A 144,179-nucleotide genomic window follows, 5' to 3' on the forward strand; every position below is an offset into this window, starting at 1 on the left:
CCACAGTGACAACGATTGGTGTCTTTTAGTTGTTTGGTGTTGTTGCACTAGGCGGTTTCTGTAAAGATCCTTGGCAGCTCAAGCTGACACCTGTTTTTATCTTAAAGGAGCTGGTTTTCTGTTTTTCTTTTGCAGTATAAGTAGGGTGAAAAAAGCATTGTCAATAAAAAAGTTGAGACATCATGATGAGCTTACTCCCTAAATCCAGGTTTGCTTAAATCACCATTCACATATGTCATATGTGTTGGGTGATATCAGCCCAGGGACTCACTGTATTACCTCACCCCATCAGTGTCAGTGCGGACAGGTTTGTCGGCACTGACACTAGGCATCTTCTCTTACTCTTCTTTCACTTCCAACTCTTCTGTTGAGCAATACAAAGGTTTTAAAAAAATCACTGATAGACATGTAATAGAGAGACAGTAGATTATACACAGAGATCCATGACAAAGCATTGTAACATAAAGGATGAATGCAACCAAGATGAATCCATGCATTGAAAATCAAGAGATTTTTATAATGTGAGCTCCAGGTGTTATGGGTAAACATAATAAGTTCTCCAAAGCCCTCACATTTTGTCATTTAGTAGTCTGTCTGCTCTGTCTTGTCTTGTCTTGCCAAAAGGGACAGACATTCAAAGTTGCCCATAGCTCACTATGTTTTACTTTCTCATAAGCACCAACCAAACAGGACATAAGTAGTAATAATTTAACTTCTTCCAAACAAAGTCCTGGGGCAAAACAAAGACAAGGTGCTGTCTAACAAAGAGTTAAGGCCAAGCAACAATTTATTTCTGACCAACAGAGTTTTACTTTAGTAAATCTGGCCATGGATTCTATAGGTTAGATATCACTGGACTCTACACTAAAGTCTTGACCTGGCAAAAGGCAACGCCCCTTGAAGAAAGGTGGTAGGGGCTAAAAGAGAAATGTCAGAAGTTTAAAATGCAGCAGCACACATCCATTTCCAACACATCCACTACTTACATACACTCATACCAAGCATTATGTGTGACAACAAATATTACCAAGCAGTAAGAAAAACAGGCAAAGCAAAATAGCAGCAGCAAAAGAATACAAATATGCATAAGACAACAGTAAGCAGCAAACAGATAAAGGTTAGGGAATATTAGTCGGTTGGTAAACAGCTGCATGTTTCAGCAAGAGACAGCTAGAGAAAACAAGCTGCCAGATTGGCTATCTTGCTATGTTTGGTTGTGGCAGGTAACAACATCCTTGTCCCATCTTTTCGTCCTCCTTTTGCAAGTGTGTGAAGGGTTTGTCTTATCATGAGATAAATAGGTCCAAAGTGACCAAATGGTGTCCAAATTGCATGGGAAACAAACATACTTGCTTATTTAATATCATTAATACATTCATTATATTAATGTAATGTCAAGGAGGCAGTGTTGGTGTGAAATTTTTAGGGATTGTGGAATTTTGTGTATGGCATCCACGGCATACAGGAATTTAGTGCGCCGTGAAAATGGCTGCACTGACGAGAGCTCTGAGTCAACTCAGCAAACTTGAGTGGATTTACTTTGTACTTGCTCTTTTTGCTATGCTTTTGTGACTTTATCGTATTATTGTCACTTTAATGTATGTATTATTTTGATTTCATCCTATTTTATCTTTTATGCTCTTATTACGGCGACTAGTGCTTTTTATTGCTGAGCTGACCCGTTCTCTTGCCAAAAACATTTCATTGTAGGGTTGAGCCTGCGTTAATCTAACATATGATAAATAAAACTTGAAAGTTAATGCATCTCGCCTCGTAGTTTGTAAAAAGAATGTGAAGTGAATTGTGGTGTGATTGCGCCATGCCAAGTGGGACTGTGAGGTATGAGGAGTCACAGGTGGCAAAAATGAAGCAAACACAAACAAAATATGCCACAAAGTTCTACTAAGCAGAACATAACTCAGGCTATGCTAAAATAGCATATAATGAACATATAATGAACAAAACTAAACGGACCAAACTACCAAACTGAACACAAAGAGGAACATACTATATAATGGGTTATCAGACATTTTTTTGGAATCAATGGAGGTCACAAAGACAAACCAGTACCACCTAAACTACAAATAAAAAAAGCAGAAAAGTTAGTTCATCGGTATAGCTATTTTAGCACTTAACCCAAAACAAAAGCACAAACAAACTAATATAGTGAAGAAATAAACAAAAACTCTAAACTAGACATCCCAATCCCCCTATGATGTGGCGGGCACTTGGTACATTCTGATTGGCCACTTCCTGTATTTAAAAGCTATACTTTAGGGGCCGCATGTTTTACTCTGGCCTGACAAGATGTCCCTCCAGCAGCGGCACCCGCAGCACTGGTAACTTAAAGACATAGAAATTAGAAAGACTAGAGACAAACTTATCTGAAGACAAACTAATGTGTGACTGTACAGAAGTTACCTAACTATGTGTTTCTACAAAGAGAAGCCAACGTACTGCCAACAATACTAAATTAACTATGACTATAATGTATAAAACAAAAGCTATGTGTCATCATGTATCTGTTTGTTTGCTTATGTATGTGTAATGTGCATAAGTTCAAAAGGTCAAACGCAATGAGGAGAATGGGAACTATTAAGTGTAAACTATAGAAAACTAAGGTGTGTGTAGGAGGGTTAGCGACATTTAATCGGTGTGGCAGCAGGTGTGGGGAGAGCGTAGAAAGGCATTCTGCTCACACTATGGAAACTGCATGCAATCTGTAGGCCTACCTCTATTTAAGACAATATGTTTACTAATGTAATGTCTGATTTTGCAATAAAGAGTACCACAAAGAGCCCACTTAATGAAACCATTGATTATTTAATGAAACAATATTTCCCAGTAGAGGTGATTAGCTGTACTTTAGCTTAATCCACAGTAAATTAAATAGTGGTTTGTTAAATCTAAAGTTTAAAACTTAACTGTAAAACTTAACTTTTGAATTAGTTCCCATCACACGTCGCCAACTCCGACGTAGTACTGTCCTGTATTGGCATTTCATGTCTGATGTAATTATGTATCATCTGTATGTATTTGCACTTTCTTTCCCAAAGTCTTTCTTGATCATTCACAACCTCATCATGATCACTTGTTACCATGACAACTCTCTCATAGGACCAATCGCCCACCTCTCTCTCTCTTTTCCTCTTTCTAGCTGTCTCTCTGTCTTTCTTCTACTGCTCTTCATTGTCTTCGCCGTGACCACCCATCAGCCACTGACACCAGCCACTTTAATTTCTCATCATTCCATTTGCTCCTTTTACCTAATTTATTTATTTTTTCTTTCTCCTGACAGATACCTTCAGTGGAGGAAGACTCGGTAGCCTCTCCTCTCTGTAGCATCACCAGCCAGCACAGTCACCCCTCCAGCAAACTCAGCAAGGTCAGTCCAGTCTCTCGCCACGCTCTTTGGGGGGTTTTCCAACCTCCCTGCCCTTAGCCTGGAGCAAATTGGACCGGCCCTGTATGCAGTATGTGTTAAGGTCAGGAACCTCAAAGTCCTCTGGTGAACCCCAGTGGCAGCAGCTAGTGTCTGAGGTTTTAAGAAGACACTTACGCAAGCTGCTACTTTCATGTCAAGGGGGCTGCAGTTGTGGAGCAACCAACTGCTTCCTGGCATAGCGGAGTGTGAGACAGCGTACTCTTTCTTAGAACTGTCAAAACTGGATTTTCTATGTGATGGGTAAAGAGAGAGGCTTACATTTTTGAAATTCCTGTCCAAGTTGGACATTTAGTGAAGCAGCATTGAGTTCCTAAAAATGTTGGAACAGCCTCAATAAGGGATCTGAAGAGAGCAGAAAAGCTTGAACATAGACTCACAATGTACCTTTTTATCCTGGAATTTCAAGCATTTCTATAATTTGTGTATTCTTTTGTATATTTTGTACCCCTATTTGTTCTATTTATTTCAGCATTTCATCTGAAAATGGCTTTTTATGTTATCAGTGGAATACATGAGTGCTTGCATATGAAAGGGGTTTCTCGTAGCAATGAGCCCACAGGCATTTATCACCCAACTTTGCATTTCGTCTTAGCTCTACAGAGCTTTATAGCAACATTTAGCTCTTTAGCACTGTTTTGGTTTTTTGGCCCATAACTTTGTTTTGGCTCACTCTCACCACTCTAATAGTGTGTCAGCTGTTCTCACCGTAAACGGACAGAGATGGAGCATTTAGGAGCTAAAAAGAGATTTGTCTAAGGAGTTGGTTGAAAGAAAAACAGAGCTAAAAGGAGAGTGAATATTGCATTTACATTTGACAGAAACCCACTCCCAAATGAATGCTGTTGCTCTGGAACCGCTGGATGTGTAAAACCAGTTTGCTAGCAAGTTTGTTTTGCTGCCCCCAAGTGGCCAAAAAAAATCTGTTAGTGCAAGTTGAACATTAACTTGAACATTAACTCTTTTTCTTTTATAACAGATTTCCGGGCCATTTGGGGACAGAGGAAACAAGTGAACACTTGCCATTTTAAGTTGATATGGCAAATGTGTTAGGAAACAGTTGATTAATTACAATTCCAGCAGTTACAGAGCAACCTTATCATTCATTTGGAGTCATGTTTGTGTCCACCTGATGAATGGAAGTCCAATATTCACTCTCTTGTAGGTCTGTTTTCAGTCTAATTAACTCCTCAGGGAAATATCTGGCTCTTTAGCTGTCGCTAACCAGCTAGTCTTTCGAGCTTTTCCAATGGAACAGCCACCTGCTGTGGTCGAAAACTACACTGAGAGAGCAGTGAGAGTGGACCAAAACAGTAAAGTTGTGGGCTGGACAGCTAAGGAATGAGCTGAAACTCACTCTAAACTGCCGTAAAGCCAAGTGGAGCTGCAGATTTGATAATTCTGGAGTCAGGTATTCACAAACAGGACTCTGTAGGTTCATCAATACGAGCAATCCCTTTCACCCTGTCAGCTGCTTTAAACTCAGGGTGCATAAGCTTACCTTCTGTTTGAGTAGATGTTTGTCAAACTTGCATTTACTTGAACTGAATTTAACTACTAATTTAACTGATGATTAGTTTAGTGGACCTCTCGGAGCAAGGAGAGATCTCTGCATGCCTCTTATTCTCTGATTGGACGATTATTTTTGTCTCAGTTATGAATATTTGGTGGCTGCAAATATCTTGTAGTTTGTATGATGGGGAAAAAAGGGTCTGACTAACTGGTGGGGGTTGGTGAAGCAAATTTTAGTGATATTTTTGTTTGTTTGGTTGGTGCTTCTGTCTTTCTTTTTGTCTTTCTTCCTTTTTTCTTAACATATTTACTTGCGTTGTGTCTCTAACGTTAGTAATGTCTCATTCCATCCTGTCTTTGGTGCTACAGGAGCCAAGGAGCCAGGAGACTAATCTAATCATTTAGGGCCTGCTCCTGAGTAGTAAATAATTTTCTTGGCAAATCACACGGTTTGCTAGTGGGTATGTGTGTGTGTCTGTCTGTGTACGTGTGTGAATTTACAAGTGTTGTGTAATTCTCCTCACTCTTTCCAGCATTTCTCACCAGTCGTCCACATCCCCCGAGGACAGCAGCAGCTCTAGACCAATTTCTGTTCTTTTTTATTGTTCTACAGTGACACACTATGGTCTATATTTCACGTCTCTCTGACTAAACTGCTCCGCTGTTGAGATGTCCACTTTAAAGCTTGATGCTCTCCTTGTGTATGGATTTGGCTGCCATGCCAGCAAAGCACTTTGCCTTGAGAAAGGAATTAAACCCCCGAGGTTTTTCTGAGATAGATTAAATAGGGAGGGGAGCTGAGAAGGCTGGGCTTATGGGAGGGGCACTACCCAAATATAGAGACTCTGCCAAATACTAACGGTTGTGGGCAAGGAGGCTGGCCTTTCTGATGTGTCTGCACATGTGGGTGGGTGTTTGTGTGCATTATGAGGATTTTTATGATGTGTGACACATGCCTTTTCCTGTGTGTATGCGTATGAGCTTGTGTGCATATTATATGTGGGGAAAGAAAACACAGTGGCAAAAGATTACACTGCAAACAGTTTGACATTAGATAGATGGACATTTTGTTGAGTTTCAATTTTGTTTATGCCATGCCATCATAAAATGTGAATATTTTGTTTGTTGGGTTTGGCATTGAACTTACTTTTAAATGTTTTTGCAGTGCAGGGTGAGTGAAGCGACAAATGAAAAGATGAAACGGCAAACAAAGACAGGTAATGTGCAGAAAGCCACAAGGGAGTGGGAGAGGGGTGTGACTTGTAATGGGAATTGCAAAAACACAGCGCAGAGCCAAACGAGAGCCAGAAGAAAGTTTTGTTTGCTACGTCTCACATGTTTGGTTACACAAGCTAATGAGCAGCAATTAGACAGCAGCCAATTAACTCTGGCCATCAGACTGAGACCGAGGGAAATGAAAAGAGGAGGAGCGAGGAAGTGAGAGAATGGGAAAAGAGTTGAGGGAGGGAGGGAAATAGATGGGTAAATGACCTGGGAATCTGTTATCTGCTAGAGAGTCATGTGTGCGTTTGCATGCAAATGAGGTGTGTGTGTGTGCCAGCAGGGGGAGCTGTGTAGGACCTTGTCACTGTAAGTGCTCTACATGACCATCTGGCTCTCACTGTCAGACTGGATGCCTGAACTTACGCTTAACTCTTTAACTGCCAGCTGCTCCTTCACATCCATACTATAAAAGAAAACATGAACAGATACCACATTTGACAGTTAGAGATAAGCACACCGATAAGTATTAATATATGAACTCAATAACTGAACAATTCAGACCACAGAGATACCTGTATGAATGATTGATGATACATTGATGGAGACGCTGTGTGATTCTGCATCTTCTCTGGCAGCCAGTATGCTGACCAGATTGTGTATCTGCTTCAGGCTGTGAAGGGAAGAAAGCAAATGGTTAATTTCTCATTCTGACTGCTGATGCAGTGTTTCAGCTAAATCCCTTGGAGTCTCTCTCTCTCTCTCTCTCTCTCTCTCTCTCTCTCTCTCTCTCTCTCTCTCTCTCTCTCTCTCTCTCTCTCTCTCTCTCTCTCTCTCTCTCTCTGTGTACACACATACACCTACAAATACACACTGTAGTGCTTGCCATTCTTCTGAGTAGCCCGCTGCCCTCTTTAATTAGGCTAATTGAAATGCGAGAATAACCTTTTTCTTAATTGCTCATTATTTTTCGGCAGTTTAGAATGAAAAGCATGCATTTACATTCAGAGGCCAAATTAGGCGGTCTTACCTGTTTCGGGTTGACCCAGTTGCCTGGCGCAGATGAGTCTGGCCCCTGCAGGATGGGGCCCGAGGGCTGCAACCCTGGCCCAGGGCAGTCTGTGGTGTGGCCTTAAGTCTGCTTACTCTCTGTACCCAGCTCTTCTCTTGTGCACCTTTGGCATTCTAACCGCTACCTTGCCTCTGAATTTCCAGGGGGAGCCTTAGTGTTGTTTAAGCAAGAGTCAAGTGGGATTTTCCAGACATCCTTGAGACAAATTGTGAGAGACGGTTTGTGCTTAAGTGCTCTTGGCAGGTCTACAGGTGGTTGGGCAGCTTTTCCTGTGTTCTTGACCCCTGGGCAGGCCCACTGTTGGCCCTTAGCTGCGACAGGAGCCTCCCCAGGGCAGCTTATAGAGAGCAAGAGGAAAGAGACGGGGAGAGAAAGAGAGAGAAGATCTGAGGAAAAGAGAGCGAGAGAGAGACGTCAAAGTACATCTGGAGCAAGGAGCTGGAGAGTATCCTTTATGATTGTGTATGACAACCTGAGAAAATGTTCATATGTTTTGTGTCTCCCTGACAAGGAGGTGAATCATTCTCTCAACAGACTCAAACACACACATACATACTTACACACACACTCACACATACAGTTCTCGGCTAGATTGCACGGGGGCAGATCACATGCTCATCGCTAGCCCTGCAGAACCAGCTGCAGCAGTGTACAGTAATATTCACCTCATGATGTGACTTCAAACATTCATCACATGTACACATTATACACATACGGAGTCATTTGCCTTCGAGGAGCTATGTGATTTCCTCATTAACTTCTCGAAATGTAATGAGTCATTGAACCAAGTTCTGTGGCTCTGTTAATTATGGCCCCGTTTCAGCAGCTCTCTCCATGGCAACCTTAAGTTCTGCCTGTCACCACATGAGAGATGAGAGAATAAAGACATTTTCCCATTATGCTGCCACCCCAGCGTGCATATTTCTCCTCAAGACAGGCCTGCTGAGGGTTGTGCTGCTGATCGTTTAGTTCCCTCTGCTGGAGAACAAGATAACACCAAGCTAGTTTTCTTCTGTACCAGAAAGCAAAAAATGTGATGTAAGTATTGACCATTAGCAGTAAAGCGCGACGTCAACATGAACTGTAATATGTTTTGGGATCATGAACAATCAGGAAGTCTCATGTGATAAATTAACAAGTTTAAGGGGTCAGCACTCCTGCACTGAGTGTGTGTCCACATGTCAACCACGCTGAGATCAATAAAACTGTTGAGCAGTTGGTATTTGAAAGCTCAGTGGCTTTAAATTGAATATCATGAGGCTATTAGCATGCAAATGAGCCGTTTTCGCTCATTATTGTTCTGACAAACAAGCGTCTGTTTATGGGTGTGTGTTCATTGCACCTACAGTATAAATGAGCTTTAGCTAATGGATGTAAATAAGCGGAGTTCAGAGTAGAGTTTGGTGAGACGCGAACAATTTGTTCTAAAAACTAATTGGATGAGGGGAATGTCAAAATGTCAACAGAGCATTTCAAAACTAAAAGAAGTTGGGTACATGATGTAAATGGAAAAAGTTTCCTTTTTGCAGTATTGCTCTCACCCTTTCATTGTTTCCTCCTAAAACTGCTGAAGCATAAAAACAACTTGCTACCCTTCAGCTCTTCCCTTTAATGTGACAGAAAAAGACATTGCGCCCTGACACCGATCAAATTTTTTGCACTACCAATTACAAGCTTCTGTGTTGTGTCTAAAGTGGCCCACAGGTGAAGCTGACAAATAAAATGTCTAGAGGCAGCTCATAACTTTCACATCATTTGTTTCTTATGTGTTGTTTACATTAATTTTACACTATATCAAAGTATGAATGAGGGTCAGTTTCATCATGAAAGGCTTAACAACACAGGCAAAAAAGACTTATTTGAAGATAATTGTCAGTGTATTTGCTGATAACCTTTTTTTCGGTGGACCAAAGCCAAAACAAAATACAGTATACGCCGTAATACAGCTGGCACACCACTCCACTGCTCTCAGGTCAATGACTCGGTTTGTCATTCCCCATAAATGAAGTCTTCGGCTTGATGAAAACAAGATGACGGATGACTCATGACAAAGTGACTTTTTTTCCGACTTGCCAGTCGACCATTGCCTGTGGCCTTCGTGCCACTCCTCTCACTGAAGTGCATTTTTAGGTGTCATGAGGGGTTTAGTCATTGGTGAACTTTTTTGACAGATTATTCTGGGCGACACTGCCAGTTCTTTCCTTACAGTGGCCAACTATCACTCAATGTATTCAGGGCATGCTGAAATGAAACATTGGACCAGGGGTGATCTATAAAGATATATAAAGATCACAGTCTGTTGTTTTCATTTCACTTTCAAGTGGCTATGAATTTATAATTGATAAATGATATCTGATATATAATTTATATTTCTATTATAACATTTAGAAATGGCAATAGAAATGTGACAATGTAAAAGGGGTTTCTCATAGTGATGATTCTACAGGGAAATCTGCAGCTGTCCTCAGCTTTACGGTGGTTTATGAGTTTCAGCTCATTGCTCACTGTCCAGTGGTAACTTCACTGTTTTGGTTCACTCTCACCACTCTCATAGTGTCGCTTTCGGCAGCATATACCCGAAACTACCCACACTACACTACCTGTTCAGCACCAAACTGCAGACAGACACAGTTATGACTCATTTCCACTGTCTGGTTCGGCTCTAACTCGACTCAACTCACTCTTGGTTCCAGGTGCTTTTCTCTATTTCGTTTTCACTGCTTATAGTACGTCCTCAATGTAGGCGAGATTTTCAGCTGATCGCCATAGTGATCAACGCGTGAAACTGACATGACATCATCTTTAACCCAACAATTGTGGAATCCTTTCATCAGTAATGATATCATCTTTGTCAATTTTACAGCATAGTGTATGTATAGGAGAAGTTGCCTTTCAGGGCTTTCTGCCAGAAATCTATTAGGTTTAGGCAACAAAACTACTTTGTTAAGTTTAGGAAAATATAGTAGTTTGGGTTAAAATAAACCCTTTCTGATAGTAAGCTCTGAAAGCAAGCTTCTCCCTTGTGCTAATGTACATAGGTTACGGTGTTTGCGGGGTGCCATTTTTTTTTTTAAATATGGAGCAATTGAATAAAAGTGTGTGTGTCGCTCTCTGTCATCATACAGAGAGGACAGATAAGCTTGCGCTTATGCGTTCTCAGGTACCAAAATTTGGCCCTTTTTGATTTAACGTGAATTAAAATTGTAATTGCAGGACTTAACTTGTGATGGAGTATTTTTACGTAGTATTATTTCTACTACATTAAAACATCTGTTTTCAGTATGATTTTATATTCTCCATCTTTTGAAGGTTTTCCAGTACTGTCTGAAATGTTATAGGCAGCAGAGGGACGTGTGTCAGAGCTCAGCTGAGACAATATTTGTGATTACAGATCAGTCTACAGCTGCTACCAGCAAGAAATCTGTTGTCAGGTGAGGAAATTCCTTCCAGGGTGACATTATTTCCATTACTCCTGTGGAAAAACACATTCCTGTCATCTCATACATACTCCTTTCTGCTTGTATTTACTACAAAACTGAGAGTGTGTTTGTGTAGAGTGCAACAATATACCAGGATTTATAACTGCACTTCTAGCTATCGGCTGACTCAAAAATAAACAATGGTGAGGGACAGTTTGTTTGGCTGATGGCCATGTGCTGATGTCAGGCTGCATCTGACTCTGTGGTGGCATCATCATGATAAAGAGCAGCATTTGACCTGGACTTAGTTTATGTGACACTGACACAAGGCTTAAAAGTGACTGTGTGTGTGTGTGTGAGACTTGTAATAACATCCAGGACCTCAGGACTTCCAGAGAATGATGGCATTCATTCTTTTTATCCTAAATTCAATAACATTTATTTTGTTTCTTTAACAGTTTCAAATTTTATTTCCAAAAGGCAGGCAGTTTGAAAAAAAGTATTGTTGGGGGCAAATGCATAGTTTTTACATGACCAATAAAGACACACAGCACATACACAGATAATGTAGAAGGCTAAAGACAAGGGGAAGGCAATCCCAGCAGTTTCTGGAAGCGGTTTCCTTACTTTGGTAAAGATGCTCTTCGTGATAAGTGTCATACATACAGTATAGCAACAGATGATTACAGACAGGAAAACAATGTTCCCCAGTACATATTTATCTTAAAGGAACAGTCTGACATGCTAAGAAATATGAATGTTTGGAGTCAAACTGAGAATGTGATGAAGAAGAGCAATATCAGTTTCATCTCTGAACATGCTGTGCAGAAATAGCTTTACGTCTGGGACATGTTAAGACCTGGGCCCTGTTTGGCAAAAACATCTTGATGCTAACATGATCCCAAAATTAAGATAATTTTGGCTATCATCATTTTGGATCGTTTTAAAATGTTCATAGATAATAGGGCCTGGCTTTGTGCAAAGACCGGAAACAGGGAGAAGCTACTAGCCTCACTCTCACAAATTAAGAAAAATAACTGGATATGGACTGCATTTACATTGCATTTGTTTACGTTATGAACATAGAAAAGTATAAACCACTCCAAAGCTGTCCTATTAACACATTGTGAGTGATAATGCACAACAAGGTGCCCTACTTCAAGAACATAATGAATTGAGGCAAAGAAGCCCACAACCTAAAGTGGGGTACAGTTTCCTCAGCCAAGTCCATTTTTCTCTATATAGGCACCTCAGAGTCATTATACCATGGTCTCTAACAAGATAAAAACAGGCTTGTTTAAAAGTTATGTTGTGATGTAGCATAAAGGATAGGTATTGTTGTCATAATTCCCTGCAGTACCTGTATACCTGTTGACAGTAAGCATTATGGGGGGTTTCCATTTTAAGATTATAACCACCACCAGCCAGCTAATCAGTATCTTCTGTGGCCATTATACATATCTTATTAGCTAGAAAACTAGTCATCAACACAATAGTCACCCAAATTTTGTTTTCACAAGTACATCTGAGATGTTGCATGCAGTCTCCAGGTCAGTTTGGCAGTTCTTCAGAAACCTTTCACATACAGTATGTGTCATAGCATAACTTGTTAATATATCGATTATAGTCGCTTTAAGTTAACAAGATAACAAATAAGACAGCACTGGAGCTCCTGGAATGTGTGTTGATGCTGCTAGGCTAGCACTTCCCCCTGTACCTGACACAGAGATGAAACTAATGTCAATCTTCCCATTTCATTGTGTATTTGAAAGCAAACAACCATATTCCTAAGTGTTGAACTGTTCCTTTAAACCACAAAAAAGAAGAGAAAACAGGTTATCTACTTCCATAAAGCTGACTCCACTTGTACAGCTGCTTTGGATTAATTATAATCACAGTATTAGCGTCACTTTCTTCATATGTTGAGAGGCTTTGTGAGCATTTTAATAGAAATGTGTCGAGGTGCAAAATAAAAAAAGCCAGCTTAAGGAAAATAGCTGTCCTGTAATGCAATTTCAGCACCAAATGGCCCGTTATATAAGAGCACGTTTTTACATTAAAGCATTGTTTATCATATGGCTTCAATACAAGTGGTCTATGCATACTGTATATATTAAAACATTTCTCAAAATCCTTCAAGAGATTACACAACCTGGACAGTTTTAAAAAAATCTCTGTATGCTAAAATATCCTCTGAAGTGCTCTTAAGTTCATACGCTCATCACAGACCAGATCTTTGGCTAACAGCTACTTGGCGTTTTTCTTTACAGCATTGGTTTTATATTTCTGACATTTAGTCGTTAAACCAGGTTGTGACTTCCACAGTGAAACAAAGCACATGATGTAACAAGATCTTTAATTTTTTGTTTAGATGCACTAACTACACCACCTCAACATAGTTGGCTGGGTAAAGCCCCTCACACCCGCCGTCCTTCATCCCCCGACACCAGCCCTGATCATCCTCATCCTCGATCTTCAAAAACTCCTCACCTGCCGGGAGACGGAATAAAAAATTAGGGTTAAAACTATTTATTTTCCCTCTCGATTAAACTGCAGATTATTATCTCAACTAATGGTTTGGTCTATAAAACAATAACATCAAAGTTTCCCAATGCTCAAGTTGATTCAAGTCTTCAGATTGCTTGTTTTGTCCTAAACCCAAAGATATTAAATATACCATTATAGTAGACAACTATTCACATTTTAGAAGTCATAACCAGTAAATTGTTGGCAAAAAATTACTTACATTTTTAAATGATTATCAAAATAGTTACTTATTAATTTTCTGCTGATCAACTACTCGATTATTCCACTAATTGCTTCAGCTCTAAAAACACAGACAGTTGAATGGACAAAAAATACACAATTGAAATATAAATGCATAGTATGCCAATTTACAATCATTTTACACAATAATTCTGTATAGTGTTTATAATTTATGTGATACACAGTGCAGTTCAGTAAGTTTTTCAGGATGGTATGTGTGTGTTTACCTGCTTTAAATGACAGTTCATCTGTCTCCTGGCCAACATAATCATACAGAGCTCTTACCCTCACTCCTCCAATCATCACACTAGAGGAAGAGAAAGAGCCAGAAAGAAAAAAGAGACAAAGAGACAGATCTGATCAGCCGAACACCAACAGCTACACAGCATCAGATCACAGTAAAAACATAAACTTGCATAGAACAATTTTCTTTGGGATAGAGGTACTCACCTCCTCTCTATTGTTCCTTTCTTTTCTACTTCTTTCTTCCCTTTTTTGGTTTTCTTCTCGGGCATCCATTCCTAAAAGAACATTTGAACAAAATAATTACTAAACATTTAACCTTAGACCAAAAAACAGACTGCAAAGAATTGTACTTTGCATCGATTTAGGTAATAGAAATGGTAGTAGATGGACAAAAACATAGGTACCTGAAAGTGAGGCCAGTCGGTGGGCATGCCGGGCCCGTAGGTGTTTTTCCACCAGCGAAGATCCTCATGCTCATCGATGGCCATCAGTGTGTTGTGGAGCTCATTGTACACGGCCCTCACACTAAATGAGTAGAGGAGAGTAAATAAGAGAACCTAAATTGAGATTGATACATATTTTAGTGGAGGCAAAGCTGCACTAGATATACTGATCCAAACATTACAGAGCTGTTACCCATTACCTATTTCAAAAAACTTCAACTAACATTTCAACTGCTTCCAGCCTCTACACAGCAAGTGACAATTCAACTAATTCTTACTCTTTAACTGACGCTGTCATTGCTTACATATCAACTGACGCTTGAATTATAGACACTGCACACACTTCAACTATCTCTGGCGCTGAAATTTTACTCTTACTCTTTAAATCTAACTAAAACAGAAGGAGTCTCTATCTGTATGTCTGTCCTTTGATTTTCTTGACATTCGTTCATCTGATTGACTTCACGCTTGTCGGGTGTAATGCTGAGGATCCAAGGAAGTGCAGTGTTGAGTGCAAGCTCATGAGATCGAGACATATTTATATATATATATGTTTAGTAGTGTGTTTTGTACACACTATATAGTGTATTGAGAGGGGACTCTCATTAACTGTTACACCGCCAAACGGCATGCTGGGTAGCTACAGTTCGCTCTCTGTTGCTTGCTTCAGAAGGATACATTCAAGAATAGATGAAGGAAGAAAGATTGTAGAAACCGGAGAAGTTACATTGTAGCAATCTCAAACATTTCAAGCATCAGCTATGTAACTTTTGCCTGGTCTCAAATAGCTAGCTGTTAGAAAATTACGCGTATCTAGCATTGCTAGGGGACACAACTTGGCAGGTGTATTGCTCAGGACCCAATGAAGCCCACTGTTGAGTGTGAAGTTGTTGGGATGAGCGGTGCTCGAGAAAGCTGCAAGTAGCAATGGCAGAGGCCAAGCAATCAGCCTGTTCTGAACAGGCACATTCTGAATGGGCACCGCACTAGTTATTATCAAACCGCTTTTACTTCAACTTCAACACTGCAACTGCTTTTATAGCTTAGACATTGACTGACATTTCAGCTGCTTTTCACCGGTTTTCAGCTCTTGCTATACAACTGTTTCAGCATTTGCATACAAACTTACAATTTATCTGTGGCCCACAGGGCTTAAACCTGCAAAACTTCCAATGATACACTTCAACTTATTTTATCAGCTTTCCACTTTTACACTTCTACACACACTTCAAACCCTTCCAGGGCTTCCACTTAAACTTACATTTAAAGAGATTGGCATAAACCAGCAGCATTAGCTTAATCTAGTTTAAAAAAGAATGCTCCCCACTTTACACTGATTACTCTATAATGTTGAATATGTTGACTTGCCAAACACAGGTGTTAAGTGAGCCAAAAAAAAACAGAGTAAAGAAGCTGCAAGCCAATTTAAAATATGCTTCACATTTCTGCTGTCAGTTTGTTACACAATGTTATTTTCTATATTAAAACGTCAGCCAATCAGCCTAAGACAGAAACATTGTGACAATCTACTTTAAGGGGTGCTCATAAGGTTTTACAATGCATCATAATCTGAGCATGATATAATCAATACAACATGCAGGAATGTGGTAGGATGAAAATTTTATGGGGCAGCTGTATATTTAATAGCAGGGTATTCATTTTAATTTAACCTGCTGATGTTCCTCTGATGCTTATACTGTAAACTTAGTGTATTGAAACATCTAATTGGCACATAACCAACTTGCTCTGCCATTCAGGGCATTTTAAGCAAAGTGTTACCCAAAAATTAAGCAGATTAATAGAGTATATCATTTCTCTCATCTACCCTATATCCCCCCCCCCCGTGGCTTCTGCATATTTCATTAAGTTGCTGTCTTTGCTATTATTTCCTTTATTGAGAACACTCATATGCCCTATGTAGTGGAACAACTTTTAATAAGGGCTCAATTACATACTTAGCATTAAATACACAGCTGTTTTACCACCTCACATTGATCATCATATTAGCACATACAGCAACTTACAACAACCTTACAACCAACATACACATACAAAGCACTGTGGTTCACCTCTCGTTGTTGGTAATGTCCAGGTGTTTGTGGATGGAGAGGAAGGCCTGTTTGAGGAAGACAATCCTCTTGCGTTCCTCATCCTGCGATTGGTCAAAGATGGACTCCATCTCCTCCATGTAGCGTGGAGCATAGCGGTTCACCTCCTCAAGGACTTTTTCATAGCGGGCCCGAACCTGTAAACATTTAGGAACACTTTCACACACTGCTCAGGGACTCATTGGCTCTCATTGTAACATAGTCATACCCTAACCCGAGACAAAGGTTAAAATAAAACTAGACTGACAACTAAATTTGAATACAGGAGTTTGAAAAATCAAAACAAGCACCATATTATAAATAAAAGAACTAAATAAAACAAAATTGTGCATGTATTGTCAATAATTTTGTTGTGATGCAGTTCTCCGTGTGGAAAACCTCCTCCCAACTCTTCCTAATCTTGGAAATTCACTTCAAATCTGAATCAAAATGTTCTACACAAACCACCATTTCCTCCCACTACACTGAGTAGCTTACATTCATTTTTGCTTGTTCTTCCCTGCCTTTTCAGAAATCAGAAAAGGGTTTATTGCCAAGTAAGTAACACTTACAAGGAACATGCTTGATCATTAATATGAAATTTTGTTGGCATTGCTTAGGTTTCTTGGCGCCACAGACTTGGTCTGTGAAATAGCCTAAAACAGGCGGCGGGAAGGTGAGTTGCATCATTGCAAACTTGTGTGTGCAGATACAAACAACTAGGGGACTGTAAGAGAAATTGTGTTTGATCATTGACATGTAATCATGTTAACTTCCCTTGTGTTTGATCATGCTAATTACTGATTGCATTGTTGGCCACGTATGTCATCAGAAGATCCTGAGCTCTCATGAGAACTTTGTCTTGAGAACAAAGGCATGGAAGATACTGACTAACTGATGGAACAGATCATCAAACCCCAATGAAAATGACAACATGTTGCTTACCTTCTCTGCCTCCTGTTGAGCCAGCTCTCTCTCCTCCTGGATCTTCTTCTGTTTGTCAATGGCGACATCCGGGTTCCCCTGAGCATGTTCTTCTCTTTCCCTGGCTGCCTGCTCCTTACGGCTCACTTTGTGGTACGCCCTCCTGGCTTTATCCAGCTGTGGACGAACCAAAACACACCTTATTATCTACAGTTGTGGATGGATAAGGAAAATTCAGGACAAAGGAAGGTGTGTCTGTCTACATGTTTGAGTTTTTGTGACACCATCAACAATCTCATCCATTCAAAAGCAATTCAACCTGTAAAGATAATTTTGAAAACTGTGATGCAACTGGCTTTGAAAAGCATCTTGCTGATACCAAGAATACAATAATGGTGCATTAGTTCTCTGTGGTCTAAATATAGACTTGAGACTGAATTGAGGCCATTTACTTAATGAGTATCCATTTGTGATGTTGCAGTTGATTTTAGTATGTATGAAGTACTGATTCCCTAAGAAAATATGTAATTCTGCTTTTGATGGATGCCCTCTTGTTCTTAGCTGCTCTCAAATCACAGAGAAGCACGGATTGTGAAACTACAGATGTTATTTCATCGTTACTTATTTAGACATGATTATTTAATGTAATCAAGATAAAGTTTTTAGGGACTTTAAATATTTTATCTTCCAGATATTGCTGTTATGTATAACGTATATATTTTAGTATACATAGTGTATTGTGTGTCAGTCATTTCATTTTTTTTATTTTTTTTTTATCAGGAATTTACATCTTTAAATGTGACTCTGTCATCCAGAAGTGAAGCCTAAATTAATTTTTTTTATATCACAATTTCAGACTAGAGCTTTAAATCATCAGTATAACGCTGAACCTGGCTTTTGAATCTGAAAAATTCCGACCTTTTTAAGTCGTTTGGCCCACGGCTTCTGAGCACGCGTGAAGCCCGTCTCAATGTCCTGGGACTCCTTAAAGCCTCCAAATAACTTCTTGTGGAAGGTGTCCTTCTGCCAGGTCCTGACCCGGTCGCCATCCTCCGACACCAAGGAGCGACAGATGGAGGCGTGTAAGGAGGCCAGCCGGTCAGCGGAGGACAGAAAACACTGCCAAGCCTTCAGAAGAGATCCGTATAAAGGACCTGAGAGAGGAGGATGGAGACCAGGGAATCACAAATTACTAAATGTTCTTTGTACTTTAGAAACAATTTGGATGACCAGCCAATATTTACATTTACAACAAATCAAAACTAGAAGGTATCTATTACCATCTCTCATCATATTATATGATCACATTTTACATGCTGTGTAGACAAAATCTGAGGTTGCAGCTACAGTACTTACTGGAGTCCACTACTGGCTTCCACTTGTTGCTCCATTCACTGAGCTGCTGGGCGTACTGCCTCTCCACGCGAGCTCTCTCTTGGAAACATGCCACTATGTCATTACAGGCCTGGAAGGCATCTTCTGTTCGCTTCACAGTGGGCTGATAGTTCCCAGGCTGCCAGGACACAAAGAGAGAGGAAGATCGACTGTTCACACAAAATAAACAGCGAAATTTAAACCCTGATATTAATATCCAACAGCATAATTAATTTTGGGGGGAAAAAGCCAAAAGATGTTTTGCCAATATTCAAAACAGACTTTAAGTTTTTCTTTGTAGTTTTACCTTTTAAATGTAAATTCCAGTGAATACAAAATTGTACATCTGCTCACAGTTTAATCCTGGCGTAGTGGCAACAGCATGTAGACAATAAACCAATTCAGACAAATTAATTTAGAAACAATAAAACTGTTCAAGCCAGTATGACTCCTCTACTCTTACAACTACTGCTACTTATACTACTAGTACTGCCACGTATACTGTTAACATTTATGTCAGTACTGTGACTACTACTTTTACTTCTACTAATAATAGTATTTAAATAAAGTACTACATGTACTGCTACTACAACCACAACTGCCACCACTACTACAAGTACTATAAAATCCTTTATTGCTATCATTAGTTGCAGTAGTCCTATTATGATTTCTAATTTAATTAAATCTATACATTTATATATTTATAGTGTCAAATAAACAGACATTATCTCTGGACACTTTACAGATAGAATAGGTCTAGACCACACTATAATTTACAGAAACCTAACAATTACCCCAAGAGCATGCATTTGGTGTGACAGCGGTGAGGAGAACTTCCTTTTAAAAGGCAAAAAACCTCAGACAGAACCTGTATAGAATTGGCCAAGCACAGAGCCTTGAGGAACACCATGGCACATCTCGTTTGTGTGATCCATACAAAAACTGAAGTGCAAAAATTAAATTTTCCGTTTTATGTGCCAGGTGCAGTAACTTTCTGTAGTCTCTTCTGGAAGTCTGGCAACTGTTCTGTTTCCAGTCTTTATGCTAAGCTAAGCTGACAGGCTGTCGGCTCCAGCTACATATTTACTGTTCAGATGTGAGAGTGATATTGATCTTCTCATCAAACACTCAGCAAGAAACTGAATAAGCGTATTTCGTGAAAAGTTGAGCTATTCCTTTAATGATTGCTCTGTTCCATTTAGGTGTCCCAGTCAGTCGTGCCAGTTAAGCAGCATGCAGGCCTACAATTCCTTGAACTGGAACCGGCACAGCTAAATGGTATTATTATTGAACATAAAACAGTCCCTATTGGTCTGTATCCAGTGTTGGGGAGTAACGGAATACATGTACCGGCATTACGTATTCAGAATACAAATTACGAGTAGCTGTATTCCGTTACAGTTACAATTTAAATAGTTGCTATTTAGAATACAGTTACATTGTTGAAATCAATGGATTACATGACGATACTTCTCTGTTTCACGGGTTTATTCACTCTCGCAACTCCATGCATTTCCCAGAAGCCCCAATATGAAAACGAAAAAATTTGCTATTTGCGTGATCACTGATAGAGGTAAAAATGAAGCCGGAACCGGCACAACAGACCAGCTACCATGAGCTAAAATTAGCTCATGGTAGCTTAGACTGCGGTTAGATTTTTGTAGTATGCTATTCGGGACTACAAATACAAAAATCTATCTGCTTGTTTAGGTACACATTCAGCCAGCTGGAACAGAAGAACACACCAGAATAGGCCTGTTTAGTAAGCTGTATGTGATGGATGCATTCCTACTTATAAAATGCAATTCAATGTGGAAGTAATCCAAGTATTCAGAATACATTACTCAGATTGAGTAACGTAATGGAATACGTTACAAATTACATTTTTGGGCAGGTATTCTGTACTCTGTAACGGAATATGTTTTGAAAGTATCCTTCCCAACACTGTCTGTATCACATTCTCTGGTCAGTCAGTGACATTGCTGCAACCATCTAAGGTCAACCCCCACGTGCCACAAGTGACACTTTACTGGCATTAGGTTTCCTATGGTAAACTTTAATGCTGGCAGCAGCGTAGGGTGTGGTCAATGGACATGAGGACGAGGCCTGGCCATAAAAAGACAGACAGAGAGGGAGGACAAGAGGGCAGCAGAAGGCAAGGCCCTGAGAGTAATAACACATCTGAAGCAAATGTGTTGTTTGTGGATGTGGTATTTGGAAATCTCTCTGCAATTTTCCTGGCAGCTGCCATCAGCTCCTACTCAGCACTCACTCCTCTCTTTTTCACTTTCTGTCAGACCCTATCTGTTTGTCACTGACAGATATAGGCAGCTGGTTGAAAGTTTCTGCACACCATATATGTTGTCATATCGTGTTAAGTCATCTGAGGCAATGCATTCATTGTAAATACCATTAGATTATTCTCTGCAAGATGATATTTCCCTCTTCAGAGTTGCTCACTCTCAACTACTTGCAGCCCGTTTGTCAGAGTATGCAACCAAAGACCTAAATCTTTATTTTTTCTACACTAGTTGTTTTTTTCACAACTAATTGACAAGGTCTTCGATCCTAATGGGTCTCTTAATTAGTCGTTAATTAAATGGTGCATCGGAAAGGTCAAGCAGTTAAGTCTCTATGTCAAAGCATGTCTGTATGCTAGCAGACAATAGTTTTTTTGCTACAGGTAGCTTTAGATAGATGAATCAATATGTAGGACATCTGCAATAAAATATAAAGTTTAACATTTCTTAATTCAATATTGCATGTTTTCAATTTCTAGCTACTTGTGTTTCTGCTTTGTTGTAAATGCATTGCTAAGGTATGTGATAGTGTATTTCCTATATGAATAATTTTTGTGTCCATTCACTTTAAAGAAATATTTTTTCTTTCATTTGCTACCTGGTGTGTCACATGGTCGTCAAGTAATTTAAAATACTTAGTTAGAATACAGCATGTATGAAAACCTGCACCTACAGCTCTAAAAGTGATTTATTTTCATACTAACTAACTCTTTTACTCTAATCAGAATCAATTGGGGTACTTTTCATCAGTTGCCCCTGTTTCTCTCTCTCTCCTTCCTTACTTTCTTTCTTTCTGCCTCTGTTGTGGTTTGTACTGACTCTCCTCACTCGTCTGAGAATTAAACAGAAACAGCTGAGGAATCCAGTTTGAGGCCAACGGCAACGCTGCAGAGACCCAGTTGGCCAATCTCTGAGGCAGATGCAAATCCGCTACTAGAGAATCTGTCTAAGCAACAAAACGCAGTATCAAAGAAAATGGCCACGGTCCTCCACTGAAAAATCACATTTCACAAATATAATGGATCCTATCCAGAGTATAAAGTGTGTCAGTGCACAGAAAGAGGGGTGAGAACCACAAGCAGAATAGTACAGCATCAGCAACAGTATCAAGCTACTAATGGTTGCACTAAAACTATTGATATAGTCTAGCAGTAGTAGCAGTAATAGCATAAGTGGTTATAGAAACAATGGCAGCAGTGATTTAGTATGAGTTGTAGCAGCATAGTAGTAGTAGTAGTATTACAATAATGGAAGTAAAAATAGCAGAAATAAAATATATTCATGCCAGCTTTTATATCTATTTATAGATCTATCTATAGATATCTATCTATTTTTTTGTCTTAAAAAAAATTAAGAGGCTAATTAGTCCAGTCAAACATTTACAGAGTCTAAGTCAAAGATTTAAAAAATCAACAACCCTTTTTATACTTAGAAACAGCAAAAGGACATGTTTATATATGTTTATAGACACACAACACGAGATTCTGACCACGCCGGGGTTCACAGAATGTCTCTATATAATCAGTAGTGAGTAAAGAGGACAGTAGTAGTGTAATATGGGCCCAGGGCTGAGTCAGAGGCATCACTGCAGCATGTGTATTAGTATGAATAGTACACTTGTATACTCTATAGAATACACCATGATTGCAAATATCTTTAAGTGGTGGTGACTTTGCAAATCCAAAACAAAAGAGCTTAAGTTGTAGTATAATGACAGACGGCCCTTGAGCACAGCGGCAGGATGACACAGACAAGAACTGGCCTGGAAACACATCTAACACAACAGGAGGCTGCCAAAATTACAGGAGGGGAGAGATGAAAGTGGTACAGCACATCGAGGCCAGGAGACAAAGGGAGACAAAGCCAATTTTAAAGCGGTAGCACACTCAAATTAGATAGTCGGGCACTTTGAATGTTAGAAGTGTTTACAGCTTTAAAACGTGACAAAACACAACTGTGTCCTGTAAATAGAGTGCAGAGCATGGATGCATTATACTAACTGGATACAGTGTTCGAGGCAGAGCCCTGTTCATTCCTATCAGAGTTCAATCAATGCATGAAGCCAAAAAAGTATAACTTCTGCGAATAAAAAGACCTGGATGATCTATAGCGGTCCGCTAACTTGAATGGGGATTAAATGGTTTAATTGCACGGCTCTTCCAGACTTTTCAAATGTTACTGGACCAGTGGATCAAATTCTGATAGTGAAACAAGTCATTTTGCGATGGTTGTGACATTTAAAAAAGGTATCCACTGATCTACAGACGCCTCCTTCTCCATGTAAGTCTATGGTGAAAACTTGTTTTGGGCCAGAGGACATCACGTGACAGACACGGAAGTTGTAATTCCACTGTTTGGCTGGCTTCAAAGCCTTCCTAGGAGCCTGTCCTGAGGAGTTTGTTACAGGTGCTGAATTGGAGTAAATGAGATTTAGGCAATTTAGAACTACAAAGATTATTTATCACAACCTTTTCTTAAAATGTATGCTAAACTTTACTTTAGTGTCAGTGTAATTCATCATGTGTTATTATGTCTTGTGAATTACTCAATGAAATCCTGCACTGAAAGCATTACTGGTGATAACACTGTGGGAATTATTGTTTATTGATGAAAAGTGATATATGCATGCACTATTTATTTACTGTGTCACCTATTTATTTTATACTGATTCATTTTCACCTCTGATTCATTTTCACCTGTTTTCTTTTATTTTGTCCCTTTTAAATGGGTTTGTTTGAGTTTTTCCTTATCCGAAGTGAGAGTTGAAAAAAACAGAGGGTGTCGTATGCGGTACAGATTGTAAAGCACCCGATTTGTGATATTGGGCTATACAAACAAAATTGACTTGACTTGAACTTGGTACTGGTTTTGCACTTAGCAGTCTTTGTTCTGCAAGTAAAGTTCACCATGTGTGTCACTTACTACATTCTTAAATCTGTGGTATCTTTTATTGACTGTTGCTTTATACAACATGGTTGAGATCTTATTTAAGAGAATAGTTCAACATTTTGGGAAATAGGCGTATATGCTTTCTTGCGAGAATTAGATGAGTAGATCAGTACCAATCACGGACTAAAAACAGCGGGAACAGCTAGCCTTGCTCTATCTAAAGGTAACAATTCCACCTATCATCCATCCATCCATCTTCATCCGCTTATCCGGGGTCGGGTCGCGGGGGTAGCAGCTCCAGCAGGGGACCCCAAACTTCCCTTTCCCGGGCCACATTAACCAGCTCCGACTGGGGGATCCCGAGGCGTTCCCAGGCCAGGTTAGAGATATAATCCCTCCACCTAGTCCTGGGTCTACCCCGAGGCCTCCTCCCAGCTGGACGTGCCTGGAACACCTCCCTAGGACGGAATCCGCATTGTTCCTTTTCAACCTGAGATTCGACTATCGACCAACCCCTCCTTTCCAGCACCTTGGAGTAGACTTTACCGGGGAGGCTGAGAAGTGTGATACCCCTGTAATTGGCACACACCCTCTGGTCCCCCTTTTTAAAAAGGGGAACCACCACCCCGGTCTGCCACTCCTTAGGCACCGTCCCAGACTTCCACGCAATGTTGAAGAGGCGTGTCAACCAAGACAACCCCTCCACACCCAGAGCTTTAAGCATTTCTGGACGGATCTCATCAATTCCTGGGGCTTTGCCACTGTGGAGTTGTTTAACTACCTCAGCAACCTCCACCAGTGAAATTGATGCCAATCCCCCCTCATCCTCCAGCTCTGCCTCTACCATAGAGGGCGTATTAGTCGGAATTAGGAGTTCCTCAAAGTGCTCCTTCCACCGCCCTATTACCTCCTCAGTTGAGGTCAACAGCGTCCCATCCTTACTGTACACAGCTTGGATGGTTCACCGTTTCCCCCTCCTGAGGTGGCGAACGGTTTTCCAGAAGCACCTTGGTGCCGACCGAAAGTCCTTCTCCATGTCTTCTCCGAACTTCTCCCACACACGCTGCTTTGCCTCTTTCACGGCAGAGGCTGCAGCCCTTCGGGCCCTCGGTGCCTTGCAACTGCCTCCGGAGTCGTCCGGGATAACATATCCCGGAAAGACTCCTTCTTCAGTCGGACGGCTTCCCTGACCACCGGTGTCCACCACGGTGTTCGTGGGTTACCGCCCCTTGAGGCACCTAAGACCCTAAGACCACAGCTCCTCACTGCAGCTTCAGCAATGGAAACTTTGAACATTGTCCACTCAGGTTCAATGCCCCCAGCCTCCACAGGGATGCACGAAAAGCTCCGCCGGAGGTGTGAGTTGAAAGTCTGTCGGACAGGGGCCTCCTCCAGACGTTCCCAATTTACCCGCACTACCCGTTTGGGCTTACCAGGTCTGTCCAGAGTCTTCCCCCACCCCCTGACCCAGCTCACCACCAGATGGTGATCGGTTGACAGCTCCACCCCTCTCTTCACCCGAGTGTCCAAAACATACGGCCTCAGATCAGATGAAACGATTATAAAATCGATCATTGACCTTTGGCCTAGGGTGCTCTGGTACCAAGTACACTTATGAGCATCCCTATGTTCGAACATGGTGTTCGTTATAGACAATCCATGACTAGCACAGAAGTCCAACAACAAACAACCACTCTGGTTTAGATCAGGGAGGCCGTTCCTCCCAATCACGCCTCTCCATGTGTCTCCATCATTACCCACGTGCGCGTTGAAGTCCCCCAGCAGAACTATGGAGTCCCCGACTAGAGCCCCATGCAGGACTCCACTCAAGGTCTCCAAGAAGGCCGAATACTCCGAACTCTTGTTTGGTGCATATGCACAAACAGTCATAGTTTTCCCCCCCACAACCCGCAGGCATAGGGAGGCGACCCTCTCGTCCACCGGGTTAAACTCCAACGTAGCGGCGCTCAGCCGGGGGCTTGTGAGTATCCCCACACCCGCCCGGCGCCTCACACCCTGGGCAACTCCGGAGAAGAAAAGAGTCCAACCCCTATCCAGGAGTATGGTTCCAGAACCAAGACTGTGCGTAGAGGTAAGCCCCACCAGATCTAACCGGTAGCGCTCCACCTCCCGCACAAGTTCCAGCTCCTTCCCCCACAGAGAGGTGACATTCCACGTCCCAAGAGCCAACCTCTGCTGCCCGGGTCTGGTCCGTCGAGGCCCCTGACCTTCACTGCCACCCATGTGGCAGCGCACCCGACCCCAGCGGTTCCTCCCACAGGTGGTGGGCCCATGGGATAATTCCACCTATCAGCACATTTGAAATCTCACTAATCAACATTTGACTTCAGCAAAGACTTCAGGAAGTCATCAAACGTTTACTTCAAGTCACTTTGGACAAATTAATGTAATACCAGAAAAAATATGAAAGATCTCTCATCTCTGTATAGGATGTGACCACTTTTAAAACAAATAAAAACATCATGCAGCAGTGTGCTTTACCAGAACAATGATGTTGCAGAGAGCAGTGAAAATGGAAAAAACGTGTCCTGGATCCCCAGAGACATGACCTCTGTACTACACAGTCTACTTTGTCGAGCAAACACAGACAACCAAATAACTAATGAGCTGAGCACTATCTCAAAAACCTTCCCGGAGCCCAGTTAACCCAAGCAAGGCAATTCCGACTGTACAATGGTTCCTATTCACATTTAAAAATGAAAGCACAGCCTTGTTCACACTGATACGTAGCCTGAACGACAAAACAGTTTAGTCTGGTTTGACAGGAAGGTCATTGAGACTTGCAGGGGAAAAGCTATTTTGTGGATCTGTCTTTTTCTCTCTCTCGGATGACAAACAGACAAAGACACACAAGATACACTCAGTCTTACCATCCAGAAGCTGCGACTGCAGGCATCTTCAATGCTGTTTTCTGATGGTAGCGTTGACATCCTGTTTTCTGAGAGAGTAAAGAGTATATGATTAGTTTAGATTATCTCACATTTAAACTGACCGTTCTTTAATCGGCTTCTACGTGTAGGTAACAAAGGCTTACCTACATTTTTATAACAGTTTTATAATTCAGTTCAAAACCACCAGCAAAAATCTCTCCACATGGAATCAGTGGAGAACCACATATCCATTCGGAAATCATGTCCGCTCAACCTTTTCTCTCCCTGTCAGAAGAACACCCAAGTATTAATGAAAAACGTGGATAACAGAGGCTGTTACAATATTTATTCGGTTGCAGAAGTACCTCCTGGGGTACAAATACCTCTGGTTGGGAATCATTGCTCTAATGTACATCATTTCAATTCCAGGGTCTATGATATGAGAGCATTTGATATCCCCCTCAGATAAATGACTGATGACAGCAGGTGTAACGTGTCAGAGACTGAATCGTATAATGGAGGCTCTGTAAGCCTATTGAAGAGTTGCCGTTGGAAGTTGACGTGTAAAGTAAGTTTGAACCCATGAAGTGTACAGTGAATCGGGCAGCATCTCACATGCCGTAACAACATCAGTTAGCATGGAGAACCCTCTCCCAGCAATCCCAGCTTTGAAACATGAGCTATCCTAAAATAAACAGGGTATAAAGGTCAACACATCCCATCATTCGCGCTCACTCACAAAAGAAACACGGGCACACTATGCAATACATAAAAAGTTCTGTCTAATGTTACTTTATGCTTGTCTGGTTCCACTTCCAAAAAAGAAACTTTTCCAGTTAAATATTTAAGCACACATCAGTTTTCCCTTCTGGTGTTTTAAACCGTTGATGCACCCGGAGCTGAACTCCATCCAGATACAGCCTTCATGTCTTTCCTGCTTTTCCTCCCTGCAGCCATCTTTCCCCCATGGCTCTGTTAGGCACAAAATTAGATTCAATGATTTTCTTCCACATCCTGCTGTTCACGGGGCATCATCACATGCTCCACTAAGAGCATAATGCCATGCCTCTCCCTGCCTGAATCTTTCTCAGCTTGCTTCTGTCGTGTCTTTGTCGCTGAGTTCTCATAGAATACACAACCCTGAGTTCTGCAGGAGGTCAGAAAAATAATGAATTGCCTCCCTCTTAACCCTTGACCTGGACTTCCTGTCCCCTTGCGGGCTGGATCTCTTCTGGGTATGACGGTGTCTGTGTTTTCAGAGGAACTTGGGGGTGGGGGAGCTCTGCTGTCTCTGCCTATCAAAAACTAGACACAAGCAAACTACTTGTGTAAATTCAATCCCAACTGTAGCTTATATAAGATTTACCCTGTTAAGTACACAAGTAAGTAACAGTCTTGGCTGACTTGCATGCCTTTCAGATATAATTTCATACTCATTACAAGCATTAGAATATGTCTGTGCAAAAGAAAGCGTACTGTGCAACTCCACATCTACTGGAATCAATTCGATGTCACCATAGGCCTTTCAAATATTATTTCATAGATGTTATAATCAATTTAAACATACTCTAAATGGCTGGGATAGGCTCTGGCTTTGTTGTATCCTAAAAATGTAAATAACCTTAGTCTGACAAATTGAATTTAGAAAAGCCTGCTTGGAACTTCCAACTGGCTTTCTGATATTTGAGAGATATATGTCACCATATTCCTAACTTGCTGACTTTCATTGAGCTACAACAGTTAAAAGCAAGTGGTAAAATATGTATTATGTACTTGCATTTGCCTACTATTACTGTCCTGTAAGTTCAACTCAGCGTATACTGCATAACTTACCACCTACCAGCACAGATCTAATTCCACCATGGGTCCTCCAGACTTTTTATAGTCTCTTGGCAGGTCGGGCAGGAAATTTGTTCCCCAGTTTTTAGAAGTCCTGAAGCGATCCAGTAACTTCCGTTAACCCAGTCCTCTCAGTATCTATAACTCTAACTTTACATGTTAAAAACTTACTAAAACTAAATGTCATTTGAGTTATAAGATCCCATCTGGAGCTTCCAACCAACCAACCAACTCTTTCACCCCTGGATACTGCACCCACTATGGCACACACTCACTCCTCCCCCTGTCCCTGTTTCATCTGTCAGATGTAACTCACCACACACACATTGCATAGAGGAAATATATAGTAACAAGTGAACACACAAGGCAGAAATAGGAGCTCAATCACTCCATCAGATCTCTCTGAAATGCAAGTATACAGTCATGGAAGGCTAACAAGCCGCTCACCATTGCTTACCTCTCTAAATGTTGGGGCCCTTTCTGCTTCAACCCCCTTTTCCTTATTTTGTTTGGCAGCTGTTTTTCACCCAGTTCAATCTTTGTGCAGACTCGGAGGCTCTTTCTTTTCCCCCGTCTTGTCTTCTTTACACTTCTACTCGTCTTCTCCAACTTTGATTTTCCACTCGTTCTGAACAGTGCTGCTCCTGCTCTTCCCCTTTCTTTGGCCCACTGTTGTGTCAGATGAGTTGGCTTCTTTCTTTTTTTTCCTCCTCTTCCCTCCTTCTCCTCCCTCACACCCTCCCTTCCTCTCTCCTGGTCTCTCTCTCTAAAACAGCTGCAGGAAACGTATTCTCTTGTTCTTTGTATTTCACCACTTGTTGAAGATCGGCTCTCTTTTTCAATATCATTCACTCGCTTTACCTCCCTCGGAGTAGTCTTAATGAAGTGTGCTATAGTGTGTTTTTTGGGGGGTTGTTTATGTGTGTGTGCGTCTACAGTAAGTGAGTCAGACAATGACTGAGTCACCCAGCCTGAATCTGTGTGTGTGTGTGTGTGTGTGTGTGTGTGTGTGTGTGTGTGAGAATTGGCCTATTAACTATGTTTTACTAATTTACAAAGAAGTGCAAAGCAGCATGACCAGATTAAGAAAACTCCATCCCCTCATGCTTGTCTTTATACCCCCTCTTCCTCCTCTCAACGCTCCCTCGGGATAGTTTGGTAGGCCTGCCTCCACAGCTGGAGGATACATCCGGTGTGTGTGTGTGTGTGTGTGTGTGTGTGTGTGTGTGTAAGTCAGAGATTCTTTGAAGTCAGAGACCCCTGAGGAAGAATTGTTCACACTTAGATGTGCCGCTCTTGCTTCATACTTTGCTGAACTTGTGAAACTTTGCTTTGCCAGAACATGCCCAGAACATGCCATGTGAATAACTAGACAGCTGTTATACGTTGCAAAGTTTACGCCCAGCTGCAACCTGCAAGAAGTAATCCTGTGTTAGTAATCCTATAATCAAATCTGTAAGGATACGAGGCTGATATCATGACAACACTGTGGAATCCTGTGATTAAAATGATAATAGCCATAAGAGGCAGAAAAAGTCAACAAGTGGAATAAGGTCCCTGTAAAGTAATGTTTATGTAGATTCACCATGCAGTGGCACAGTGCAAATCCCTATAGGAAAGTTAGAGAAATAGTAGAACGATTCTAACTCCAGCTCGATTCACGATTTACCTTAAAGGTGTCCATTATTCATATCATACTAGAAAAGTACAAAATGTACACTTAAATACTGTTGGTTATAAATGTGTGGGAAAGCTCACTCAAGTACATTTACCTTGTTTACTTTGATGTGAATGAAATATTAGTTTAAGAAGTTGTTTTTGAAAAGGCATATTGTAGGCCACCCACTAGGGTCAAACTGATGTAAAATAAAATGGTCTCACCTCTAACACCTGCACATTTGTACTGCATCTGTAAAGAGTGATTCAATGCAAAACCATATAAACGGTGAGTCAAAAATTGAACTATATAAGTGAACTCACCATTGTCAGCCTTGATATTTTGTTTAGTAAGGTCATGTTATATCAACAGATCACTTAGAAACAAAGTTTCAGTCAGTACAGCTCTGCTTTCAAATACTGTGGCAGATTATATGCCCCATATTTAAAGCCAGCAGCATACTTTATTGATATTTGGCTGTGTTTAATGAGGCATTGATACATCTTGCATCGAAACATCAGCTTTGAAAGGGCAATACTCAGTAAAGTCGTCTGTTTCAGGTCTAGCATCACTAATCATTTTGTAGGCTAATAGGGTTTATCTAATAGCTACACTTTGAGTTTTATTTTGAAATGTATACCGGAAGTGCCTTGCCCCCTCGTGGTCACAGTGAGTAACTGCAGCTTTTTAAGTAAATATATGTAGTTACGCACTGTGGCCACTAGAGGGCTGAAATACATGATTGCAAATGAACACGTTATCTGCCTTATAGACAGCTGTACACTGCTTTTCTTTTTCTTTTACAGTTTTAGTCACTTGGTGTTTCTTCCCTCTGGTGGCCACAGTGCGTAACTACAGCCCGATTGTAAATGTTTTATTTTGAAAGTATTTTTCGGAAGTACTACTATTTTGTGTGCATTTGGTTTGACTTTACTGGTAGAGTACAGTTGCAGTTCGTCATTGTAACCAAAGGAGGGCAGAAATAGAAACATTCGTGATTCTAAATAATAACAGAATACAACACACAGGTTGTCCGGCTCAAAGACTGTTTGTACTGTAAAGATGTTACTTAGTCTTTAGACTTGTTGCGTTTGTCTTTTGACAACATCTACTGGTTACAATGAAGTAAAGCCAAACGCAATGACATCGTATTATTTCTGGTTGATACTTTCAAAATATAACAATTAAAATTGACGTGTAGTTGCGCAGTGTGGCCACCAGAGGGCAGCACTACTTATTTTATCCATAGATAATGCACGATTTCAAACAACCAGTATTGTAAACTTTGTGAATGGGCGGTGGACCTAACATCTTAGCGTATTATTTGGAATTTACCAGTAAAGTGAATATTAATAGTAGTCACTTAAGGTAGTTCGAGGTTAAGAAGAGAGGATTTCGACTTGATTCTTGGTCATTGTTTCCGCTCCAGTCCACTAGGTGGCGGTAGTGGTTTTATAAGATGGCTGCCAACCGCCCATATTTATAAGAAGAGGAAGCAGCAGCAGCAGTCACTTGGTTGCGGTCTTCCTCGACAGAAACATCACTTTTGGTAAGATTATATTATGAATACCACTGATTGCTTTTTGTGTTAACATATTTCGACTAGTAGAGTAGTGTAATATAACTAACGTCACTGCAATCCACGGCCTTTCTGTTATTTGAATGAATAACGTTAACATTCGTCGCTTATGGTTTCATGCTAGCGTTAAACTTCAATTCGGTATGATTAACGCTAGCAGTATCAAACTGCTGTAGCCGCCAGTAAAAACTGAGTTATGAAAAACCGATACGGTTTTGGTGGATACATTGTATGTTGGATTTAACACCGAAATGAGGCAACAACTCAAATCATGTAGCCACTTCTAGGACACGTGTTGAACGTGGTGTGGTTGGGTTACTGCCGTGTTCCCTTAGCATGTACAGCAGCTGCATTAGCCGGTAACGCTGGGGCCTATTGCTAACTCCACGTGGTAAGCATGCTAGCTAACATGGTACATTAGCATAGTATGTCGAATCAGTAATCGCAAGATAAATACTAGCACAGCATGAATGATTGCATTTCAACGTAAATGTAATGTTGCTTATATATGATGAGGTATCTACTTGTATGGCTTTAGCTGTCCCTCCCGTGATGACTTGCACTGGGCTCTGAGTCTTTATGAAGAAAAACGTGCATCTTTGGCCCTGACAAGCCAGAGTTTCTGAGGAGAAAATAAGCTAATGTTGGTCTAGGTTATGGTCATGACTATACAATAACACATGCTTTTGTCCTTTTTCAGATCACTTACAACATTGGAAGCACTCATAGACTGGACTCCAAATAGGTGTGTAAAATGTATGTATCATAATTGTAAATGTTCTCAAGGCATCCAACAGCTCTACCAACTGAACACCCATGGTTTACAAAATCTTTTGGTGAAAATGTTAGAACAGAAATTTTTTCAGTGTAGTTATGAACTGTGACCACCGGAGAGCAATGAACTCATTTTACAGTTAACTCTCACAAGCTCATTGAGTGAGTAAATCAGACTACACACATGCGCATACTAGCAGTTCTATCGAGGATATTAAAAATAAAACTTTAAAATTGGCACCCTTCGTTGAAAGTCAATTCTGTCTCAAGTAGTCTGCGTTGAGCACATCACTAAAACTGGTAAGATGGCTTTGTATACTAACTGGACGTTTATTGCTTTTGATAAGAGATTTGTTTGCGAATCTAGCTATACTTGTGCATGTCAGCTACTGCAACTCAGTGCTTTTGTTATTCCTGCCAGTTTAAACTCAAACTGTCCCTCTCCCCTGATGACTTGCACTGGGCTCCGAGTCTGTATGAAGACAAACGTGCATCTTTGGCCCTGACAAGCCAGAGTTTGAGGAGAAACTACACAAATGAAAAGTAAAGTTAAAAGAAGTCAAAAGTGAGAATTATAACACTTAAAATGGTATTTTCTTCTTTCTTCAGGTGTTAAAGTGAAGCCACTTACAGACTGGACTTAAATCAGGTTTGTCATAACGCAGCATTTCTTGGCCTTTAACTTACAGACGCTGAATGCTGATCTCTTGTGATGTATAGCACTGGGCTCAGAAAACTAGTGATGACAGAAGTGCATTTCTGCCCTTGACAAGGCAGACTCTGATGAGATGATTGATATAAAAGATGTTTTAACTGTGTAGGATTGAGATTATTCTGACTGCCGTTTACTGTTTATTTTTCAGGTACTGGTCCTCCCACAGACATCAGCTTTATAACAATATTTTTTTTTTTTTTTTTTAAGGAAATGTTAACCAGTATTTAATTTTAGATCCAATAAAAGTTCTTAAAGTATTGTTTCTTCCCTTTTGTGCAACTACTATTCCAGAGTATAGGGGCATTATATTATTGAAATGATGTAATGACTTGTGACCCTTCTGTCACTGAAGTTATTCAACTATGACATTTATAAATGTTTTGCAGTTGCCCTAATTCTGTTGACTTACAGCACTGAACCTGATACTGATTTTGATCAAGTGTAAATCTTTTTTTTGTTTTTTTACTCTTATAAATGTTTCAAATTGTAATTATTTGGTATATATTGATAAAATGGTGGTTACAGGATACATCTAATGTTGAAATTAAATTGGTTTTAAAATACTTTGTATACTAAAGTTGTAACATATGGAGTATTTTCTGTTGTGTACACTATTGAAACATTTGGGTAAACAATCTTAAGACTAAAAAAACAAGGTATTTCCCTTTTTAGGTGTGCACAATGCAAATCAATCATTCACTACATGATTACATTGCTTTTATGAAGGACAGAAAAAAGGCTGTTTCACCGTCTGTACCCTGGAATTTAATTACGGAGGAATTTACAGGAGGGTGCAATTTCTAGGTCCTTAAACATGAAATCCTCACCAATTAAGTATATTATTGGTGCATCGTACACAATGTACTGCAGCACTGGGCTAGCTTTATGCAGTGTTTTTTTTTTTTGGTTTTTGTTTATATGAATAGTTTTGAAGTTACCTACTGTAATCCATTTCATCTCATGTAGGGTTACATAAATGATACAATAATGCACCATACCCAAATTCATTAAGAGCATTGTCTTGCTCCACGGTAAATATCCGATTCACGAAATCACAAAACATAAATTACAACTTAGTTTCTTTATTATAATTCTAACAATTTATGATCTCTTAAAACATTTGAAATTCATGTTATATGAATGTGTATATGCATATTACATATACATATATATTCTGTAAGTTAACCTTTCATCAGTTCATATTCTAATTTTTTTTTAAAAGATCTCTTAAAGGAAAAGAAGTGCTTTCTATAGAGTCACACCGGTTCCCTCAGATCTTACTTTATCTCCTGACAGCGACCATGAGCCTCTATAAATTAGAACTATCAAATGCAAAAAGGATTGAGAACAATTCTCACCAGCCACTTACTGAGAACATCCTTGTATCAGTAAGATATGTTTTTAGAATGTCTTAACCAAAGAATTAATTGGCCCTATTTACACTAGCAAACGCTTTTGAGACCTGATGGAAACAAGTAGAAATGAGTTTGGACAGGAAGCCACATTCTGCTTGTTCACCCTTTCAGAAACACGCCCCTTTTTGGCTGAAAACTATTTCAAAACCTTTAAAGGGAAATGTAAAAAAAAAAAAAAAAAAACACACAGTTGCTAATGGAAATAGGGTCATTGCATAATATGCTGGTAATAAACAATGAGCTGTGAGCATACTGGCACATGTCAGCAATAGCAGAAGGTGCTTTGTACAAAACAAGGAGATGCAAATGAGCGAAAACAGACTGGAGCTCTTAATACTGTCAGGTCAATAACAGTAGAAGGGGGCAAATGTAGAGAACGGGTCGAACTGTAAAGAAAGCAGAACAGTTAAATACATTGTACCTTTTCATGTTAAATATTATTTGGAAGACAGAGATTCTGTAGAACTTTTGAGACTTTTTTTTACATCTTAAACCATAATTAGATGACCATCGTTTTCATCGTCCTTATTGCTATTTCCCTTCCATTCAAATATAATCTCTCATTGACCACCAGCTCAAAACAATTACAGACAAATCCACCTTAATGGCCTGTGTTCATTCACATGCCTGTATGTATGTGCAGTTTGAGCGAAATGATCTATGAAAACTCATTTATCTTTTTGCATAAAACAGACAAGACAGCAGGGCCTGGGAGAAGAGTAAACTCCCCTAACTACGCCTGATGTAAAGCATACGTTTGATAAGTGTTCGAGGACTCAAAAGCGGCAGGAGAGGTGAAGTGTTGTTCAAGGTAGAGAGGTCATGAGAGAGCCCTTATATTTGATCTCAGCAGCAGTGAGAAAAGCAGGACTGTGGTTATAATGAGATGTAAATGTGCAGTGGAAGCTGATAGGAAAGTAAAAAGACTGCAGTGCAATATGGCAAGTCAAGACGCAGAAAAACAATGAAATGTGTGTATGTAATCAATCAAAAGGGGCTGTCTGTTAGCCAGAATTGAGAAGGAAAAAAAAAGGACAGCTTAAATAAAGTGATACATTATTTTCACTTATGTGTATCGTGGGCATCCCCAGAGCAACAGTTGCTACACTTTTAGTATCTGCATATTAAGTGGCAACTAACTTTTAAAAGAGTGAGGAAATCATATTTTGATGCCATAAAGGTCAACATGATATTGATTAAAGCTTCACAGTCTGTTGAAAGAAAAACAAAAAGGAGAAGTGTGTCTAAAAATGTGCTTCACATTAAGTTGCAATGCTTCTTGTCACATAGAAGCAATGTTAAGGGTACCGTGCAAGAAATAATATGCATCTTTCTATTCAAAAATAACTATATATACATACATATATATATATATATATCACCAATACCATCTTCATCACACAGTCAGAAAATACACTGACTGCACAAGCTATAATAACAGTAAGGACGATGAAGTAATGATAAATAGTAACAATAAATCTCTTCATATCAATATCAGTATTCCAGTATTCCCATTTGAAGTTTAAAAATTGTAAGAACAATCATAGTATTAAAACTCAATATAAGCGTTTTCTCTCAGATCCCCTCGGCTGGGTGGCTGCTTGTTTCCTCCTGGATTTTGTCAAGAGAGAGAAAGGCCACTCCTGGAAGGAGCAGGGGCGATTGGGTGGGAAAGAGCAAGAAAATGGCAGTTTTTCCTCTTCCCCTCCCCTCTCCTTTCCAGTCTCCCTCGGACGGAAGGTCTGAATGGTTGAACAACAGTTGCCTCAACTCTGAGGAAGTCTTTCTCGGTAAATCAAATCCTCTGGGGTATTTCTCTTCACATTGTCACATCCAGTCTAACAGTTGAAAGCAGTCTGTCTCCTTTTGTATAGCTTGGATCCAAACATATAGTGTGTCTATATATAAGGTGTCCCATAAACTCTTAACACAATCACTTGCAAGTGTGTGTGTCTACATGTTGGTGTATGCATGCAGGCATGTATAGTAGTAACTGGGGTGTGTGTGTGTGTGTCTGTCTGTCTGTCTGTCTGTGTCTGTCTGTGTGTGTGTGTGTGTGTGTGTGTGTGTGTGTGTGTGTGTGTGTGTGTGTGTGTATCGGTGTGATTCTTTATTTTTTATTTTTATTTTGTTGGTCTGGGCACTTATTTTTGCTACAAATTTGTGATACAGTGACCAGTCTGTATATATGTCGTTATAAGACTTAAGATGATAAAGAGCTATAGAGAAACACATAAGATCCTGATCACAGGACCTGCAGTGAGGACAGAGCCCTATCAGTGGTGAGGTAAAAACAAGACGTAACCAATCAAAGCTGAACACGCAGACAGCCTCCTTGGTTTGAACCAAGTTATCCGTCTGAGCCCTCGTCACCTCTAAAAGACGTGGAAGCTGTCCTGATATACTGCCCTGCGTCGTCCTACGTTCACCATGCAGACAGACAAAGCCTCACATCTGCACACATTTATCCCCATTCACCCTCAAATATTCAGACAATTTAAAACTAACATCCACTCACACGGGGAGGGGTTGTCATTGATTGCATTCTTGGTGGGTGCCACTCGTAAACTTGAACAGCCGACTGAGGGGGTAAAAAGACTACTCAACAAGATGCCTGCACGATGAAGGACACCGTTATCTTTTTCTCTAGCTCGCCAACAACACAACCCGCTCTTCTTCTTTATTTATCGAACTGGCTTTAGATTTAATCCTCTCTCTTCAGTATTTGCTTCGGTTTTATCACTCATAATATCTGTCTTCGTATGATTTTCATATGATTTCTGGATGAAAGTTTTTGTGTTACTTGTTGATTGGTGTGACCGTGCATGCATGTAGGGAGTGTACTTGTGTAAATCAGCCTGCCACAACTGGGGAGCGCCAGCCGGTGTCTTTATGGATCATCAGCCCTTCTTCCATCCCATCTTTCCATCTCCCTTTGGAACTTGACTTCCTCTTTTTGTCCTCTCTGTGTGAAATCTGTTCCCCCCTCATTTATTGTGGGAATTCTCCATTGATAGCAGCAGTTGTGTTTGCCTCCCTCATTGACCCCCACCCCTCCTTCTTTCTCACTCTCTCTCTATCTTTATGATTATGCGTTTGCAACCTCAGCTCCGACTCCCGTCGTCCCTCCTCCTCTCAGTCTGTCCATCCCGAGGTGAGAGAACAGAGATGGGGAATGGACTGCTGGACATCCTGAGGACAGAAGAACAGACATAGGACACAAGTGATGTTTGGTGTTTTTTGTGAAATGATTATGAATGGTGTTTGTTGTTTTGCAGCATAGTAGTGAGTTGTTTTCCCGTGACTCATCCATGTAAAGGACATCCTGGCCTCTACACAATATTTCCTTTGTGGTAGGGGGGTGGAGTCCATCACAACAGGAGTTGATGATGTGCACTAAACTTTAACCTCTGAATAGAACATCTTTGGTCAATGTCCTCTGTGGTGGACAATTAATCTGTTTTTTTATAAAATGCAAGGTACTTAAGGAGAAAGGTATAATTGTTTTAGACTTTTTAACCTTTAGCCTTAGACTGCATTGCAGTACACAGTACACATGCAGCTATCTGGAGAAGTTTGTTGATTTTGTTGATTGGTTAGTTGACCTGAGCCACGCCAGCGGCTGTGGTAGATTGGTACAACTGACCATTAATTGTAGGGAAGTCTCTAAGTTGCTTTGGTGTTTGTAGATTCACTGCTTTAGGTGTGTGTATGGGTTAAAGTGAGGTTGCACTTTGTCCTGTTTTCAGTTGAAAAGCATGATGCAAGTGCAATCCATTAACTATATTTGTTGCTTCAGAGTGTATTTTAGTCTATTCTTATATTATGTATTTTATTAATAAAATATGTATGTGTGTGTATGTGTATATATATATATATATATATATATATATATATATATATATATATATATATATATTATAGAATTGTTTCCTTGAATTCTGTATTGAGCTATTTTCATTTATTTTATTCGTTGTGTTTATTTTATATTCATATATATTTTCCCATGCAATGCCTGGATAACCTGCTCTGTAATATAAGGATTTAAATTTGATATCAAAGTATATCAATCTATCTATCTATGTACTGTCTGTCTGTCACAAAAATGAATGAAAAAAGTCATAGAATAGCATGTGATTAAAACAAAGTCATAAAAATTCATAGTATAGTATGTCATGAAAAAGTCATAGTATAGTATGCCATGAAAATGTCATAAAGTCATAAATAAATCATAGTATAGTATGTCATGAAAAAGTCATAGTATAGTATGCCATGAAAATGTCATAAAGTCATAAATAAATCATAGTATAGTATGTCATGAAAAAGTCATAGTATAGTATGCCATGAAAATGTCATAAAGTCATAAATAAATCATAGTATAATAGTATGTCAAAAAAAATTCATATAGTATGACGAAAAATGTGTTAAAAAAGTCATAGTATATATACTGTAGTATGTCGAAAAAAGACATTGAATAGTATGTCGAAAAAAATCATAGAATAGTACGTCGAAAAAAGTGATAAAAAAGTCATAGTGTAGTATGTTGTAATAAGTGACAAAAACGTCATAGTATAGTATGTCAAAAATGTGATAAAAAAGTCATAGTATAGTATGTCGAAAAAAGTGATAAAAAAGTCATAGTATAGTATGTCAAAAATGTGATAAAAAAGTCATAGTATAGTATGTCAAAAAAAGTCATAGTATAGTATGTCAAAAAAGTCATAGTGTAGTATGTCGAAAAACCTAATAAAGTCATAGTATAGCATGTCGAAAAAAGTCATAGTGTAGTATGTCGAAAAAAGTGATAAAAAAGTCATAGTGTAGTATGTTGTAATAAGTGACAAAAACGTCATAGTATAGTATGTCAAAAATGTGATAAAAAAGTCATAGTATAGTATGTCGAAAAAAGTGATAAAAAAGTCATAGTATAGTGTGTCAAAAAAAGTCTTAGTATAGTATGTTTGAAAAAAGTGATGAAAAAGTGATAGTATAGTATGTTGTAAAAAGTGACAAAAACGTCATAGTATAGTGTGTCAAAAAAAGTCATAAAAAAGTCATAGTATAATATGTCAAAAAAGTCATAGTATACTATGTTGACAAAAGTGATAAAAGAGGCATTGTAAAGCATGTCGAAAAAAGTGATGAAAGAGTCAACGTATAGTACGTCGAAAAAAGTGATAAAAAAGTCATAGTATAGCATGTCGAAAAAAGTGACAAAAACAACATAGTATAGCATGTCAAAACAAGTCGTAGTATAGTGTGTCAAAAAAAGTCATAGTATAGTATGTCGAAAAAGTCATAAAAAAGTCATAGTATATGTCAAAAAAAGTCATAGTATACTATGTTGACAAAAGTGATAAAAGAGGCATTGTAAAGCATGTCGAAAAAAGTGATGAAAGAGTCAACTCTAGTATGTCGAAAAAAGTCATAGCATAGTATGTCGAAAAAAGTTATCAAAAAGTCATAGTATAGTATGACGAAAAATGTCATAGAATAGTATGTCAAAAAAAGTGAGAAAAAAGTCATAGTATAGTATGTTGAAAAAAGTGACAAAAATGTCCAAGTATAGTATTTAAAAAAATGTGATTAAAAAAAAGTCATAGTATAGTATGTCAAAAAATTTGATAGAAAAGTCATAGTATAAAATGTCGAAAAAAGTGACAAAAACATCACAATATAGTATAGTGTGTCAAAAAAAGTCATAGTCTAGTATGTCGAAAAACCTAATAACAAAGTCATAGTATAGTATGTCAAAAAAAATCATAGAATAGTATGTCAAAAAAAGTGATAAAAAAGACATAGTGTAGTATGTTGTAAAAAAGTGACAAAAACGTCATAGTATAGTATGTCAAAAATGTGATAAAAAAGTCAACGTATAGTACGTCGAAAGAAGTGACAAAAACTTCATAGTATAGCATGTCAAAAATTTGAAGAAAAGTCATAGTATAAAATGTTGAAAAAAGTGACAAAAACTTCATAGTATAGCATGTCAAAAATGTGAAAACAAGTCACAGTATAGTATGTCGAAAAACGTCATAGAATAGTATGTCGAAAAAAGTGATAAAAAAGTCATAGTATAGTATCTTGAAAAAAGTGACAAAAACGTCATAGTATAGTATGTCAAAAATGTGATAAAAAAGTCATAGTATAGTGTGTCAAAAAAAGTCATAGAATAGGATGGCGAAAAAACTAATCAAAAAAGTCATGGTGTAGTATGTTGAAAAAAGTGACTAAAACTTCATAGTATAGTATGTCAAAAAAGTGATAAAAAAAAGTCACAGTATAGTACGTCGAAAAAAGTGATAAAAAAAGTCATAGTAAAGTATGTCAGAAAAAAGTCACAGTATAGTATGCCGAAAATAGTGAGAAAAAAGTCCTAGAATAGTATGTCGAAAAAACTAATAAAAAAGTCATAGTATAGTATGTCGAAAAAAGTGATCAAAAACAACACAGTATTGTATGTCAAAAAAATTTGATAAAAAAAGTCATATAGAAAATCGAAAAAAGTCATACTATAGTATGTGGAAAAAAAGTCATAGAATAGTATGTTGAAAAAAGTGATAAAAAAGTCATAGTATAGTATGTCGAAAAAAGTGACAACAACATAGTATAGTATGTCAAAAAATGTGATAAAAAAGTCATAGCATAGAAAATCGAAAAAAAGTCATAGTATAGTATGTCATGAAAAAAGTGATAAAAAAGTCATAGTATAGCATGTCGAAAAAAGTCATAGAATAGTATGTCAAAAAAAGTGATTAAAAAAGTCATAGTATAGTATGTCGAAAAAAGTGACAAAAACTTCACAGTATAGTATGTTGAAAAAGTGATAAAAAAGTCATGGTATAGTATTTTCATTAAATGGCGGAAATGCCACAAAAAAAATCGTAGTACAGCATGTCATAAAAAAGTAATGAAAAAAGTCATAGTATTATATGTACTGAAAAAGTCATAGTATAATATGTCATAAAAAACTAATGAGAAAAAGTCACAGTACTGTGGCCAGGTTTGCTCAGTTGGTAGAGCAGGCACAGATATACGTACAGGTTAATACCTCAACGCAAAAGGTTAAGGGTTCGAGTCTGACCTGTGATGGTTTCCTGCATGTCTTTAGCCTGTCTCTCTCCCCTTTCACGTCTAGCTGTCCTATCCATTAAAGGCGGAAATGCTCCAAAAAATAATCTTTAAAAAAAAGTCATAGTGTACTATGTCGAAAAAAGTGATTAAAAAAGTCATAGTAAAGTATGGCGAAAAAAGTCATAGCAGTCTGTCAAAGTGAAAAAAGTCATAGTATAGTATAATGAAAAATGTAATAAAAAAGTCATAGTATAGTATGTCATAAAATTGCATGAAAAAGTCATAGTATAGTATGTCATGAAAAAGTAATGAAAAAAGTCATAGTATTACAGGATGTCATCAAAAGTTATAAAAAAATCATAGTATGTCGTAAAACATTTCATGAAAAAGTCATAGTAGTATAGTATGTAATAAAAGTCATGAAAAAGTCATAGTATAGCATGTCATAAAAAGTCATGAAAAAACTATAGTATGTCATAACATTTTTTATTAAAAAGTCGTAGTATAGTATGACGAAAAAAGTCATAGTATAGCGTGTGGAAAAAAGTGATACAAAAGTCATAGTATAGTATGTCATAAAATGGCATGAAAAAGTGATAGTTTAGTATTTCATGAAAAAGTAATGAAAAAGTCATAGTATAGCATACTGTTAGGGAAATTTTGATTGAAATACTTTCCCTCTTGTTATTTATTAAACTGTTTGCATAGAATAATATATTCTCTCTCTCTGTTAAATTAAACTGCTGTGGATAGTGTTAAGAAACCATAACACTAGCCATTGCGTGTCCTTGTCTGAGCACGGTGTGTTCATGCCCTCCAGACCAGATAGGGGAGACGTCATCGACTCTGACAAGACAACAACTGACGACATCAAACCCTGTCTCATGATTGTATTTCACACATAAATAAACTACTGTAGAGAGCTTTTCGTTAGGTCATTGTCTGTACTATTCTGTAGTGCGGCGAAGGCCTCCTCGTTGGGTTCTCGAGTAAAATTAACTTTAATATAACTTCAGTGGTCTCTGTCTATTCTTGATAATGTAATTATTCTAACAAATTGGTCCTTCATGGCCGGGTCCCAAAAATCCTTCCTCACTTCCAGGTTTCGGGTCCTGAAAACACCGTGCACGGGGAAGTCATTTGGTGACTTCTTAAACAATGACCTCCGGCTTGAATTGCTGTTTCTTAGAGAGGCCAGTTCCTGCTGGAAGTGAGAAAAGGTGACGGGACATTTTTTTGAACAGCAAGGACAGGACCACTGAACAGACCTAGGTGAAATAAATGTTATTTCTATCCGGACAGCCTGCTTGTTTAAAAATGGTGATGATGTCTTTGATGCCTAGAGTATATAAGTGTTAACCCTAGTGGCGGGACAATCAGAGAAACGAATAAGTAACAAGTAGGTCGATAGGAAAAGGACAATATGTCCGTTGTCTTGTGGGAAGACTACTGAAATAAAAAGATCCCTAGAACAGCAGAGAAGAAACCTAGTCGAGATAAATTTTGTTTCCTTGACCAGAAAGACTACTTATTTAGACAAAACGGTGATGATGACTTTGATTTCACTGGGGTATTCTCTTTCTTTAGTGCCACTGTAGGAATTGTACAACTTGCAGGTGAATATCTGGTTGGAGTTTACCTAGTGACAAGACAATCAGAGAAACGAAGCAAAAATGAGTGGTATGTCTGGTAAAGGTAATACAAATATCTAATGGTCTTATGACAACTAGTTCAAAGCCTGTGTGAGGAGGCTGCGGTAAAACAGGAACTCCGTGCAGCACGTTAAAGGAGCTCGCTACTCCAGGAGACAGAGTACGACTCTGTAGAGAAAAATGAAAAAGAAAATAAAAAAAGGAGGTAAAGTTAAACTGTAATTGCTTGATTGCTACTGTATAAGAGATTCACTGCACAAGGTACGCAGCTGGGTGAACTCCATACATGCTACCTGGCTCTTAATGAAATCAAGTAATTCAGTAGGGTAGTTAAAGATAAAAACTTACACGAAAAGTAAGATATAATAGAAGTTAAAGATAAATCTTATAAACAGTAAGAGATAATACTTTTATACTATAAAGATAATAATATATAATATACTAATATACTTTGTATATTAAAGGGGTACACATTGTTGAAAAGAGTGTAGGAAAAGTGATAGGAAGAAAAAGTAGAGCCGTTAAATGAGCAAGAGCATTAGAGAGAAGTACAGACAGTCTATGAGAGACTGGCTCAGATTTCACAAGCAGCCACGCCCAGCAAGGAGGAGTCTCAGAAGACTGTCACTGAGCTGCTGTAGCGCACACATATAGAAGCTACACAGACTAAAGAGCTACCAGAGAGCTAAATGTACTTTTAAATTAGGATAATGGGTTTCCTATAGATGGATTGTATAGGAGTTACTTTCACTCAGAAGTCAATTATATTTGACCTACTTCTTGCCTTTATCTAAGGGATATTTAAATGATAATTTTCCTATTAATTAAGTAAAATATGTTTTTTCCAAATGCCAAAAGCTGATGAAAATTGTGAAAATACAAAAGTAAAGTGCTAAAAATCTAAAATACAGTTGAGTAGTAGAAGTTGTAAAAATAAAGCTGACAAAAATGTTGAGCTGCTGTAACTAGGGATTTTCCCCAGTGTGGTCTAAAGAAAATCTTTCTTATCTTATATAGGTGATAAACAAACAGTTGATTTTTGATTTCAAAGACAAATTATGTCATTTTTAGGAATGACTAATTTCTTCAAAAGACAAAAGAGGTAGTAGCAGAGTTTTGTCAAATGCTTTCAGATATTATTGTAATCTGACATATTTTGGTTAAGACAAATTGGGATTTTTGTACACAGAACGTATGTTTATAAAATATGTTTTATTGTCATCAAACTGCCCGACAAACAAATAGACCTACAAGTCCAACTGAAATGATTAGTTGCTTAATCACTTAGTGATTGACAGAAAAGTGATTTGATCATTTCCAGTTTCAAAAATGTGAGGACTTTTCTATATTGTTGCTTTTTAATACCTTAAGTACATATTTTTATGATACTTTTCTTACTTAGGTAATATTTCTAATGGAATATTGCTGGTATTGCTTTACAATTTGGAATTAGTAATTTTACCTAAGAAAATAATTTGAATACTTTCTCCACTAAAACTATCTGTTAAACCTTATTGAATTGACTAACCCTAATTACATTTCAACATTTTTGAATACGTAGAAAAGCAGTGTGTTTAAATGCAAAAAAGGAGAACTCCTCCTTTCTTTCAGAAGCACAGAGAACAGCCAAGGTTAGGCACTTCCCAGACAATATACACACACACACACACACACACACACACACACACACACACACACACACACACACACACACACACACACACACACACACACAGAGATACGAGAAAAACAGGAGTTGCACATGTGCAGTTTAGGCTCAGCAATCATCTTAATACACTGAGGTACAGTTTTTGACATTAATTATATAATGTGATATGGTCCCATATCAGGTAACAAATTGGATAAACTTCAAATTAGAAGTGCTTAGGGTTGCTCTATAGGCCTAAAACTTTAATTCATAATGATTTTTAGAACTTCCAGACAGCAATTAGTATTACTTTGTGTTGCAAACCAAACCCAAAAATATAATAAACAACACATTTTTGTGTAATTCATCTGCGTTTATGAATTGAGACAATATTGAAACCGATACAGGTTGAGATGAGAGTTCATTTATTTTGACTAGTGAGTTTTTTTCAGTAAAGCTGCACTTTAGACTTTGTATTTTGAGTTGCTATATCACAAATTGTTTAAACTAAATTATTAATTGATATTGATGTTGAAACATTTTATTTTGGTGATTTCTTTTTCTTTTAAAGAAATTATTTATTGATTTTTTTGTTGCTTTTATACAGGTTTTGCTGTGTAACACAGGACACAGTGTTAATGGCTAAACCACTAAAACAGATAATTTATATATGCTGCTTATTGAGTCATGAGTTTTGTCATGCCTCAAACAGGAGGGATATAGTAGCAATAATAAATAAGGTGTTTAATAAATAAAGTGTTCACATCATTTTGATTTTAAAACTACTCTAAAGAATTTTTTTCTTAAGATAAACTGAGGCTTAAAAGAGAACAGTTTCCAAAAACCAGTGTTTCCTTTTCAGCATATTTGTATGGATTTTATGGAGTTAAACCAGCATGAGGGAAAGAAATGCTGTTTTAGAATTATTGATGTTCACTAAAATAAGTAGAAGTTTTTCCAAGTGATAAATATTGATAAAGAACAAATATTGCTTCTCAGAGTTCTGTTTTGTGCCACACAGTGTCTCGTTGTGTCAGAGATTAGGTCCATCTCACTCCCCCTCCAGCTGCAGGACCGGTGACAAACTGTACCAGAAGACAACAACAACCACCATCACAGCACCTCAGACCACAGCACAGCTAGACACGATAAAGGTTTGTGGTTTGGCTACGGTTCTCGGCCCAGAGCGAAAGGGATGGTGGACTAGTGCTAGCCGTCTGGTTGTGACTTCAGCATCTGGAGATGTACTGTGCAAACCAAAGAGCCAGCAGCAAACCACATGCCCTACCCAAAGCCTTGATGAACATTCTGTGATGAACTGATGACGCTGAAATAAGAAGGCTACGGAGGGGTCAATCATATGACCTGTTTCACCAAAGAAAAAGACACTCAATCCTATCTGGAGGTACAGACCACCGGCCAGCAGACGTCCTGATCTGACACGTCTGACGCATTGTGAAGTGGTACACAGACTCACATTCTGAAAATACACGTATATTTTGATCAAATGAAAAGTTTTTTACATGGGTTAAATTTGATCCTAAACAACAGAAGCAGTTTGCAGTGTATAATGTATCTGTTCATGTCTTACAGATTCACAAACAACTGACAATGATTGAGATCAACATCTGATTAAAAATGTTTAGTATTGACGTGAATGCTTAATGATGTACATTATGAGTAATGTACTGAGAAATTGCAGAATTCTTATTCATATTCTCATTTTATATTGAATTATTGAGGATGCAAAAGTTTTCAAAAAAAGTTAGGAGAAGGCTTCCTCGTTGGGTTCTCGGGTAAAATGAACTTTAATATAACTTCAGTGGTCTCTGTCTATTCTTGACAATGTAATTATTCTAACACATACCTTAAAAAAGTCATGAAAAAAATTAGGAAAATATCATAGTATGTCATGAAAATGTCATGAAACAAGTCATTGAATAGCATATCATTAAAAAAAATCATAAAGGTATAGTATAGTATGTTATTAAAAGTCATAAAAACGTTATTGTTTGTCATAAGAAATTCATAAAAGTCATAGTTTATATGCCATGAAAAGACTGAAAGAAGACATAGAATACCATGTCATTTAGAAAATCATAAAAAGGTATAGTGTGTCATAAAAAACTCATGAAAAAAGTGATAGTGTAGCATGTCATGAATGTCATTGTATAGTATGTTAGTAAAAGTCATAAAAAGTTATAGTATGTCATAAAAAATTCATAAAAGTCATAGAATAGTTTGCCATGAAATACTCATTTAAAAAGTAATAGTATAGTATGCCATAAAAAGTCATAGTATACTAGTATGTTGTAAAGAATGTCACAAAAAGTCATAAAAAAGTATTTGTATAATATGCCATAAAAAAGCAAAATAGCATCTAAACACGGATTGACTGTAGCTTTAGCCATACTGATGTTTTATGTTCTTCTGGAAGTAGTAAGGGTGGGCTGCTTACATTTGGTAACCTTTTTCTCTCCTGTTTAGCTGAGTTAGGGAGGTTAGTAGTTGTATTTTGGTTTACTTTATTTCTTCAGGTTAGATTGGATATTACATTAGATTTTTTTTGTTGGCCTTGGTTCACCCTGAAGTCTGACCAGGCTCCCAGTATGTTTATCTGAATCTGTAAATAAACTAAATCCTTTCATATTCAGTGATCATTCTCTTTGGCTGCTTGGGACTTGGGGAAGATGAGGCTGGTTCTTGTTGTGTCTCGGCCACCCCTAGACATAAATGTCACATAAAATTCACAGTAAAGTATGCCATAAAAATGTCCCAATATAGTATGTCATAAAAATGTCATAGTACAGTATGTCATAAAAAGTCATAGTATAGTATGCCATAAAAAGTGGTAAAACAAAAGTCATAGTATAGTTTGTCATAAAAAGGTCATTAAAAAGTCATAGTATAGTATGTCATAAAAATCATAAAAAAGTAATTTTATAGTACATCATAAAAAGGTCATTAAAAAGTCATAGTATAGTATGTCATAAAAATCATAAAAAAGTAATTTTATAGTACATCATAAAAATGTCATAAAAATCATAGTATAGTATGTCAGAAAAAAGTCATAGTATATGTAATTTGAAAAAGTCATAGTAAAGTATTTCCTTAAAAAAAAAAAAAATTCATACAAAAGTTGTAGTATAGTATGTCATTAAAAAGTTATTTTTTTAAAAGTCATAGTAGTATGTCAGTAAAATGTTATAAAAATCATAGTATAGTGTCATGTCATAAAAACCTGAACCAGAAGTTGTTCTGTTCCTCCTCCGTGAAGTCTGTCTCAAAGCCCTTATTTCTACCCCGAGGAACGAGCATCGAGGAGGGATCACAGAGGAGCTATAAGCGAGGATACACGAGAGCAGCCTTCCCGGAAGCCATGCAGCTGAAAGGGCTGCTAACTCCCCCCATACAGCTGACAAATTATACGCATCAGAGGAAAGGACGTCTCATCCCTCTAAACACATTTGCTCGTTCCCTCTGTCCTCCCATGATTTGCTTGCGTCTCTCTTCCTCGGTGGGACGGACTAAGACACGAAGAATGAAGGCAAGTGGAGGAGCCGGGGATGCAATGTAAGAGAACTAAGATGTACCTATGGTATATAGTATGTCATACAAAAAGTTGTAGTATAGTAATGTATGCCATAAAATGTCATAGTAGCCTATAGTATGTTGTCTTTGAACGTTAGACTGAATCACAATTAATTGCGTGAATTGTCATAAAATTATTTGAATTGGCAGGCTTTAATCAGCAAAAGGCTAGTGCGAGGTTAACAGCAGATTTCTACAATAATATCTAAATCATGCGATCACAATGTTAAAATAAACAAAACAAAAAATGTTCCATCACTGATGGATAGTTAAAGACTATTTAGTTAATAACTTCCTTGCAGTAAAGTGATGACATTCTTTTTATGTAATGGAATCTCATTTTATGCACAAAAAAAACAACAACAACAAACAAACAAAAGCTACTTCAAATTCAATAGTAATACATTTTGTAATGCTACTGGTCGTTAGTGTATTATATTTTTGAGAAGTGTTTTGGTTACATCAGGGCATTTTAGATGTGCGATTAACTGTTGTGTTGAGTTGCTTGTTGGTAAAAAGAACTGTGAAGTTTTTGAAAAAGTTAACTGAAAAAAGCATGTAACTAATTGTAAATATTCCAAATAATTGAGATGGTAAGTGATGATAGAGAATTAAAGCCATACCTGTCCATAACGGCCCTCAGGGCCCGTTCTATGTTCATGCGGTGGCCTACACGTGTCACACCCAAATCCAGATAGTCGTCCTTGGTTAGGGAGGGCAGGTGGGTGCCGTCAATCTCGTTGTCCAGGAAACGCTCTCTGTGCTCACCCAAGTTCAGGTATCCTAGCCAGTCTGCAACGTCATACTTTGTCCAGTAGGGCAGCGGCTTGGAGGCAAAAGGCTTTGTAGGGGAAGGGGGCGGTAGATGGGGATAACTCAGGCATGTAGGCGGAGGGTGAGGGTGTAGGGGCGGAGAAGAGGTCCCGGACAGGAAGTGAGTTGGAGAGAGGGATCGAGAGACAACTAAAGTAGAGTTTGGAGGAGGAGGGGCACCAGAGGGGGCAAACAGGGGAGGAGAGGGCGAGAAGTAAGGATCTCCAAGAGGATTCCCAGGTGATGGCGGGGTGATTGAACCTCGGAGGTCATACATGGCACTGTATAGAGGTGTGGTGGGGAGGAGCGGAAGGGATGATGGCCGGGGGGGACCCAGCTTTGGCCTCTCTGACGGGGAGATGAGGGGGCTGGGTGCTCGCCTACGCTGTAACATGTGTGAGTCTGCTTTACGGGAGTCGCGACTGGGGATGAACTGGAATTCTAGGGCTTTGGTCCGGTAGACAGGTCTGTGTTTGGGGGAAGTGGGGTAAGGGGCATAAGATGTCGGAGACAATGGAGAATGTGAACGTGGAGGCTGGCAGGCAGCTGGAGGTTGAGGTTGAGGAGATGGGGATCGTCCCCAGTTGGGGTACTGGGAGGCAGGGGTGGGGGACGGGGATAACGATGGTTGCGATAATGAAATTGGCGACGGTGACAAGGATCGAGCTGAGGGGGGGCTCAAAGCTGAGGCTGAGTCTTCTGAAAATCTGTGAATGGAGAAAGAGAGAAATTGACAAGAGAAAAGCATGATAAAAAACAGAAAACAATACAATGAAAAACATGCACACACATTAAGGAAAATGTTGGTCAACATTGACCAGCAATTTTTAGAACCCATGGATTTAAATGATTTTATACTGTCAACATCGTGATTGTGTACAACATTATAAATGAATCAAGCTTAACAAGGTTTCCTCTCCTTCCTTACTGTCTCAAAACCGGCTGTAAATTTAAGCAGGTGTCAAGGTTTTATGTTCTTCCTGACAGAAAAAAAGTGTGGAAGTGGCTCTATTACCTGTTTCTGCTTCTGAGAGAAACACATGGAAAAAGCCAGAGAAATAAAAGGAGAGGTTTACACAGTATAGACATAACACTTACACAGACATACAAAGAAGGTTTTTCACAGAAGGCCTGAACATCAATTGTGAAAGGTACAGAACTCACAGGTGGCACACTAATACATTCACACAGGTGAGACATTAATAGAATGACAATGCCGTGCATCAACAACAATAAAAACTGTAGTTCATGCTGTGACATCGAAAAACATAAAGCCAAAGTTTTCACTGATGTGTACCTGTGTCTGCCTAGAGGTCTCTGGCTGCTCCAGCTGTCCTTGGTTCTTTGCTGCAGTTTGCTGCTCAGCTCATTTATGATGCTGGGCTTCATACTGGATGCAGGAGGGTAAATCTTTTTCCCCTCTAAAAGTGACCCAGACTGGTCACCGGCCATCTGCCCCTCACCCCATAAAGGCTTCATCTCAGGAGTGCGAGGGCGCTCAAAGTACGGTGAAATAGGACGTCCCAAATTTTGCACGTCCCTCACTCCATACCCATCCCGGCCACTTTCATCCACTCCTTCCTCGACCTCATCCTCTTCCTGCTCGTCTCTTCGTCTGTGTGAGTGGAAGGATGCAGGAGCAGTGCTGGTCTGTCTGTGTAGATCACTGGTGCGACCTCCTTCTCTGAACCTGTTGGTTTTTGGATAGGTGGAGGCTGCTGCTGTGGCATTCTGCATCTCAAAAGTTTGTCCGTCCAGGTAGCTCATGTAAGACTCCAGAAAATCTCCTCCCCTTTCCGGTTCCCCTGTTCCGCCTCCCATCCGTCCTCCTCTCTCCCCTCGGTCCAGCCTGTCTCCACGGACACTGGCCAGGATGCTGTCGAGGTGGTGGTCACTGCTGCTGCGGCTGTCCAGTTCCTCAATCCCAGAGTCCACCACCGTCTCTTGGGACTCTCCTTTCTTAGTAGTGGGGGGAGGACGATGGTGCTCCCCTGTCCTGCGACTGCCGGTGATGGCGGTGGAGGATGTTGTATGTGTGGTATGTGTGCGCTCGTGGTAGAGCTGAGTGGAGGTGTTTGTTGTGGTGGCAGCAGCAGTGGTTGTAGCGGCACAGCTAGCGGTCGTGGCATGTGAGGCAGTGCCCCTAAGTGGAGCAGAGGTGGCAGCAATGGAGGAGGGCGCTGGGTGACCACGGTAGGCCGGGGGAGGTGCGACTGTGTGCGGGGGAGGCGTGGGGGAAGAGCGCCCAGGAGTGTGAGAGCTGTTGTAGAGGTGGTGGGGGTGGGACATAGAAAAGGGTCTGTGATAAGATCCGGGAGGAGGCGGTGGTGAGACTGACGGGGGAGGCGGAGGTCCTGCTATCGAGGTGGGCTGCAAAGTAGAGGGAGAGTGAGGGGGAGGGGGGTTGGGCGACGTTTGGGAGGGGGAGGTAACGGACTGAGTCAGGTTAGCCACCTCACTGTCGTAAGATGTAAGGCTGGAGGCAGTGGAGTCCCCTGCCTGAGGTGAGGGCAGGGGTGTATGAGCAGGAAACCCACTTACAAATGATTCTTTTTGAGGGGGTGGAGGGGGTGGTGGTGGAGGAGGAGGTGGAGGTGGAGGGGGTGGGACCTGCTGTTGGCGGGATGTCAGGCTGTTGGGGCGCATCCCGTGTTGTGAGTACCCTGATATTCCCCTGTCGAAGCTGTTAGCAAACTGTAATGGAGGTGGGAGAGGGTCTGCGTAGACAAACTCATCGTCCGCATCAACTGAGGGGGCAGGGGGAGGAAGAACCATTATACCAGTCCCAGTGCTCCCAGTAGTGTTCGCTGTCTGCTGAGTACTGGTAGGTGGAGGAGAGGGAGGGGTGAGGGACAAGATATAGGCATCAGTTTGACTTTCCATCCTGAGAAAAGTGGGCCTCCGAGGCTGCTGAGACTGGGACGCCTGCTGAGCAGAGCTATCAGCGGCTGCCGCATTGGCAGCAGCCTGCTCTGCCCTCCTCATGTAACCCTCTCTCTCTTTGTCCCTGTCCCTGTCTCTTTCTCTTGACAGCTCCCTCTCCCGTTCCCTCGACCTGTCCCGCTCCCTCTCCTTGTAGGTTGGCTGATACGGCTGAGACTGGTAGTGGTGTGTGTGGACCGTTTTGTCCTCAGAGAAGCGAACTCTTAGTCCCTCACGAGCCCCTCCTCCTTCCCGCTCCCTCTCTCCTCCACCGCCTTCCTCACTCCACACACTCCCAACTCCTCTGAGGATTCTGGGTGAGGGTGGGCGTCCAACAGTGGCTGTGGTAGCAGCCAGAGAAGATGAGGTGACCAGGTAAGAAGAGCTGGAGGACTGGGCGGTTGACGACACAGGCTGAGAAGTGACAGTAGACGAAGGAAACATCCCACTTGACATCTGTCGGGTAAAGTGGTGCTCTGTTCCCCTCCTTAACCTGCTGTCATCCCTCAGAGCACGCTCTCTGGCAGCCAGGGCGAGGCCTAGTGGCGATGTGGGGTCAAGAGCCTTTCCTGTTAGAGGGTGAATGAATGTGGTGGTACTGGAGGGTGCTGGCTGCCTGCCTGCTGCTGTGTACAAGTCAGTAGGCACAGACTTAGGCTGATAGTCCAGGGCAGGTGAGGAGTACTCAGGTAGGCCAAAGGCTGGAGGCATACTGCGGGTGTGATGGATAAAAGTATCCCCAGAGAACATGCCCTCGTCAATAGACTTGGACGGGCGCAGCCGTGTTGATGAACTTTCACCCTGTGTGTTAAGCTGTTGCTGTGACACTTGAGTCCTTGTTATTCCATCACTCACTCCCCCAAGACTTACATCCTCCTCAACAGACATGAACAATGAGGCACTCTTTCTGCGGGCTTCATGAAACCGTTCCCTGTCTCTGCGAGCTGCGCCAACAATGGCAGCCCCAAACTGGCTGGTAAAGTCCAGATTATCCTGGGCTCGCATAGAAGGCAAGGATGGAGGCGGTGGAGCTGGGATAGAAGGGGGAGAAGGGGGCTGTGGAGCAGGAGTGGAGGGAGGAGGACCATGAGGCGTTTTGGCTTCATCTGTCTCCCCTGATGTAGGAGCGTCGGCCTCTACACTGCTGCCCTGGCTGCTGCGTCCACTGCTGCTGGTTGAAGGGGCCTTGACGATAATGGTTGGTATGGGGATGGAGCTTTTCTCCACCAAGCCTTTGCCCCCCATTGTACCCTGGGCCATGCGCAGGTCCTCTACCTTGGATTGCTTCACCAGGGGGCCTTTGCCTCTCCGGGCCCCTCCTTTAGGACCGCCTGCTCCAGCCCCAGCTGCACTGCGGTCTGCTCGCTGGGGTTGACTCTGGGTAGTCTGTTGTTGCTGGGGCATTACAGTGGCAATGCTGGATGGGGGGACAGCGGTGCTGTAGCCTCTCCTTAGACCTGCAGCCTTGGTCCCTCCGCTAGCCCCTATGCCAGCTCCAACAGACTCCCCAGTATATGCAATCTTCCGTGAAGCAGTCCTGCTTTGAGTATGGGCAGCTGCGTGTGCATACGAGGTTGTGTTGTCCACCGCTCCATCACTGGGGCCAGTGCTGGGACCACCGGCCCTTTCCCTGCCCCCATGTGTGAAGTGCACTGACTGGGAGTAGGGCTGGTAGTGTGCAGAGGTGGATATGGACTGTGAAACGGAGACAGAGGGCTGCTGGGATGTCTTTGCTCTCCAACCTAGTGGCGGAGCAGAGGAGAATGGAGGGTCTGGTGGAGCTGTGGTGGGAGGGGGAGGGATTTCATCTGGGCCAGGCACCGACAGACTGCGAGCAAACTTCATGGCTGGAGGATGCAGGTACTGCCTCTCCTCCTCAGGCACCCCTGCAGTACAGCATTCACAAATGGAGAAAAAACAAATTGGGATGAAATAGGAATTTACAGGTGGTACGATAGAGAGTGCGATTAAGAGAAGCTGATGAAGAAGAAAAGGAGAAAAGTTTTGGGGTGAATAAAAGTGGAGAGGAAATGGAGCCAGAAAAAAGGAAAGCTGAGGGTTTTCTATGAGAGTGTCTGTCTAAATCTGACTGCCCATCTACCTGCCAGCGAGTCTGTCCTCAATTCTTATGTCTGTTAGTAGGTAAGTCAGTTAGTGCTATATATAATTCCACAAACAAGTAGCAACTGGGCAGCATTTGTTTACAAACCAGAAAATAATCCATCAGAATAAAACTAGGAGATTATTGGCACTACTGTATATCACAAATAGTAGTTGGGTGAGTAAAAGACAGTACAGGTACAGTACAGTACAGGTATAGCAAGTTAAACAGGTAAGTGTATAACATACAATCAGCTACAGATACAAAGTGTGCACTTTGGCCACAGACAACACGTGGTTGGCCACAGACAAACAGGTCAGCACAGTGTAGACCTCTACCGGTCCAGAGGACAGACAGACAGGCGAAAGGAGGGGCAGACAGAAAAAACAGACAGCCTCACCGATGGATTTCTGCCGCAGCATACCGTGCGGTGGGCCGTGACCTGAGGTATACTGGCCACGGTCGTAGCCGAGGCCCAACCCAGACGACATCATCCCCATCCCGGAATGATCCCCGTAGTTTGGCTGAAATGCCAAAAAGGAGCATGTGAAAGAAAGTGGAGAGTGACACAAGACATAATTGTACAGTACATGTGCAAAATAATAAGCTAAAAGAAACTAAAAATTGTGTATGAGGGACTCCTTTGCATGACTGGTTCAGAGTTAGTGTCACATGCCAGTTAATGCAGGTTTAAATGAGTCAACAATAAAAGACTGAAAATAATAAAATATGTTGCTGCAGACATTATCATGTAACAAATCTTCGGACTACACATTCTGCTCCACACAAATGTGAAAATTCCTTTTGTGCTGTCCTTACGTTGGTTCATGTGTTGTTCATAACAGGCCAGGTGATAATACCTGTCTCCAGTGTATGTTTATGCAAATATATGGGTCTCAGTCAATGGGGATCTTTAGCTTTTCAAACCTTTAGATGTAGCCCAAGTTTTGCTTCCATATTCTTTACATCTATATTCCATATTCTTTGCTGTCTCTTACTAAAACTCAATGTCATGTTAGACAGGCACTCTTCTCAACCTGATGACAGTCCCAGTCAACACAGGAACATACACATAAATATAATGTAGTATGTTTCACAATACACACCTCATTGCCATAGAAACTTCGCCCCCTGTCTCTTTTTGGCCCCTGTCCCCGTGTCCCCGGCGCTTCGTTGGTGCTGATTGTCTGCTGAGCTGCTGCAAGAATTTCATCTAGTTTATCTGAGAGAAAGAAGACAGCGAAAGAAAGAGAGAGAGAAAAGGGACATACAGCAATGAAACAGAAAGATGGACAGCAACAAAATGAAGGAAACAATGTGTGGAAAGGGACACACTTGATGAAGGAGGATGAGAAAGAGTGGAAGAGATTCAGGAAACATCCACTGACAAACATGAGCTCCCTTACTCAAAGCCATCTGATAGACTGTCCTCTTCTTCTCTGTAACTTGTGAGGATTCAAATTCTAAAAAGAAAAAGATACTCGGAATAAGCCCAATAAGTCACTTGAGCGGTAAGTGCCAAGTCTTTTTGGACAGACATAAATACAATGCCTTAAGTGAGAGTGTACCAGAGCATACCTGATTTTTTTTTCCAAGGGGTAGCAGCTGGAAGGAGGACAAAAGGAGACTTAAGTTTTGGCAGGAGTGAAGGTGCGATAGCATTTTTACAGTGAATACTAATCATATTCACCGGAGCCTGACAAACTGAGTCACCATGGCAGGCTTTTCGATCTTCAATGTTAAAGAACGTACATCACACCCACACTTAAAGACAACTAAAGCATGCACACTTATGTCACAGTAAACATGCTGCACACACATACAGTATGCTGTTACTCTCTCTAACACACTTGAAAAACACAAACACACACACACACACACACACACACACACACACACACACACACACACACTTAAATGTGGAATTAGTCTAAAGCTGACTCCCACCTCTCTCCACTGTTAAATGGTCAACATTCCGCCAGCAGTTAAGTGGGGACAAAGGAGACAAAGAAAAGACAGAGTTAGTGGTTAGACAAGTGAACAGTAACGGGACAAGTCTACAGGAGAGTAAAAGAGGAGGTATTAAAGGTGACCCTTTAGTTTTGTATTCACTCGTGTAAGTGAGCTTGTGCATGTGGACTGAATAGGAATAGGGTTATCCGCCATACTTGAACTCAAGCTGGTATATTTCATAATTTGTGATTATTGAGCTTAATTAAACAGAAATTAAATGTTAATGTCCGATGGTTAAACCAAGCATGAACGGTTCTGAACTTGTCTTCATTTCAATGCAACTCCAATGCACAAATCCTTCCAAAAATAAGCCATAGTTTTTGTCAAAACACACGTCCAAAAATATTTGAACAACACTTTGCTTGAAATGAGTGTTGGGGAAACAACAATTTGTGGACTTCAGTGCACTGCAGGATCATTTCTATTTTAATGTCCTTGTTATCTTGCAGCATGACTTCTAGGTGAACTGGGACGCTGCACCAATCACAGAGGTGAGATAGTTTAATAGGCTTCACGGCTAAATTAATTCTAATGCATTTTAATAGGCATATGGTAGGGGCTGACATGGCTTCATCACACACTGTGCTTCTATCACCTTGATCCAGAAGGAGGCAAAAGCAAAGAGGATCAAAGTTATTACAAAGGTGTGTGACTACAGATTAAGCACCCACATCTCAAGGAACTTGAGATATTAATTGATAAATGCAGTTCATCTTGAGTGAACTGACTCTTTCATTTAAAAGTATAACACTAACGATACTGAGAGTTTTGAGGCAGATGCTGATAACAATATTTGGGACTTTTATACAATCTGATAAAGATATTTCTGCCAATAGTAATTTTCTATCTAAACACATAATATAACCAAACTGTTTTTTTTGTTTGTTTTTTAAGAATCGTTACCAAGATACACACTTAGTGGGATATTTTAATCCACTTGTAAATGCTCTCTGGTATAATGCTCTCTATGTAATGGTGACACTGTTTCTGAATTACCTCAAACCTAGTTTGGCATTTCTGTACAACAATTTTTTGTTACTTATCGTATGAAATATACACAATATGATAAATCTGCAATAACTTACTATCAGCCTAGCTGATTTAGCTTTAGTACTGTGGTGCTTTTACATCTATATCACTTCACTTAATTTTAATACCTTGGTATGATGATGATGTGGCTAGTTTACACAGTTTCAAAACAACATGGTTATTGCTATTTTGTCTGCAAAATAATGACCACATTCTCTCTAAAAACCATGACTTCCTTTTGCAGAGGATTAAGTGTTTTGCTTCATTTGTGGTAGAAGAAGAGGACCTTCGTGTTTTTGCCTAATCCAGCAGATGTTCCTACAAAATTTCAACACTGTATTGTAAAATAGTTTAATTTGTAACACCTTTAGGCTTGTTGGAGTGATACTCTATGTAGTGAGACAATGAAGATTTTATCACTACAAACATACAGTGCTAGTAGTAAGACAATAGTGTATATAGTGAGCACTAATGGTGGAAGGGAGGTGGGTTGAGGGTTCAGGAAACTGGCACCTGTGTTTCAGACAGGGCGCTCATGCTTTGTGCTGGTGAGGTCACACCACAGAGAGGAGGCAGGTGAGGGGAGGAGATGGGGGAGGATTAAAGCAAAAGGCTGTTTTCTACACTCAGTATGAACTTTATTCACATCCTGACTAATAGCAGAGCTGGACGCATGGTAGTTGCTGTTGATTAACAGTTTTGGCAAGTTATATATATATATATATATATATATATATATATATATATATATATATATATATATATAAATATTTAGGAACCATCATTGACAGCAAATTATCTTTTGAGAGCAACACAGATGCTGCCTGTAAAAAGGCCCAACAGAGACTTTTCTTCTTGAGGAAGATGAAATCATTCAGCGTGTGCAGGACTTTGATGACTTTGTTTTACCAGTGTTTTATTGAATCAGTCTTGACATTTTGTATTGTGGTGTGGTACAGTGGTCTTTCAATGACCAACAACCATAAACCAACAAAGCTGGTAAACGTAGCGTCTAAGGTGGTTGGGGTACAGCTACCACAGCTGCAACATATATATGATAAACGGGTCAGGGGTAAGGCTAACCAAATTTTAAACTGCCCTGATCACCCACTCTTTAGGGAGTTTAATCTGATCCGTTTTAGGCTACCTATGTTAAGAACTAGACGTGCCAGGGATTCTTTTATTCCTGTGGCTATTAGGAACCTGAATTCACTTGATTGACATCTCTTGAGAATTGTATATTGTATTTATTTATTCCTGTCCATGTTCATTATGACAGATTTACATGTGTACTGTTCAATTGGATTCTGTCATTGGTTTTTGGGGGAAGGAGTGTCTCCATTGATGTGTTGATGTGTGTCCTGTGTTGTGTTTACAATGTTGTTGGCATCTGGTGGTGCTTTTTCTGTGTATGTGTTTTTAGACATCCTGCTGCACACTAAATTTCCTTTTCTAAGGATAAATAAAGTGGAACTTGAACTTGAAGTTTAGGATATTGTTTGTAAGAGAAAGTACTGGAACCAGATCTGAGACCAGATCTGAGTAAGCCCAGCAGATTCCCCTTTCTTTTCAGCAGCTCCATATGTCATCAGCCTTCATACATCATCAGTTACTCACTGGGCATGCTCAGAACCAGACAGCAGTGACAGCTACAGCGATGGCAAACGCCGTAAATGTTTAGAAAATTAATCACCAATAAAACACTGGCCAACATTCTGATTTGAAATGGGGGTGTTGACCCTCACCATGCACTCTCCTCCCACTATTTTGCCTCAAATAGAGATGGCATAAGCATAGCCACACATAATGCTGTAACCATAGCAACAGACCTGGAACAAAGTTGCTTTTACTCAAATATTACTCATCTCAATAATTTTCTCCTGGTTGGGATTTCTTCCAAATGAATCAAAGACATTCTAAACAAAAAATATCAACAAAAAAGGACATATTTTGCAACTTGCTAACTAATACATGAAGACAAGACACTTTGCCAGGATGTTTGTGGCCTCCAGAAAACTCTTCTCACGTGATGCTCATTCCCCTGCAGTGTTACCTTGGTGTGTGTGTGTGTGTGTGTGTGTGTGTGTGTGTGTGTGTGTGTGTGTGTGTGTGTGCGTGCGTGCGTGCGTGCGTGCGTGCGTGCGTGCGTGCGTGCGTGTGTGTGTGTGTGTGTGTTGAGCAGAGGGGCTGGTAGACTGCTCTGTGGGTGCTGGGGTTAAAGCTGTGGGGGTGTCAGGGAGCAGTGGGGGGTGCAGGGGGGTAAGAGGTAAGAGAAGCGGGCAGTGAGAGAGGGATCACAGGGTGGATGGCGACACTTTTTCTGCGTGGGGTTACCTGTAGTGGGGGTGCTGGAAGTGACATTGTGGAACCTCTGAAAGAACAGTGAAATGCATTGAGACCGTCATCCACGGCGGTAGCCAATCTTTTTTTTCTTTTTCTTTCTTAACTATCTCCCTCTCTACGTTGTTGCTGTCTAAATTTAACCCCAGCTCAACTCCCCTTCACACTTTCAGCATCTTTAGCAACGCCCAACACTCACAGTGTTTCTATCATCCTTCATCACCTCAATCTATTTCTCCCAGAAACATTTTCATCTCCCCCTCTTTAGCTTTAAAGCACTCCCCTTATTTGTCTTCATCTCACTGTCTGTGTGTTTCTTTATTCTTTGTAATACTCTTTTCGCCCCCGCAAGTTTATCTAAGCCCATTTTCTTTCATTTCTTACCCATCTCCTCCAGTTCTGAAGTCATGGATTTGGATCTTAGGGCGATAGCCGGAGTGCTCAGCCTCTTACTCTGCTGGGGGACTGTAAGGGAGGGAACACACAAAGGCAGCAGTGGTCTGCAAGCTGTTCAACAACAAGGTTCAGCTATCACCAGCATTCACCTACAGTACCACCCCAGGGTGCAGTAGATAGGCTCTTACTTTTCTTCCTCGAACCCTCCTCCATGTCAGGATTGCGGGTTACCATGACAACCTTGACCATGAGGCTGTTGCCACCTTGGCGAATCATGTTGACAACCTGTCGGTGACCAACCTTCACCACATTCTGACCATTGACCTGGGACAGACACAGAGACACAGAGGGACAGAGAATTTATTGAGGCTTATTATTGACATTTTCACTTTTTTCTCTCTATTGCATTTATGTTCTCATGCATCATTTATGTCAATAAATGATGGATGTGAAAACTGACAGTAAAATATAGAGTGATTAAAGTGATTACTTGTAGTTCAGGATTCTTGGACATTCATATCAACCAAACTTTATTCATTAATATATGTTTGTTTAATATAATATACAATATAATATATATATATAATAATAATATAATAATATAATATAATGTGTAATAACAATTGATCTATACATTAATGAATCTTGAAGTCATATGTGCTTGACTGAAATATATATATCCCTTTGTATAGTTTTTACAGGCTGGTAGAACAACCTACAAACAGCTTTCGATGAACTTTGGTGGAAAGTGAGGCCTTGGGTCATGGAATAAAATATTAGTTTTTGGTGAAGATCTGGAGCCATGTGTGAATACAGAAGGTTTATAATATAAAAATTTTGAATAGACCATTTTGAACATTTAGATCCAGATGCAGATGAACCATTTCCTAAAACAAATCCCACATTTCGAGGACTGTACACCTTTGCTTTCTGGTTCTGTATAGGTCCAGGAACCTCTACATAGAATCTGTCAGTGCATTCAATTTCAACCCATAATGCAGTGGTAAATCATGGCAGCACCTCTATCAGGAAATCCCCCATCCTGAGACCGGCTCTCCAGGCGACGCCTCCCTCGTCCACTGACTCCAGGTACTGCAGGGCAGGGAAAGCCGGGGTGGGGGTGAACTCCTCGATAGGAGTTTGAGCTGGAGACACCATGAAATGGGAGAATGTATTATGGATGTGATACAGTATGATTAAAACTCCACAATCAATGAGTGTGATTGGAAGGCAGAATGTTTGTGTTTTTTCACATTTCTTACCTTTGGCTCCTCTCAGCACAAAGCCAAAACCCTCACTGTCTTTTTTCTGCAGAAGCACTGTCTTCTCCTTGATTATATAGTCACTATAGAGGAGACAGAGAAGAGACACAGAGAGAGAGAGAGAGAGTGAGTTAGAAATAACACAAAACAGGAGACAAGGAGGACATACTGTGCATCATGGAAAGTTAAGTTATAAATCCATAAATCACAACATTTACATTGCTGGTGTTACTTTTCCCTTCCCTAACTCACTGATATATAACCCCAACTACATCACTCCTCTCCTCTACTGTCTGCTTCCCATTTCCTGTGTCCCCCTCTGATGACATCACCACCAGTACTAGGCAAAAACTCATTTCAGCAGTGTACTGGATTAAGCTGGATCCCCTGCGTGTGTATATATGTGGGAATTTACATATGTGTATACTTGCTAATATACATGTTTATTTGATTATTATAGTCCTCCTCAGGTTGTTTTTTTTAGCTTTGTTTGTCAGTTACTTATCTTGAAATCATAATACATTGTAGCCTCCTGTTCTTATTTCAGATTTTTATAAAAATATTTCCCTTTCCTTTCTATTGTGTCTACATTGTTAAAATCTCAAAAAAAAGTTAAAAATAGTGTATTGGATTGATATTTGTCTATTAAGAATCTGATCGAGGACAGGAAACCCAAATAGGTGATTGTCATCCAACTCTAATCCAATGGAGATGATGCAGTTTGTTTAATTTATATTTTTAGAACTGATCTTTACACCTGTGGATCTATGGGTAGCCTGATATGACTTACCTTACCCAAAATATGTTATTGTTTTATAATAATTTAAGTATATAAGACTAAGTATTAGTCATAATATTAGTAGTAGCAATGTAAAGTGCCCCATGTTCTGAACACTTTAAATAATTTCTGAAATGGAAACTACAAATACTCCAGAGTGGTCAAATCTAAAAACTGAATATTGATTTTAAGAAATATTGCAGCTTCAATTTCAAACTACTGAGATCAGTCTTAAAAATTCTAACTGTAATTTATTCCACATTGCTTCACTTTGCTGTATGTTTTTGACAGTGAGCCCAGAGCCGGTTTCTACCAGAACTTCAGTGAAGAAGAGATGCTATATACTGTATGATGGTGCTGCTTGTTGCCTCAGCAACAGCTAGATCTGGACGCAGGGAAACTTGCTTGGGTAGGTCCATACCAGAGCCAAGCTGTGATAGTACGCTATAGTCAGTGTCAGCAGAGAACAGGCACTGCATGCTCACAGGTGGAGCCTGTATAGTGTAGTGTACTTTCTGTTGTGTCCCGTGGCACAAACAGATGGGAAATATGCAACCAGAGGTTAAATGTAACTAAATATATTTACTATATTATAAGTACTGTAAGCCCAATTTTGGACTTCAGTATTTCCATTTAATACTTCATATTACTACTCTACACTACTATCTCTACTCAACTGAATACCAGATGGAAATATTTTATTTTTACATAATTACATTTATTTGACAACTATAGTTCCAGGTTACTTTTCAGATTAACATAAAAACATAAAAGCTTAAAAATCACTATTAAACCAGTGGTTCCCAACATGTTTGGTTTGTGAAACCTTACAAATAGCAGTGTCTCGTTGAGGCCTCTTCAAGTAAGGCAGACCAGATTGAATGATGGTGGTTAAATTCACACATTTTACTTATGTTACTTTTAAAAACAAAAAAGCTACCATTAAATGCTTGAAAAAGTGTTTAAAAAATAGGTGTGTTGTATGTGCCCAAGACAGAGGCTTTTCTCGTCCTACTAGCATAAGAGGTGAGGAACAACACACATGGACACTCAGCCACTTCAGTTTAAACCACTCGGTGTGGGAAACAGCGCCGCCTCTCAGGGCTGCTGACCTCTAACAGACTCTTGCATGAATGAAAGACCCTCCAAACAGCCATTCAGTCAGTCAGAGGGGTATATATACAGTGTCAGCTGTAACATACTGTAACCACATGCTGATAATCCCATCGAGCACCAAAATAGTCCCAGCCTGCTCCATCTGTTCATCCCTCTCATCTTCTTTTCACTGGCTTTTCTTTTTTTCTTTTTTCTTTTTTTTTTTTTTTTACATTTTTCCATCCTAATACCCTGCCTTCTCCATACTTCTCTTTATGATGGCTTCCTTCCCTTGTTCTTCAAACTTCTACAAATTTTTTTCCTAATCATATATTCCCCATAGTCTATTGAGTGTATGATGCTTTCCACGGGCTGTAAGAGCCTCTCTGTCTCTGCCAAGGCTCTGTCTCTTTGATATTTTTGTCCTCTTCTGTCCATCTCTGTTGCCCAGCCCAGACCTCAAGCGCTCTGAGGGACCAAGGGAATACATGATCACATACTGCAACAAGTCACTCCATGAAAAATCAGCATGTGTGCATTCAACAAACATATCGGTTCAGGAAACTTTACCACCAACAGCAGATCATATTTTTGCCTACTGATGTTGCTTAGCTTCATGGACTGTAGTTCTACCCAGTGTAAAAATAATGGATTACTACTACAATATGAAGTTTCCTAGTTTTACACAACCTTTATTTGAGGAACAGCATGATTAAATGCCTCAAACACAACACTTAAAGAGCTATTATATCTGTGGGGCCGATGATGAACTGTGAAGTCTTGGTCTTGACTTTTTAATTTCAAACAAACAGTGCCTTATAGGTGCCTGGTTGGTACCCAACAATATTAACCCATTAGAATGACAAACCACTATGAGAGGGTATAAAGCAGCAGCAGAAAATGCAATATATGCTTGATGAAAACTTTACGGGCCACTGCAAAGATGCACTTAAAGCCTTTTGCACAGCCAACAATCAGTGAGATTAGAGTGACACTCGTATCCTATATTCACTCACGGTGTCTGTGTGGGTATGCACGTCCCCTTGAGGGTTGTATACACACTGTAACAATATTCCCTCGAATCCAAGCCAACCAGCACCTACAACAGGCTTTGCTGTCATGTCAAGGATGTCATCAACCTTAAGTGACATTAGCTGTGTCCCAGTTCAGTGGCTGGATCCTCTGAAGTCTGAATAATTTCTGGACTAAATGCGCATCCAAATGCAGCCTACATTTTCTCATGACCAGTGTATCCTTTAAAGCCCCCATTGTCCCCAAATCCGCTGTGCACTGGTCAATTGTTTAAAAGAGTGTTTGGGCGATCCTCTTCAACTTGTAAAGTCAGGTAATATTACATGACCAGGTCATATTTAGCAATTGTTTGTGGTCAGATAGTCATCAGTGAATAGCACATATATTACATGAACAAGATTTAAAAAAGAACACTGTAGAGTATAAATCATGAAAGCCAGGCATAAACTTCACTGTTTTGTTCCTGTTAGCAGTCTGGTCATGTTGTAAACAGGGTATTACAGAACAACAGCACTTAAATGTTAACACTATTTGACAGGTAACTTGTAATGCAACTTTGGTAATCATTCAACTTATCCCAGTTTATCATTCGTATTTACACTTTGTTGGGTGTTTGAGAGAAATTTCCTCATGACTTTGAAGATTGTTGTGAGGCTCTACCTCTCTCATTTAGAGAGAAGAGCAGGTTCTGCCTCTCAGGTCCACCTTTGTGAACTGCATCCTTCAGAGGATTAAGCCACTTAACTGGGACACAATGGTAGAGCCACTTCCACAGTACTGCTTCCTCAGTATTAGCGACCTAATGTTGTCATCAATATGTTAGATGCAAGCGACTGAGCTAGACAATCCAACAGCGTACAGTGAGTATGTCTCTTACTGCGTATGTAAGAAGCCAAGATAGTAAACAGGTTTGTCCATGCAGGCTTCCATAGAGGTGTCAGAAAGAAGCTGGAACTTGTCATGCATGCTGCATCGTTAAAACTCCCTCACCTTGCGCTGTTTCCAATTTGTCAGCAGTCTCCTTCTCTCTCTCTCTCTCTCGCTCTCTCTCTCTCTCTCTCCCTTTATGCTTTTGATGGACAACAGCAAACACACCATCAATGCATACAAACGCACACAAACATACTGTAGGCATGCATGCACACAAACACGCAATCAATCTGCACATCAGTAAAGGCAGCAAGCATCACTCGTGCCGGTGCAGCATTGCTAGAGGACAGAGAGAGCGATTTAAAGCAGAGAGAAAGAAAACGACACACACACACACACACATGTTCACACAGCGAAACACAGAACGGCTGCACTGCTCATACAGTACACTGGGCTGTGCAGCAGCAGCTCTCGTCCATTTTCACACACATACATCACACAAACACACACACACACACACACACACTCAGATTCACAATGAGACACACTGACTCAAACACATTGGTCTGCAAACATGCAGTGCAACATCTGTCAATCTATCAAATCGATTCTGCCCTGCCATCCATGATGTCCACATGCATGCATCCCTCCCTCCGCCCCCCATCTACCCAGGCAACTGGAGGAAGAGAGGTAGAGAGAGGGGGAGTGGAGGGTAGGGGGGGTTTAAAAGCCATGGCAGTTACCTGTAAATGAACCAGATGCTCCTATTCACAGGGCCGAGCGACGGCCAGGAAGAAGAGAGGGAGAGGGAGAGGGAGAGATCCTCCTCGCCGCATGCCCCCATCGCCATTTCCTCCCCTCCCTCTCCTCCTCCTCCTTCTCCTGCTCCTTCTCCTTCTCGTCTTCCAGCGAGACAGCAGCGAGCGCGAGCCGCGAGAGAGGAGAAGGAGAGGAAGAAGAGGAGGAGAGAGAGATGGAAGAAGGGAAAGGGAGAGGGCCGAGCTCTCCCAACCCCTTCATACTTAAGACAGAGAGAGGAGGAATGGGAGAGAGAGAGAGAGAGAGATGGAGATGGTTCATTGTGACTGCGACAGAGAGAGAGAGAGAGAGAGAGAGAGAGAGAGAGAGAGAGAGAGAGAGAGAGAGAGAGAAGAGGAGCAGGGGGAGAGGGAGAGGGAAAGAGAAATGAGGTAATTTAGAGAGAGAGTGAGAGGTGATTGGGTTTGTTCGCAAGGGGTTTCATGCACACAAACACTCACACACACACACACACACACACACACACACACACACACACACACACACACACACACACACACACACATACATAGGTACAGTCCAAACATGTACAGTCCAAACATGCATGCATTCATGCAATCAACTCATACACAACCACCAACACCACATACCCTTCCTCTTTCTCCATCCTCCTCTTCCCTTTCATCCATTCTCTTCACTCCTCCACTAGCTATGGTTTAAATGTATAGTATTCACTCTGCCCATCCATCAGTCTCGTGATTTCCCATTCATAAAAATGGATGTGACTGAGATAAATCTTTGCTATACAGTCCTATCTGAGATAATGAATTCAAAGGGACTAATAGTGATATTAGTGACATTTAAATTAATGAACAGGTATCATCATCATCATCATCATTACGTAAAATATTGATAGAAGACAAGTCAAATTATTGTGTAATATTACAAATCTGACTTTGTGCAGATCTTTCTGAAGCCTTGGCTGCTGTCCTTCCCCTGCTGTTATGGAGCCCACATGCCTTTAAATCACACTTAACTAACCTCACCCACCCCATTTGTTTTTCTTGCTTTCTTTCTAACCTCTAACATGCACACATGCACAAACACACACACACACTATAACCTCACAATTGCTGTAAACAAAGCATGAATGAGAGGGAAGAGCAAGGGAAAGAGGGGGGAAGGAGGAGACGCATCGACGCAGACAGGAAGAGGAGAGAGGACAGAGAAACAGCTGGCGGGTGAGTGGCGGAAGGAGGAAGAGGAGGAGAAGGAGCAAGAGAGAGAGAGAGAGAGAGAGAGAGAGAGAGAGGTACAGAATCTCTCGAATAGGCACTCACATCATCTCTTAGTCAGAGCCTTCTTCCACGTATGTCGAAGCTGTCCTCCGTCGACTTACTCCACTCCCTTCTTCCTTTGCTCTCTATGTCTCTCGCTCTCTCTCTATTGCCTCCCTCCTGCATCCGAGGACGATCACAGCTCTTGTCCCCTCTCTTTTCACTTCTCTGCCTTTTTGTTTCTCTCCCTGCATGTCAGGCTATACCACTGTGATTCTGTTTACAGTGTGTGTGTGTGTGTGTGTGTGTGTGTGTGTGTGTGTGTGTGTGTGTGTGTATATGTTTGTGTGTGTGTGTGTGTGTATATGTTTGTGTGTGTGTGTGTGTGTGTGCGCTTGCATGCGTGATAAGAGAGAGAGAGAGATAAAGAGAGGGTATGAAAGAAAGAAAGCGGGAGAGGGAGTGAGAGAGAGGGAGAGAGGGGGGAGGGAGCAGGAGAGCAAACAATCTTTGACAGAAGGTCCACATGATTGTGAATGATTATATGTATCTACATGTCTGCCTAAACCAGTATGTGTGTGTGCGTGCATGCATGTGTTCGTGCGTGCGTGCGTGCATGTGTGTGTCTGTGTGTGTGTGTGTGTGTGTGTGTGTGTGCATCTGTGTATCTGTGTATCTATCATACGATGGCCAAACCTGAACACACACTCTTTGATGCTGTTGTCTATCTGTTGTTGTAAATTCCATCTAAAAATTCAAGTAAGGTGAAGTTATACATGTTGGAAAAATATGAAAAATCATATCAGACGACTTTATGTTGCCTCTGCACAAGCAAGAAGCGATGCATGTGTCTTACGAGACATAACTACCCACCACAGCAGTGTTCAGGGTATTCTGCCTCTCTCCTTCAAACTGTGTGTGCTCACTCGTCCTTATGTGACCCGCTGTTGGCCCAGAAATGGTCTCATGTGGGCTGGGAGAGAAGCAGCACCATGTACAGATTGTGTAGAGTTGATCAGTGCATCTGTGGCAATGACACAGAGAGCTGATGAACTATCTGTTTATAGCTTTCATCTCATTGTACTGAGAACAGCAGTGTTACAAGTATTTTGTAAGCTAGCAAAGGCTGCTATAATAGCAAAGGTAGAAACCAAATGCTTACAGAACAGACCAGATTTGTTAAAAATATTTTAGCCGAACTATGATGAGGTGTGATATATAGTAGCATCCAAATATCCAAGCATGTCTCCTGACTGACTGACAGAATTAATGACCAGAATATGGCTGTTAAAGACCTTTAACCATAATAAAAAAAAAAATGTAATACCAATCCAAGGAGGAAAAAGTCTCCTGGGGTTAGAGGAGGAGGAGCCGAAGGGAGGAACGAGGATGAGTAGGATGAGGACAACAACTGAGGTGGAGGGGAATGGAAGAGAAAAAGTTCTCTGTTTGTTTGTCTTTGTCACTGCTTGTTCCCAAATCATAATATCCCTCACTTCTTGTGTTCTTATTAATGACACATTATCAAGTTAAAGCAGTTCATCTCATTAAAAGCCTGGTTTTGTTTACCACGCCTTGTTAAATTGTCATGGCTTGTCCCGTACTGCAGGTTACCAAATATAATAGGTCATAGGTGGGACAGAAGGTGAGGATCAGAGAGTGGCAGATAAGATGGCTCTGTTTATTAGGGATGGACCATACGGAACATTATGTTGGGCTTATCAAAATATTGGATATCAGCCAATCAGTCATGTCCATTTCAAAACTCTTTTATTGTAACTATAACCATCTACAGGTCTAAAGTAAGACAATGTAACTGTTAAAGGGGTGATAGAATGCAAAACCAAGTTTACCTTGTCATAGTTGAATAACGACAGTTTGGTGGGTAAAATAGGCATACATAGAACCTCAAAGTCCCATTGGGGGGTGTGCTTCGCTCGTTGTAAACCAACAACTGACTTTGATGTGGGCGGGGCTTGATGTCAAGCCCCACCCACATCAAAGTCAGACATTTTTCTTTGCTTACGTCACTCCCCATATGGTTGAACGGACCAAGACAGCCTAGTAGCATTTTTTACTATGAAGGAAATGATTTGGATAAATGGTCTGAAAGAAAACCGAATATTCACCAATTTAAAAATGACATGAAATTATATTTTGAAACTTTAAAAGGACAAATAAGAAAGCCATCCGGACTGTGAACATTTACAATGCCTTACAACCTCTTTAATGTAAATTTCATGCACCCCTTTTTCATGTATGTATGTATGCATTTAATGTTTTCAATGTGTTTATGTATCTGTACTTGAATAATAAAGTTTTTTGAATACGAAAAAAAAAAAAAAAGACGGTCTGGTCTAGCCTCGTTTCAGATTAGATAATAGAAACTGATGATGTAGGCTAAACACAAACAACATTTCATGCAACAACAGTGAAGTTTTCATGTAGTTAAAGGGGTGATTGAATGATTATATAGAGTATTTTACACTGTTCCTTAAGGTCTCCTAATAGGGTATGTAACATTGGTTGGGCTGAAAATGTAATGCTATTTTATTAGGCCCTTAACTACCCTGTGAATATGGCTCTATTTGGAACAAGAGCTATTAGGAGCTCCACACAGTGACGAGAACGCGGCAACCTCCATACCCAGTGAAAGTCACCGTTTCTCGGTTACTGGACTACCGGGGCTCGGGGCTCCGCGGAGATGGCTGGCTGCCAGCTGTCGGCATAACTAGAGTATATTTACAGTTTGAATTTCGTCACGCCACTTATATAACATATACCCAAGGTCTTATAAAGCTAACAATGGTGTCCGATTTCAATTTAATGCATTTTTGTGAACATTAGGGATTTCGTTAGCTGCTACTGTCCCTTCAGTCCTATGGGTAAAGATTGCGGCTAGCTGCAGGCCCTGGAGCTCCCTCAGGGCCTCGGCATTTTGTAGTCCAGTAACCCAGAAATGGTGACTTTGCACGGGTATGGAGCGACGCGGGCTTCCCTTCGTGACGGAGATCCAGCTAGCTCACAGCGAGCCGGAGTCTATGAGGTAGGACACACCGGGCGGTGAGGCAGCACCAGCCGCTGTCACGTAGCCTGCTGAGCTCCTGCTGAACTGTGACACACAGCCGGACAAATTTGCAATTAGCCATCAATTTTCGTAAAACGGCCCATATTTGACCTCTACATAGTTGATTTCTCGCATAAAAAAGTCTCAGAAGTGAATTTAGTGGTAAAATAGTAGATTAACAATGTGTACAATTTCTGAGATCTAGCTACGTGACCTATTCAGAAGACTAAGCTGACATCAGATCAGTGGTGTAGCCTATGTAAATGTTTGGGCGTGACAAAGATAGAGACTAGAGCCAAATGAGGAGGAGCCGCCGAGTTGACGTCAACTAGGTGGCTCGTTGAGATTTGCCCGTTTTCAGAGGCAGTTTCAAATTATGAGATTTGCAGAGGAAAGAGGTGTCAATGGGATTTTGAGGTTCTATGTATGTCCTAGTTACCCACTAAACTGTCATTATTCAGCTATGACAAGGTAAAATCGGTTTTGCATTCAATCACCTCTTTAATGTAATTGGGCCGGTGTACTTTTTCGTTCATTTGATTTCCAATTTTGAAACGATATCCAAATTTGAAAAATGGGTCATTTTAAAGCTTGTTAATATTGATGACAATGTGTTCAAACGGAAAACGAGCAATATTTCATTTAATTTAGCCCTCAAAAGTAGAATGGTGTGTTGTTTCGTTATGGACTTTCATATTAACAGCAAGAATTCAGTCTCATTACAACCAAATGTACAAAGGGGTGATTTTGCTTTATTAACAGGTGAACCAGAAGCACGGTGAAACTCAAAAAATTTGAATATCGTGCAAAAGTTCATTTATTTCAGTAATTCAACTTAAAAGGTAAAACTAATATATTATATAGACTTATTACATGCAAAGCGAGATATTTCAAGCCTGTAGTTGTTATAACTTTGATGATTATGGCTTACAGTTTATGAAAACCCTCAGAAAATTAGAATATTGTGAAAAGGTCCAATATTGTAGGCTCAAAGTGTCACATTCTAATCAGCTAATTAATCCAAAACACCTGCAAAGGGTTCCTGAGCCTTTAAATGGTCTCTCTGTCTGGTTCAGTAGAATTCACAATCATGCAAGATGCTCCTCAGATATTCGGCTTCACTCAATGACCTGCACAGTAACACACCTAATCTAAGTATTTCAAAAGGTTGAACACACATACAGATGTCTATACAGTAAAATCACTACGTGATTACCGTTATATCCGAGGGTTGAAGTTGCATTTTAACGGGGCAGTGCAAGTTGCGGCTGTGGTTTGGCTGAAGCTAACGCCGCTTGAGCTTTCACGTTACAATATAAAAGGTGTTGACCATTGATTTAGCTAGTACGCAAACAGTTAATTTACATGTCTACGAGCATGTTAGCAAACTACACCAAGAGACAAATACCAAGGAATATTGATAGAAAGCAGGGGAAACTAGTACTTTCATACTTTTTAGCATTGGCTAATTAGCAACCTGCCTGCTATTAGATGTTAGCTTCCGAGCTAGTTAGCAGCTAGCCCCAGAAGCTCATGAAAACAAGGCTTTCACCACAGCAGTCTTACGTTATTTCCGAACCACTCTTTTCGTTTCAAAATCGGAAATCAAATGAACGAAAAAGTAGACGGGCCCAATTACAGTTCACTGTTATTGCATGAAATGTTGTTTGTGTTTTGCCACATCAGTTGATGTCAAGCCCCGCCTTCCCGCAGGCTGCAGTGAGAGGCTCCTCGTTTGACAGGGTTGCATTAGTGCTCATAGAACAGCACCCGGGTGTGAAATACCCTATATAATCATTCTATCACCCCTTTAAAAAAAGAAACATTTTTGGCATTAGATTAAAAGTCAAGGGAATAACAGACATCATAGGATTCATCATCTGGGAACCATAAATGTCTGTACAAGCATCAGAGTCTTGAAAATTCATATTGGTCTTACTTTGGTCCTCACACTCAGATTATAAAAAGTTAAAACATGGCAGCTCTTCATGCTTTACCCCCCCCTCCGCATCGCTTGCACAAATAAACAATGCATATGTCTTATTTCACCCATTTATAAACACAGAATGCCCTTCGTGCTTCATCCAACCTCTTCATTCCCCTCTCCAACCATCCTTTCCCTTTAGAGTGCCCTTCACTGTCTGACCTCCAGATGGAGACACCACAGGGGAGAGAGGGTGATAGAAAGAAAATTAAAAAGTACAGGGGGGTTAGCAATATAGTGATGAATAGAAAGTGAAGGAAGGATGCATCGATGGTCAGGAGATGTGGCCAAATATAGAGGGATGAAAGGAGGAATACGTGAGATATTACATGTAGACTTAAAGGCTGTGAAAGTAGGCCTATGTGAGGGCGGTACTGAGTCCGCCATGCCTGCCTGCCTGGTCAAACAAATAGTCTTCGGCTCCATCTGTGCTGCAGTACACAGCTTCAATTATCCATGATGTGTGCGTTAAAGAGTGTGCACAAACATGTGTGTGTGTTTGCATGACTGAGTGCATCGCTTGCATTAAATGTCACTGTTGATGAAAAGCATGTTAATAATAAATTATACTGTGTTCATGTGCGAGATACAGAGGGAGTTAAAGAGAAAGCAAAACATGAAAACAAAAACAAAAGCAGGCCTGAAAGAGAAAGTTGAGGAATGATAAAGAATGATGATGAGTGAGTGAATGAAACAAGAGGGAAGGAGAGGCAGAAGGCGGGATTTTGTTTAAATAATACATGATTGATAATGGCTTTATTTCTATGTAAATAATTCTCTCTTCGCTCAGTCCAAGTCATGGACACTGAAATGAGTTTGCGTCAAGGCAGCGCCGTGCTCGCCATGATGCAGATGCAAGGCATTAAAGGGAATGGTATTATATTAGGCTGAGTTAATGAGGAGAAGTCACACTCCCAAAGTCAATACAGGAGAGTTTTCCCCACTCATGTGTCAACAGTTCACCCACACAGAAGATCCAGCGAAGTTTCAGTTCTGAGTCTATGCTCGAAAAGCTCAATGTTTTCCGGCGAAGTTCTCATGCTGATGAGGTCACAGTAAGTGGATGACTGCCCACTTAAAAACTACAGCCGGACAACACAGCTTTGTACCTCAGAGCCAAAAGGCAGACATACTAAGGAAGGAACTTACTCTGAAATCCTGATGTGACAAAAATCTGCCTGTCTGCCGAGGTTAAACCCAGCAACACAAGCTAGTCAAAACACAGCTGCTAAACATGTGCCTCGAGGATGGCTCCAGTATGAAAGCAGGCGGATCAGCTTCTAGACCTGAGGCAGTGAGCCCTCACACATCGTCATCCAAGGTATGAATCACTCACAACACATCACATCACACGAATCAAAGTACCACTGGAACGTATGAGTCATCTCATCTCGATAGATGTATACAGTATGTTACCATACAAACAAATCCTGTCTCAACATGTGCTGTGTGTCTAAACATTGAAGCAGCAGGGTCATAATGAAAAGGTTGTCAGTTTGATTTAGATTACCTACTGGGTGGATGGACAAGTTACATCATGCTCTTTAGCAAGGCACTAAACTGAACCTCTTCTTGCCTCAGTAGAGCTGTTCTGTGACAGATGGTAAAAAACAGCTGTAGTTTCTACCATCTCTTAGGTGGAACAATATTCTGAATGTAAAACTGCCCTTCTCTTAACCTTTATTTAACCAGGATGTCTCTGTATCATAATGGGATACTTTCATGCTTTAGTCCGGTCCTAATTTCACACCAAACAGGCACTGAAGCATTCAAATGCCTCTTTTGTCAGCCCAAGTGACCGAATGTGCCCTTGTGTTCAGCTCAAATAGGTAATCTGGTAGGTGAAGTACCACTCTGGTGTGACCTTACCCTTATAAATGAACAATAACCATAACCCTGTGAGCTAAAGCAGAGCCCCTTAGTCATCTAAAACTGGCAGTCATTTAGTTTGCTGTACATCAGTGATGGCTCACGGCAAGGTAGCTCTTACCTGGGAGCGTCAAAGCTGTCATAGGATCCCACCGTGTAATGGCGGAATAGCCTTTTGGCTCGTTCTCCCCGACTCTCTGAAACACAAAATCACAGGGACATCAGCATGGTCGCACCTGCATTAAATCCATTTGCAACGCTTATTATACAGCAGGCACTGTTTGTCTGTATAATATAATATATCACAGGAGAATCTCTCTTTTACTGGTGGCTTTTCTCCACTGACCTGCAACCTAAACCGAAGACTAATATGTGTATTAGTGCTAAAACAATTACTCACTTGACTTTTTTTTATAATCTATTAATGGTTAAAAAAAAATTGTCTAAAAGTGTCAAAATATTAGCTGGTTATAGTTTCTCAAATTTGAGGATTTTGCTGATTTCCTTTCCTTTTCTGTATGTCATTATAAATTGAACAGCTTTGTGTTATTGACTGTTGCTTAGACAAGCAGCAATTTGAAGATTTGGACTTATTTTTTCGACATTTTATTGCCAGCAAAATCAATCAAAGTAATAGTCAATATATTAATCAATAATTAAAATAATACTTTATATTATTATTTTTTAGTTTATATCGACCTATTTTTTTGTTTATACAGACCTAATGCTTATAATGTTAAATTTACAAGAGAACAAATGTATATATTAAATCAATAGTTCCACATTTTGGAAAATACACTTATTCACTTTCTTGCAGAGTTAGATGAGAAAATTGATACCACTCTCATGTCTGTACAGTAAATATGAACCTAGGGCCAGCAGACGGTTAGCTTAGCTTAGCATAAAGACTAGAAAATAGGGGAAACAGCTAGCTTGTTCTGTCCAAAGGTGACAAAATCTGTCTACCAGCACCTCTTAAAGCTCACTAATTAACAAGTTATATACCTTGTTTAGGGTAAATATGAAACTCCTGATGGTGATGCTGGTTATTTTTCAGGATGAGCGCACTGTGTGTGTGTGTGTGTGTGTGTGTGTGTGTGTGTGTGTGTGTGTGTGTGTGTGTGTGTGTGTGTGTGTGTGTGTGACTGGTGGTGATCACCTGATCGGTTGTCTTGGCTTCGAAGCATTACTTCCTCCACACAGTCAGAGGGGAACCAGCCTGTGCGACCTCTGACCGTCCCCTCCCAGTACCCGCCCTCGCCAACACTCAACACTAGAGGAGGGGGGAGGGCAGGAAAGGGCAGCATATCAGGATAAGGCAACACAACATGCACCAACACACAGACACCAATTAGAAATGAACACACGTAAAAAGACATCAACATTATACAGACAGAAAAGAAATAATGTAGAGACACACGGACATGCAAACCTCCTACATACTCACCAAGACATACATACCTGGCGACACCTTAGACTTACTCACAAACACACACATATTCATACCTGCAGACATTGAATACAAACATATATAGAGAACTTACACTCATGTTAGGACATGGCCATTTTACAAACTTATCTGATGACACTTGGATGTGGCCTGTGTGCTGATTGTCCTCTGAGACTGAGACAAGAATTTCCTGTCACGCTTTAGTAAAATGAATTTAAAGTAATAGTTTTTGGTGTTGTTTATCAATTCTAGTCAACTCACAGTTTTCTCAAGAGATGCTTAAAGTGATTGACATTTTGGGAAATGTGTTTATTGCTTTTCTGCTGGGAGTGAGATGAGAAGATTGATACCACTTTACCACTCTATATATACAGTGTTGGGGAGTAACGGAATACATGTACCGGCGTTACGTATTCAGAATACAAATTACGAGTAGCTGTATTCCGTTACAGTTACAATTTAAATAGTTGGTATTTAGAATACAGTTACAATGTTGAAATCAATGGATTACATGACGATACTTCTCTGTTTCACGGGTTTATTCACTCTCGCAACTCCATGCATTTCCCAGAAGCCCCAATATGAAAACGAAAAAATTAGCTATTTGCGTGATCACTGATAGAGGTAAAGATGGAGCCGGAACCGGCACAACAGAGCCAGGGCAGGAATGCATTTCTATCTTGGAAATTCAAACAGCATTTCACATTAAAGAAAGAGACGGGAGAACGAAATATAACTGTGCAGTGCAACCTCTGCTTGCCAGCAACCAACTTCCTTTCAGCATCCAAATTACTCCACCTCCAACCTGAAGAAGCATCTTAAAGTACTTTTTTTTTTTTTAATTAGCCAAGGATAGTCGTTTGCTGTAGTTTTACTGGTCACCTTGCTATTTTTTATAGTTTACGTGCGACTTTACATTCTCCTACGTGCTGATTTACTATCCCCAGAGCCGTTGAAAGACTGACTAGCCCCGTTTGACATGCTAGCTAACATTAGCTAAAATGAGTTTGTGGTAGCTTCAAGACTGCAGTTAGATTTTTGTAGTATGCAGTTCGGGACTACAAATCCAAAAATCTATCTGCTTGTTTAGGTACACATTCAGCCAGTTGGAACAGAAGAAAACACCAGAATAGGCCTGTTTAGTAAGCTGTATGTGATGGATGCATTCCTACTTATAAAATACAATTCAATGTGGAAGTAATCCAAGTATTCAGAATACATTACTCATATTGAGTAACATAACGGAATACGTTACAAATTACATTTTTGGGCATGTATTCTGTATTCTGTAACGGAATATGTTTTGAAAGTATCCTTCCCAACACTGTATATATATATATATATATATATATATATATATATATGAGAAACTCTGCAGCTCAACACAGCTTTCAGCCACTTTTAGCTCATTTATTTATTATTTTGGTTGTCCCGAATGGTTGAATCTCACCATTGTCTTCAGCTGTGTCACCATATACTGTAACTTGTAGGCAGAAGCAAAACACAGATAAGCTGTACCAGAGCTTATATTGGACATATATTAGTCAGGTAGCTATAAATAAAACATCAATGGAATGCTCACTATGCCCTGTGTCTGCTGGATGTGTAAGTAGGCATTTGTTTGGTAAGACGTGAGCCGTAACACCTTAATAAGCCAACGTAAGTTTTGGATGTGAGTATTAGCTATGGTGTTGTGATCAGTGGATATTTGTATATTTGTATTTATACATGTAGTGTTAACTAATGGTAGATAAAGTAAATGTTCTTGTGATGCAGCATCTCACTTTGTGTCCAAAATACTTTTACTACTAAATGGTGTTAGCTTAAAAACTGTAATTATATCTCAATTCTGGAATTGTTAAACCCCTGCAGTCAGCAGCTTACATATTATATATATATAGGATCTATTTGGGGCTACGCCAAAGCCTTAAACAGAGAGGGATTCTGTACATGTAACCTTTTGTTACATTTACATTTTTTAAAAGGTGTCTGTAATGTTGCTTTGCATGTTTCTGAATGTGCCTTCAATTCACTTTTACAAGTGTGTGGATGTCAAAGCTGACATTCATGTGGAGATTAGTACCAGCCTAAACAGCCTCACAAACACTGACTCCCAACCAGACAGTTTGAATTCACATGGAAGACAAAATGCAGTATGACACATACAAACACACACACACACACACACACACACACACACACACACACACACACACACACACACACACACACACACACACACACAGTGTATCATGACATGAAAATGCATATACTCACCTTTGACCCTGTCTCCTTTACTGAAGCTGATTTCTCGCTCTCCTTGGGCAGAGTTTGATCGAGTAGCTACAAAGACTCGTCCCGGGACAGCGCTGTAGAGGCGTCTCCGCTGGCCTGCGTTTTGTCCAGCTGCACTGGCAGGGACGGGCCTGGATGGAAGGGAGCAGAAGGTGAGGTGGATGATTTGAGACTGAAGCTCTCTATACATATGGGTGACCAAATTACTGAATGCAATACCAGCCAGTTTTCCAAAAATGTGCCTAAACAGTCCAGGGTTCTCTGTTAGGTCACATGTTAATGGTTTGATTTATGATCTTTGTAGGTCTTTACGCTCACTTAAATCTGTTGTTATACACCTTATATCTAGAATCACTTCCACCTTTCAATACTTTAAAAAACCTATTAAAGTCAACTCTGACTGAACAGTGTCATTTCTTTTAAATAGGTCCCCTTTAAGTTGTATAATATGTCTGTATTAGCTTAAGTTAAAAGGATACTTCACTGATTTAGCATTAAGCTTTGTATCAGCAGAAACACGGTAGAATTTTTGAATGACTGTGCTTCCCTCCCTCATGTCCCCCTGAGACGAGAGATCTCTGTATTGTGGGTCTGGATGTTGTAAAACGACGATTTTTGCGTCATCAGAAGATTTTTCGCCCAGAGGCAATGGACTACAGCCAGTAGTAGGAGCTACTTCCGCATGTTTTCAACCAGCCCATAGGGGGTTGGACTGTTGTCTTTCTCCAAAGATTGCAGAGGCAAAACGAGCGTCAGCCATCTTGAATCCTCACTTACTGGCTTCTCAGCAGAAAACTTTTAGATAGATAGATAGATTTATTGATCCCGAAGGAAATTTTAGAACAACAATTATGTGCATTCAAACTACCGCACACATGTACCACCGGGATACATAGGTACAGATCGGAGAATATGCAGGACAGTTTATTACAGACGGAATACTCGACACACTACGCGAGTTTCGCCCGCCAGTTATGGAGACCAGCGGTGTTGCTCGATGCATCTGGCCGGTAAAGGGACATCATCAGCAGGGAACTTTGAACAAGTGTGCAGTCTGCTTGCAAGTGTCTGCTCATTAGACAACAAACTGGACTACATCCAACTTCAACGAAACTCCCAACACAAGTTCAGAGACTGCTGTTTTTTTGTTGTTGTGGAAACATTGCTGTATCGGACTATCCAGCTTCCAGGCCGGCTGCTCTGTCACCGGGTAAGACTAGCTAGTCGAGGTTGGCTGTGTTAACACGGACTGCCTGGAAATGGGGCCCTTGTATCCAACTGCTGGTGGAGTTTGTGACTGTAAAATGCCGACCAGTCTACATTCCACGCAAATTTACGGCTGTGTTTATACTCTGTGTTTACAGAGTTTACAGCCCACAAGCGCTAATGCTAGTATACGTGTTAGCTGAACTTTACGGAGCATATAATGTGGGTGCAGTGCACTAAATGTAGCCTGTTTCGTATGTCGTTTTCATATAATGTCGTTTTTATATAATGTGTTTATATAATGTTGTTTTTATATAATGTCGTTTTTATATATTTTAATTGTGTAACCACTTGAGCCACGGTGAAACGTTGTTTCGTGTATATGGTTGAAATGACAATAAAACACACTTAAGTTGAGTTGACTGTCTCACTGTCTGTCTGTCTGTCTGGGACACTAAAGCAGCGAAGCAAGTGCATTCTGGGATTTGGTGTCTTTCATCCACATGAGCCAAAAACACATTTTTTGGCTTTTCTCGGCCTAGAAGCCACAAATTTAAAAAAAAAAAATCACATTTCTGCTACATAAGTGACCCAATTTAAAGATATATTCATCTTTCCAACGGTGAAATATCCCTTTGAGTGTAATGTCTTGTTTGTATTCTAGTATGTATAGTGTATGTATAGAGATTTGTGGTGTAGTATGTAACCTTTGTCCTGTCTTTTATGTATTTTGAAACTTTTTGCCGCCAGTCTTGGCCAGGACACCCTGGGAGAAGAGTTACTGTAACTCAGTGGGACTTTTCCTGGTTAAATAAAGGTTGAATGAATTATTGTGGTTTAATACAGATCTTAACTAACCTTAACTAACACTAATATAACACCTATATTTTGCACAACAAAAACAGACATTTGAAGACCTAAGAAACCATATTTAAGACTAAAACCTAAACATGTAAGCACCTTTACAACCTTTTAAGACCTTAACTCAGGTAATTGACATTTAAGGGACTCTTTTGGGATGTGCAGACATCCAGTAGAAGTTCTCAAATGTACTTCAACCAGCCTAGATGAACTTGCAGTATTCTACACTTAGAAAAGTAGAAGAGAGGTTCTTGTTCAGCAGCATCTTGTTTTCAGATGTCAGCCTTTGCCACTCACCCCTGTCTCCGACTCTGCCGGCTCCTGTCCTCCTTGTCTCCGATTCTTCCACGGGACGGGGAACGCGTCCTTGCCCCTCTGGGACTGCTGGAGCTGCGCAGGGTTCCTGTATGTTTGTAGCCCTGAGAGAGACAGACAGGGAGAAAGGCAAGAAAAATATATTTCATGAAAGATGTTTACAGCATGTCAGAAAAAAAATTGATTGATGTGCATAGGTCCTGAGTATGCGTGTGTATTTCGCTGTGTATTTGTAGCTACATATAATATTATGCATATGATATTGTATCACCATTATAAATTGGAATAATTGTACAAGGTACAAGTGTATATTTATGCAAAGCTGTGATTACAGGTATTTTTTTGGATGTTGTTTCTGTTTTTGTTTTAAGTGTCTGTATAATTCAAAATACATTTACCCAAATTAAACTCACTTCAGAGCATTTTCTGTTTTTGTTTATTCATTATATTGTTAACTACTTTATCTTCTTCTCGTCGCTGTGTAACATTTTTTTATGACTTCCATATCTATAATTAGTGGGAATGCTGATTCAGCTGCATACGTTCAGCTATTAAAACCATTCAACTATCAAAATCTTCAGCTCTTTCAGCAGATGATGGGACTTCTTCAACTTTTTCTCTACTATTTATACTATTTTAAATATTAAGCTTTTAAACATTTTATTTTAACATTAAAGTCAATGAGAGCGGGCTTCAAATCCTTCAAATCCTCTTGCTTTAAAATGTATCTCCTCCTACATTCTTTCACCTACAGACGTGAATCAAATTTTAAACTATTCATGAAAAATTCAGCTATTCAGGGTCTACTATGTGTTTTGATTAGCCTGACAAGCCAGACCCACATCAAGATGTTGGGTCTGGGAACTCACCATTGGCAGGGCTCAATCCGAGGGGCGGGATAAACGGTTGTCTTTCAAACTCCCTCTGCACTCATAGCCAACCAGAGCAACACTAGTTGATAGATTAAACTTTTGCCGTATCCGGTCGGCAAAACTCCGAACACTCCTTTTATAAGAATGACTTCAGTGCTTAACTCCAAGTCTTCCAGAGTCGCGGCCGAAACTGATTTGAAAGACCGCTGTCAACCATCTTCTTTGTTTTCAAGTAGCAGGGAACTGTTGCAACTCTGCCGTCCTTATGTTAAGCCCACCCACCGACTCTATACACGATGTGATTGGCCTGACCAGAATTAGTTTTTTCCAGCTCGCAAGCCAACGGAGAGTGACTGACCCTAGCTGTTTAAGTTTAGTTTTATACATTTATAATGGGTGTGTATTGCAAGCAATTCTTATATACTGTCTATGATTGCAAGTGGATGATGTCATCGGCCAGAGCACAGAGCCTTAAAAAAATTATCTTTGTCCCTTCTATATAAATTGCTCTCACACCCACAATTTTTACTTGTCATGCACAATTTATACATCGAAACGTAAGTATTCTTGTCTAGTTTCAGCCAATGTGCTCATTTATGCGATATGAGTTATACATTTGGCTTGGTGAGCTTCCAAATGACAACAGTTACAAATCTTCCTCCATTCGCTGCCCTGTTAAACATTGTCCACATTTCCCAACGAAACACAGGGCAAACCACTTTTTTAAATCACTGATATGCCCACACGCATATGCACACGCACACACACTCACGCACATAGACACACACACACACACACTCATACACAAATATACAAACAAACACATACACACTCACACATAGACAGACACACAGAAACACACACACACACACAGACACACATACACGCACACACACACACACACACACACACACACACACACACACACACACACACATACTCACACACACACTCACACAGACACACACACTTGTGTGTTGATGCTTTTTCGTTCTATGCAGTGTATATGTCTGATAATAATACAAAGTATTTTTTCTTTCAGCCTTTTCAGGTAATTCATTTCAACTTTCATCTTTGACAGTATTACAGTTCAGCTTCCAGCTTTTCTAACAATGTATTTTAGCTCTTCACTTATTTGCATAGCACAGTTCAGCTTTGAACTCTGACAATTTTCCAGATTTTTCAGCAATGCAGTGCAATGCATTTGGGCTTTAAGATTTTTCATATAATTTGTTTCATATTTCTGCATTTGTGAGTCTTCTCTACTTATTCATTATCAGTTAGAAAATATACTCAGACCTCACAATGTTCGACATATTTTGTCATTATTCAACTATTAAAGCCAACAATTCAGTTTAGCATAAGCTTTTAACTTTTTAATGAAATTCATACTTATTAAACAATTTCCACTTTTTCAACTATTCTCACTACTTCAACTTCTTCTTACAGATTTAAGCTATTAATCCAGTTTAGCTTTAGCAATTTAGCTATTCAGCATTCCACGCATTTTCTGCAGGAAATGCATTTTCTAGTTAATTAGAAAAAACTCTCCTAATGCTATTGATTGTGGACAACAACATTAATATTATGATAAATATAATGCATATAAAATGCATGCAAATGTCTCATAAATTATGTTTTATTCCATGATGTTATATGTTCATGGGCTATCACTCACCATGATTACTTGTCTGCAACATTGCACATAACTGAAATATATGTACATAGATAGCTTATGTGAGAAAGCATGATATAAGTTGCTGCAATGAGTACTGTTCACCACTAGAGACAATAAAGGTCATCCATTATATAGTATAATGTCCCTTCATATTTTATAATTTGTGTATGAATAATTGAGATGCAGCTACTCGAGCTTCCACTTGTGCAAGGAAACTATAGTAGTACATATCTGGGTATTTACCATTTCTCCAAGCTGTCAGGTATAAGGTCAATCATACTCACGTGCAAATTAGTCAAATACATTCAATACCGTTTTCAATGTCAATAATCAATTTGGAAACTCAACTTTTAAGTCAACATGGAGGAGAAGTCCTTGAGGTTCTCAGGATCTTGGAAGTTTTTAATTCTACTACAACTAGCAAACTCAATCTGCTGATGACGACTATTTGTGTGATCCAGTTGAAATCTATAGACACACACATACACACACACAAACCTGCACAGAGACAATATTGGTCCCTGGGGCGTTGGGCACCGCCATCCAGTCTGGCAGGTTCATGCTGCTGTCACTGTTGGCCCGGAGGAAAGGATGAGGGTTGGGTATCGTCAGTGTCCGGGTACTCTCCCGCCTCTGGGGGGCGTACTTTGGAGACTCCACAAAGGGAACTGGAAGGTGAGGGGAGAAAAAGGTGACCATCATATCAGATTTTCTTTGTCACAGTTTGTTTTCTTTGCCACTGCTCCTATTTTGCACATCCGCATACTCTATATACTCTAATCTATTTCTCTTAATACTTTCAATTTCAACATGTCTAGAGTATTCCTTATATTCTATTTTTCATTGCTGCTCCCTTTTACTTGTTGATTCAAGGCCTAATTTCCCCCGTGAAGAGCCAATCATGTATCATTTTAGATCAACAAAATATCTAAGATTACAGGACATTACACATCTCCGAACTGGCACCCAAAATTCAGACCAGACATCAGCTACTTACCCACATCTGTATCCCGGTGGTTTTTGATAATTTCTCCCAGCTCAAAATGGCCGGACATAACAGCCACCTGATGAAAACACACATGGACACACACATACAATTTTTTTAAACTTTTTTAATGCAGTCATATGGCAAATAAATGCACAAAATGTAAGGGTGGAACAAACTGTTTACTATTTCTCTTGTAATTACAGTAGGTAGCTGGGTGCTTTTACTGAAGCATTATTCTTCTGTATTTTATAAATATATATAAATATTGTATTTGTCTGCGCTCTAAACTTGCACCTCTAATGGGCAAATTTACAAGTGATGAAAACCAGATTTGTGCTGTTTTCTTGAAAAATAATAATACAGCAAAAGCACATGAGTACTCCGGCATGAGACCATATTTTTTGTATTCTTTTCACTATTGCACAAAAGCTTTTGACCGTTTCTTTTTTACAAACTACACAGGTCAGCATACAATCTGGCAAATTTCAATGCTTTCTCCCTGTTATCTCATCTCTCCACACACACAAACACAAAACACAACAGATTGTCTCAGCTGGCTTTTTCTGCACTGACAAAGTTAATATATCTAGATTAAGGGGTCACACACAATCCTGCCACCTGGGACCTCCGTGTTCATCGCAGCACAATAATGGTTTAAAGTGAAATTAGGCCCTGGCACTTTCTGCTACGTTAACTTAATAAGACACTAAACCATACAACCAACCAACACGCATAATTACCCAGCTAGGCACTCAGCCATTACCTGAAAGGGGGTTTGCCCACTGCTGTTCTTTGTGTCTTTATTTGCTCCCCGGTAGAGCAGAATTCGTGAACAGCTTTCCTGCAACAAAAAGGACTGATTATTGTACATTAGTCATAGAAAATTGTATAACTTAATGTAGCAAAGCATGTTATCTGTTCACATGTATGCTTAACTTTAGAAAGCACAGTATTCTCTTCTTTTGAATTACTCTGCATTCCCTTGTGCTATAATGATACTGCAAATATGTTGAATATTAAATATTCTACTGTATGAAACATGCTTTTAAAACAAAGTGGGGTGAAATTTCAACAATGTTATATAAAAATGGAATCAAAATCTAGTTTGTCTTAAATTAAATCTTAAACATGTTTGTTGACAAAAGGTTTATAATGCATAACAGCATTCACACCTATATGAAAATATACAAATAAACAGATTTAGGTTAATATCTATTTTAAATTGCTCTGATTTCATCTATTTTAGCTGAGAATATACATATTTTATTTAGAATTGAGGAATTACGGAGTTTTTAGGTTCAGGGTGCTGAACTTTAAAAGGTGTATCAATTATATTGCAAAGATAAAGAGCATTTATGTGTCTTTCACCTTGTTACACTGTATGTTCAAAGATTTAAGGTGATTTATCGTAATATTTTCTCAACTTTGTAGAAGCTGACATTTGAGCTCCATGAAAAAGAGTGTCTACCTTGTTGTATAAAGCACATATGTGCAAGGCAGTGTTTCCAGAGGCATTCTGGGAGGAAGAATCGGCCCCGTAGAAAAGGAGGTGCTCCAGATGCTGCGAGTTACCATGCTGACAGGCCTGAGAGAGGATGAACAGATTGTTGAGGAGCGATGGAAGGAGAACATGTGCAAAAGGCAAAGAGTTTGTTAAGGAGGAAAACAAGATATACAGAAGAGTGAAAATGGACAGATTTATGTGGTTGTTTAATAAAGACAACAGAGAAGCCTAGAAGCAAACAAGGATTAAGAACAGACAGCGATACAGGGAGAGGAACAAGGTGACAGCTAAATGACACCACATTTAATTAACAGCACCTCCAAACTCAGAGGGCGAACACAAGTGAGATCCAATGATAACAATAATCGTACAATCATCATCATAAGGACACACACATAAAGCAACACCATACAGTGGAAATCAAGTTATTATTATTAGTCATTGGCAATTTATGTTATCAATTATGCCATGGCCACATTAAATGTTTATTTCACATTGGCTGGCAGCTCTCCATTGCAATCACACATAAGGATACTTATTTTAGGTCAATAACTTAATGGATCAATTTGTGGGGAATGGATATTAAACTACAGGTAATCATAGCAACAGTACTTTTGTCTCATGCTGTATTATATGCCAGTTAACTCTCTGGTGCACTACAAATATTTCGTTTTTATCCTTTGGTAAGGGACAATAGTATACATTTGTCAATCTGAGAAAACCATGTATTCACTGGAGTAAATTGTCACCTATACCTCATTAATTATTTTCTTTCAGAGTGCCTTGAGGCTGATTCAATCCTGCAAAAAAACGGCATTCACACAGAGAATACTAATTTTGGAAGGTGTTGAGGGGGCATGGTAATATCCAAATTTCAAGATATCAGTCTCAGTAAAAAATATAGACTTATGGTGAATCCAATCCAAGTATCAATGCTAAACATGTCAATCAAATTCAACTCAACACACAGACACATAGAGAATAAGATGGAAGCTAAAGAGACGATGCTGATGAAGTGTGGGTGATCACACTGAGAGGAAGAAGCTGATACCTTTTCGGTCCACTTCACTGCTGGAATATGAGGCCACAGAAGCAGGGTGGGTGGGATGAAGGGTGAAAGTTGTCCAAGATAAAAGATGAGAGGTGTATTGTTCATGGCATGAATGGTTTTTGACGTAGACACAGATGCTGTACATACGCAGACACTGGAACACAGTGACTCATTTAGATACATTTACTGGTACATTTATACGAATAAGATGCATGCACACACACGCAATACAAATAACAGAAACTAAACCCCAAAACCCAAAGGCTGGACTATTTGGGTGCTTTCAGATGACAATCTCTAAATAGACACTAATTAAGCCATTGACCCATTAGATTGAATAATTTGCCCCAAGCATTTTGCCCCTCTAACAAAAGATTTGCTGTTGATTTAGTGGAGAATTAACTGTATACACAGCACATTGGAGATAATACAAGAAATAATGAAACCTGTCATAAAATACTTTCTGTATTTGCATTCATATTCTCTTATTTTTTTAATCCAAAATCTCTGGAAAACCCCTTTGAAGACCCTTGAAGTCTTAAGGGACCCAAATAATGCACACACATGTACCTGATGTGTCTCATCCCAGCCATTCTCGTCCCTGATGCCCAGTTTGGCGCGGTGGAAAAGCAGTGTTTCGCAGCAGGAGGTGTCCCCCCCTGTCAGCACAGTGTGATAGAGCGGTGTCAGCCCTCGCCGGTCCTTATAGTCCGGAGATGCACCCAGAGACAGCAGGACCTGCAGAAACACACAGTAGAGAAGGTACACCTCACGTACAGGCCATTCTCAAATACTGGCAGTAATGAAAACAATAAGGGAGTAAAATAAAATATGCAATTATTACTGTGCAGTAAAATAATGACGAGCTAACAACATAATAATAAAAAAGGCAGCAAGGAAAAATATCTTAAGGTGGTTTTCAACTTCAAGTCGAAGAATATTCATGGAATTTTAAATCAGGATAGGAACACATAGCCGGGGGTTCAGAGAGGTCATGCAACACCTCAGGCTAGAGAGTATTAAGTATTCAATCAGAGTCTGCAGTAAATCTTTTTGCCGTTTAGCAGCTGTTTCTTTCCTTTGTGGAAAACATGGACTCTGACAATGTAACACATGCATTATCTCCCCCTGAATACGTTTTCAACTCTACAGGTACCTGTCTTCTTGGCGATATGGGTGTTCTGGACAAATGCCTAAAATGTAAATGTACCACACACCTTTAAAGCAGGCAATCTAAAATGTAATGTATTTTTCTTCTCTTTAGTTGAATACAATAATAGATTGTTTTGTGCATTTTGTGTGTGGGTGGGTGTGGATCGCTGCGTGGGAGGGTCTGTTTATTCTTTCTCCTGCTTGTTTGCTTATACAGTAACACATATGAATCAGATGCAGGGCAAGTATCCATCTTGCAGATACATATCCTGGTTTATGTTTAATTTATCGCCTTGCATGGCATGACAATGAAAACTCATAACTTGTGATTAGACACAGCATTTCTATCAAAGGACAATAGCGTGTGTGAATGTTTACCAGCAGGGCTGTATGGCGGTGGCCTCGCACAGCTTTGTGTAACGGTGTGAGTCCATCTTTGGCGCGGAAGTCAATGTGAGCCCCTCCCTCCACCAGGACCCGGATAGCCTCACCTCCACCCGGCTCACACTGCACCGCCAGCGACAGAGCTGTCTCTGGCGGACACACACAGAGAGATTCAAATAGAGTTTTTAATGTTCAGAAGGATTGGTTTGAAAGTTTAATTATTTGGAGGGCACTGGCCAGATTGTTTGCTGCCAGGGAGGCTGCTTAAATACTCAGTGGGAAAACTGTTTCAACAATGAATTTCAACTGTTTCCAACTCTTCTTTCCTTGCTTTGAGGTTATGTTCTTAGACACCTGCAGCTTTCTCCTTGCAGGTTAGACAGAAAACAGACATATTAGACTCCACCAAAAATAATCAAAAAGTATTAATAAAAAAATAGTTTACCTCAAAACTGCTTTGTTAAAGATACCGTGTGGAGCTTTCTTGTATGTTTAGTTTCAGTGTTTCCAACAAAAATGCATTATGTGTCCTTGAGTTTTAACAAACATGTTAAATGCATTTCCTAACGTGCAAAAAAGAAAAATAGTCGCTAAAGTTTTTTTTTTTAAATCCTCAGATTTTGCAGCCTTAATTGAAAAATGGGATTTAGTCAAACAATTATTTGCAGCAAATTTTAATATTAAATTCTCAGCATGTGGGTGGCCTTGCGAAATTGTCTTGTGAGCCGGCCCCCAGCCGAGAAAAGATGTAAAGGGAATTCTCAGGTACAGTTTCTGACAGTCACAGTTCTGACAGAAGAGTTTAAAGAAGACTCACTCAATGCAAACATTGTTATTAAATCCACCCATCATAGGAGGGATTTAAGAATGAAATTGGTTACATTTCCTGGTTACTCAACTGCACACCCTGAGACAATTCAGCTAACTGTAAAGTTTCCCATAAATGTTCAAATTCACCTAAGCAAAAATGCAATGCAAAATAAAATCTTCTCTAGAGATTTACCTCTCTAGGTTGGTTTTCATCAGGTAGCAACATTAGCTTCCAAGTAAATACTAAAGTTTTTTTCCTGTTGATGCTAGCAGCATGGTAATTGTACATGGTACAAATAAAGCAAAGAAGAAACTCAATAATTTAAAATAAAAGCAATGCTGTGTCAAAACATGTTCAACCTCAGTCACTTAACATACTTGAATTTATTCAGCAAGAAGGTTCAATGGCACCTAGAAGAATAAAAGCATTCAAAGTGTTCCCGGTAAAAACAGGGTGCACAGCGCTGGCTGCCATGGCGACAAGAGAGTTTTTGGCAAAGAGGAAAATGACTAAGGGCTTTTATCCTTCTGTAGAGCTCAGGTACAAATAATCTGGGGTAGTGTTTTGACTGCACTTCCTCTGAAGTTACCATGTCAGGACGACTTAGGAAATGCCCATTAAACGGTTTCCTTGGCAGAGATGGAAGTGTGCCCCCACTGACAGGAGCCATGCTGAATATTGTAGAATCATTTTATAGCCTATTAAAGGCACCCAGAGTGAGCCTACTGCTGGGTGGGAAAGCATGAAGAAAGAGTTTCAGAGAGACAAGCAGGTCAAATGTTTTTGCAGGGTTTTGATCGTCTCTTTGCCATGCACAGTCCTAATACCTAGTAGGCTAAGACCTAATAGTTCATAGGCAAACTGTCAGAACACCTTGACACAACCTCACAGTTAAGAAAGAAGAGGAAACCATTTGAAACCATGAAGAAGCAATAGTTGACATTTTCTGTAAATTTTGATTGAACAGCTTTTTTTAACACATGGATTGAGTGAGTTTTAGCGCAAACCTAAGCTTTTTTAATTCAAGGTTATTGTAGCAAAATAATTAATTTAATGAAATTAATAAATTTAGCTATCCAAATTTAAAATGATCAAGTCACCTTTGGCTCCACCGATTTTTGTTTGTATCATTAGTACAGAAGCACAGAAACCAGGTCCAACATCAACCCTGATGTCCACAGTAGCAATAACCACCTCAAGTATAATTTTCAGGTGTGTATGTGTATGGAGGGATATGTGGTTTGTATTTTCCATGATATGTGAGTAGAGCATGTTAGTGAAGAGGCTTCATCAGGGTTCTCTGTTGCCCCCCGGTGTTCTGAAGTGGAAGTGTGTTTCCCACCCGCCTGTGTTTTGTTTTGTGACACTTTGCTCCCACAGCGCCTGGAGTGACACAGAGCAGCACACCCAAACTGTAAATGGGCCGTCTGCTGCACCCCCTAAGCACTAACAGGATCTGAGAAAAGACACCAAATTGTGAACAGCATTGGCCCAGATCCTCGACAAAGTGTTAGGCCAACATACTGCAGAGCTGAGAGCAGGAAACGGAGGGGGAGAGATGGGCAGAGCCACAGGTCACAAAGCTGTTGGCCACCAGCGTGCTAATTTAGCTGAGATGAGATGGTTAACCAATTGGGGATGTTGAATCTCAAATACATGTTTATATGTTTGACGGACACACAGAATAATTCAATAAATATAGAGAGACAGGTTAAGGAAGAGATTTGACGATATATGAGTGTGTAGCTGGATGTATGTACAGTATATATAGATGGATGGAGGAAATGAGCTGTAGCAAGGGAAATCAGTATCACTGTTAATTTCAACCTTATTTAGTCCTTTTTTTTTTTTTCATTCAAACCATTATTTAACCAGGATAAAAAAAACTCCTTGAGATTACAAATCTCTTTTACAAGAGACAAGAGTGTCCTGGCAAGTGACAGCCAGCGTGGTTTCAAATAAATACAACACAATAATAAAAACAATGTCATCATAAAGAAAAATCTGGGTCCTAAATCAATTTAAAAACAATGACAGACAGACTGCCTTTCTGCAAGATCCTTTAAAAAGCCTTTAAAAGAATAAAAAGAGACCAACTCCTTCAACTGTAGTTCATTCTGAAGCTGATTCCATGCAGATGGTGCTGCAAAATTAAAAGCATTTTTACCAAAGTCAGTGCGGGCTTTAGGGACTGACAATAAAAACAGATCCTGTGAACGCAAGTGATATGTCCCTGCAGACCTCGGGAGGATGTAAGCATTCAGATAAGGAGGAAGTAGTCCTAATACCGCTTTATAAATAAAAAGATGCCAGTGCATCCAACGCCTGATTGAGAGGGAGAACCACTTGACCCGAGAGTACAGCAAACAGTGATGAGTATGACATTTTAAGTTTGTGATGAATCTTAAGGCTCCGTGAAACACCATGTCCAAAGCATGAAGACACTGGGAGGTTGAATACATATTTGAAATGTCACCATAGTCCAAAACAGACAAGAAAGTTGCATTTACAAGTTGTTTTTTTGCTTCAAAGGATAAACAGGACTTGATTCTAAAGAAAAAACTTCAACTTCAGTTTTTTAACCAAACCTTGGACATGCAATGTAAAAGACAGTGATTGATCAAATAATAATGCCCAAGTATTTGTAATGTGACACTTCTTCGATTTCTGTACCTGAAAGTGTACAAATGGTTGGGACATTGTTTTTAGATGATTTTCCCTTAGTGAAAGTCATGACTTCAGTTTTTTTAGAGTTTAGAACCAATTTTAAAGTAGCCAAATTATATTGCAAGATGTTAAAAGCAGATTGTAAATTTGTGATTGCTTGACCTAAAGTGGACCCAGAACAGTAGAGAATAGTATCATCAGCATAGTAATGATAGTTTGTATTATTTATATTATTACAGAGGTTGTTTATATAAATGCAAAAAAGAAGCGGCTCAAGGATTGAGCCTTGAGGCACCCCTTTTGAAATATTTAGGGAGGCAGAAGTGAAACCATCTACTCACACACATTGTGTTCTCCCTGATAGATAACTGTTGAACCATCCCACTGCTTGTTCTGATAGTCCAATAGAGGTGAGTCTTTGAAGAAGTACTTTATGGTCTACTGTGTCAATGGTCCACTGTGTGGTCCTTGTTTTAAGCCATTTTATTCATCTCGTAAATGTGATGAATTTGATGTGTAAATATTTTTGTAAACTATGCTTTTAAATAACTGCAATATAAGTGTAGTCTGTAATTGTTATGCATCGATGATAGACAGAAGATGATTCTGTTGATGAACTGGATGGAGCTCAGGGAAATGCTAAATGACAGAGGGAGGTGACAAATCCTGAGGCCCTAAGGCACTCCTCACCACCGGTGTCAGCGTCCTGAAAGTTGGGATCGAGGCCTTTGTCTAAGAACTTGACCATCTTGTCCACAGCGCTGGTTTGGATATAATCCATGAATTTCTTCAGGCTAGCCTGCGTGTGGAGAGAAATGTGCTGCTGTATTATAGGGAAAAGATACTCCTTCTGCCTTTGAAATACTGTATGTGCAAGTGAAGGACAGTGCAGTGCAGTGCAGCACATTACAGCATAGTAGTACAGTTTGGTACATTAACAAGGAGAAAATATACACAGATTCACATGCACAAATATATGTATGTATACACTTACACTGACATGAATACTGTACAGTAGTGATTTTAAATTCACTCACTCTGTGCCAGTACATTTATATGACTGAATCCCTTCAGAGATCCAACTTCAGGACAAATGGATTTCATACCTTAGTGTGCAGTTTGGCCAGTTGCTTCTCATCCAGATTGGTCTGTTTGTATACCCTGGTCTTGTATCGAAACTAAACCCGAGAGAGAAGAAGGAGAATGAAGTATAGCTTTTGGCCTAGATACACAAAATGGGGCTTGCAGATTTATTGCACAGACAGAGCACTTTACCTGGTTTACTATACAACCCCCCTCAAGAAATGTGGGGAAAAATGGTCTTGCTTTACAGCAGTTTAAAGATGGTTTAGAGCCTCCACTGGGTCATAATATAGCATGAAAACAAGGTGACTGTACAGAGTGGATAAGAGATTAGCAGATAAACAGAGCAGGGAAGCTGAACAGTTCAGTGACATTCCTCTAAGAAGAATGTATGAAACTTCATTTATAAACCAGGGTTTTTATAACCTTAGATATCACAAGGAACATTCACAGTACAGTTAAAGTGCTGCTCTTTTTTACTTCAGTCATCTGGGATCTGGACGCAAAATACCAAAAGTTGTAGAGTAAATCTTTGGCACACAAACCAAAAACGACAATCCGATCTTAATGCTGTAATATACAAGACTCTTTGTTAGGATTCAATTGATTGATCCAACAGCACCTACAGAGTATGACTTTAAACAAACTTTTCTGAGAGCTTCTCGAAATGTATTGTAAACTTTCAAAGAGGGAGCCATCGCATCTAATTTATATTTTGACCATTGCATTATTGAATAACTGTAACATCTTGAGGATATGCAGGATACATCACTTCTCTATTGTGCAGTACTATGTCTTACAACTGTGTCAAAGGAAGACTGGAATCTTACCTCTAAATATGGTACCCCTTTCTCAAAGGACTGTGGGTACTCTTTGAGCAGCCTCTCTTCCTCCAGGAACTTGGCATCATGGCCGTCCGTGGCGGGCTGGAACAGACCGTAGTTCAAGACGTCCCGAAGAGATTCGGTCAGGGAGCAGAGCACCTGCTGCTTGGCCTTCCACACAGTGGCATCTGGGTTAAACCGCAAACATTTCTGCAGGAGAGACAGAAGGCGACATAGCTCAGCTTTAAGTTTATAGAGCAGTGATCATTGGTTAACTGGTATACTCTAAATGTCAAGGAATAAATATGACCATTTAAGAATCCGAAACAAACGTGTGGTTTACAAGAGATTACAGCAGGTAAAACAAGTTAAGAAATACAGTATAAAAGGCAGCAAAAGTGAAGTCAACGACAAGTAATAATAATAGTCGCATTAAAAGGAAGTCAGTGAAACTAAGTTTTAAGAACTGATTTTAAAGATGATAAAGCAGCCAGACTCACTTCATATGTATCAATCAAAACATCAGAGGCCATGTTAGAAACCTGATCACTTTTAGTTAATCTAAACTAAGAAATATTCGTTGCGAAAACCGAAACAGCCAAAAGGAACACGACACTATACATTTCATTTATCAGAGCAATATTTTTCTTATCTCCTTTTCCACAAATCCTCTATTGACCCCTTAGGTTTATCTTTTGACCCCTTGTAGAGGTCACCACTGTCCCAGAGACAATCCTGTGCCAGAAGCTCTAACTGACTGCAGCATGAGGAGCAGTTCCCCCTGTAAACCAGCAGAGGGAGACAGCCTCAGAGTAAAGTGGGTGATTCCCAGGCCTCAGCAGAGAGGATATGAATGGCAGTTTGGTGCAGCTTTAAGTGTCTCCGGTGGGGTCGTGAATGGCCAAATGCATAACGGCTTAGAGGCTCAGTCAGCAAAGTGGGACGTACCTCACTACACAGATGGCTGACAGAATTTTTGGCACTGCTTTCTCTCTCTCTCTCTCTCTCTCTCTCTCTCTCTCTCTCTCTCTCTCTCTCTCTCTCTCTCTCTCTCTCCATCTCCTTGGCCAGAGTGGAGTCGGGTTGTTCTCTGACCTTGAGGCATCAGCAGCAGGATGATTGGCCCATGCAGAGTACAGCCAGCTGCAGGATCCCTGCCTCTTAATGCATTATTGCATGGGCTCTTGTCTCCAGCCAATACGGCTTCTAACCCAGAACATTCGCTCAGTCATTGTAACTCGTCTTAATCTCTTACATACATACAGGTAGACACACATTTCTGTGTGTGTGTGTGTGTGTGTGTGTGTGTGTGTGTGTGTGTGTGTGTGTGTGTGTGTGTGTGTGTGTGTGAGATAAAACCCTGCATGGGGGTTTGTGCAGAGGAGTAACATCACATTTTCTCCCTCTATTTTATTCTGCGAACCATTCGTGCACAGCCAACCCGGTCGCCGCGGCAACCGATATTCATTAGTGGAGCAAGCTGCTTGTTGCCATAGAGACATCCCTGTGTTCCCTAGGAGATGGGGTACTGGGAGGCTGTGCGTGTGTGTGTGTGTGTGTGTGTGTGTGTGTGTGTGTGTGTGTGTGTGTGTGTGTGTGTGTGTGTGTGTGTGTGTGTGTGTGTGTGTGTGTGTGTGGGTTACAGCAGCAAGGCGAAAGCGAGTGGAGTAAAAAGGAAGACTTGATTACACTTTGAGTATGAGAGAGAAAGAGTATGAAAGGGTGTGTCTGGGTGTATTAGATTAGGTTTCACACACACTCACACATTCACAGATGCACACACAAGCATACTTTATACACGGCACTTACAGTTCCAATGAACAATAAAGGATGCAGGCAAACACTGTAAAATGAATCACAATCACAGCAGGGGAAAATGAAGGTTAAGAATTCAGTTATCATGCTGGAGGAAAATTCCCACAGTCAACCTGAACAATTATAAAATAATAAAGATGAATATGTGTGTAATAACTTTGCTTTTGGCCTAAGAAGCTTCAGATAGATGGAGATTTTACTGAGGTACCCATGCTGCTTATTGATCTGTATACCTCCAGGAATAAGATTGATCCTACAGCTTCTAACCGGCCAGGGTTAGGGCTTACCACAGATTCCTCATCCTCATCATAAGGCCTTCAAAATGCAACTTTGTAATTTAAACAGTTTTCCCACTTATTCACCCTATATTACAGACATGTTTGTACTGTTTGTAATGCAACAGTATAGTCTGTTAACTGTGCTTTATAAAAAAAACATGGCTATATAGTCACAGACAGCCTTGCAACTTAAACCTCCAATTGCGTACTTGCAGTTGAGTGTGGCTCCCTCTCGTGGTCAGACATCTTTGTATGACTAAAGGGATACTGAGCACCACTGAGATGTTGGTTTGTCTCTGTACAATGACAAAATTGTTTCAGTGTCAAAATATAAAAAATATAAATGCCAAGATGTTTGTTTCACTTCAAATTCATGCTTGTCCATGCTGGTATTCTGGCTAATCAGTGCTCATAAAGCACTTTATGGCTGGGACTTCCACGCAGCCTCACCAGCGCAGCACTGTATGGGACCAGTAACATACTGCAGCTACCATTCAGTGGACTTTATGGTAACTCGCACAAGAGAAGTCCTATAGTACAGGGATTTAAGGGACTGAAAGGTGTGAACTGGAAGGAAATGGAGGGCAGCAAACGCAGTGAAGGTGAGTCACACCAAAGGCAAAAGGCACTGGTGGGCATCAAGGAAGTGAAACACCTTCCGGCCTACTTTGCTCTAGAAGAGGCTCTCTAGAACATCTCCTCAGTAGCTGCCAAAGGCCCTTGCAGATGGCCGCTATCGTTGGCGCCCCGATCAGATGATAAAAGCAGTTGCTGAGAGTGTAGCCGCAGCCATCAGCACCAGCAAACACCACCACACTCCAAAAAAGGCAATCTCCTTTGTCAAAGCTGGAGAGAAAACCCGGCCAAGACCAAGCACTCCATCAGCAGGTCTCCTCTACACAGCCTCTGACTGGCAGCTGCAAGCTGACCTGGGAAAGCAGCTGAAGTTGAACAACATCACTCCGTCCAGATATGATCATCACCTCCGAGGCTTCAAAACAACTGATCATACTCACAGTGCCCTGGGAAGAATGTATAGACAAAGCCAACGAGCGGAAACGCGCAAAATACCAAGAGCTGGTGGAGAAGTGTAAAGACAGTGGCTGGAAGACTTTCTATAAGCCTATAGAAGTCGGCTGTAGAGGCTTTGTAGGGCGCTCACTGTGCAAAGTCCTGAGCCGGTTGGGCTTTACAGGAGTGGCCAAGAAAAGGGCCATTAAGTCTGCAAGTGATGCCTCAGAGAAAGCTACAAGGTGGCTTTGGTTGAAAAGGGCTGATCCGTGGGTTGCTGCTAGGACGCAAGTCAGGGCCTGATCAACCCTGGCTGGGTCGCATGGGAGAGGGTGTCTGATGTTGTGAGATTCAAAACACCTTATGACCCCATGTCACATCACTGATGCGTCCCAGTGCCTATGTTTTTTGCATATTAAGTATCAAAAGAAGTGATTGTTGTGCCGAGAGATGAGTGATATTTTATTGTATATGACATTTTTTGATTTTTTCACATTTCTCTAATCTTTACTTTTTATGTAAAATATTGTATTATATGATCTCAAACAGCCTCAAACAGTTATATATTTATATAAAACTAAGAGGTTTAGAGGAAAGTTGGAAGTAGTGGAAAGGTGCCCAGGCCATTTAAGGCAGTAATGACTGAGGGCACAAAACTCCTCCCAAAGCAAGTTTTTTTTTTTTTTTTTTTTGCACAGTAGTTGTCTGTATCTGCAGCCAGAGGGGCGGAGGGTGAAACATGGGTTGAGGGAGTTGTAGGGGTTGTGTGCTATGGTCAGTGGTCTGCGAGTGGTGGCAGTGTCAATGAGCTTGTGGGGAGGCCAATTATTTGATATTTTTTTATTTTATTTTATTTGATCTATAATAATACGACAATCACAGCCATGGGACATTTTTCAACATAAAAAGTACTTTTATTTTTAATAGCCTACACTAAGTACATTTAGCTTACTTAAGTATTGTAGTATTAAGTATTTTTACTGCGTTGTATTGCTACTTTTTACTAAAGTATAGGATCTAAATATTCCTTTCACCACTGGACATGGGTGAAACATACTTTCATACATACTTTATATGATTTTCAGTTTTACAATAAAATCTTAACGCAGCTATAAGCCCTTCTGTTTCTCTTGTGGTTTTATCTTCATGCAGACCAAAAATTCTGTCTTGTCTCTCAAAGCTGTGATCACACTTTCCCACTCACATTCACCCACTCACTCTGTCCATGCTGCTCTTTATCTTCCCCTGCCTATCTCTATCTTATTCTACCTGCTTGTTCCCTCTCTCTTCATCTTTCTTTAACAGCTCTGTGATTTATCTATGCAGAAATAAGAGTCACTCCTCTCTCTCTCTTTCTCTCTCTCTCTCTCTCTCTCTCTCTCTCTCTCTCTCTCTCTCTCTCTCTCTCTCTCTCACCTATCTCTGTGTCTAGCTCTCTCTATCTCTGTCCCTCTGGCCTTTTCCTGCAGGCCAGATGCAGGGGGACTAGAAGCCTTTAATGAGATCTATGGGGAAATAACCCCCTACTAAATGCACATACACACACATACACACACATACATACACGCCAGCCAGCCATGTCACCATTTAAGTCAACTTCCTCTCCATATCTCACTCTTTTTTCTCTCTCAACCACTCCATCCACCCCCTTCCTCTCTACAGCAGTTCAAGAGAGTGAATTAATTTCTTTAAAGCATTCCTGTCATCCCTGCTTTGCCTTGTTCTCTCTCTATTGTCTTTGTCTCACTCACCCATGCTGAACTCGCTCCTCTCCTCCTCCCATACTTCCCTCTCTTCCCTGTCTATTATTTCAGTCCCTCTGTTCACCTTTGGGGCTCATCCTATCATTAACATACAACATCTCCAGAACTGTACAGGGGCATGGTGGACACTGATTGTCCCTTGTAGTTTGAGAAGTTCACACATCTTAAGTAGGCACTGAAATATATGTGTGTGTGTGTGTGTGTGTGTGTGTGTGTGTGTGTGTGTGTGTGTGTGTGTGTGTGTGTGTGTGTGTGTGTGTGTGTGTGTGTGTGTGTGTGTGTGTGTGTGTGTGTGTGTGTGTGTGTGTGTGTTTCAATTTAGAAGGGTTTGTGAGGCCAATCCTGCCTGAGGGGCGGCAGCTTATACTTCAGAGTTTGCACGACTTAAGTCAAACTGTGGAGAAAAACTCATTTGTTTCACGCTGTTTAATGTGCTTGGTAGGCAAACGCCAACTAGACTGCATGTGCGTGAGTTTGACAATCTAATAAACCTTCAAACAAAACTGCCTCGACCTCCTGCTGCAGCAGGATCATATCAACAACTTGTGAAACACATATCTGACTATCGCTGTGCACAAAAATGAGTTAATGGACCAGTGCCTTTTTCATCAGCCACCAATGGAAGTGTCCACAAGCAAAGCTAAATCCCCTCATCAATGTCATTAGTTGTCAATGAGTTGGTTGTACTTGTAACTAGGCTACATTTGGTTGAAAAGTGTTTTAGAAGCATTTTAATGAAAATATGATGCGATAATAAAATGTGAAGCAGGAAACAACACTTTGAAATAACGTCATGAAAATGTTGTGACTTAGTGTTGTTTTCGTCAACGAAAAGTATGACTAAATATCATGGTCAACGAACCTTTATCACGTGACGAAAACGAGATGAGATGCAACGTAAATGCTGGTCACGTGACGATGACTATAATTAAATGTATAATGCAATATTGTTGACGAATAAAAACGAGACTAAATGTGGTTTACAAAATAAAAACTATGCTAAAATGTCTCTTTTTCGTTGACAAAAACGAGACGAAACGAAATGTTATAACGTTATTTTGTCTCGTTTAGTCGCGTTATTATTGTTATTTTGCAGTATTTCTGTCCCCTGTGTCTTCAGGGGCTGCATCAGGTCGCACTTGGGTCGCACTGCGCAGACGCAGGCGACGTTAGTTCCTCAAGCCCTGTCGCGGCATTATTTAATTTAGAAGATGCAGCGGTGAGTTAGAGAGTGAGACGAGCGTAAACGACAACAAACTAAATTAAGTCTGACACAGAGAAAGCTGGGACTGTGGCCGGCCAACCGGAGTTCGTCTTTGGGAGAAAAAGAATAAACGGAATTTTGAAAAACTTTCATTACATAGAAGTGGAAAAGAAAACGGAATGTGTTGTAGAAAAAGATGGGGAGAAATGCGGCCACAAAATCACAGGAAAAAACACCACGAACCTTAAGAGACATCTCAAACCATTCCATAATGAAATTGAGGTAAGTCAAGACATTAACGTAATGTTACTTTCGATTTTAGAAAGCTAATGCCAACTCATAAGGCTGTGGTTAATATGTCTCATTTTAACGTTAGCTTTAGACGTTAGCCACTGGAGCTGAAAATGACTGAGATATATGTGTGTTTGTTTGTTTGTTTGTTTGTTTGTTTGTTTGTTTGTTTGTTTGTTTGTTTGTTTGTTTGTTTGTTTGAGAGAGTGTGGGTTCTTGGCCAACATTTTGTTTTTTTCTATACTACTAGGTACTTATACTATATTGACTGGATTACATAGAATTGCATTACTAAAAAGAGACTAAAATACAATTTTTTTTAGACTAAAATGTCATCAGTTTTCATCAACTAAAACTAGACTAAAATAGTCATGGATAATTCTGACTAAAATAAGACTAAAATGCTCAGACTTTTAGTCGACTGAAACTTGACTAGACTAAAAAGAGTATGAACGTGACTAAAACTAATAAAAACTAAAATGGCAGCTTGACACAAAGATTAGACTAAAACTAAAATTAAAACAGGCCGCCAAAAACAACACTAGACTTAGAGTTTAAAGGTGCTGACACACAGCAAAAGAACTAGTGGTGAATCAAGGCCGACAGTAGTGCCGCCTCACGTCTCCTCATGTTGCCTGTCTTTGCCAAAAAGTTGCACTTGAACACACTGCAATGACTACAGTCAGTGACCAACTAGCACATACATCCTGCACCTGCATGAGAGGAAATAACTCTTTATAGCAGCAGGCGGCGGTAATCTATTCGTCATACAAATATGGAAACCGATATACAAACCGTTGCTATGATACAACAGAACAGCATTTGCCCACCTGAATCATGAATGTATTAAAGTGCTCATATTATGCTCATTTTCAGGTTCATAATTGTATTTAGAGGTTATATCAGAACATGGTTTAATTTTCAAAAAACATATTTTTGTTGTACTGCACATTGCTGCAGCTCCTCCTTTCACCCTGTGTTGAGCTCTCTGTTTTAGCTACAGAGTGAGGCATCACACTTCTATTCCATCTTTAATGGGAGTCGCACATGCGCAGTAGCTAGGTAAGGACTACTAAATATATATAACACAACAAAGGAAAAGGAAAAGCCAAAAAGCATAATATGAGCACTTTAAGAGAACTGAATCAGCCAGCAGCAGTGCACAGTCTACCTCCATCTGCTTCACTTCTCGGCGGGACGACAGCAGATGTCGGGTGATGGCTAGCTATCTTGTCCATCTCCCTGGCTGTCACCCATTCTCTCGGCAAAGAAGTCTTCCTGTGGTGGGGAAGCGGAGGGACCGAGCAGCTCGCTGCGGATGCCTGGCTAGTTAGCTAGCTTGCTAATTCCACCCAGCTTTCATGCTAACGTAACACTACTTACAGAAAATGAGCTGAACAAATTTGTCACTCATCTGGCGATAGCAATGTGCTCTCCTACGCTTTGACAAGAGTGTGTGAATGAAACATTAAGTTGTTAAATTTTACTAATCTAGTGGTCGGCTGGCTGGCTCATCGGCATCCCTGCCACCGACACAACATGTTGAATCAGCCGAAAAAAGGTCGAGGGGGGTCAACGAGTGGCGACGGGCTGGAAGCACAGCAAAAACTAGGGCGACATGCTCTATTGTTGGCCAATGATCTCTCTGGGGTGTCAGGGCCTTTACGAGTGAGAACGGGTTGTTCTGGGCTACTGTAAACATAGTGGGCTCCATGGAAGAGGACTCACTCCCTATTTAGATATGAAGGGCTCATTCTATAAACTAATGAAAACATGGTTATGAATATTATATACCATTTCTGCCAATAGTTCCCACTTAATCCTACACACTGCTCCTTTAAGTATAAATGCAGCCTGATGTGCAGCAGTCACTGGAACCATAACATAAATTGCCATATCAAAGTCAATTGGCGAAGGTAAATCTATAATTTAACTGCATCAAATTGGATCATTTCAAGGCAACACTGATTGGTGAACCTCTGACATAGACTATATAGATTTATATTTTGCAAAAAAAAGTAAATATGACACTAATTGACAGTGTTTGTGTGTGTTTATGTGTAGTCTGCATTATTGCATGTGAGTGCTCTTACGTCACTCCTCCCTCAATTCATAACATTTGCGTTTGCGCGCTACACTGCTACAAGGGAGTGCCCTTGTCTCATTACAACAAAACTAACGAGCAATTAGAGTTTATTGAGGGTGAATTAGCTGACATGTATAACAGACCTGATGTACTGGGAGTGCAAAGTGATATTACTCAACACCAGTGAGAGAAGGAGAAGGAGGACAGGAGATGAACCAGTGGGGAAAAGAGGCCTTATATTCCTAATGTGCAGGATGTGAAAAAAGCGAAAAAATGGCCTGAAGAGGTTGAGTCAGGACAGGAAGAGAGTGAGTGAGTGAGTGAGTAAGACAGTAAATGTCAGAGTGATGGTGGGTTATATCTTTCATGGTTTCATGAACTGAGTGAGTACATCTTGGCAGGAAGTCTATAGGGTCATGTTTTAGTACTTTCATATGTTAATGTTTATATGTTTGAGTGAGTGAGTTCATGTAGCTACTCAACTCACACATGTGGAGCAAAGAAGAAAAATATAAGAGATTAAAAAAGATCAGAAGAAAAATATATTTAAAATACTGTACAGTTAGAATTACAAATTGGATCATTATTGCCACTTCTTTGTGAAAAAATATATATTTCTCCGTCAGTGTCATCTACATCTGCCATCCAGTATACTTGCAATCTTGAGAGTCCACAAATAGAGACATTGTAACAAACAAAGTGTATACTTGAGAACATTTAAAGATTCTGACATTTTATAAAACCTTTTAGTTTTGAGTCAAAAACCTGAGAATTGAATTAAAAAGAATTATTTCATTTCCACCCCCTTGCTACTCACAAAGATCAAAATATTTGCATAACCATCTTTCCTGTTAAAAGACTCAAGAGAGAAAGGTGAATTTGTCCTCCCACGAGGACTATCTTCTTCAATAATGTGGTATTTGTATTTTATTTCATAATGATCTGAAACAGTAGACCAAGGGGGCCTTGATTTTGTTTGTGTTACTCTTCCTGACAAAGTAAATAAGCAAATTTGACAAATCTTACACATTTATTTTAAGGGATGAATACTGTACTACTGTAAATGTCTACAAGATACACATATTCCAATTAATATTTGGCACAGCACTTATTATAAGACACTTATTTTAAACAGGAAATATTTACAATTTCGAAGGGGTGTCAAATCTAAAGATACATAAAATACTGTTTAAAAAGTAAATATCAGTCAGCAAACCCTTACTCGCTATTTGTCTGTACTATACTACAATCTCATTCCACCTTTATTTATTTCTGTCTGCTTAACTTTATCCATCTGGATCCAGTTCTATCTAACTTTGTCTTCATCGATCTACTCTTATGTATTTTACCTGCCTTTCTCAGCTACCTTCTTTCTACATTAATCTGTCCCTCTCCACTTACCTTTATCTCTATGCTCTTATTTGTAGTTTGATCTACTCTGTCTCCACCTCCTTCCCCCTCTACGTCCAAACACCCACGTCTTTGTTGCACATTCTACCTCTATCTATCTCTATGTGTCTTCATGTGACTGTCATGCAATTTCTGAGGTTTTGACCCTGAGCTTGAGTGAGCATTCTCTTCCCAAGCGATCCCATTTATTCATTTTTTTTTTTTTACAATCAAACTTTGATGGCTATTTGTTAGAATAAATAGGGAGTGGTGAACTATTTATGGTTGGCTTTAAAAACACTGACTCAAACACACACACACACTGCTGAAAACACCCATGCACAGATCAATAATAAATCACACAGCAGCAAGAGGGAGGAAGAAGCGTTGAGCGATGCATTTATAGTGCACTGGGATGGTAAATATAAAATATGAACACGCAAACAAACTGGCACTCAAAAATACATTTATTTAATTTCCGGTTTCTTGCTGATGATTTATAAAGCAGACACATCACAGAAGCCTCGGATGCTTATAGGAGAAAGAGAAAAGAGGACAGACCGCTAATGTCTGAGGAAAACCAACGGCCTTCTGTTTGTCGAACACAAAGGCAGCCTGGTTCAGCTTTAATCTGGCAATGAGCAAAGATGCACACTCTCTTCTCTATTTTTTCCTTTTCCTCTTCTTAGTCTGTTTTTTTTCTTTTCTTCTGCACAAAAAAACACACTTGGATGCAGCCTCAGTCCCTTGCATCCCCTGCGCTTCATAATTCAATTATCAGTATAATTAAGTTACTATTGATGATTCACTCATCAGAAAAACACAGAGGGAAAAAAGACTGGGTGTCTGGTGTCTAGCAGCTGCCTAATTTTTCAAGAGTGGGAGAATGGCGCACTGTACATGGTGGCAGCTGCATCTCCAGCCAGTGTAGCCAATTTAGACACACTTCTGATGGAAGCTTTCGCACTGATTTAATGTAAGTCTGCATCTGGGAAATTGAGAGCGTTGGCGGATCATGATTCTGGATAGCCCTCTTAAAACCAGTCACACCAAAAAGGGCTTTTCACAGCATGCTTCATAGCACCTTTTAGAAGCTTTTTGGCAACATTAAACCAGAGGCCCCCTCTTATAGCCTCCTTTATTCACTTCAACTACCCTCTCTTTGACTCTCTCTGAATCTTTTCTGGCTTGTAGGGTTTTTAAAATCAAATTTTTGCCCACATATTCTCATCGGGATTGTGCTTGTATGCGCGTTGGCTCTGTCTCTCTCTCTTTCTCTCTAAAGCTGGGTCACCTTGAAAGCCTCTTTCACCCTCTCAGATCAGTCACTTTGCTGACGCTTCGCTCAGTTTTCTGCCGGTGATGCAGTGTGAGAGAGAGAGAGAGAGAGAGAGAGAGAGAGAGAGGGAAAGAAAGTGAATCTAATCAATGTAATACACCCAGTCTTTGGATTTGTTTTTGAATTAAGTTTCTGGAGCACTGCACATTGCAGGTTTTGATTGACCTGACCACACATACTGTCATACACTCATGGTCAGATTATGAAATGATGTGCCACAGGGTATAGACACAGAACATAGCTCCATCCTACCGAACAACACTCCTCCAAGTCCCAGAGTCCATACTGCACGATGTCAGTATGGAGGCATAAACACCCACTCCTTTTCAAAGTGTCAGAAAGGCTCCATTGTTGTGACATCTCTAAAGTGAAAGTGAAAGCTATTCCTTCAATTTGTCAGGCAGACTTTTGAGCAAGGTTCAAAAGAATCTATCCATTCATCCATTTCTCATACCCACCCATCCTGTGCAGGGTCACAAAAATGACAGAGGTCCCTGAGCACTTCAGGCATGTTTTAACATAATACATGTGAAAGGAAATTTAAGGATGTTTTACACTTTGGTTTTTGTACAGTATAAATACGAAAGATAAGATACAATGTGTGAATTTAGAGGTGCTTGTAGGCGGATTTTGTTACCTTTGGACAGAGCCTGTTTCCCCCTGTTTGCACTCTTTGTGCTAAACTAAGCTAAGCTAACTGGGTGCTGGCTCTGGCCTTATTATCTTCTCATCTTACTCTCAGCCAGAAAGTGAAAAATTGTATTCACCAAAATGTCAAACTATTTCTTTAAAGACAACGCTAACTGATGCAAGCTATACTGCGTATGGTGTATTTTAGAATAAACAGCAAAAACTAGACAGATCTTGACAAGTATACAGACATGTATGCACTTATATGAAATACAAATGGCTTTCATTAGTAGTGAAATTGATAGTAAAAACAGATTTTACTGATCATGAATGTGTTTAAAAAAAACTGAGGTGGGATTGAGGCCCTTTGTGTTTGTGAATTTATCAGGGATTGTTGCCATGATGTTGGCAGATTTTGTGGGTGTGTGGAGCGACAGCACTGACCGTTTGCTTTATGTCTGGGATACCGATGCGAAACACCATCATGGCAATGTGGGTGTCCTCAGATGGCACAGTGCCTGTGCTGCGCTCCTTCAGCCTCCGCTGCTGCTGCGGCTGCTGTATGTGATTGGCTGGCTGTTGGTTCGTGGGTCCAGGATTGGACGAATAGGGGTTTGTGGTATGTCCAGGGTTCCCTGGACGGACCTGTCTGTCCCCAGTGGGTCTTCCGGCCAGTTTACCTGACTGCCTGTGTCCCTCACCCCTGCCCCCCCGCGACAAGCCTCCTCGCCTGACCTCCTCCGCCATCTCCTCCTCATCGTCTTCCTCTTCCCCCTCCAGCTCGCCATTCTCTTCCTCCTCCTCCTGGTCCTCATCACGCTCCTCTTCTTCCATTTCTTCCTCTTCCTCTTCTTCCTCGTCCTCTGCCCCTGGATAGAGATGTCGATTGTTTCCCAGCATCCTTTGTTGCTCCTCGTCGCTGGACAGGGGGCTGAATGGCATCGTCATGGCGACAGAGAGGGCGGCACAAGTGGCAACACCATCATTCCCAGAGAGACACTGCGATGTGGAGAGGAAAAAGAAGACTTGATCAAAACTGAGACAAAGAAAAACTACAGAAGAAGTTTGTAAGGAGTAAGTTTATTCTCTGACCAGACCTCCATACCACCTCACTAAAACACACTGGTCTCTATGGAAACAGACTGCTGCACTTAGAGACAGCAGTATTTCTAACACTCACTGCATGATGACATAATATTCACACCATATGTAAAAGAACCCATGTGTGCTGTTTCTTTCCAGCTTCCAGACTCTCACCAGACATTCAGACATCCTGCATGTGCTGTTAAACTCAAGATTTGCAGAATAGTGTGTAAGTTAGCACTGTGTACAACTGTGAAGAGTAGTATTATTGAGGGCCCACATCATAACCTTGAAAATAAAACCTTTGAAGAAGTAATTCCTCTGTAGATATAAAATTCACTAGACTAACAGCTGTTGATATTTTTGTCATTGTATCAGAGAGACCCAATGATCATGATATCAACTGGTCTCTCTGTCCATCTTTCTATTTGTATGTCCACAATTTATGGCAATTACTATCATGGGTTGTCATGAAATTTGGTAAGTACCCAAAGGATAAATTGTTGTGTTTTGGTAACATCATGACCTATAGCTTAGCACAAGGATTTCCATGACTTTCATTGAGCACATCTGGAAATTTTGGATACTTCGAAAGCTCTCTTCAGCCAAATACTTCAACTTTGCAACATAATGTCATTATAAAATAAGCAGGTTTCTCCTTGGAGGATAAACCTTTTGATTTGAATGATGCCATAACTTTTCTTCTAGCACTTCCATCAGGACAAACCTACCCTCACCACTGGTAAAGCTCTAAAAATAGAAAATCCAACAGTGGTTTGTCCAGCATATTGTATTGTATATTATGTATTGTTGGTTGTAATCAACAAGGATCTCAGACTTTAAATATTGTTACAATAAAGCTGCTGAGTACAATCAACATCCTTAAACAATTTAAATGAGTTCAGTTACTGTGTGAAAAAGCCAACATGGCCCTCAGTAGCTGATATATTGGTCTAACTCTACACAGCAGACTATTCATCATTGCACATCTTCTATGCAGACACTCTTAATGAACAGCTCTTCATGTGATAAACTATACACTCTTATGCTCTTGCCATCACCCCTGAGAGAGCCAAGAGGCCACTTCAGAGCATCAGTGATGCAGTGCTGCATTCAAGTACAAGCTGAGCAAGATAACAGATCTGTCCCTGGTGGCTCCTGGTTGGCTCTGCTCGCTGTTTCAGGATTTTCAGCACCACTACATTCTGGACAGCTCCACACAGAACCAAAGAGCAGAATAACAAATGGCGAGAGAGACAGAGCTTAAATTCACACCAGAGGACTGTAGAGACCTCAAATAAACACCTGATCTGAAAGTAACAGAGTTAAGCTGAAGTACAATGTTTAGGTATTTCTACTTCACGTGCTAGTTTATAGTTCTACTCCATTACATTTATTAAATAGTCAACTTTTTTTGACCATGATCTGAACACTATGCAAACACAAAACCGTATAAACAAAATTTCAATTGAAAGTTTCTCATCTAAATATTTATCCGGAAAAAAATCCATATAGAGTTGCTGTTTGTTTTCATTTTACTTGAATGAATATCTAGTACAGAAGAATGAGCCAACTTTAAATTGTGTGTGTGTGTGTGTGTGTGTGTGTGTGTGTGTGTGTGTGTGTGTGTGTGTGTGTGTGTGTGTGTGTGTGTGTGTGTGTGTGTGTGTGTGTGTGTGTGCATGTGTGTGTGTGTGTGTGTGTGTGTGTGTGTGTGCGTGTGTGTGTGTGTGTGTGTGTGTGTGTGCGTGTGCGTGTGTGCGTGTGTGGGCGTGTGCGTGTGTGTGTGTGTGCTTGTGATGAGGCAGCTAGAAGACATGGCAGAATCAGAGCCATGTTGTGAAGGGGGGGGGGGGGCAGAATGTCAATACTTTCCTCATGGGACAAATTACCAGCTGTCCCGTTTGACAAGAAACATGAAGGGAGAATAACGAATGAAGAAATGACACAAGAAAATGAAAAAGTAAAAGTGGTCAACAGGACCTAGCAGATGGCAAAGAATATCCCTTTCATGTCTCACGTCTTATTCCACATGAAAAATAAAAGCATTTCCATAAGGAGAGATCATTACAACTTTCTATCGTGCAACTTGATCCAAGAATGTTCTTGAATCAAGTATCATTTATTTGATTCCAGGGAGCAATACAGTATGTACCTACAGTAGTTTGTGCCATTTGGAGGCAATACCTAAAATAAATTAAATTGCTTTACAGAAAATTGGAATTCTTACCACAATTCTTCACCTGATCTAACAAAAACAAAAGGTTATTTATTTGTGTTCAGAAATTATGTATGTCTTCTCTCTCTCTTCAATTTCTCCTCACTTCTCACACAGACACACACACACACAGTGCAGGAGTGGTTGTGACAAATACTGACTCTCTGGCAGCATTTCAGCTTCCAACTTTTGAAAGCCTAGCAGGCAAACTCCTGTTCAGAGTCATGAAGAAAGACGGAGATGGCAGACAAAAGTGCAGCAAACTGTAGAAGTTTAACAGACACAACATTCAGATTGCATCACCCACTAATATAGACAAGCACCTCAGAGGACACAGACTTGTAACACTTGACAACCGAGCACAAATGATGAATCATTATTATTACTTTGTAATACTTAGTATTATTTATCATTATTGACGCATTAACCTGTAAGCGGCATAAACTGTACTCTAACTACTGCACGTGCACTGTCTCTTGGGTTGTTATATCCACATCAATATTATTTTATAATCTCAATCTATGTTTTGCTTGTAATGTTTTTATGTTTAAATAGTGAATAGTAACTTCAGCCATAAGATAAATGTAGCGGAGCAAAAAGTGCAATATATGTTAAGTATAAAGTTGCATAAAATGGAAGTAACTAAAATGATACCAGTACTTGAGTAAATGTTAACATAAATTAGTATGAACTGGGCTCTTGTTATAAAGTTGCTACAGCTAGATAAATTGAATTTTTAAAGCTTCGGAAAAGGTTAAAAGCCTCCCTTAAATGTAAATGAAAATTAATGAGGCCCTTTATATAAAGCTGTTTCTGACAATTTAGAGGAGTGCTGGAGGAATGGAAGAATAACGACAAAATTAAAGCAAGCTTGTGAGACTAAAGAGAGAGAATAGACAACAGGGGAGGAGAAGAGGGATGGAAAACAAATTGTTGGAGGGAATTGATTAATAAAAGAGACAAGGGCACAAAGACAAAGACAAAGAGGGGGGAGAGGGAGAAAGTAGCAACGTCCGTACAGGCTTGTCAGAAAGCTGACTAACCAGGGAGGGGTACCTAAAGAAGATATGATAATAAATGGAAGTGAACAATCCATATTTTTGCATAGTGCTGAGTTATCAAAGATAGGGGAAGCTAGAGAGGAAGAAGAGGGAAGAGGACAAAGGGGGAAGGGGGAAGCAGTCAGGTAAGGGGGTGTTATTAGTGAGAAAAAAGACAACAGTAGCAGACATGAAGAAGAGGGTAAAAAGAAAAGAAGGGAATGAAAATATGAGTGCTTTAACAAAGGGGAGAAGAAGCACATTGCAAATGTCATTAGTTTAGCAGGTATTTGGTCAAGATATGTCCCTCTGAGCCACAAATGTCAACCTCACGATGATGGAAAGAGAATGACCAATAGGATGTGTCCTCTGGGGACCACGAATGTATCTACAAAATGTCATGTCAATCCATCCAATAGTTATCGAGATGTTTCAGTCGGGACCAAAGTGGTAAACGGCCGACCAACAGACCAACATTGCGCCACGCCGCTAGCATGGCTAAAAATGTGAGGGGGGGAGTTAAGGGGAGAGAGGAGCACATCATAAGGGAAAAGGTGCCAGAGAGACAAGAAAATGACACGCATGGACGGATTAGAGAGAGTGATAGTACAGTAAGAGACAGGAGAGGGAGGATAGAAAAGAACAAAAAACAGCAGAGATATTGTGATGGAACAGGGAAACAAAAACAGTGAAGGAAAACAATGAGAAAAGGAGTTGAATGTGAGAGGTGGCTGTGAAATCATAGTTGGAGATGGTGGAGAGCAGAGAGTAGGCAGAGATGATGAAGCTGGGCTTGAACCATGATACCACCAGCCATTTATTTTTGGTTGAAGCTGCCAAAAGCTAGAGCTAGTATTGATAGTCATTGTATTTAGATTTGGCCTTTTTCCATATTTTCATGCCAAAAGGTTTAAAGGAGTCCCTCTTTCTTGTAGAATTTGTAGAAAAGACTCTGAAAGAGCATTTAGACCCTCACAGGCTGCTATAACACTCCACTGAAGCCATAATGAAATTTATTTTATGGGGAGAAGCTCCTTAAAGCAGGTAGAAGTAGCTTTCATTGCAGCTTTTACTGACTGACATTTTGAAGCTATTGAGTAAATTCCACCCACACCACACAATGATCACCAGCCCTCTGAATATGGCTGGTGTGACATACCGGTTTGTCACACATTCTAAGTTATCTATTCATATTTTTTCCAAGGCTATATTAGCCAAATATTTGTTAATCTTTGTGGATGCAGACAGCAGAGAAAATGAAAACAGAGTTAAGGCTGAATCCAAACTTTTGAGAGAATCACTTATCGTCAATTAAGATGGAACAGGTCAGGACAGAGGGAAAATTATGAGAGAAAGTGATTATCAGTTCCCGAGAGAAAAGTCATGACTCACACAGAAAAGACCGTCATAATGAATGCTGAGTATGTGTGAGGTCATGTGTGTCTATCTAAGTGAAGATGACAAGGGCGCTGGAGCGATTAAATATTGCCCAATGCCAACAAGTGATAATCATCTTCTCTGCTTCATATGTCGCTGTCATGAATCTTTATCTCTCGCTCATTCTCAGTTTCAGTTTCAGGTCACACTTTCAGTCAGCTTGGCAACTATATTAACCGTTCTTACCCTCACCTCGTCAAGCAATCAGAGATGCAAGGGTGCGGGAAGGGGGGTGCTGAGGGTGCTGCAGCACCCTCTGCTGGCAAGAGCTGGATTTTATATATTTTTTTAAATTACTAATTCGCTGTCTGACATTATTTATATTTTTGTATAACAAATAATGAGGCAAATAGCAAAAAAAGGGTTATGGATAGTTTTGAATATAGCCTACTAAAAATGAACTGTTATAGCTGCTATAGAGGTCAAAGTGAAAGTGAGTCAAGTGACGTGACTCGCTGAGAAGCGAGCAGGCTGAGGCTAATTGACTGGAACGTTAGTTGTAGAGAAGAATATGTCGCAGAAAAGGATACAAGATTTTTTCTTCTGGCATAGTAATGCGGATAAAATTAGCAAGATTTAATCTGTAGATGTTACAGTTGATGTTTCCTCGTCCACCGCCGAGGCAAACTCTGTTGGGGCAGCTGAAGAGCCTGAGTCTGAAATAACATTAGGAAGCAACTCGGCTAACGTTAGCAGCACCATCATAGCATCTAACGATAATTTTACAGAAGGATTCGAAAAGCCCTGTCAGCCAAGCAACTTCAGTTATCCTGGAAGGAGGTTCGGGACAGAAACTTTTCAACGGTCTTTTCAGCTGAGATGAGAATGAATAGAGCTTCCCTCCTCTGAAAGACCTTGGGTTCCGGAAGTAAATTTCACATTCATTTCTCCCATTGACGTCTGGAAAAATCCGTATATAAAGAGTTTTAGACCATGCCTTAGGCTAACCAGGTGGTACATGATATTTCGAGTAAAAAAAATTAACAGAAAATCCCAAAAAAGTCAAAGGTACAAGACTGTGTAGATATCGTCATCTCAGAGCAAAGGAACTACTCATCCCATAAACCACTGCGCACCATTGAATAAAGGAAGCTACGTTAGTTTAGCTAACAGCTAATTAGGCTAACCGCTAGCTGAGACAACATGTAATAACTTTAAAAGACCCTCAAAATAAAACCTGAAAATAACCGTTAACATATATAACGGCTGTTATGTCAGCTGTAGACGGCTTTACCCAGTGTTAAGTTTGAGTTAACGTTACTTTAGACTGAATCAAGCTGTCAGCTAGCGGTTAGCCAAATTAGCTGTTAGCAAAGAATTTCTAATAAGGTCCGTAGACGGGCTTTGCTGTTAGCTAAACTAACGTTAGCTTCCCGGCAGAGGCTAACGTCAGAAGCGTGGAACAGATCGTGATTTGTGCAGTGTCGTAAATCCTCGTGACGGATCGTGCAGGCAGCATAGATCGGGTACTGACACCCCCCCCTCCTCACCAGCATGAGTTCCACCAATCAGAGGCATCACTGTGGGATTGTTCAGGATTGTGGGTAATGAAGTACTTATCCAAGACGTCGCGAATAAAAGACATTTATCTCAAAACAAGGGTAGTGCCCCATGATTTGTGGCGTCTATATGAGCATATACAATTGCTGAGTCATGTCGGCATGCTGGTTTTAAGTCAATCATCGACGGTTACGATTTTATGGCTTATACTCCAATTTGTCAATGGAGAAATTGCATTGTATTTTTACTTCCAGAACCCGCTGTGGGCGGGACTGTTGAGCTCTATGATAAGCAGTTTCTTGTGTCATTTGTTGTGTTAGAGTGCCATTTACTGGGCACAATTGGTAATTATCCTGAAATACAGGAATATGTTCAGTTTACTTCCTGTTCATGTGTGGTAAAGAACTACGGTTTACACGCTGGTTCAGTGTCTCCTGAAACTTTGGTTATTCTGCAAAAAGAATAAGTTGCTTTATAGGTAATTCCGTTCCCTGTGAGGGCAATGCCTGTAAGTACAATTGTTTCATTGCATATGTTTTATGTAACAGAAACCGCTGTGACATGGTTAGGACACATTTGCTGTGGAGATGGCCGGAAATTAGGAAATTGTTGGCGAGGTCATTGCAGCCTAATTATTAGCATATATTTTCAAGCCAAACATCTCTGGTGTGGTTTTGATGATCAGAAAAGTAATTTACCTTAGCTATATACTGAAAAAGGGCTAATAATGTCAAGTGTGCTTCTGTGATGTTAGGGTGCGCGCAGTGGAGTCGGAGTGGCGAGTGCTGTCGGAACAGTGGAATTTGTAGCTGCCCAGGACTTTTCTAAAACTTCTCACCCACTGTCACCCATACACTGCGCTAAAATTACGTATTTAGCTGTCAAAATCCGAAACATTTCCTGGGGGGAGAAATCGTCAGACATCCATTATTTTGTTATTCAGCACCCCTGGTCAAAAATAGGTTCCCGTGCGCCTGCAGAGATGTTAGCTCCATAAGGGAAGTAAGAACACCTTACTGTATGAACTGCAGGCTTACTCAATTAGCTTTTCAAATAAAACAATTACCAGGTTTTGGTTTTAGTTACATGGTATTATTTCTTTTGCATTTCTTTTGCATTATTTCGCTGTTTTGTCATCGTCGTGAGGTTGCCAGACATACAAATTTTAGTGCATCAGTGAGCTTTAGAGTTTAGTGTTTTATTCTAATAGTCTATCGATTGTACTGTATGTAGTTAATCTGCTGTTTTCATTGATTTTCATATGGTAATGCACTTTAAATAAACCTTCATCTGACTTTACTGAGCTAGGTAGATAGGTGAAACTCAGTTTTGGTACCAGGTGCTTTTCTCTATTTTGTTTTCCACTGCAGGAAATATCCCCTTAGTGTAGGCAATATTCTCAGCTGATCGCCATAGTGACGCTGCGTGAAACTGCCGTGACATCATCTTCAACGTGACACTTTTCATCAGCAATGATGTCTGAAAATGTCAAACTATTCCTTGAAAGAAGGGCAGGGTAAATCTCCTAAACCTAATATGCATGCTAAGCTATACAGATTAGTAAATTAATGGACATTAGAAAATGGAAAACTTTATTCATTTTACTAGCAGTGTTTGATTGTGTGCCCATGCCTTGGCACAATTTCTGTAAATTCGCTTGTACACTCACAAACATCTGACAGCTGTAATATGTATCTGTTCTGTCGGCTGTTTCAATAGTGTTTGTTTTTGAGTCTCAGATTTAAGACACAGTAGTGTGTTATGCACCCACAGGCTATGTCCTTCTTGCTTTGTATGATGTGTTGATATGCTGTTATGTTGTGTATACAGTAAAGCTATATCTGAATCTTAATCATCTGTAGCCTTTTACAGCATGTGACACAGCATTTTGGTCATTCATTATTACTCTGTTGACTGTAAAAATCTATATACGCTACACATGGTTCTCATGGATTTGTTTAATTGTCTATTGTGTCCCTATAAACACCTGGAGCTCATCCATCAGATTCATCCTGGGATTAACCCTGACCTAGAAAGGAAAGACACATCACCACTTATTTTTGGCCGTACTAAAATGTTTTACTTTCTATTAACATGCATTGTGCATTATTGTATTGTAATCATTTGTAATAAATTGTGAACTCCAGTTGTAAATGTACCCAACATGCACTCAAATCAGCAAATGAAACAGGTGGCTGGCGGCTCGGGTGGTAAAACATTTGAAATGTTAAGATATTCATGAATAGGGAATAAATGAGATGAGCCATTTAACATCTGTTTTAAAAGATGCAAAACTCAGGAGGAAGTGGCATGTTTAGCAAATCTGTGTTTTGGCAAGGGAAAGATGGATTAAATCTCTGTTTGTTAACACACAGTTTCCAGGTGTAAATGTAATCCAAATAAATCCTATTTAAAAATCCTGCAGAGGGAAATGGGGTTAAGAAACAGCATTTCTACTTCTACTTAAAGGGGTTTTAATATCACAGAAGTTAGAAGGAAAATTAGATAACTTTGCTGGGTGACTTGCTGGATTCTTGACCTGGTTCTACTAAGCTTCAATCCATCTATCTGTGTGATGCCAGCAAATGACTGATATCCCACCAGCACAGTGACATTTAACCTCCCTCCCTCTCTCTTTTTATCTCTCCCAAACTATCTTCATGTGCTCTCTCACTGCCTCTCTCCTCTCTGGTTCACCCTCTCTTTTACAGTATGTAGGACATTGCGTGGATATAGATAGATATTTTCAGTGTCTTGGTCCCCAGGAAATTTCACTGGGAAACTTCCAAAGAACAGATCGCCCCACTTTCCTGCCACTAAACTGGAACGGCCAATTTCCTTCCCTCCTTGTTTGACATCTACACACAAAATGGCACTCTGATGAACACAAATGGACATAAACCTCCTGTACAACCTGTTTGTGTGTGTGTGTGTGTGTGTGTGTGTGTGTGTGTGTGTGTGTGTGTGCATGTGTGCGCGCAAGGATTCTCACCCACAACCGCAATCCTCCATCAACCTGTGCATACAGATAGATAAAGGCTAATAATGTGTGTAAACTTTGATCCTCCAGCACTAAGGCGTCCACACGGGGGCTGTACGTCACAGAAAATGTCAATCTAAGCTGCAAGGACCCAGGGGATCTTGAGCAAAGGAGAACGAAGCCACATGTTCTACGCACGTTCTGATGTAACCATCCCTTGTGCCAATAAACTAGGGTGAGCACCAGTTAAGGAACCTGGTTTGAGTTTGAGAGGAAAGGACGGGGTGAATAACAGCGTCACTGGTGTTCTCATCATGGAAATTTCGCAGAATTAGGCCCAGGACAACTGTAAAAGACGACCAGCACATTTTGTGTCCCAGAATCCTCCTTCTGTGCAGCCTACACTCACCCATCTTATCATATCTAAACACAGCATGCCAACAGGATCACAAACAGCCATGCTAGCAGCTCTGTGAGACTATTTTTACAGCAGTGATTTGAGCTAAATGCTAACGTCAGCATGTTAACAATGATAATGCTAACACACTGATGCTAAGCAGGTATAATGTTTAACATGTTCCCGATCTTAGTTTAATGGGTTAGTCTCGTGTCGGTCACCCTACAGGTTGGAAGCGGAATTGTCCATTAGGCTACGTTACAAGTTTGCCAGATCGAGTAGGGGATCTGTAGTTCGAATGAGACATAATGAGACATTACGACAGCGGTAATGGACAATTCCGCTTCCAACCTGTAGGGGGACCGAAGCGGGAAAAGTTCTTTAGTGTTGCTCCAACTGGAAGGGCACTCAAAGAGCGCAGACCTCCGCCAAGGCATGCACTGTCATCTTGCAATGTTAACCTTTCAACTTGAGGGGGTGTTCACATGAATTTATCCAGTTGAAACAAATGTTTCCGATTATCACAACCCCACATGAATACAGCACAAATGCCATCTCACAGTGTGAACCAAAGTGAAGAATTTGGATCCACTGAAAAATGTAATGGGGTCTTCCCTGGCCAATGCTACAAACATCCACCTAAGTTTCATGAAAAGTTGGGCCAGTAGTTTTCCGTAATCCTGCTGACAAACAGACAAACAAACAAACAAACAAAACACACGGAAAAAATAACCTCCTTGGTGGAGGTATTTAGCACTAAAATGAAAGTATAGCTGATTATAATGTCATTCATTTAAAAGGTTAAAAGGTATTTGATCATAAACCAAATCATAGGACCAAAATTCTGACCTGAAGATGGCGCTACAGATGATGTTAAGGTATCACCAAATTTGTTACATTTAGGATTCCATGCCAATCCATCTAGTGGAGTGACAAATTGAAACGGTTGGTGGTGCTGCTAAAAGAAACAGAAGTTACTAGGATTCATCTTCTGGGCACCATGTACAAAATCCAGTAGTTTTGGAGATATGTCGAGCTGGACTAAAGTGATGGACAGAGCGACTTTAGCCTTCATAAAAACCGTAATGTAAAACCTCCTACTTTCAAACATCCTACTCTGGGACTATAAAGTTACTTTGTCCATATTGTAATGGGCAATGTAAGCAAAAACCAAAACACTCCAACTGCAAACCACCCACCAACACATTCACGCTTACAAGAAATCAAAAAGCCTTCACACCGACAATAAGCCCAAAGACATCTACCCAATTCTACCTCTCTGATTTTTGAGCATCAAAAGAGATGGTACTGTAGTACAGGAAGAGGATTTAAAGACATGTTGCGGAATAGCAATGAAACTAATTCCCGGCAGGCTTCCCATATATAGACAACAGTGGATTATAGTGAAGATTTGAGTGGGTGTATGAAGCTACATAAAGACCCAAGAAAGAAAGATCTCTTGAATGAGCTCTTCCTGAGGGGTAAGAGTGACCTCGTAGTTAATTTCCCTGTGGTTCAAAATGGTGTTTATCTCAGGCTACCAAACCTTGCCTCACAACACTGTGACTAATAGGGTATATTATCTGGTAAAATCATGTTTTCCAGAGTATTAGGCTCAGTTTTAATAAATGTTAGCTGGAAGCAGCACCAGTCAAATCTGAAAAATGATCATCAGCACTAGTAATTTCAAAAGATTTATCTTTCTTACCTGACTCAAGGCTTTCTATTCTCTCTCCCTTTTGTGGACTGCATAGGTCACCTACAATAATAATTTGTATACAAATGTTACTGCAAGGTTGCTGATGTCCCTTGAGCTAGAGGATAGCTCATTTGCTTAGCTATTGATCAAACAAAGGTCGAGTTCTTTACAAGGAGCTGTCAAATTTTGACAAATAGCAACAAGCTACAAATCTTCTTTTGGAGAGCTTTGGCAGTAATAGTGTAGCATACTGTAAAGAATATCCTAGTTTTGTTTTTAACCTTAAGAGCTAAAAGTGTGTGTTTTAAAGTCTCCTTCCAGGCAGTGCTGCACTAGGATTAGGCAATGGTTAGGGTTAGGGTTAGGGTTAGGTGCCTTGAAGTCAACGGTCACAGCGCTGCCTGGAAGGAGACGTTGGGGGCTTAAAACAGCATCAAGCGCTAAAATGTCACTGAATGCACTGAACCTAGAAATCTTCAGTTATTCCAAAAGTGGTGCATCTACACTGCATTTCCCAGTGACAGAGGGAAATGTAAAGAAGCCACAGTGTTTGTTAAAGCTTCTCTATTCTCCACAGAAGAGACAAAGACAGTCAATCAGCTGGGGAGCCAGAGAGCCGAGATCACATTCAAATAGCCTGCTAATTAATCAACTTTATTAGTCATCGCCACTAGATCTCAGCGGGATGCATATAATCTGTACTTGTTTTCTGTTAGCAGCTACATATGCTGCTTGTTTCAGAGAGCTGAGTATAATAATATAATTCACACAGACTCATCTATCTTGTCTGGGTGAAGAGCTGAAGTAGTTCTGCTCAGAGTCGCCAGACCCACTTGCTTCTATCTAGGGCCGTACTGAGGGCCAAGTTAGGGCTATTAGTTGGCAGTGCATGGGGAGCTAATGAATAAATAAGCCACAATGGGAGTAGCTGTAGGGGAGGAGACTGCCTGAACATACGAGGGGCTGTGAAATATTAAAGGTGGATGCTGTTTCACGGCTGCAGGCACCAAATAGGAGCCTGACCATGTGGTCGTCCCTTTTTGTTTTCTACAGGCCAACAGGAAGCAAATCACCCATCCAACTACACGTGTCTCACTGGTTCACATTCACAAGAGCCTGCTGGATTTCTATTTTGCTTCTCTCTTTAGAACAACATAGTTTGAAGTCCTGTCAGAAAGCAGCAACTGTCAGCAGAATCAGCGTAGCAATGCAAGTTTTGATCTCGATCCACTGGGAGTTGACAAAGCTGGGATCGTAATGAGCATGCAACTCTGACAATATATATATATATATATATATATATATAAATATTGGTATTAAGTGGTGGTTGGTATTAAGCACCTTGAACCAGGAAACATGATGAGAGCTGTGATTTATACTCACTCATACATTGTAATGAGGTAAAAAGAGCAGAGGGCCAAACACTGGACAAAGCTGTCATGGTTTGAGAAAGCATTGTTTGACCAAGGGAAGAGGAGGTTGTTTTTTTTAGCTCCCTGCGGTTCAGCAGTGGCTGAATCAGCACTTCTTCCAGGAGGGTCTGTGGTTTCACATTTCAAGGCTTTTGAATGGAAAATCTATTTCCTCAGACAGATACAGCATCCCAAATAGACACATCACTTAAACACTTCTTTCCCCCACTCTATTCTTAGCTGTTTCTCAGGATGGGATTCTTCAATACAGACTAAACAAATGCCAGTTCATCATCAACAGTGAGTTAACAATAAAAAATCAATATCAACTCAGACTTGGCACAACTTAGCTACACATTTCTACTCTTTTCTCATAAATGACATTCACATGGCATTGTGGAAAGTAACTAAGTACATTTACTCAAATACTGAATTTAATTAAAACTTTAAGTTAATTGTGTTTTACTTGAGTACTTCTATTTTATGCTACTTTATACTTACACGTACACTAAATGCCTTAAAGAGGCAAATATTGTACTTTTTACTCCACTACATTTATGTGGCAGCTGTAGTTAATGGTTACGATTTTGGAATGGTATACGATTTTTCATAAATTCGTTAAATTCAGTATTCTTACTGCAGTGACTGATTTTTAGGACATAATTATATACAGAAATGTTTTGTGCCCAACAGTATATCAATGTACGTATATAGAGTAGGTAAAATTGTATCCACCTCAATCAACTACAAAAGTAAAAGGCTACTTACACAAATATATATATATATATATATATATATATATATATATATATATATATATATATATATATATATATATATATATATCTATAGTACAACACCATCAAAGAGGCCATTTTCTGCAAAACAAGTACTTTTACCTTTGATACTTTAAGTACATTTGGCTGATAATTGCAACAACTGTTTATCTACTTGGAATTGCTACTTTTACTTCAGGAAAATATCTTCGTTCTTCCTCCTTGACTTATCACAGAAAAGGCACGTGTTATAGGACAGCACAATCTTTATTTCCTCCCATCCCTGCTCTCTTGTGCAAAAACAGGTTCACCACCTTGTCCTTCATTTTAATAATCCACTGGGACTCTGCCACTTTTGATGTGCGACTGTCATCTGTGTTTCTTATTATCTGCCCTAAAAGTGGCAGATAAGTAACAAAAGAAGCAGAAGAGCCAAACGACTGTGAGCCACAGATTCAATCAGACTTCACAAACTCCAACCACAGAGGGGAAAGCCATCACATGTTCACTGTTTTAATCTAAGCTAAGTAGGCCAATCAATGTCTCCTTTTGCTACTATCCATGCATTCCTCCCTCCATTTCCAGCTTTTGTCTACTTGTTCTTCTCTCTCTCTCTCTCTTCTGCTCATTCTCCTCCTATAGTTAGGGCCGACAATCTTAACAACCTTCGAATCATCAGCATCACTTCTTTCTGTTCTCCTCCTCTGATAAAACACTTGCAGAGATGAGAGTAGGACATGTGTTGTATAGTGTGCAAATGTATGCATGCTGTAAGTCTGAGCGTGCCATCGTGAATGTGTATGGGTGTGTGTCTGTGCACATGTCACCATCAGATCTTCCCCCCTCTGTCACATCCAGCACTGCCTATGAGGGAACTCACACTGTTAGATGTCCAGACGAGCTGGCAGGATGCTGTATCTCATATATCACCACCATTCACGCAGCCACAGCCCCTTCCACTGTTACTATAAATTCTGCCAGCTGTGCTTCTATTATTAATGCAGCAAGACTCCCAAACCTTCTCTGGCCCGAACATCGCCGATTCATCATCTCCCATAAACTTTAACACACCCACTGCTGCCTACTGCTGGTGCAAGGTGACACAGATAAGCAGGCAGATAACCATACCAACACACACGTCTGTCCGTGACAAGTTCATTGTTGGAGGAGGCAGGCAGAGAGGGAGAATCAGCATGAAAACCAAAAATAACACATTGCATCTTCATGACAGATCAGTTACTGTTTAAAAAAGACTTTAGTTCAATATGGAAGCAGAGGACTGTAGCTCAGTGGAGGTAAATTGACCTATTTTCTTGCTTTTGCTCTATCTTCTTTTTAGTAACAAATTGAGATAATATACTGGTATTTAATGAGGTTGCAGGGAGAGAAAGAGAGAGGGAGAGGAACACATAAACAGTCTTTGTAATGTCAAAGCAAATCATTACATTAGAAATGTAGAGTCAAAAGCTAAACCACGCAGAATGCATTTTCCATCAGCTGAAGTTTTTTTCTTACTCAGTTACGAAAACAAAGAGATGTACCTGACACTTTTCAATCACGAAGTAGCAAACTGACACCAATTTGAGTTTGCACAACGCGCCAAGTCACACGCAGTGACAGTAACGTCAGCAGAAATATCAAGAACCCCACAAAGATCCTGGAATGAACTGACAAGCTTTTCGACATTCATTTTAACATATGGATGAATTAAACTACTGAATGATAACTGAAACATCATGGAACTTAAAGATCTAAAATTATAATATGTATTAACTGATATGAAGCAGGACTGCTTGATTTACAAGAATCTTCATGAATATATATTTGAAAGTGCGTTATGCATTGTCAAACAAGATCACATACAAACCAAAAAATGATTTGACTTCAATATATGGCACAATGCCTTCTACAGCTTACACAGATCTTACACGTTTCACTGTTTGGTTGAATCAAATGTGCTCCTCACAGATAAAAGAACGTGAAACACTCGCTTTGGTTGGATTCTCTTTGACGGCTGCTCATGATATCAAGCTGTAATGCTGCTCTCAACGCTTATGGGAATAACTGTAAGAACAAATCCTGGATTTCCAGCAAAAAACATGGAAGTGTTTATGCGTTTCAACTCATTTGATGTCAAAAAAAGAATTAAAATTTAGGTTTTTTGGAGACTTTGTTGGTGAAACATTGGAATCAACTTTATACAGCAAATTAATCATTGCATCACAAATCCACCTGCCATAGCATTTATAAATCATAAAATCAAAGTAAAAAGTAAAGATCAAAGACTAATGCTCTTAAAAGCTAACAGTATGAATTGCCAATCCTTAAATATCCAAGTCGTATTTACCACATGAAAGCTGAACAGTGCTTTCAAGTATGAAGCTCATATCTACTGTCTTTCCCACAGGACCTGAAAGCAGCATTATATCCTGTGACTGATGCTCATGCTGCTGCCTTCAATTGTGCACAAACACACAAACGCACACAAACACATTGATCATCATCCCGGGCCAGCACTGCTCTGCTGCCACCATGCATCTGCTGCTGCTAAAAATAGCTTTGATGATGCAGCGGTGGCTGTAGAGAGAACTTAAAAACCCCACTCTACCCCAATTGCACACTTAGCACTAATAAACTGAGAGTGTATTCCCTCTAAACCCCCCCCAATCCCCCAACATCCTCGCCTCTAATTACCATGAATAGAGTCTTTGCAACAGGACAGATGTGATTTGATGATTTGTTTGTGAAGGAGAAAGTGAGAGAGCAATAGCATTAGAGATAAATTATAGAGTGTATCTCTATACACTGTGTGTGTGTGTGTGTGTGTGTGTGTGTGTGTGTGTGCGTGCGTGCGTGCGTGCGTGCGTGCGTGCGTGCGTGCGTGCGTGCGTGTGTGCGTGCGTGTGCGTGCTGGTAATGGGAAGGGGTATCCCTCTGGGAACCAAAGCCTGGCTGGGCATCGTTTACAGATACAAATAAAAATGATCTCCATCCACACAAGCATTTTAGCTCCGTAGCAGAACTAATCTCCACCCATATTAACACGTCTGACAACGCATATCATATGACCATTCGCATACACTGGGCATGCGCGTGCCAGTGTAAACAGGAAGCAGTTTGTCTAATGTTACTTTGTGGTTGAAAATCATGGATGTATAAGTTGAAAATAAAGAAAATACGTTGGAGAAAGAACAACAATGGGGAAAAGTTAGACCAGGGATTTATTTGCTTGATTGTTATGAAACTTTGTACAGACATTCACGATTCCTGAACGATTTATCCTAATGACACGGGGATCCCCTGACATTTCCTCCATTTGTTGTTCAAAGTGAGATAACGCCACCAAAAGTCTTGCAACTAATGGCATTCCCATCCGCCTTAGCCGTACATTGTATTTAGTGCTGATTACCAATTGTTAGCATGCTAACATGTGAAACTACGATAGTGAACATAGTAAACATTATACCTGCTTAGCATCAGCATGTTAGCATTGTCACTATAAGCATGTTAGCATGCTGACATTTAGCCCGAAGCACAGCTGTGTAGAGCCTCACAGAGTCGCTAGTATGGCTCGTTTTAACACAAATGACCTTATTGGCCTATATAGGGTAGCACAATGCAGGATATTTTAAAGTAGAACAATAAACTTTACTATCAAAGATGACAGTAACAGTAAATATTTCAATAAACTTCACTGAATGAAAACATTATGAACTAGAAAGGCACTCGGAGAGCACAGACCTCCGCCAAGGCCATGCTCTATCTTGCAATGTTAACAAAGGTAAAACAAAAAAAAGAAAAGAGTGTGTATCCGCTCTGTGATTTGGATCAGCTCAAAATATGTAATGGTTTCTTCCTTGGCCCATGCTACATCCTTCCACAAGGTTTCATTAACATCAAAAAGATCTGCATCTACCGACACTCCAAGACAATCCAAACAAAACAAATTAATTTAAAAAATAATTTAAAAAGTATGTAAACCTCAGATTACAATGGCTGATGCATGATTTTGTACACAGCAATTTTAACACTCATACAAACACTCTGAAGCTAACTCCTAAACGTCACCTCCCTTTAAATCAAAGGAGATGTGTTCCATGGCATACAGGCATCAATTTTCTGCATTACGCCAGGTAGGGAAAAAGGTACTGTAATGACGGCCCCCTGTCTCCCAAACACCCTGACAGCCTATTACGTAACATCAGACAGAACCATCACTTTAGAATGATGAAAGTCACAGACGGTGTAATGATTAATGGAGATGGAGACAGCGACTCGCTTAGAGATAGGTGGATAGAGATAAACGACAGAGGAAAAGGAACAAGGAGAAACAAAAGAGAGGACAATGCTGAAGTAGGACAGAGCGCAGGGGAGGCCTGTCTGTCCCAGATCAGTCATCTACCGCCGGCAAAAGAGGGAGAAGAAATGAGTGAGAAAAAAAAGAGAGAAAGGTGTGAGAGAGTAAACGAGATGGCTAAATCTGGAGTTATGAACTACATCCCTACTCTGAGCAATGTAGCAAATACTGAAAAAAAAGTTAAGTCCTTGCATGTGGGCAAATATACCTGGAGAGAGACTGAAAACTCTACAGGTGCAAAAACCTCATAGAAAATAAGGCTCTGACAGTAGGACTTTGACAAGTTGTCAGCACTACATAACTGAACAGGAATAATCAGTCCAAAAGACACAGCATTTACCTCCTTTCCATCCCTCCCCTGTGAAAGAGAATTCTGAATAAACATGACTTGAATTATTTCCAGTTAATCAACATGTTATCTTCGTCAAGGCCTGTTTTTTCACTGCCTTGCAGCTAGGCTCTGCCTTAGTGCTGATACATTTTCCCAAGCGTTGTTGAAAGAGTGTGTATCCGCTCTGTGATTTGGATCAGCTCAAAATATGTAATGGTTTCTTCCTTGGCCCATGCTACATCCTTCCACAAGGTTTCATTAACATCAAAAAGATCTGCATCTACCGACACTCCAAGACAATCCAAACAAAACAAATTAATTTAAAAAATAATTTAAAAAGTATGTAAACCTCAGATTACAATGGCTGATGCATGATTTTGTACACAGCAATTTTAACACTCATACAAACACTCTGAAGCTAACTCCTAAACGTCACCTCCCTTTAAATCAAAGGAGATGTGTTCCATGGCATACAGGCATCAATTTTCTGCATTACGCCAGGTAGGGAAAAAGGTACTGTAATGATGGCCCCCTGTCAAGCATTGTTGAAGTGAATGTCAACTGGTAGAAATGTCAAATGTGTGCAGTGTCCTAAAGTGTGGCGTTTCAAATTAATGGTATTTCCCTGCTGACGGTAAGCTGATTGTTAATTCATCTGCTCGGGTGGCAAATCATGGCTTTTTGCTGAAACAACATCTGAAGTACAAACGACATGTTTGTACGACTGTTGAACCAGATCAACTCGACCTCCACAGGCCAAATTAATTGAGCTCCCAGGGATTCAATCAGAACAGAACTGGATTAAACTGGGCCGAACCTCTGAACTCCCTCACACTGACAGACTGCAGTCTGATGCTGAGTTTTGTCTGTTTCTCCCATCATTCAAAGGCAGCTAACATATAGTATAAATCTGACAAGCCTGAGGACTAGCTACACTGAACATCTCAGTGTCATTCTTGTTCTTGTTCTTGTTCTCAGTGAAGGAATAGCTTTTATCAAACTAAGTCATTCATGGACAGGTTGCCTATTGATGAGGCAAGCAGCCTTATAAGATATAATGTTGTAGCTGTAGATTATTGCTGGACTGCAAAAATGGTGCAGGAAAGGGACTTCTAACAGGGGTTAGCCTGTAGCTAAGAACAAGGTGACGACAACTAGGCCCATATATGAAGATACACAACAATAACTGTTTTAACTCTTTAAAAGTAAAGTCCCATTTCTGTGGTCAGTAGCATATTTTAGCGAAAATTAAGTTAAAAATAAATGAATACAAAAGCCAGACAAGTAAATCGTGAAAACACCTGTTATAGTGATTAGGTGGACATGCATTCCAGCCTCCATCACCCACCTCTGCCTTAGAAACTGCAGAATGGTCAAACAAATGCGAAACTGATTGCATGGCTTTTATCCAACATGTGCAATGTAATGTGTTTAGCAGATTTTTTATGTATGAGTGAGTGAAGTGCCACTGAAACTGATCTGGCAATAAGTTAACATGCAGCAACTGCTCCAACATTGTGATGAGTGTGTTTGAACTTACAGCACCACTCAAAGCAAAGTCATGTATCTGTTGCACATCAATGCTTAACAGAATAATCACTACACATCGTCAAAAGCACGTCACTGTTACAGTATACAGCAATACAGACTATATGCTTCTCCAAATCCACCATTAATGAACTGATGGTGGTGTTAGAAGTTTTTACTATTACAAATTGCCCTCAGATCACATACTGTACAAAGCATTAATTGCATGTGCATTTGTGTAAGTTACTATGACTGTGTGTGGGAGATCTGCCCACCGTATGCCATTGTCCAAGCCTCTGTGAAACCAAAACTGAACGCACAGCCACGTCTCCGACAACAACTGATTTGCAGTATATCTTTCAATTCTGCTACATTATGCTGAAATTCTCCTCAACCGCTCTTGGCAACAGTCTGCAACACATAACTAGTTTGTGTGTAATTATGTGTGCCCTGTAAAGTGACCTGCCATCACCTTCATCGGGGCTGTGTTCAGTAGAGACAAAGGCATCTATAGATAGACCAAACTCAGGTGGAGAGATAATGAAAGGGGCAAACTAAACACGTTCCCTGCTGGCAGGATGACCCTTTTCTTGTAGAAGCAGCCGCTCGAATGAGAAGACAGCAGTTTGAACATCCACTATCAAATTAATCTGCTGTTTAATGCATGGCAAAACACTTACTATAGCATTATTCCACACAATCTTAATGCTAAGGTGCCTCTGTGTCCATGTTCATCCATGCATACCCTGCCTTACACGCTACAGTCAATGTCAGGGTAGCCAAAGTGTGATTAACTGGGTGATTTTATGCACTGGTTAGCCTTTACATGTGAGCACTGAGCTGTACACCAGATCTTCAGCAACTTTTGGCATGCATGAAAATGTATGTGGGAGGGATTATCAGTTTGTCACAACGATAAATCCAAGAGCTGACAAGTAGCATCTCTTATACATCTACCTAGATCTCTGTTTTTATTGATGGTGCCACATACATTGTCTGATTCCCTGTCTTGTCTTTGCCTCATCTACAAATCTGTGTCCCTTTACTGCTGCCTCCTCCTCTTTTTATTCTCCCACTTGCTTTCTTGTACCCTCTTCTTCTGCCTCTCTGTAAAGCTGGGAAAGAGTATTCATCTGCTGGCATCAAGAAGGAATCCTCTGCCAAATACTGTTTGGTTTGCCTCCCTTGTGTCTGTGCATACCTCATCCAATCCATTCGGTTTTCTCATTTCATTTTATTTGCATTTCAAGTGTTTATTTTGTGCAACTGCTGTACAGTATATCCTCATTTAAAACTAGGATAGTACAGCCATGTAAGAGAGAAGTTATTGTGTTACATCAATATGCTAAACTTGCAACATGCAAACCTCCTCCCACCCCCTGCAGCACACACACATACATCCTGTTGACTCCAACACTATCCCTCCACAAACATGAAATCGTATTCTCCTTTGCTTTGCCATGCACCCCCCTCCATCTCCATGCATGTCTCCTTGAGAGAAGAGAAAACAGAAAGGCAGAAAAGAAAAGAAACATTCTTACTGTCTTCTACAATCCCTGATGAAATACAGAATTCCCCTCTGGAAAAAAAGGGACAGAAGTAGGAAAAAGAGGAGGGGGAGCCCAGCAGTTGCCAGTTGCAGAGGAATAAGGAGTGAGGAGGGGCGAGCAGGAAGATGATGAAGAAGACTGTGGTTAAAGGGGGGAAAAATAGAAAGGAAAGACAATCACTGCTGCAACAATGAAGACCCTCCTCCTCCACAGCCGCCGCCGCCACGAGATATTACAAGATGTCCAGCGTGCCGCTGTACGCTGAGGGATGGAGCATTATCCTCGGCTCCCAGCCCGTCCTCCACCAGCAACAGCTCTGTAGTAACGCTTCTATCCGCTCGGTCCGGCAATCTCCCCATCCCTCGCTCGCTATCCTCCCCTCCTCCCTTCCTTCAGCATGTTCAGAGTCTCTCTCTCTCCTTGTACCAGTTAGTTGGTTTCTCTGCCTCACCCCCCTCCCATACCTGTCTCTCTCTCCTCATGTCCCCCCTCCTCCCTCCATCGCTCTCTCCTCCATCATTACCCGGATACAGAGCACACCCCTCCCTTCATCTCTCTCTTTCTCTCTCTGTCTTTGATGTTTTGGAGTTAGACTCTAAGCTGTAACAAAACAAATCTCAGTCTCACAGAACTGAAAGCACTATAGAACACAGTGGGATCCACCCGGCGGTGCAGAGCTACACACACCAAACATAAAAGATGATCCAATAATTACCACGCAATATCAACAACAAAACCATACACATCAATTAGAGCATATTTCTAATTTTTAACGGATTCCTTCCATAATCCAACAATTATATCCAAATCAAAGATACAGGACAGCATAATCTGCAGCAGTGTAGCCAACGTGTATTCTCTCTCTCACACAGAAATATGAATTAGGAATGAAAGAGATGTGTATAAGAGGATGAGGGAAGCCACTGCTGCAATGCCTATTACCATACGTAAAGGGGGGTGAGGGAAGAGAGGACTGTGGGTGGAGAGGGAGCCTTGTACTGACGAGCTGAACTGAATAGCAAGTAAAAATCTACTCCATTATACCAACCATGAGATGAGTAAAGCATGTCAAACTCGCCTCATGGCTTTGATGAGCTAACACCACCTTACTAGTTTGGGATAAGGAGAAGGTGTGGGGTCACCATGCTTGTGTATATAGTAACAATGATCACAGAGAAAACAGATTATCTTTAGGGCATTTTAGGCCTTTATTTCCACAAGACAGATGAAGACATGAAAGGGGAGAGAGAGGGAGAATGACAAGCAGCAAAGGGCCGCAGGTCAAACCCGCGGCCGCTGCGTCAAGAACTAAACCTCTACATATATATGTGTGTCTGCTTTACCAACTGAGCTAACCCAGCCACGAAAAACATATGTTTTTCAGCAGTGAGATTTCCCTCTTGTTGCTGAGGGTGATAACTATAAACTCTGTGCTTGCTTGCTTGCTTGACACTCTGTTAGTCAGAAGCTCTTGTGGATATTAAAGTGAAATCCCAGAGCCCCAGACCTACCCAAAAACCATCTGCTGGGTAAATTCCCCAGGCGGAAAACTGTCTGGTTACAGTTGATGTTGACGAGTGCTATGCTGCATGTCAAATGTTGATGAAATGTAACTGGTTCAGAATTCAGTGATAAATCTAAGAGGGCAAGCTCTCCGGCATGAGGCTGTTTCCCACTGTTACAGTATGGAAAATTATTATTACACTATGAAAAATGTCTTCTCTATTATAAAACCTTTTTGGATTCATTTTCCATCTCAGTGTGCATTCTGATAAGCATTTCTTATAAATATTGCCTCATTTAAAGTACATCCTAAATAAAAAAAATTTATTCTGCTTAAATATTATCCAGAATTGTGCTGGTCTATTTAATCTTGCAGTTCATCATATAATTGTGAGATAGTAGTTACTTTTTTTCCTGTTTATGGATTCTTCTCTCTTCTCAAGAAACAATATTTCTAGTAAATCTAGTAAATCTCATACTAATCTCATGCGCTGTTTTATTTGTTTTTGCACCATTTTGTCATGTTTTCCATTTTCCTGACAAAGACCCTGTTGGGTTGAAATGCTGCCTTTTAGTCCAATAAACTTGCACAAGCTATAATTCAGTGGACTGATATCATTAGGACTGGAGCTAACAATTATCGTTATTAATTAATCTGACAATTATTTTCCCTATTTTTGTTATTGGTGCAATAGAACATTCCAAAAAGACAATTGGACAGTGTTAAAACATAGAGACATGACGACAAGTACAGTACAGTTTAATGATGATTCATGACAAAGAGGATAAGAGACAAGGTAGGGAAGATAATAAGTAAGTAATACTAATAATAATAAAAATGATGATGAAAACGGAGGATGTGGGTGATTTTATTCTTGTGGGGTTGTAAATTGACCATGTAAGTCCACTGGCCAGCATCGATTTATCGATCAATTGTTTGGTCGATGAAACATTAAAAACCTGTCCATCAGTGTCCGAGAGCCCAAAGTGTTGTGTGTCATGAATTTCATAACTTTATCCATAAACATTCAATGTATACAAACAAAACAGCAGCAATATCACAATCGAGAAGCTGAATGTTTTGCATTGTTGCTTGAAAAATCATTGGAATGGTTAATTGATTACGAAAAAAGTCGCAGAATAATTTTCTCTCTGAATCTGCCATCCTACACCTGGATTACATTTAACATTAGATGTGCTCACATATACTATACTGCATATTAAACATGATTAACAATGAAGCAAATGCCATGCCATGGCATCATATCTCAGGCATGGCAAGGCAGTCTGTGCTTCAACTCAAAGGTCACAGTGACAGGCAAACCCTGACATCTCGGCTCTTGAAAGTGGCATTAATAACTATAAATATCACTTCCTTCAGACCTTCACTCTATTTTCTCTCATTGACATTACATCCATTAGGTCCAAGCTGGGCGTTTAGAAACTGATCTGTTTCTGGGCTGTCCACCTCTTCACTCAGCCAGTGACTCATGTAGAGGTAATTTTCTCACACTGTATTAAATGTATTGAACCATCTGGTGTATTGGTTTCTATAAATTAGGTTTGCATTGATTAGTCAGCCTGCATCTGCCAGCACTGCTCCTTTGACTGATTGAGTATGTATCGGAGGGTGTGTTTTTGCTTTTGTTCATCAGGCTCAAGCAGGACCAACAGTAGTAATTGGATGAGAGTAAACAAGCAGTAAGCTGAAAAGGATTGCTGTGCTTTATCAAAAACCACACAAGAAACTGTGGTGTGTAAAAGGAAACGGGGGAGTCGCCTTAATAGCAGACAGTCAGACTTAATAAAGAAAGATAGTCATAATAATGACAAGAGCAATATCCCTGCTTGTGTAGCTGACATATTTATTCAGGCCCCTCTGTCAGACAGACAGGGTTTTGTGCACCTCAGCCAGTAGCCAGTCATTTGAAGCCTCTGTCACCTGGGAAATAATGTGCAATGCCTGTACACCTTTCTAAAGCTCTCCCCCCAGCCCAGCCTATAAGCTTGTTTCTCAGGGTTACAGACGGTTTGTGTCCCTTCACCACAAGTGCAACTTCTCTATTGCTGATGATGGTGGTTCAAACACTACAGAACAAAAAGCAACAGCAACTCAACACAGTCAGCTATTTCACAGGGCTACTGCTTCCGTGCAACGCTCATATGACAGATTATAATCCCCAGAGTCCTGAACATGGGGATCATGGAGTCATGTGGCTACATACATGCTTGTAGTTGGGGTAAAATAGATTTGTGATGTACACAAGACGAGGAGCGAGTGAGGGGACGTCTTAATGAATATCAAAAATGTGGACAACTAACTAAAGAGTTAAAATGGTTGGAAAATAAATCATGCGGCATAAAAAGGAATTCTACTGTATTTTGTATATAGCAATGCTGCATGGAGTATACAAGGTTAAAAGCAGTGGTGGACAGTGGCTAAACATTTACTCAAGAAGTGTACTGAAGTACAATTCTTAAAGTACTTGTACTTTACTTGATTATTTCCATTTCATGCTACTGCATATTTCTACACCACTACATTTCAGAGAAAAATATTCTTTTTATTCCAATACATTTATCTGACAGCTGTTACCAAGCTTTTACTTCGAGGAAACATATAAGATTATAAAATACCATATAAAAACAGTATGTCTGGAGCTTGTACAGTTTTTTTTCGTCTTCTTTTCCTTCTTATTAATCATCTCATGACCCCTCAGATGTATCTTGTAACCCCTACGTTGGGAACCACTGGACTAAACTGTATGTAAGTAATTAAGCTCCACATTGGCCAGCTACAACAGTGAAATGCTGCTTACACAATGAAGCCTCACTTGTAATAACTTATTAATGTAAAATATAATAATTGATCACAACTGTTCACAGGGGACCTTTACTGTAGAACCAGTACTTGGTTCCAAGTGGTTCTTCCACCACCACTCAAAAGGAGATACAACTGAAGGAGTCTTGTGCTGTTGTCTTGTGATTTGGTGAGTGCTGCAAGCAAAGTAAATTCAATGTTTAATAGTCGCATAAATCTAAGCAAATAAACCTGTGTACTCTGTTTTGACAGCTGAAAACACTAGGTTTTAACAATGTCACATTATCTCCTGTTTTTTTTCTGTCCCTTTAACTGTACCATCTCCAAGACTCCCTCTCCCTCGCTATTATAAGGAATAATCTCTCCCTCCCTTTCCATCCTCATTATGAGAAAACTGTTATACTTGGCATCAGAATTAACTGCTCGGCTGCTACTGAGAGCTAGAAAGAAAAGCAGAAGTGGGTCAAGTGCTGCAGGAGAGGAGGGGAAAATTGCTAACACTGGTTGTGTAGGATGAAAGCACAGGTAGAGAGGGAGGAGGTAAAGGCTCAGCACTAAACCAGGAGGACGGATGCTCGCGCCAAGCTTTGAAATCAACCAGAAAAATACATTAGAGCAGGAGGAGAATGAAGATGAACCAAAACTTAACTGACAGTAAACAACTTTCTGACTGTAGCGTATAACAATGATGTAAAGATTATAACATATTCTTCTGCTGTGGTGGACTCAACACATACAAAATTGTAAATGTTTCATCTAAATGTCTTTAACAGTGGCAAACGTACTCTGTCACAAGCAAAAGCCTCAAAGTACTAAAAGTACTCATTATGCAGAATGGCCCATTTCAGAATCATATATTATTGGATAATTCCGATGGATGAACCAGAAACTTATGTAGTGGAGAAGTGTAAAGTAGCTTTAAATGTAATTACTCAACTACTTACTCACTCAAGTAAAGTACAAGTTCCTCAAAATTGTACTTAAGTACAGTAGTCGAGTAAATGTACTTCGTTACTTTCCACCACTGCTATTTAATATTTCTTTTTTTTTTTTTTTAACAACACAAGCAATTTGAAGATGTTACCTTGGACTTCAGCGAAATAAATGGGATGTTTCACTATTGTGCAACATTTTACACCAAATGATTAATAGATTAATCAAAAATGAAAATCAGAAGATTATTCAATAATGAAATAATAGTTATTGAAGCCCTAATTTGAAAACAATGACGACAGAGTAAATTGTTTGATTATGAGGGACACAATTAAAGAAAGATATGTCAATCGATTTATGCAGACAAGTCCAGCCTTGAGAAGTAGTAAAATGGACTGGATGTCTTAACCAATCAAATATAAGTGATTACTTAGATGATCAATCAAATTAACAAGAGTATTGTAAAATTGCAGACATAATGTAACCACAATTTGTGGTCTTTTGAAATGAAGTATTAAAAAGAGAGCCAAAGACAGAAAATACAAAAAGAATTAAGTTTCTTTAATGATATAGGCTACATTTGTACATTTCTACAGCAGAGTTTCAGTAAGACTAACTGCCAATTAGAAAAAAAGACAGACAGTTTTACCTGTAACAACTGAACAATTGGATAACATGTCAAAGGCTGTGAAATTAAATACTCAATGTAAATATTCAGTTCAGTATTTTGTCCCATTAAATAATGATAAAAAAAACATTTAATAGTTTGAACAATCAATGTGAAATATAAATTACATTAAAGCACCATTTCAAGGATGAGGATATTCAAATAAATAATTGGCCTTTCCATATCAAGACAGTACATTTTCATGGTAATAATGTAAGGTTGTGCAGTCACACTGAAAACTCCTGCCCACTGATGTCCAATGGGTTCAACATACAGTACATCATAACATGAGGGGAATGCTCGCGTGACTTCCACAATCAACAGCAAATAAATTTGCTCACTGTATAAACACCTATAACTGTGTTGCTCCATCAGCCACAACAAAATAACAGTAGCTATTGCAGGTGATGCATAATTTATCCTTCTGTACTTTCTGTATAACAATTAACTTTTTTTGAAAAACAATAACACTAAATAAATGACAAAAGTGAGTAACTGTGATAAGATTGTCACTTTTCTGGTGGTGATATCTACATAAAATGTTTCAAACTGGAAGAACTCCCATTAAGCACAACTGGCCTGAAAAAAAAACATACTGCAGTTTCTCCCACTCACTCATCCACACTAAAACTCTAAAGAGCAGCTGTAAAAAAACTGCACCTCATGTCACGCATGTCTTTACCCAGTAGAGTTGTCCTTGAATATATATTGTTTCAGGTCAGGAAATCATCTTACTGTACACCGTTCATGCACAAGCCTTTCATTTATGCACTAATGGCTAATGATGATGGTAATGACAACACACCTTACTTTAATCCCTCAAGGTTTGCCTGCCAAATGCATGCGCGCACACACACACACACACACACACACACACACACACACACAGTTACACACAAAGTGAGAAAAGAGCTCACTGTGAGTATAAAAACAAGGGTGAACTGTTTCAACAGGTGCTTTAAAAAGTCACTAGAACATATCAAAGACTGAGGCACAAAGCTGCCTTTTTAAAACCAACCAATACAAGTACCAGCAGCCAACCAATGATGGTGCTCCTTTCACTACTGCCATACAGGTATAGAAAAAGTCATACAGCTATGTTAAAGTAGAGTAAGAGGGCCTTCAATGTTTACGGGGCGTGTAAGTTCAATTCGTGACTGCTAGTCACAAATATATATTTAATGCTTTGTTTTCTTAATGCATTTTTTTTATTTGGTATTCTCAGCAAATTGTAATGTTATTATTTATTTTGTAATAAACTTTTGCCCGCTTTACATAAAACTCTGTACAAGGCATTCATACATTAACAGTCTATCAAACTAATGATTTAGAAATGTCAGCGGGCTTTAATAACTGGTAGACTATGAATTACAGTGTTTACAAAAACATCTTGTGGCAGATACTGTATGATCCCCCTTGAGCAAAACAACATCCAAATGTATTCTGGGATCCATTGACTCCAGCTGGTATAAATCAATCCGAGTACTGGAGATCTAAGTCTACTGTGCCGTCTGTCACCACTAACCTCACTCTCTTGGGTTTTGTGGAACCCATGGAGTGAGACGATGCAACAGGTCCATAGTGTGGTGCGCCTGGGTGTTCCCCAGGCTGGCACTGTTGCTGCATGTCCTTCCTGCAATGTTCATCCTGACCTTTGAGCCCTGAAAATCCACCCAAGGAAAAAGATGCTGGGTTAGACGGCTGGGGTCCACAGGGCTCGAGAACCAGTCGGCCTTGGGTGCCTGAAGGTTCCATCAGACAATGGTAGGTGTAGTTTGTCGAGCCTAATCCTGGGTAACCCTCAGCCCCATCCCTGAGACCTAGGGTCAATGAATGATCACCACTGAAGTTTAGTACGTAAGGAGGACCTTGATAGCCATAAGGGAAAGAGGCTGAGGAAGTGGAGGACTGACTCTTGTTTGCTGGTGCTGGCGTACCAGGAGCTGTACTGTGCGTTACTTGGGGGTTGCTGTGCTGAGGCATGGGCGAAAGAGACGAGCCAAAGCTAAAATCAAAAGGGTCTTGCTGAGTGTAACATGGCTGGTGCTTGTCTGAGGTCGACTGAGTGGATTTCTTGTCTTGTGGTGATGAATAACCATCACACACTTTGCTAGGAAAGAAGAAGGGTCTTGGCAGCGCTGAAAAGTTTTTGTATGTCATGTTGGTTTCAACATTTTCATGTTTGTCAGATGACATCTTACTTTTAATAAAAGACTGAGGGAAAGAGTGAGGTTTGTTGAAATGTGGGTTGGACTTGCTGGAGGAGCCAAGATGGCCAACACCTTTTTCAAACCCTTGAACAGAAATGTTGCCTTTATGATGACTGTCTGTGCCAACACCTAGTTTCTGACTCTGCTGGGTCTTTTCAATAGCACCTGATTTTGCACCAAGTGTTCTGGCTGTGATGATCGGGCTGCCAGAAGCCATGGTGTCTTTACAAGGTGCACTATACAAGTTCTGACTCTGGTTCCCCTCCTGAAACTTAAGCACCTTGTGAATAACTGTTGAGGTTTTCTCCTGGGATTTGAATGGATTGTCAGGAGGATTGGGATTTTTCACAGTGAAGAGTTGAGGAGAGAGAAATTTGTTGGACATTTGAGATTGCGGGACAGATTTAGTCAAGCAACTCTGGGGTACTCCTCTTATTGTGTTTGGCTGACCACTTAAAAAAGTCCGGGATTTACTAGGAATGGTCATACAATGAAAGGGGCCCTGGGTTTTAATGTTCGCCTGGGCTTTTGATTGACTGGTGTTCGACTTGACATTGGAGGGCTGGGTAAAGGTAACAGGAGTGTGAGATGTAACAGAAGATGGTGTTGCAGCGAACAACCGAGGCTTACTGACTACAGGAAAGGACTGAGTTCTGAGGTCTTCTCTGGACAGCCTCATTCCTGGATTTTTACTTAGAATTCGATCTTTAGCAGTGAAGTCAGAGTTGCAGAGAGCTGAAAAACTGAAACTGGGGTTGGGTAGGTTTCTGTCTTTGGAGGTATCCTTCGCTTCACATTCCAGAGGAACCGAGTCACCTTTGGAAGAAATTAGACCTGGAAAAAAGTTCAGATCCTCACTGGTAAAGTTACTTCCTGGACTGGGAGGGCCAAGGTATGGCGTCTCAGTGGCCCATGTATCAGACGGACTGTGAGAGAGGGGACTGCTGAAAGGATCTGTAGGTGGATCCAGTGAACACAGATCTGATGGGGAAGATGGAAGTATGTTCTGTGGCTGATAATACCCCTCAAAGTTGAGACATTGAAAATCCAGAATATCATCACAGCAGTTTGTGAAGCTGGGCTCACCGGTAAGCATGTTATCAGCAGTTGTGAATGGAGGAGACTGGGACGGGGGCTGAATGACAGAATTAGAAGCACTGGAACACGCTGTTGGCTTTTCCAAAGTCTGAGATGAACACAAGCCCTCGGAGAGCCTAGAGAGACTGTTGTCAATTTGTTGGAGAGTATGACTAAGACAAGCAGTGGGTGTTTCTACAGGGCCACACTTCCGTGCTCTCTCCATTTTGTGCCTCAGTTTCCTTCCTCCGCTGTTCATCTCTGGCCTTTCAGTGATTGCATCTGCAGCTGGGGATATAACCTCAGTTTTATTGTCATTGAGAGGGGAAGACAGAGACAGTGGTGACAGAGACAGCGAAAATGGTGGCGGTTCTGTTTTCAGAAGGGCTGAGGTGCTGTTCAGTCTCTGTGAAGGGGACTCTTTGAGCTTGCTAAGATCAGTACATCCTTTCTTTTGTTTCCCTAAAATGTGACCCTTCATCTCTTTCTTAACTTTGGGCTCTACCTTAAATTCAGTTTGAATGAGCCTCTCTTTGCTGTCCACCTCCCAAATATCATCTGTCTTTCTGCGTAGTTTAATTACTGGTAACGGAAGACCATTTGAATCAAATTCAGGCTGCAGTTTCTGTTGTGACCCAGTTTCAAACAAGCAGCAGTTCTTTACAAAACGATCCTCAATTTTTGTTTCTTGCCCTTCAGCTAACATATCACTGTCATTTTTGAAAATCTCGTTTTTTTCTGGCAGCAGCTTGACTCCATCTAGAAGTTCTATATCAAGCTTGTCTTTAATTTCTACTTTGTCAATGGGCATTTCACTGGATCCGCACACATTTTCAAGGTCTTTGTCTAATTTTGCATCCGAGGATGCATTTGGGATTTTCCTTTCACTCAGCCTCTCACCTCTTTTTTTTAAACGATGCAATCTGCTCTTTGACTTCTTACTAGCCTGCACATGTGCCTGAGCTGCCTCCATTTCCATGTTTAAAATTGATACAGAATCCATGATGGCTTTAAAAGGGTCGCATGTCAACAAATCATCTCCCTTTTCTGTTTTCAATGCCATATTTTCCAATCCTGCTCTTTGCATCTCCCATATTCTCCCTCTCCTCCTCTTAAAACGAATCTTAAAATCGACGCCTGGCTTTGTCTCCTCCAAACCACTTTGCTGGATTAACGTTTCCACCTCATCTTCCTTTCGCAATTTATTTGGAGTTGGATTTTTGCCACGCTGCTCTAGGATTTTAGCAGGATCCTCAGCTGATTTGTCCTCTGCAAGCTTGTCAATGTCATCCTCATCTTGCCTCTCTAATTTACACTTTTGAGCTTTCCTTAATAAAAGGCTTTGCTGATCTTCATTGGCTCGGGACCTAAGCACTCTCTTAAAGGGGGTTTGTTTTGTGATCCTTTGGGGGTTTAACCTCTGGACTTCTGTACTCCTAAATCTGCCTTTAAAATCTCGTTTCGCCTTGCTACTCTCCCCTGAACACGTAGTAAGGCCCTGCCTCAGCTCTGCAGATGAATTTAACTCTGTGACTTCTTTGGAAGCTTGACCTGCAGCAGAATCCAAACCTTGTTCAGAGTCTACTTCCACAGAACTGTGAAAGGTACGTTTCTTCAGAGGTATGTTGGACTGTATGTGTGCCTGTGGATTGGTATCTGGATGCAGATTAGTAGTAGGTTTTGCTGAAATTATTGACTTATGAGGTAGTGGGTTTAGACAGGTGGCTGGTGGGTCATTATGCCTCTGTGGTGACTGAAGCTGCAAACTGTCTTTACTCAACAAAGTCTTCTTCACTGTAGCTGGGACTTCTTTGCTCAAGTGTCCCTTGGTGCTTTGCTTAGCTTTTGTTTTCGCTGCTCTAGGCCTCATTTTACGTCGTATCATAATCCTCCTCTGCACTGAACAATGGTATCTGCATCCATTTATTTCAGTCGGTTCCTCAGCACTTTGCATTTCTTTAGAGGCCGAAGTAGAAAACCCTCTTCCTACAATATCTCTGTGTAATCTCTTATCTATTAAGGGTTTATTTTTTCTTAAAATATCAGATAGCAGAACCTTCGCCGGCTTTATGATAATTTCTTCTTCGTGACTACTTACTGGCTGTTTAGTCACACTCCTAGTCATTTGTTCTGATAACTTAACAACTCCCTCCTCGACTTTATTTTTAACACACTGTATGTTATTTTGTCCTCTAATTTTTTTACTGGGCACTATTTTACAATCTGACTCTTTCACTTCTTCCAGGGCCATGATACTTTTATGTTCCACAATTACAGATGGAGCATTTCTCTTTTTATTCTGCCCTTCAACGTTGCTTTTTATAATGTCCTGCTGCTCCTTCTGTAAATCATCTTTTTCTTCCGACACTGCTTGTATTTCGATAACCTTGTCACCCCCCCCTTTCTTGCTGTGGGATAAATCACTTGCTTGTCTCTTCCTTAAATTTACTTTATCGGTGGCCTTGAAAAACATTTCCCTCACCCCTCGGTTTCCTTCAGCTGTGCAGATCTCTGAACTTTCCCCCTGCCTCTGTTGAGATCCAGACACTTTTGTTTCTGACTGTACCGTCAGGGGCGCTGGTCTGCAACACCGGCTTTGCCTGGTCCTACCTCTTAACTTCACTGCTCTTTTCCTGTCTTCAGGGGTCTTTCCTGCTTCTACACTTTGTGACATTGACAACCTTGTTAGGTTGACTGTAAGGTATTGCTTCAGTGATATTAGTGGATTGTCAGCAGCTTTCTTCGTTACATCTATGACACTCTGACAAACTTCTAGCATGGATGACGTGGTTGTGTGCGCCGTTTGCTCAGCGGCTGGGTTTTGAGCCAAGTCGATGATGCAGGATTCAATGCTGCTGCACTTGTTGCTTTGACTCTCTGTGATTGCATTTTCAATCTTCTCTTGTTGTATTGCACTGCAGGTTTTGTCATTTTCGACAGGGTGACAAACAGTTGTAGTGTTAGCTGTGTCATTGGACCCTGTTTGACGAGTGAGCGTGGTTTGAACCATGCTTCTTGTTCTCGAAGAGTACCTCTTGGGAACTGGCCGCCTATCCACCACTTTGACAGATTTCCCATTAAGGCCTGCACTGTTTGCTGCAGGTTTACTATTCTGATTAACTGACATGGATGAATTTAGAGTGAAAGGCTTCAAGTTTACCTCACTGCTGTTACTTTCTTCACCAATCAAATTCAGTTCACTCAGCCTGTTAGCTTTTGGCTTCACTTCCTCCAGTTGTTGCAGCAAAGCCCTTTCTTTGCTTTTTGGATTCTTACAATTGAGTAAGAAATCCACTGAGTGGCGCCGTACTGTGATTCTAAGGTCTTTCAGAGTAAATTGGTACAAAAGAGGATCTGTCCACCACTGTTTGGAGGACTTTATTGGGTGCTTGCCTGATCGTCTGTGCTTCTCTCGTCTCCACTTCTTTGTTTGACAAAATTTTCTGTTCTTCAAGGCATTTCTCCTCATCTGCTGGGTAAAGGAATTCCTTGAGGGGATGGCTATAAATGAAAGACAAGAAAGAAGCAGTTGAACTTGAAGCATCTATTTAGCTAACGTGTATGTTTACATAAGCAGTGCATGAAAATCATGCTTATATAAACGATGAAAACACAGACATTCTATTGTATTAGGGTTGGGTACCACCGAACCCGGTACCGACCGAATCACATCGTTACTACCGAGTATTGGTTCACGTAAAATCCAACGGTGCCAAATTTCAGTACCTGAGAGTAAGCGCAAGCTTATCTGTCCTCTCTGCATATTGACAGAGAGCAGAGGTCCGACACACACACACGCAGAGGTGCGGACGGAGAAAACTACGTTGGCTCTGCAGTTTTGTTGAAGTCACAGTGAGTCACGGCGATGCCGATAAAACGGTTTCAAGTGTGGTTACAGTTTTTCAAAACTTCACACAGACACCTTTCACTGTGATATGATATTAATGGCGAGCCGAAAGCAGTCGCGGTGCTGTTGACATTACACTTCCTCTGAGCAGGCACAATGGTGGTTTCTGTGCCCTGGGGTATTACTGACAGGCTGAGGTTGTAAGGCAAGGTAACTTTATTTCTACAGCACCTTTCAGCAACAAGGAAATTCAAAGTGCTTTACATGAAACATTAGCGCATTAGAGCAATTAAAAACAGTCATGATGAAAATAAAAACAGGCTAAAACAGAATAATATACAAATACAAGAATAAAAGTTTAATAATTATTCAATTTAATAGGTTGTAGGGACGGTTTTTGGAGGAGAGAGGGAGGGGTTTCATTTTTATTTCTTATTTTATTTCTGTCAGTGTAAAATATTCTAAATAAAAATAGCATAATGTTCTAAGTAAATAGGTTTGGAATAATTTTTACAACTGAAATAATTTTTTTGTAATTACAGAGGGAAAGTACCGAAAAAAAGTAACGAAAAAAGTACCATTGGGTACCGGAACCGAAATCCAGGTACCGGTATCGTTTTTTTTTTAAATCGAATAACTTTTTTTTAAATATAAATGCCTAGCCATAGATATGATTTGAGTGAGAGAAGCCAGAACCCCTGCAAACTACTATGATTAACTGTCTATGTAGTGAGCCATTTACTGCACAGCAGAGGCCAAGATAGTCTGTGGTACTCACAAAAGGTGATGCCCGGAAAGTCTTCAGGGTGTACAAAGACGGCACTGACTGTGAATTATATCGAGCTGGTTTTAGCATATTTTCCTTTACCGAGAAGCAACCAATCACGTCTATTGACCCCAAACACATCAGAGCAACAGTGGGACATGTGGGAAATGGTATGATTCTACCTTTTTTTTCCCACAGTGAAATATGAGAATACGGACACTTAATGCGAGTTAACAAAGAGATAACAGAAACCTATAATTACCAATCAATATGCAATTTAAAGTGGAATAACAACTCCTTAGTTTGTGGAGTTTGTCACAAAGGGAATGCTGCTTCTTGCAAATAAAATGCCCAACATCCACAAGAACACTTCTCATACTTGAAAAGATCCACGTAAAAACGCCTCAAAAGTTGCGTGTTTTGCATTGGTTAAATAAGCATGTACACATGCTAGTGCTGTCTTGACCAAACTAATAAAAACAAAAGAAAGCAGAAGTGCTTCAGAATTATTTAACAATTAAGTAAGCTACGTCAGTAAACATGATTGCAGATTCCATGCTACATCAAAACCTTAAGACATGAAGAAGCAACACAATCTGCTTCCTAAAACAGGCCCAATGTACCTGTAGAATGTATTATAAACATGGATTTTAACAGGCCCTGGATGACGGCATTCAGAGTAATTACAGAGCCATTCAACCCTCCCATCTGTTTCCAAAGAGTGAAACAAAATTCAGTAACATCTCACTGACTGCATTAGCCTGATCTTGTTTGAGACCTAACACATCACAGAGATGTCAGGTGGTATGGTAATAATGCAAGTTTTCAAATCAGTTAAAAAAGGTCACACTGATTTTCAACCTGAATTCTATTTGTTTGACGCATAAAAAAACCCTGTGCTTTTCTGCAATGATACTATTATCATTCATTGCAATTGTAGTATGTGAAAACTTTGAGTGACCACATGATTAAAGCTGCCCCATAATTTGTCTGCACACCGCCTAGAAGTGACATAAAGGTGACATTTTTGGAAACAAACAAAACAAAGTCAAAATAGAAAAACATTTGTACTGACATATTCTTAGATCTGCAACCAGGTCCCTTAGCAATAATGTTGAGATGTGAGTTGTGGGTCTCATAATGTCAAAGTGATCTGTGTGAGGTAATACAGCAGGAAAGTGCTGAAATCTGCCTTTTACAAAGACATATTCAACATATGTTTTATTGTCTTAATTGTGATGTATGGTAGTAAAACTGAATTCCAGCCAGGTTCGTACACATTTTGAGCTGAGAGGACCTTAATGAATGAGCAGCGTTGGTTGTCCTAAAGTTTTTCAGTTTGAAAGTGCATTTAACAACCACTAAAGTGATGAGCACACTGTCAAGCTTAGGTTATTACAAGCTGTTATTCTTGACATTACTGCTGTATAACTGCATTGTACAGCTTATATTTCCGTTAGTTGATTTTGAGACCCTTCTGTGGTGCTGACAGGGCTTTTAGGAAGCCAGCAATGCCAAACTTCTGTTTGAATTAGCCAACTGTCAATATTTATTCAGTTACTTTTTTATTTTACCAGTATTTAAAATGTTAATTTGTCATAGCTGTGCTAGTAATAGATTTTTTTTTTTACAGATTTGAGAAAGATCATTTTAGAGAAAATCCAAAAGCAGTTACCTTTAAAGATACCTGAGTGTATTCCTGGTATTATCGGCCTTGTAGCAAAGTGACCCTTCTCTCTGTGATGACGAAGATATCTCTCCCTCAGACGGTACTTTTGCCCCACCGGGTCCTTTGTTTCTTCACATTCAGGCTGCTTCCCTCTGTGTTTAAAGTGACCCTCTCCTTTCCTAAAGAACAGATCAAATTACAAAATTAAATTAAATTAAATTAAATTTCAATGAAGTTTTTTTCATATCTGATAAACATAACCTTCAGTTTTGAGCAAAAACCAAGCAACAATTAAGACAATGTCTGATCAAATGATGGACGCACCTCTCACAGGTGCAGCATTCACACATTTCATTGCCTTCCCCAAAAAAGCTGGCACCATAGTAACACGTGATCTCCTCCCCAGGTGAGATGGGTCGAATCGCTTCAACACACGCAATATTCTTCTCCCCAGGGACAAACTGGGCGGGTGAAAAAGGGAACAAAGACAAAGGTTGGTAGGCCCATGGGAAACATTAACACAGAGCAGTTAGGAAACAGAAAGATAGTGTAATTCTGTACCAAAAATACTAAATATACTAAAATAATAAAAATGTTCAATATGCAAAACGTCACAATAATTCTTACTAGATTATGCAAATAAAATGTAAGCATTTGTCAAAATAATACACCTATCATTTCAATTTATCAAATCTCTTTAGTGTGCACGATAAAGAGATATTGCTGATTACCTTGCAGTTTGGTTTGCAGTCTTCAACCCAGAAGGACAAACAACAACAAAAAACACAGAGACAAAGATTTCAAGTTATTAATTCAATTACAGTAATAAATAAAGGGCTTAATATGTTGTTGATCAGCAGCTGGCTTGTACTGAATAATTTAGTAAAAGGCTCAATGGCTAAGCTGATTAACTCTCAAACATTATTAAAAGATCTTGTCACAGACTGCCCTCTAAGTGGCCAAAGCATTAACTCAAATTTCGCCTCACCTTTTGTACACATTACAATTCAGTTCACACCCTGGCTGAGGTCTGTGAAAAGCAAGCAGCTTATGCTTATCTGTTGTAATGACTTCTATGATTGACAAAATGTTCATGTAATTACATTATGATGCTGTTTTACAATATTTATGATTCATACAGTCGTGGCTACAAAAAGCGTTCACCACTACCCTTAAAATAATGCACATTTTCTATGTGGTGCAAAAGTGTCTACGATAAATCTGGTGTAACTTGTTGATACTACTACTACTACTACTACTACTACTACTACAACAACAACAATAATAACAACAGG

The 144,179-nt window shown here is 40.2% G+C and overlaps 3 protein-coding genes, 1 long non-coding RNA gene and 3 other non-coding genes across 12 annotated transcripts in view; 4 read left to right on the forward strand and 3 right to left on the reverse strand.

The window, feature by feature from the left end:
* Nucleotides 1–11,103: 11,103 nt before the first annotated feature.
* On the reverse strand, nt 11,104–29,367 carry LOC144530371 (protein kinase C and casein kinase substrate in neurons protein 3). Of its 4 annotated transcripts, none has more exons than XM_078269914.1 (10): nt 28,873–29,367; nt 26,587–26,654; nt 18,489–18,645; nt 18,051–18,286; nt 17,154–17,309; nt 16,191–16,366; nt 14,083–14,203; nt 13,883–13,953; nt 13,660–13,739; nt 11,104–13,156 (listed from the first exon to the last, which is right to left on the reverse strand). In XM_078269914.1, exons 2-10 carry the CDS (start codon nt 26,644–26,646, stop codon nt 13,047–13,049), a joined length of 1,167 nt encoding a protein of 388 aa, XP_078126040.1. In that variant the 5' UTR covers nt 26,647–26,654; nt 28,873–29,367; the 3' UTR covers nt 11,104–13,046. The 4 variants fall into 4 exon arrangements, with proteins under 4 accessions (XP_078126040.1, XP_078126039.1, XP_078126041.1 ...); XM_078269913.1 differs by having other exon boundaries at nt 28,883–29,362; XM_078269915.1 differs by lacking the exon at nt 28,873–29,367 and adding an exon at nt 28,427–28,652.
* Nucleotides 29,368–31,550: 2,183 nt separating this feature from the next.
* On the forward strand, nt 31,551–38,408 carry LOC144530534 (uncharacterized). Its single transcript, XR_013503120.1, has 5 exons — nt 31,551–31,631; nt 32,362–32,406; nt 33,045–33,084; nt 33,299–36,355; nt 37,674–38,408. It is a non-coding gene; the product is annotated as an uncharacterized LOC144530534 (long non-coding RNA).
* LOC144530861 (small nucleolar RNA SNORD88) lies at nt 32,203–32,294 on the forward strand. Its single transcript, XR_013503165.1, has one exon. It is a non-coding gene; the product is annotated as a small nucleolar RNA SNORD88 (small nucleolar RNA).
* LOC144530862 (small nucleolar RNA SNORD88) lies at nt 32,874–32,963 on the forward strand. The gene has a single exon (XR_013503166.1). It is a non-coding gene; the product is annotated as a small nucleolar RNA SNORD88 (small nucleolar RNA).
* On the forward strand, nt 33,137–33,226 carry LOC144530863 (small nucleolar RNA SNORD88). The gene has a single exon (XR_013503167.1). It is a non-coding gene; the product is annotated as a small nucleolar RNA SNORD88 (small nucleolar RNA).
* shank1 (SH3 and multiple ankyrin repeat domains 1) lies at nt 37,623–105,831 on the reverse strand. Its single transcript, XM_078270130.1, has 26 exons — nt 105,529–105,831; nt 93,285–93,488; nt 92,478–92,549; nt 92,062–92,170; nt 87,888–88,042; nt 86,928–87,095; nt 85,271–85,387; nt 84,566–84,643; nt 83,812–83,878; nt 83,313–83,482; nt 80,247–80,368; nt 77,865–78,013; nt 75,297–75,410; nt 74,259–74,334; nt 61,407–61,489; nt 61,165–61,289; nt 60,333–60,468; nt 60,133–60,213; nt 56,314–56,322; nt 55,945–55,971; nt 55,773–55,829; nt 55,473–55,588; nt 54,767–54,890; nt 50,636–54,151; nt 49,154–50,063; nt 37,623–37,757 (listed from the first exon to the last, which is right to left on the reverse strand). Exons 1-26 carry the CDS (start codon nt 105,829–105,831, stop codon nt 37,670–37,672), a joined length of 7,176 nt encoding a protein of 2,391 aa, XP_078126256.1. The 3' UTR covers nt 37,623–37,669.
* A 28,136-nt stretch (nt 105,832–133,967) lies between these two features.
* The window catches only part of kmt5c (lysine methyltransferase 5C), a 14,891-nt gene continuing 4,679 nt past the window's right edge, over nt 133,968–144,179 (reverse strand). For 2 of the 3 annotated variants that reach the window (XM_078269082.1, XM_078269083.1), the window contains exons 6-9: nt 143,616–143,635; nt 143,209–143,345; nt 142,891–143,063; nt 133,968–140,103 (exon numbers count right to left, since the gene is read on the reverse strand). In XM_078269082.1, coding sequence (XP_078125208.1) covers nt 134,789–140,103; nt 142,891–143,063; nt 143,209–143,345; nt 143,616–143,635 — 5,645 coding nt within the window. In that variant the 3' untranslated portion in view covers nt 133,968–134,788. The remainder of the gene's footprint in view (nt 140,104–142,890; nt 143,064–143,208; nt 143,346–143,615; nt 143,636–144,179) is intronic. The other variant, XM_078269085.1, reaches the window with a different exon arrangement.

This window comes from Sander vitreus, chromosome 15 (genome assembly GCF_031162955.1).
Source record: "Sander vitreus isolate 19-12246 chromosome 15, sanVit1, whole genome shotgun sequence".
Lineage (NCBI taxonomy): Eukaryota > Metazoa > Chordata > Actinopteri > Perciformes > Percidae > Sander > Sander vitreus.

Bases quoted from the DNA above. Each gene is read 5' to 3' on its own strand.
- LOC144530371 (XM_078269914.1), bottom strand. From the start codon at position 26,646: ATGTCAACGCTACCATCAGAAAACAGCATTGAAGATGCCTGCAGTCGC. The intron at 13,954-14,082 runs GTACCTATGTTT...ATGTTCTTTTAG, and splicing joins CCGACTGGCCTCACTTTCAG to GAATGGATGCCCGAGAAGAA. The intron at 13,740-13,882 runs GTGAGTACCTCT...CTCTTCCTCTAG, and splicing joins AAAGGAACAATAGAGAGGAG to TGTGATGATTGGAGGAGTGA.
- shank1 (XM_078270130.1), bottom strand. From the start codon at position 105,831: ATGGCGGAGGAGGTCAGGCGAGGAGGCTTGTCGCGGGGGGGCAGGGGT. The intron at 74,335-75,296 runs GTGATCACCACC...TTTGTGTTTCAG, and splicing joins AAGCCAAGACAACCGATCAG to AGAGTCGGGGAGAACGAGCC. The intron at 55,830-55,944 runs GTATGCTCTGGT...TTTTCTTTTTAG, and splicing joins CCCTTGGAAAAAAAAATCAG to AATTTGAATCCTCACAAGTT.